The sequence below is a fragment of the Magallana gigas genome, chromosome 4 (assembly GCF_963853765.1).
Source record: "Magallana gigas chromosome 4, xbMagGiga1.1, whole genome shotgun sequence".
Taxonomy (NCBI): Eukaryota; Metazoa; Mollusca; class Bivalvia; order Ostreida; family Ostreidae; genus Magallana; species Magallana gigas.
The window spans coordinates 43,614,762-43,758,940 of record NC_088856.1 but is presented as its reverse complement, the minus strand read 5'-3'; the positions used below and the strand labels follow the sequence as shown (position 1 = coordinate 43,758,940).

The 144,179-nt window shown below is 32.2% G+C and overlaps 5 protein-coding genes, 1 long non-coding RNA gene, 11 other non-coding genes and 1 pseudogene across 21 annotated transcripts; 15 read left to right on the top strand and 3 right to left on the bottom strand.

Annotated features, from left to right (window-relative positions):
* The first annotated feature begins 33,790 nt into the window (after positions 1 to 33,790).
* LOC105324064 (uncharacterized) lies at positions 33,791 to 34,930 on the top strand. The gene has a single exon (XM_066083382.1). It carries the CDS (start codon positions 33,791 to 33,793, stop codon positions 34,928 to 34,930), a length of 1,140 nt encoding a protein of 379 aa, XP_065939454.1.
* On the top strand, positions 34,067 to 38,525 carry LOC136274837 (uncharacterized). Its single transcript, XM_066082540.1, has 2 exons — positions 34,067 to 38,235; positions 38,342 to 38,525. Exon 1 carries the CDS (start codon positions 34,973 to 34,975, stop codon positions 37,631 to 37,633), a length of 2,661 nt encoding a protein of 886 aa, XP_065938612.1. The 5' UTR covers positions 34,067 to 34,972; the 3' UTR covers positions 37,634 to 38,235; positions 38,342 to 38,525.
* Positions 38,526 to 42,706: 4,181 nt separating this feature from the next.
* On the bottom strand, positions 42,707 to 43,267 carry LOC136275081 (uncharacterized). The gene has a single exon (XM_066083381.1). The coding sequence runs from the start codon at positions 43,265 to 43,267 to the stop codon at positions 42,707 to 42,709; it is 561 nt and encodes a 186-aa protein (XP_065939453.1).
* A 27-nt stretch (positions 43,268 to 43,294) lies between these two features.
* On the bottom strand, positions 43,295 to 48,038 carry LOC109617409 (uncharacterized; annotated as a pseudogene).
* A 16,122-nt stretch (positions 48,039 to 64,160) lies between these two features.
* LOC136274836 (uncharacterized) lies at positions 64,161 to 65,661 on the top strand. The gene is made up of 2 exons (XR_010713257.1): positions 64,161 to 64,259; positions 64,663 to 65,661. It is a non-coding gene; the product is annotated as an uncharacterized lncRNA (long non-coding RNA).
* Positions 65,662 to 68,497: 2,836 nt separating this feature from the next.
* On the bottom strand, positions 68,498 to 70,586 carry LOC136274835 (tripartite motif-containing protein 2-like). Its single transcript, XM_066082539.1, has one exon. It carries the CDS (start codon positions 70,566 to 70,568, stop codon positions 68,910 to 68,912), a length of 1,659 nt encoding a protein of 552 aa, XP_065938611.1. The 5' UTR covers positions 70,569 to 70,586; the 3' UTR covers positions 68,498 to 68,909.
* An 8,554-nt stretch (positions 70,587 to 79,140) lies between these two features.
* On the top strand, positions 79,141 to 96,657 carry LOC136274833 (receptor-type tyrosine-protein phosphatase epsilon-like). Of its 5 annotated transcripts, none has more exons than XM_066082535.1 (27): positions 79,141 to 79,258; positions 81,521 to 81,739; positions 82,145 to 82,387; positions 83,883 to 84,020; positions 85,715 to 85,855; positions 85,999 to 86,139; positions 87,220 to 87,360; positions 88,804 to 88,938; positions 89,250 to 89,390; positions 89,660 to 89,774; positions 89,996 to 90,051; positions 90,262 to 90,419; positions 91,066 to 91,153; positions 91,463 to 91,533; positions 91,628 to 91,664; positions 91,755 to 91,852; positions 91,945 to 92,073; positions 92,360 to 92,508; positions 92,606 to 92,741; positions 93,104 to 93,235; positions 93,320 to 93,413; positions 93,591 to 93,658; positions 94,031 to 94,165; positions 94,878 to 94,997; positions 95,516 to 95,667; positions 95,835 to 95,970; positions 96,147 to 96,657. In XM_066082535.1, the coding sequence occupies exons 1-27, from the start codon at positions 79,195 to 79,197 to the stop codon at positions 96,216 to 96,218; spliced, it is 3,309 nt and encodes a 1,102-aa protein (XP_065938607.1). In that variant the 5' UTR covers positions 79,141 to 79,194; the 3' UTR covers positions 96,219 to 96,657. The 5 variants fall into 5 exon arrangements, with proteins under 5 accessions (XP_065938607.1, XP_065938606.1, XP_065938608.1 ...); XM_066082534.1 differs by having other exon boundaries at positions 89,993 to 90,051; XM_066082537.1 differs by lacking the exon at positions 79,141 to 79,258 and adding an exon at positions 81,291 to 81,373 and having other exon boundaries at positions 89,993 to 90,051.
* Positions 96,658 to 116,966: 20,309 nt separating this feature from the next.
* Trnae-uuc (transfer RNA glutamic acid (anticodon UUC)) lies at positions 116,967 to 117,038 on the top strand. The gene has a single exon. It is a non-coding gene; the product is annotated as a tRNA-Lys (tRNA).
* A 1,256-nt stretch (positions 117,039 to 118,294) lies between these two features.
* Positions 118,295 to 118,366, top strand: Trnae-uuc (transfer RNA glutamic acid (anticodon UUC)). Its single transcript has one exon. It is a non-coding gene; the product is annotated as a tRNA-Glu (tRNA).
* A 3,403-nt stretch (positions 118,367 to 121,769) lies between these two features.
* Positions 121,770 to 121,841, top strand: Trnae-uuc (transfer RNA glutamic acid (anticodon UUC)). Its single transcript has one exon. It is a non-coding gene; the product is annotated as a tRNA-Glu (tRNA).
* A 1,334-nt stretch (positions 121,842 to 123,175) lies between these two features.
* On the top strand, positions 123,176 to 123,247 carry Trnae-uuc (transfer RNA glutamic acid (anticodon UUC)). The gene has a single exon. It is a non-coding gene; the product is annotated as a tRNA-Glu (tRNA).
* A 3,404-nt stretch (positions 123,248 to 126,651) lies between these two features.
* Positions 126,652 to 126,723, top strand: Trnae-uuc (transfer RNA glutamic acid (anticodon UUC)). Its single transcript has one exon. It is a non-coding gene; the product is annotated as a tRNA-Glu (tRNA).
* A 1,336-nt stretch (positions 126,724 to 128,059) lies between these two features.
* Positions 128,060 to 128,131, top strand: Trnae-uuc (transfer RNA glutamic acid (anticodon UUC)). Its single transcript has one exon. It is a non-coding gene; the product is annotated as a tRNA-Glu (tRNA).
* A 3,590-nt stretch (positions 128,132 to 131,721) lies between these two features.
* On the top strand, positions 131,722 to 131,793 carry Trnae-uuc (transfer RNA glutamic acid (anticodon UUC)). Its single transcript has one exon. It is a non-coding gene; the product is annotated as a tRNA-Glu (tRNA).
* A 3,057-nt stretch (positions 131,794 to 134,850) lies between these two features.
* On the top strand, positions 134,851 to 134,922 carry Trnae-uuc (transfer RNA glutamic acid (anticodon UUC)). The gene has a single exon. It is a non-coding gene; the product is annotated as a tRNA-Glu (tRNA).
* A 1,319-nt stretch (positions 134,923 to 136,241) lies between these two features.
* Trnae-uuc (transfer RNA glutamic acid (anticodon UUC)) lies at positions 136,242 to 136,313 on the top strand. The gene has a single exon. It is a non-coding gene; the product is annotated as a tRNA-Glu (tRNA).
* Positions 136,314 to 142,374: 6,061 nt separating this feature from the next.
* On the top strand, positions 142,375 to 142,446 carry Trnae-uuc (transfer RNA glutamic acid (anticodon UUC)). The gene has a single exon. It is a non-coding gene; the product is annotated as a tRNA-Glu (tRNA).
* Positions 142,447 to 143,734: 1,288 nt separating this feature from the next.
* Trnae-uuc (transfer RNA glutamic acid (anticodon UUC)) lies at positions 143,735 to 143,806 on the top strand. The gene has a single exon. It is a non-coding gene; the product is annotated as a tRNA-Glu (tRNA).
* Positions 143,807 to 144,179: the final 373 nt, after the last annotated feature.

Here is a 144,179-nt window from a genome sequence, read left to right as displayed (position 1 = left end):
TCGTGGGAAAACCCCGATTTTACACCTGAAAACACACAAACGCGTGAGTGGGTATAATGTGCGTCCTAGCATTTAATGATGCCCTTCAAATCAAATTTCACGTAATTTTTACCACTGTCCTAAAACAGAATTTCAGATTAGCCTCCCTACCCCAATTAAACTTTCCCGTTTAATCCATTCATCGTTTACTGAGTATTCATACTGACTGTTCATTACAAATAAATGTATAAGGTTTACTACTTTACCAATCTGTCGTGCTGTAAAAATATATGAAATGAAAAAATGCTAGCGTATGCATATTTTTTCCGATATTTTAAACCAAAATTGTCAGATCCAAAGTAAAAGTCCGATGGTAAACTCGCCGTATACTTTCTGCCATGACGTTATTTAGTCAACTTTAGGAATCCCATTCTGGAAAGTGCTTTCCATCAGAATCAAAATCGCATCAAATTGCTAATTATATATAATATCTTTATGTGTATTAACCAAACATGTCCAATCCAATTTATCTGCAAGTAATGCTTGATGAATAGTCCTATACTTAGAATTCGCCATGACGTTGATTAGGAAACTCGCGTTCTTAGTTACCCTCTCTGGAAAGTCATGTTCATCAAAACTAAATCGCGCAGTCAAGAGACGAATTGCCTTTTTGTTATCGCCTTAATGTTTGCCTTGTAAGTAAGATATTTAAACAGTTTCAAACATAATGATTTTATAAATGTTTTTCTTTACATGTGCGTGATAATATTAATTAAATGTATGCCTTAAATGTAAGCGTGTTTTGGCCTTGCTATTTCGGAAATGAACAAAGCGGTGCTATATATCTTATTTATTCTATTTATTTGCAGTACCCTCTTACCTTCAAAGTGAATTCAAAACTATGGTAAAAGTTCCAAATCTCCATGGTTTCAGAGGAGTAGCGATAACAAGAATTTCCTATTCAGAGGGTATTATAAGTCCTGGGAGTTTTTAGACAAAGGGTCTTTAAGGCGTAATAACCTCTAATGACCAAATACATAAAGGTTTAATTGTTTGGATAAATCAAATACCTGTAACAAAACGTCACCCCGAGAATCGCAACAGAAGAAAATGAACCAGAAAGAAATCAAGAGGTCTTTCATAGTTTGCACAGGAGGAGGTCTTGAACCTATTTTAGGTATCTTTACAATGTAGAAGAAGTAATTGAAAGAAATTAGAATTTTCTAAAGGCTACGATTGATACATATAAACTTCTTTGTAAACTTTAAATATGAGTTGCGTTATCTTGATACATATATATCAAAGGTAAGAAATAAATATGATCTAATATACTTTATAGTATAACATTTCATTTAAAACGTCCCATTAGTGTAACATAAATAATAACTAATGAAAATATCATTTTAATCTAGAGTTTAAATATGCAAATGTGTCAATTTATTTATTGCACCGTAAACTCAAGTAATACCGAATAAATTAGATGTTTTGTATTATTTATACTTTTCAACCTGTAGAGCTGCTAGCTATTTTTCACTGATTCGTCTGCAATTTGGACTATGACATCATGGCATTGGCATTTACTAGAAGGCATCACAAATGCAATTGAAAGTCGAAAATATGCCGGTTTGGAGATGAAATTAAGCTGGATTGAGGTTTTCACGTGAAAATATAAACCAGTTATCGATAAAAAAATATAATAAAAACAAACAATACATGGCAAATTCTAAATCACACTCTAATTAAAAACCGACATATATCAGCTCTCTTTGGACTGTTATTTTGAGTCTCGGTATGATAGGGGTGTGATTAAGATTTTGCCATGTAATATTATCTATGTATTAAGCTCCTTCCAAGAAAATAGCTGACCAATCTTGACTTAATTTTGGAAAGGAAAGGATTGCGGAGTGGAAATTTATTACCCCTTTCGCTACAGATTTTTAGTTAATACCGTCAGAATTGACGATCTTAACTATAATTATATTTATATAATAAGTCACGGTGTGAAAATCAATCATTCGGACTATTTTTAATTAATGTGTAAGTTACTATTTTTGGACTTTGCCGTAATTGCTACAAAAACTTTTTCTCTATTTCAACAAGTGTTAAAGAAACGTTTTTAAAGCTTTAATTGCACCTGAGGCACAGTCGGAGATGGATAGTTAATCTTTTAGCTGACTTCTGTTAATGTTTTTTGACACTTCAACTTTCATCTTATTTTTTTCTTCTAGGTACATGCTGCTTAAATGTCAAAAGTTGCTCAAAAGCTGTTTAATACATGTTATAAATTTCCTTTTATCTGTACTTTTTATGTTAATCCTTTATTGTGTTATTCCATTGTTAGCTATTATTTGATTATACATTTTAAACTATCGACATGCTGATACATCCCAACTTAAGTAAAGATATATTCTATGCAAAGTCTAAATAAAAATCTGAAAACTAAAACGCGTGTTGGCTTGGGTCCAACAACAAGAGAAAAAACTCAAGGTTGGCCTAGCATTGGTTCCTTACGGGAGAGAACGCCCCGTAATATTTGGTTTGAGAAAACTAATAGTGGAATGATATTACCATTAAAATTTTGATTTTAATGTACCACCCTACTTCACAGCTTATATTTGCACTTTTTTTTTGGAATATATTATATCAAGTAATAATTTTCAACCGGTCGTAAAGATTAAAATTAAAGGTCAAAGATCAATGACTGAAATATAAATAAAAAAAATTACAAACTGAAATAATGTGTAAAATTCGTGAATTATTTATAAATTTTTAACATTTTTGTAAGATCTTTGTTTTGAAAAGTTGTATATATTGACAGGGTATTGTTTACTCAGGGTTTGAGTTCTCAAATTCAGATTGCTATAAAGTTCAATATCATGAGTAAAATTTGTTCTAAACACAAAAAGTATTTATGAAATGAATTCTGACATAACATTCGATATTTGTACTATAGTTTGGAATTGGACTAAAACAAAAACAGACTTTAAGCCAAACAGAAGAAATTCGGACTAGAATTTGCAGATATTGTTTCCGCTAAAACATTTTTGGCAGTACTTTGATATTAACAGTTAAGATTTTATATATTAGTCTATTTACTATTGCATTTTTTCTATTGGTTTTACCTCACTTATTAATTAAAATAATCGTAAGGCACCATATGCAAAAATATTGAAAAATGCTTAAAAACTACATGTATAAAAACACCATGTTTTAGAATTTTGATCATTGATCTCATATAAATTTTATGCCAACAGAATAAGGTCAATATAAGAAGTTTGATACTTTATATGGTGTTTTATTATCATCACTCAATTTTTTGTAAAATTTGATCAAAAATGGGTAGGAAATTGAAAACTGATAGAGGAAATTCGGACTGGAATATTATTTTAAATTGTCACTGAAATTTTAATGCTTTGTATCAATTAAGTGCCACTACTATTCATAAACTGTATTTCATTTTTTAAAGTGTTTATTTTTTTGTAATATTTTCACAATTAAGAAAATCTCAGTCGTAGTGTAAAAATTTATGGGATTTTCCTTTACCTCAAAAAGTATGTCATTGACCTACTGCTTCGGAAAAAAAAGACAAAAAAACAGTACAATCAAAGGTCTATAACATACAATACTAGATGACTTTTCATTATCATCAGTGGAATTGTTTTTTGTTCAGAGTAAACGTCATCTTTATTTAAAAAACAATCACGCATAAAATAGAGATTTTACACAAGGGACAAGTAAGTTAAATAACTTTACATGTATATGTGGTAAGTATTAATTCTCACTTAAATTTAATCGAGATTTTAAAAAAAAAACCACGGCAGCTACATATTTTTTCTGATAGAAGACATGAAATGTATTCTTTTTATCCGTTTGTCTGTTCATTAAATAATAAACATTTCCAGTTTTATTTGACGTTTTACCAATTGGACACAGGACAAAGCTTTGAAAAAGCAGGATACTTCATACAATAATGATTAATGAAAGTTTAAAATTTCAGTAGGTAATGTATTGTTTAGGTGCTGTCCTCTTTGGTTTTTAAATATGTAGAATATAAATAAGTTTTGTAACATTCAAATATAAAAGCCATTCTAATTCATTTTTTCAATAATTATCAAATTAAAAGCAACGAATGAGATTTCTATTAACTGGTACATATGTACAAGTAAAAATTAAAGGTACAATTGGCGTATTTGGAGTAAAATTTTTGACATGAGTTTAAATAAAAATATACATCATGCTTCTTATAATTAGACGTTTCACAAACTCTAGGCCTGTAAATTATTTTCTTTCTTATCTTATCATCTTAATGAACTGCTAAGATGAAACACTATTTTAGCGTCAACGACGCGAAAAAATTGATAGAATACCCCCTCTCCTGAGGGATGCATGTACTGAGAGTGTTTATTTATCCTTTATTCAAAAATTTCTCTAAACGAAAATCCACTTGTGTTTCATAACTTATAAAGTAAAGACATTGAACACATGGAGCACATATGAGCCTGACTAGCAAACCCCTACAACTTTATCATGATGGTAAAACTTCGTTTAATTCCTGTTCCATCCTTTGTTCCCATCCCTGTCAGTCTTTTTTTTTTTCCTTTTTTGGCCAAATCTGTCAAATTAACGGTATTACGGGTATACCTATTTTCTCGTCGTCGCCATTGATAGACTGAGCGTGGTATCACGTGGCCGATTTATGGCGGGGTTTATTCAAATGCTCTATTTATCGTGGACTCGAAAATAATTATGAAGATTATTTATCAATTTCTATACCTTTTTAACCCGCTTGATATAAACTGCGTAATCTATTGTGAAGATATATCTTAACATAAATAATTAAATCAAATATTTCTTAGCATGAAAAAATACGCCACATATACCTTTAATATTTTCAATTGAGTATGCCAATCTAGAACATTATTTCATCGGCATATCGTCCAATATATATTACTTATAAAATTGCGATGTTTAAAATCTTCCCTTTATTTCATAAAACAAATATAAATAAACGAAATATGCTAGTAAATGATTCCAGACTGTCTTTTTGGTGCTAGAACCATTATGACGTCATAATGGATTTGATGAATCTTTTTCCGTATTTTACGGCTTTAAAGGAAATATGTAGAAAAAAACAACAATATTTTGACCTTCTATATTTAATCACAGGAAAAGCAATCCCGGTACATATATTCAATTTGACATAATTTTAAAGAGGAGGTCAAGAGCTTGTTTAATGCCGTGTTTGGAGGGACTGTGGGCATTTAAGATATATTACAGTTGTCAAAAATGGACAAAACTCCATGATTTGTTACTTTATTCCTTCATATTTCATAGCAAAATGTTTGTTTAAAACACGATTTTTCATTGTGTTTACCAAAAATTCAAGCCCAAGTACACCCTATGAAACAAAGATATTGTTAGAAAGCATCATTAAAAGAATTTATATCTTGAATTTCATAAACTTGTAGGCACCTTTCATTTACTAGATCTTGACCTTAATGTAAACTTCCGGCCACAATAATAATTGAACCTAAATAATTGAAAACAAACCAGGATTGTTCGATCTCTCAACTCTTGATCTCTGAAATTTATTCCAAGTCCCCTAAAAATGAGAAATCGTTTGCTAACATCGTCTGCCAGCTAATTAAAATTCGTTGCCGGAAAGTGTTTGACAAACTTCAACTATCAGAAAACATGGCGATCTTATGCTGTAGCCGATAAGAAATTGAAGTCTTTTTGAACGTTCTAAAACTACCCATTAAGACAGTATGAAAATTTATCAAGGTTATCAACAATTCATACGAAATGTCATTAAAGGTATATTTCAATTTTCAATGTCGGCTAGAAAGCTGGGTTCTTTATCGACTACTTTACATTCTTGATGCATTGCCGATCCTCTTTTGTTGACGTCAAGCTAGGCCAAATCTTTATAAAGGGCATATTTTTGTCAATAGGTGTATTGCTTCAGTGATTGGGAAAAATTACTGCATTGCCTTATTTTATACCTTACCTTCACAAAGCTATCATTTTACAAACTTAAATGAAATTGAATATGAATCGCACCTAACAGCTTGAAGTCAACATTATGAAACCATTTTAATGATTACGTGTCGAATTATCAAAAAACCTTTAAATGCTCGTATTGTGTTGACACTAATGTTGTGTGCAATTACAAATTGGTGAGCCAAGAAAATGCGAAAACGTTTGCAGTTTGATCAAAAAGTAATTTAATTCTGGATGTTTTACTTTTTTTAAAATAATCTTAGAACTGTGCTGGTTTTTAGGTTTTCTTATTTGAAAACAGATGTTTAAAACAAGAATATAATTATGCATGGTTGCGATGTACACTATTTAGTGGCATATTTTAATTTTTTATTTACACCAAACCAGTGATAAACATAATATTGTAAATTTTTGACTTTCTGGTATCCGTGTAAAAGATTTAGAGTTTAAAACCAAGTACACGAAAATCTAAGTACCCGATAATGTATATCGCTTCTATATATACGTAAGAGAAATACACTGGTGCTTTAGAGTGTAATCCGCTCTCGCGATTTTGAAATAAATTACATTTTTTTAGTATACTTTTTCTTCATTGGATTATGCCCCTCCAGATTTAAAGTTTTATAGCCCTTAAGCGACCCACTACCCCTAGAGACATTTTGAACAATAATTCTACAAATATATCCATTAAATAAAAATCTACCTTCGTTCACCTTAAAACATATTTTTGGTTCAAGAAAAGTTGCAATTTTAAAACAGACCACAAATGCTTGCCTGACTCAACCATAAGTTGGTGACCGTCGACTTAAAGTATTAGCGGGATAAGTGCTGGTGAAAATAATCAAATGATGCAAATCGGTCATGTTACATGTAGCATAAATATCGAATAGTTTAAGCTTTGTTTTTGAAATGATATTATGAATTCCGTTTAACGACTTTCAGTTCAAAGACAGTTCAAACCTTTTAATTTTATAACGTCAGGCCCAATTTTTCAGCAGGGTTAATTGTCAACGTGATAAGGTCAGCCGATATTAAAAAAAGATGTCAACTGCAAGTTGTTGCAACCGACCACATTTATAAATTGTTTGACTTTTTGTTTTAGTTTTCAAGGAGGATAAAGTTTAACCAATTTGATAATTCTCAATTACTCTGCCTTAAATGATTTTCAGACGGTCAAAGAGAGTTGCACGTGGAATGTTAAACGTTGCAAACTTTTTGCGATTATATCAAATAAAAATTTCTGAAAAAAGATAGTTGTTTACCTTTCTCTTCACCAAGGTGCGACAAACATCTTTCCGTGTCCAAAATGGAATTAACTTTCGGTTTATTGTTAGTTCTTCCTGGTTGTATCCTTGGTCACAGCTATTGACTCGGAATTAGATAATAAAATACGAGTATATATCGCTCATTTTTCAATGAATGAAATTAAGCATGAAGAATTTGTCGTTTATAAATAGAATTATTCTGTCCGGCTTTTTTGTTTTGCAATGGTCTTTCAAGATATGATACTTTTTTTTAATCATACCCGCACTTTGTAAAGAAAGTTCGGGTATATTGTTGTTACCCTGTTCCGTCCGTCCGTCTGACACGTTTAACTTTCTCAAACTGCTCTTACATCTTATAAACCAGCAAACTGAACTTTTGGAATTTGATTTGGAGTGTCATGTTGTTTTTGTAAAATGGTTTCAAAAATGCTCTTGTAGTCCTGGGGGTCATATATTTGGTAAAAAAATGGACCTTTTTTCACAAAAAACCTTCTTCCTCGAACTCCTCCTACATTTTCAACAGTAGACAAATCATCTCTTGGAATATGTTTCAGAGTATCCTACAGATGCGCAATAAGGTTTCGGACATTTCAATTTTGTCCTGGGGGTCATTTAATGGCTGAAAAATGATGTGGTTTTCTTTTTTTACAAATATAACTGGTTTCAAAAACGTCATTTTTTGCAGTAGCCAAATGATCTTCTAGAATATGATTGGGGGTGTCATATTGAAGTGTGATCAGGTTCCAGAATTTTTGTTTTATTAAGGTCAAGATCTAGTAAATGATTTTATAGTGTCTTTTTGGTGCTAAAACCATTATGACGTCATAATTGATTTAAAGAATATTTTTCCCGTACTTTACCGCTTTAAAGGAATATGTAGGAAATTAAACAATTTCTTGACATTCTATGTTAAATCATGGAAAAAGTAATCCCGATACCTATATTAAATTTGACATCATTTGAAAGAGGAGGTCAAAAGCTTGTTTAATTCCGTTTTGGGAGAGACTGTAGGCATTCTAGATGTATTTCACAAGTCAAAAATGGATAAAACTCCAAAATTTGTTCCTTATTTCCTTCACATTTCATTGAAAATGACAGTTTAATACATGATTTTTCATTGTGTTTACCAAAATTTTTAGCCCCGGTACACCCTATCAAACAAAACTATTGTTATGAAGCATCATTGAAAGAATTTATATGTTAAATTTTATGAACCTGTAGGCACCTTTCATTTACTAGATCTTGACCTTAAGGGGATCAGTGGACAACAAAAAATGACGGATTTTTTGCCAAATAAAGTATGGTTCCCAGAACTCCTCTTACAACTTTTGGAGTAGCTACGTCATTTCTTGGGATATAATTGGGGCTGTCCTATACAGTACCGATCAGACCCAACCTAACACCAGAGTAAACTTCAACTAAACCCCGGGTTTACTTTTTGGGTTTACCTTTTGAAAATGTGGGTCCATTCGGGGTTTACTCGGGGATTACTTTTGGTTTTCTTTGAATTTGCTTTTGAGGCCAACTGTATGCACTGAAGTGTGAAGCAGACTAGTATTTTATCTTACCATCCTACTGCCTATAATTCCTGTCCTTTGTATCTTCCGAATACACAGTGAGCGTCTGCTTTCAGGGGTATACTTCTGAATGGGTTTACTCTCTGTGTCCACTCTGGATTTACTTTCGGTTTACTCTGGTTTTACTCAGGGTCCACTCTAATAAACCCGAGGTAAAACCAGGGTTAAGTTGGGGTTTACGTTCTGTTAGGTTGGGTCTGATCGGTACTGTAGATGTGCAATAAGGTTTTAAAAAATTAAATTTCATCCAGGGAGTCGAATAGTAGCAGAAAATTGACGTTTATCACTCCCAAAAAAAACCCCATAGATCCTTGAACTCCTCTTATGATTTAATGGATAGACAAATCATATCTTGGAATATGATAGGGACTGGTCTATAGATGTGCATTACGGTTTTGAAAAATTAAATTTAACCCTGAGGCCCATTATCTACATACCGTTTGATGCCCTTTAAGTATCAAGAATATATATGGTTAAGGGGTAAGGATCTCACACGTTTTCGAGATATTCGTGTACTTCCTGTTCGAGGGGGGTCATGACCACCCCCGGGGTCCATGACCTACATACCGTTTGATGCCCCTTGACACAAGGAAAAAGAATATATATGGTTTAAGGGTGGGGATCTCAACTGTTTTGAATATATTAAGGGACTTGCAGTTCGAGGTGGGGGGGGGGGAGGTAGGACCACCCACAGGGCCCATAACCTACATAACATTTGATGCCCCTTGATATAAGGAACAAGAATATATATGCTTTAGGAGTCATGATTATAACAGTTTCTGAGATATATGGTATTTTCCAAATCCTGGAGGGGGGGGGGGATGACCCAAGGGTTAAGATCTAATAAACTTAATTTATTGCCAGTAACAGTCAATATAAGATTATGAAAACCCTATGTTATTATCTTTGTCCGTTACCATTTAAAATAGAGTCTACGAGTCTTCCCATATGGTTCAATGTTAGACCCAACACCCTTTGCCCCCCCCCCCCCCCACGAACATTGGTTGTCTCACCCCAAACGAGAAAAAATCAAACTAGGTTGCACAACTAGATATGCAGGCCTATTGTATCCTAGAGTTTTGTACAGTTCTGTTCAGCCATCTCTGAGAAACAAGTTCAGAGCGGGAAAGAAGAAAAAGAAGAAAATAATAATACATGTAATAATAACAGTACAAAAACAATAAGTCTCCAAATTTCATCTGGAGACTTAATGATAAAGATAAAATAGAGATTGGATCATCACAAATCAATAATTTAAAGATAATTGACAATTTCTGATTCGAAGGGGGTCAGGATGACCCCTTAGGGTCATGATTTACATTACCATAATGATCTGATACACCATTACCAAATGAGGAATATCTTTTGATTAAGGTTGGAATCTCAATGGTTTTTATGATATTTGATAATTTCAGGAAAATTGAAGTTGGGATCATGACCTACATACTATCTGAAATGCTTTGAACAAAGAAACAACAATATATGTACATACTATATGATTCAATTTCAGAACCCAGATATAGATTTACATGTATCATTTTAATCCGTCTAAAACAAAAGCTGGTTTTTTTTCACTAAGAAACATGTAGAAGAATTTCCTTAGTTATTTTTTCAAGGGTGTCAACTGGACTATGTTTCAACCGACAGACATCTTGGTTTACTTTTTTCTAATGATTTAAGTTGGTCTCAATATATTAATAATATAGTAAACAGTGCATACAAAAAATTAGGACTTTTGAAAAAACTTAAGTTTACTCTAGGTAGAACTAATTTATCAAAAATGTATATCACGTTTATTAGACCAGTTCTTGAATATGCTTCTGTAGTATGAGACGGTTGCAATATGTTTGACATAGAGAGATTAGAAAAAGTTCAATTAAGTGCTGCAAGGATTGTTACTGGTTTACCCATTTTAGCATCTACAGAATCTCTGTACACAGAAATCCCTGGTCAGTCGACGAAATAAGGCTAAATTGATAACCATGTTTAAAATTCATACAAATCAAGTACCTGAGTACTTGAGCAATATTATTCCTCCGGTAACAAAAAGTGTCTCAACAAATCACACAAGAAATAGCGAAAATTATACTGTTCCAATCAGCAGATTAGAACTTTACAAAAAATCTTTTGTACCTGACACCATTCGGAAATGGAATTCTCTCAAATTAGAAGTTAGGGAAGCAACGTCTCTCAACATATTCAAGAAAAACATTACTGAAAGTATTCCTCAACCTCCAAAATAGTTTTCATTTGGTAAACGCACTATTAATATTTTACATACCAAGCTGAGACACAACTGTATTTTGAATTATGATCTGTATAGAAGAAACATTATTGAATCACCCAATTGTATTTGTGGTCAAAAAGAGGATGTTTATCACTTTTTCTTTGTATGCAAGAATTATGTAAATGCAAGAAACAATCTTTTTGAATTACTTTTTAATAGGCTAGATGAAACAATTTTAATTAACTCACATTTGCTTCTTTGGGGTAGTGACAATTTGTCTTACAATACAAACTGCTTTATTTTTTCAGCAGTTCAAAAGTTCATTAATGAGTCTGGAAGATTTCATAATTAAATTCCTTTTTGCTTTTGCTTTCTATACTGTATATTAACGTTATCTACTATATATTTGCAATTACTTTGTAAATGTATGTCTATGAATTTAATCATTATAAAGCCAATAAGTATAAGTAACATGTAGTATTACATGTACTATGACAATTGTATATATTGTATGTATTATCATTAGGAGAGGAACTTGTAAGTTGCAAGAACTTGTTTCCAATCCTTTTGTGTTATTTACACAATAAAATATGTTCAAACTACATGTATCATCTATGTTTTGTAATACTTCCTATGTAAGGTATATATATATATATATATATATATATATAGATATATATATATATATATATATATATATATATATATATATATATATATAGGCACAGACATTGCAATACATCTCTAATTGACATATACCTGCCCAAAGTGAATGAAAAAGATATACATTAAGCACAAACAATTCACATTATTGGAGCTCCACCTCCGCCCCGGCCGGGGCTTGAACTCACGACCTCTGGAACCCATTCTTCTAGCAGTGAGCAACCACTGCGCTAACCACTAAGCCATCTAGGGAAGACACAAATCTTGCTTTCGATGACGAAATACTTATTATATGTATATATGTGCTTATTATATGTATATATCTATGTAATGTGTATCGTTCCGATCCTCTCAAATTGTCGTTATTATATACATATAATAAGCATTTCATCATCGAAAGCAAGATTTTTGTCTTGCTTAGATTGCTTAGTGGTTAGCGCGGCGGGCGCTCACTGCAAGGAGAATGGGTTCCATATGTGAATTTGGGAGTTATTGCAATGTTTGTGCTTAATATATGTATAAATCTATGCCATGTGTATCGTTCCGATCCTCTCAAATTGTCTTTTAACTGCATTCCACATGTATTTCAAACGACCGTGTTGTGAGCGACCAGCGCGCTAGTTTCCTTTCGTCATCGAAAGCAAGATTTTTGTCCTGAATATATGGCTAAGTGGTCAGCGCGATGGCCAATCACTGCTAGGAGAATGGGTTCCAGGGGTCGTGAGTTCAAGCCCCGGCCGGGGCGGAGGTGGAGCTCCAATAAGGTGAATTTCCCTGTGCTTTATATATATATATATATATATATATATATATATATATATATATATATATATATATATATATATATATATATATATATTAGTTTGTGTTTCGGTCTCTACAATTCATGTAGTATAGCTTAGTCTTATTTTAAATTACATCAAAAAATTGTCAAATATATGGCTTGGAACCCCTCACTCCAAAAACAAACTCAAATATAAACTGTCGCCCCCCCCCCCCCCCGAAAATTTTCTGGATCTGAGCATGTATTCCTTTTCAAACTATAAATAAATTGAAATTGAAAAAACTTGCAATCATTTATACTTAAAATGAAAATAACCTCCAATTTACAATTTTCTTCATTGTTGAATGGTCTATTAAAATCAAAATATAATTTGGGGTGTAAAAGTTTTATAAACTGGTAAAAAATGATATTCTTAAAAAAATTGCATTACACCTTGTATAATTGACAAATGATCTATTGATATATGATCAGAAGTCATATTTCTACCTTGGGATCAATAACTAATATTCTTTGACAATTAAAAATTGATAACAATAAATGATTGAAATTATAAATGTTTATACTCCACATCCACCCCCCACCAATCAAACCTGGTTCTAAAGATCCAGTCCTCTTACATTCTTACATGTGTACAGTAGAAAATTTTAAAATCATTTCTTGATTGATTTTCCTTCCTAAAGCACATTAACATTTATGAATTTGCTTATTTTAATTTTTGAGATTTATTAACAAAATGTTATATGCATGTGTATTCGCCAATATGGGGCAATTGTAAAGTCTCCTAAACAAAGCAGTATCATCATTAGGCTAGGAATAACCCACATGGATCAAACACTACATATGAATAATATATAATACTTTATTATTTCTAGTTCTAGAATGTCAGGGTGTCTCCAAGGGGGCATAACATATCTACAATTTGATGCGCAATGACACAAAGAGCGAGAATAATTATCTATATATGGTTTAGGGATAAGGATCTCAAAAAAAATTAAAATATACAGTGTATCATCATTGCCTATTTCATAAGGGGGGGGGGGGGGGGGGGGGTTTAAAGACAACACCAGGGGGTCATGTACTTTACATCATTTGATGCATCATAATGACATAAGAAGATATCTTGTATTTTCCTGTTTCATGGGGTCAGAACAATCCCATAGGGTCATGGCCTACATTGTATTTTATGCAATTTAATACATTAGGAAAGAAAAACCCATTCCTTCTTATTATAACGCATATAAAAATGATAAGTCTCTACACTTACATGTACTTATACATGTGTATACATGTACTACACAAATTTAATACGAAATTGTTACAGGGTCAATATGGGGTCAACTCAATAGTGTGAATCTGACAAATGAAAAAAAATAACTTTTGCAATTAAAATGACAGAAACTTTACAAATGTGATAGGATAGGTAACAATGATAAGCTTATTTGAATATTAAAAGATGATGATACGGTATGCTAGCAAAGGGAGATCACTTATTTAGAAAATGAAAGTAATACTTATGTACATACCAGTGTCACATAATATTGTGCTACTATACATTTATTATTCTTACCTATATTGGTCAACATCACAATGATAATCTAATTATAGCACAGTATAAATCCCTTTTCCTGATCATCACAAAAGAAATGTTTATGCATGTTAACTAATCCTTTTCTGCACATGAAGAAGATGGGGGAATAAGATGGCGCAAATGCCCATTCGGTTTAGTAGTGAAATACAATTTTAATTTTTTTTCCCCAATTAAATATATTCAAATATATTATAATACAACTTTGCAGAAGCAAAATTTCTAACTATAGTAAGTTTTTAATATATTTAACAAAAAAATAAGAAAAAAAATATTGTCGGAAATGTTGGTGGTATCGAACACGTAACATAAAAACCTTAGATATATACGGTTAGTATGCCAGGTACTCTAACCACTGAGCCATTTCAGACACAACAAAGGCTGCTTTTTAAATATTATGTATCTTTAAGGTCACGAATTACCGGACTTGTATTATTTTTTTTCAATACGTTCAGTTGTTGGGATACAAAATGATATTTTTAATGTATAGTGGGTCATCTCTCCACGTTTTTCTCGATTGAAATCGGTTTGTATTCCATTAGACCTTAATTATACTATGAGAAAAATATGGAGCACAGACCCACTCTATAAAAGAAAATGCATTGAAGTTCTAAAAAATGACAATATTTGCAGGTTTTGATACGTATACGCCTGTTTGAGTCAAAATATTCCAAGTATTGAACATACCTACAGGTTACAAATCAATGATTCGTTAAATATATATTGTTTTAAATGATTTTAAAAAAACCCATCAGATTTGTTGATACTTTAATTTTTTAGAAGCCTGTCCGACCGCGTATGGGCATTTTACATGCCCTATCCACCCATCTTCAAATTTAAAACACATACATGTATGTGTACACCACGTGAAATGAAACCCATCAAATCGAAGAGCTGGTAAAACTAATACCCGCTCTTGAGACCTGTAGACCTGTGTTGCGTACGTAACTTCAGACAAAGATCAGTAATTTGCAATTGTAACATGCATGTATTTTAATTACATATTCTTCAAAACCCCGTGCACTATCTCATTAGGTAAATAACAGCTTTAAGGTGGTGCAGGACACCTGCATATTGTTATGTAAACTTCCTGTGGAAATAAACAATAAAGTATAAATATAATTTTTTCCCCGAAAATAATATTAATGTTACCTTACATTGAAGCGAAATGGGCTAGAGCAATTACATATCTGTAAGGGCATTGGAGTCCGAGTTGTATTTTTAATAATTTTACTATTGATATAGATGAATTTTCATGGGGGGGGGGGGGGTGGACCCCTCACTCCCACCCCTTTTCTTAATCCGTGCATACGATTATGTACATGTAGGCACACAGAAGAAAATCTAAAGCCAGCAACCGCCACGGAGAGTGGGCATAATTTAATTATGTTTGTAATGATTATACAGACCATTATACTTTCTCTGACATGAAATAATAAGATTATTGATTAACTTATGATCCATGATCACATGCAAACAGTTCAACCCTAAATTGCACATAAAGTGCTGTTCATGTGTATGATCATATGGGAAGGGATCTCATCCTTCAGTTATGCAAATTATTATTTTTAAATGTATTACCCGGGAACTTTATATTTCCAGTGTCTTGCCTTTGATAACACTACGAATCGATTTTGCACTACATAACCCATAATACAAATGACGCCAAATTGAGGTGCCAGCGGGGTTTGCTTACTTAAATTTAAATATTTAATCGTAAGATGGCTTAATGTTATATAAATATAAGTAATAAGGAATCATTCTTTGAATATTATGAGGTGATAATTTCTGTCGGGACGTGATCAAATCTATCATAAAGCACTTCGGGCTTTATTTGATTTGAACACGCCCGAACCAGAATTATCACCTCATAATACTCAAAGAATGATTCCTTATTCCTTGTTTAAACTGGTACAAAACAGTGTTATTTAGGGGCAAACACTTGGTGCGGGTATCACCGTCTAATTACAGCATCTAGTTTAAATATGTGATTGATCCATCATTAAATATGTATTTGATATAAAATATCTTCCGAAAAAAAAATATTTCCCTGATTACAAACCTAGTCTTCAGTATCTTTGTGCTCTAAACGATGTTGGCTTTTGTCTATTGCAAGTACGAACATCAGAAAATACACCTGCACATACTCTAGGCATGAACACAAAAGGAGTTTCAGAATGTCGCCCTGAGAGATTTTGTACGGACTGGAATTTATATAGGTAAAGGTGTAGTTGTGACGTAGTTACAAGGTAACATGATGAAGTAAAGACGTAGCGGAAATTGGTTTTCATTGTTTTTTGTTGGAAATGACTACTTATTTTTTACTTTTGTGTGCATGTGTGTGCATTTAATTTCATAGTATACATGTATAATAAAGGAAGCGGGCATTGTTTTTTACTATAAGAAATCAGTTGTCGTGGCAATTACTTTTTATTGATATTCACTAAAGGATGTACAATGTAAATATATCAAATTAAATGCTTTCTTTGGTGTATTATAGGGGTCGTGAAAGTACATATACATGTTGTAACCATGACCAAAAAAAATGAATGAACTGCATATATAAGTTACGTATTTCTATATAACGTAGCCAAAGATCTAACGATTTACAATCTGCTCTCTGGGAGAATTCGAGTTTACATCTATACTACTATATTAAAATAATAGACCCGATTTTTTAAGCTTTAATACCGAGAAATCGGAAGAGTGCTGTCTTTTGTTTTATATATTTTAAACATCATTGGTACTTGAAGATTACCAATTTGTTTTTATTATTTTTCAATCAAGCTTTGCTAATTAATAATCAAAGGAAATTCCTTTAAAAAGTGCATTTAATATAAAAAAAAATCCCAAGAGTTCCGAATGTCAACATGGTGTGTAAATTCAAAGCGAGGAAAAAAGTTGGTGAAAAATGTTGAATTCATTTAGTATGAATCAAATTTTTAGGTGAAAGATATTTAAAGCCTCACAATGGTTTTTTGGTGAATAATTTGACTGTTATTTACAATGCAGCTTCATAAATTTTATCCAAATGCGATTCTGCAACTTTTGGCTACATTAATACGGGTGTACATATCGGGGGCGTTTTAACTGTGGTGAAGGCCCGTTCCAGGATTTTTCAGTTAGATTTTTTTAACTAAGCAGAGTGTAGTGAAATTAATAGCATTATTGTAGACTTATAGCTTGGTTATGTAAATGTTAACAATACGGCGTGTCGATGTATCTATTTCGTAAATGTCCGATATCATATGTGATATGCAAACCCGTGCACGCACGGGTCAAAGTCTAGTTATATGATAATACCTAATTTCTAGCCCATTTCTTTAAAAAAAATTAACTTATCTACAGCGTTTAAATTGAAATTAATTAATGTTGACGATATTTATCAATGTCACTTCTGAATTATGAACTTGTTCTTCTCTTAGTAATTCGGAAATAATAGCCCGAAATTTGGCTCAGACAGCTGCTTGTTTTGATTTGATTGGGATAAACTTATCTTGTGCTCGCATCAATTTTTCACTTTGGACTCCCTTCCATTTCACCATTTCTTGAAAACATTTGTTTATTACTTTTACAAGGATTAAATCCAACAAAATATCAAGTTGCTGATTTAAAAATTTAATTTTTGCGAACCGGAAACGTCTTGTCAAGTCGTGCATAAAAGAATTTTATTTTAATTTTAAAGACTTTAAAAACATTAATAGAAGTGGTCTTTTCTAGTTTTTTACTTGTCAAATGTAAATTTGATTAATTATTTAGAATTTAATCAAGATGAAAGGAAATTGAAATAGTATATTTTTCTTGCTTTTTTACTATAATACAACTTTGCATAGAAATAGTAATCAATTTTTAGAATCTAACAAGGATTGTATTTTTGGCGAAATATTTGGCGTAGGAAATATCACATGTTTTGCATTTCAGAATTGCTGTAGATTAATGAGTCTGTTTTAGCATTTTTAAAACAATTACATATATGTTGGATCTTTTTCACCAATGTAAACTAATGATATGATGCTTTGGTTTCACAATATGGTTTTGAAATATGATTTGCCTGTCAAATTACTTTTGTATAAGTTTTTTGAAGCGTTCACTTTAAAATTTGATTTATGTGAAAAATTTAGTAAAACCAGTTTTTCTCTTTCATTAATTGATCAGTATATTAGCTTTTCTGTCAATTTATATCTATATATAAAATCTTCATAACAGTTAAAAAAATAATCAAAGTATCATCAAAATCTAAGAAAATTAGAGGTAATGCGGGCTAAGCAATATCAATTTTAGTTTCAATATTTATTTCAATTCAATAGCATATTAAGCTGAAAGACATTCTGATATTCTAAAATATCAGTAAAGAATAAAATATTCATATCTTTAACAGATGTCTACATAACTGCAGAGAACTACATTTATTTCTATCATCCTTTAAGTCGAGGAAAAAGGTAGTGACGTTGCCCGGCCCAGGAGCCATACAACTTTTACAAAAGGAATATATAGTGGAACACTGAGACTAGATCAAAAGTGAGCTCGTCTAAATTTAATGGCATCAGGGCCTGAGCTTTATGCGAAAACAAGAAAGTCAAAGACTTTAAAACTGATAAAATCATTTGTTTATATTATTCTTGTCCTCATTTCTAAAAAGAGCTCTAGAAATACGTTTAAACGGCAAAAAATTATTATTTGGTCCAGCATTTTTTATCATAATTAAAATATGCTGAGTCTGAAAAAATATGCTGGCCTTCATGAAAATGGCGTTGATAAGGTCAAAATGGCGATTCAAAATGGCTCTTCAATAGACAAAAATAATGACAAACACTAATGAATTGATCCAAAATAGTATTTCATCATATTCAATTTGTGCTGAGTCTTATGCTGGATTTCCATAAATGTGGTTAATTAAGTCAAAGTGGCGATTTAAAAGAAGGAAAACACAATTTTGTTAATTAAGGTCTTCAGTTTCAAACGGAAGACCTTATTGTTTTCGTACTGTTTCTTATTATTAAGGTATTCCGTTTTCAACGGAAGACCTTATAGTGATTGTAGTGTTTTTTCTTTCTTTCTTTTTTCCCCTTTTTTGTCGGCAGAATTTCTCAGAAATGGCTTGTTAGATCTCCCTGATATTCTCTGAGATGATAAAGACTGATAATATCCCGATGCGTTTTTTTTTTCATTTTTTCAAAATTCATTTCCGGTCGTCCGTTTCCTGTCCCGCGTAAAAAACCTTGTTCCCTCGAGGTCTCAGAATCGGCAAGAACTTAAACATCCAAACTTTGTGGGATGATAGAACTATAGCTATAAATGTGTTTAAACTATTTTGTTTTGTTCGTCGTAAATTCCGGTCGTCACCGGAAGCACTTCATTTTTTTTTGTTTTTACGAATTTAATTTATTTTACAAAGAATAAAGATATTAAAACAAATAATTCATATGTAATCTACGCAATGTTAGATAAACAATAAAAATCTACATCCGGTGAGATATCTCAATTATCTCAGGTAGCTTTTTTAAAACAAATTTTGTTCCTACGAGATTTCAAAAACTATGAGTGATACAGACACGAAACTTTCATGGATGATAAACATTTGAATGGAGATGTGTTTAACTGCTTTCATTTTTCGACCGTCACTTCCGGTCCACAACGGAAGCGTTCAAACAAATCATTTGTTTATAAGTTGAGCTGTTTTTCTTTGACAATCTTAGATAAATTGATAGGTAATAAAGTCCCGTTTTCTAATGTCTAACAAATACTAACTTTCAATTTCATTGAGCATTTCCTTTTGTCCGTTTCCTGTCCCAAGACAAAATACTTTGACTCCTAAAAACGGTAATGACTTAAACAATCAAACTTTGTGGGATGATAGATCTATGTATGTAGATGTGTTTACACATTTTTGTTTTGTTTGGCGTAACTTCTGGTCGTCACTGGAAGCACTTCAAACATTTTTTGTTTTTACGTATTTAATTTATTTTCCGTAGAATAAAGATATTATTACACATCCTTACATATGTCATCTATGTCATGTTAAATAAACAGAAAAAATCTACTTCCGATGAGATATCTCGATTATCTCAGAAAGTTTTTTTAATAGATATTTTGTACTCGCAAGATCTCAGAAACTGTAAGTGATCAAGACACAAAACTGTCACTGATTATAGACATTTGATTGAAGATGTGTTTAAACAGTTTCATTTTGTCGACCGTCACTTTCGGTCCACACCAGAAGAGTTCAAACAAATCAAGCTGTTTATTCGAGATGTCAAAAACGACTTAAACAACCAAACTATGTGGGATGGTAGACATATGTATGTACATGTGTTAATGCTTTTTTGTTTTTATCTGGCGTAACGTCCGGTCGTCACAAGAAGTACAATCAGATTTTCATTTTTTTTAAATATGTTGATTATTTAGCATAGAAGTTAAATTAAAGCTTTAAAAATACAAAAGTCATCTACACAGGGTAAAAAAAAAAACCAAAACAAAGTACCCACAAGATCTCAGAAACTGTGAGGGATCAAGACACAAAACTTGTATGGATAATGGACATTTGATTGATCATGTGTTTAACGGTTTTCATTTGGTTGTACGTCACTTCCGTTTCTCACTCGAAGCGTTCAAGCAATAAAATACTTTTTTTTAACTTTAGATATTTTTCAACATTTTACTCAATGTAATGAACAGTAATGTATCGTAGGTAAATGTACTAAAACATGTACGTTCAATATCTTGAATCACTTCAGTTTGTTTGTTTCCGGTCTTGAGACAAAAATCGTTTCTCAACACGATATATTAACTTACAAAAACTTGAACATCCAAACTTTGAGGAAAGACAAGACAATGTATGAAGATATGTTTACTATGTTATGTATGATCCGGCCTAATTTCCGGTCGTCACAGAAAGTACTCAAAAATTGACATTTTGTCTTTTTGTTTTTTGTTGGGTTTTTTTGGGAATCCCTGTACAGTATATATTTTATCCATTCTCTGTTTACACGATAAGTATATTTTTGTACAGATTAATACATGAGGAACGGAAGATCTTTTTGTTGCTATAGCAACAAGAGTCTAGGTAAGGTCTTCCGTTTCCAACGGAAGACCTTATTGTTTTCGTTCGGTTTCTTTTTCCCTATTATTATTATTTTTTTTTCTTACAAATTTTGTGCAAGCGATTTCTCATAAACGGTTTAACCGATTTATATGAATTTTTTTATATCTAATATATAATGATCTAAACCTTTTAGGCTTTTGATTATATTGATGATGTCACTTCCCTTTTTTGAGAAATTGACGTTTTAGCGATTTTTATAGGGTCGCTTGTCCCTCTACGTTCTCCTAAACTATAAAAGATATTGAGTTCAAACTTTCAAGGATAGTTGACAAAATATTGTAGATTTGTAATTTTATTTTCATTTTGATCTGTCTTGAAATGCGCCGAAACTGGCCTGGACCCGAAAATTGAGATGAAAAAAACGTCGTAATTTTTCCTGGTTTTCTTTGATTATCTTTTTTCTGAGAAATATTTTGTTAAGACATGTAATGTAAAAAAAAGTTTCTATTTACAAGACCTTTTCTTTGAAATCAAAAAAAAGGGGCTGGCCCATCAAATAAGGGGACCAATGGCCTCTAAAGTCTTAAATCTGTAGCCCTTTACTGAGATATATTTTGTGAAATGTTATATAAGCAAATATGTTTATCTCACAGTTATCTATCCAAGCAATGAATGATTTTGTCATGTGTTACGTAATTAAGGGTTTTTAGGGGCCAAAAGTCCAAAATTTCCATCACCCATATCTCTGAAAGGAAAAATATTTTGTAATGCAATACAGAAGAAAAGTTGTTCAAATTAATGTTTTTTAACAATATGCAACCTTCAAAATTTCGTTAAATGGCCCCTGAAAGGAAGTAAGGGATCGGCCCCTAAAACCTTTTTTCTCATATATCTCCAGAATAATAACGTATTTCTGAACACTTGTTGAACAAAATGTGATTAGAATTCAATGACCTTTATTTTAATATCAAGAAAAAGGGCTGGTCCCTTAATTTAGGGAACCAAATGGCTCTAAAGTCTTTAATCTGTAGCCCTTTACTAAGGGCAAATATGTTGATCTCACAGTTATTAATCCAAGTAATGTAATGATTTTATCATGTGTTACGTAATTAAGGATTTTTAGGGGCCAAAAGTCCAAAATTTCTATCACCCATATCTCAGAAAGGAAAAATATTTTGTAATGCAATACAGAAGAAAAGTTGTTCAAATTAATGTTTTTTAACAATATGTAACCTTCAAAATTTCGTTAAATGGCCCCTGAAAAGAAGTTAGGGATCGGCCCCTAAAACCTTGTTTCTCACATATCTCAAAAACAGTAACGAATTTCTTAACACTTGTTGAACAAAATTTGTTTAGAATTAAATGACTTTTCATTTAATACAGTCAGTTCAAGCATATCTTTTACAACATACACCATAGCATAGCATAGCATTGGAATCCAATACCATAGCATACAATCTAATAGAATCTCATTCCTCATATCATACCATATCATACCATAGCATAGCATACAACATTATTTTAACTCGGTTTTAAATGTTTTTATTTGAAAAAATAAATGTTTACATGATAGATTTGTGATAAACTTTGGCTTCTTATAATTTTACTTCGAAATGTGTGGAACTCTACTGTGTATGGAGGCGTTTTTGTTCAAATCTCATAGCATACCAAAGCATAGCATAGCATACCATATCATTAAGCCCTTCATTTCAATTTATCATAGCATAGCATACAAATCTCATAGCATACCATACAAATCTCATAGCATATCATTAAAATTGCATACCATAGCATAGCATTAAATTGTAAAAGATATGCATGAAATGACTGTATCAAGAAAAAGGGGCTGGCTCCGCAAATAAGGGGACCAAAGGCCTCTTAAGTCTTTAATCTGTAGCCCTTTATGGAGAGATATTTTGTGAAATGATATAGAAGCAAATATGTTTATCTCACAATAATATATCCAAGCAATGTAATGATTTTGTTATGTATTAAGTAATTAAAGGTTTTTAGGGTCCAAAAGTCCAAAATTTCGATCACCCATATCTCAGAAAGGAAAAATATTTTGAAATACAATACAGAAGAAAAGTTGTTCAAAAAGATGTTCTTAACAATATGCAACCTTCATAATTTCGTTAAATGGCCTCTATAAGGAGATAAGGGATTGGCCCCTAAAACCTACTTTCTCATATATCTCCAGAACGGCTGGCCCCTTAAACTAGGGGATCAAAAGGCTCTAAAATCGTTTGTCTATAGCCCTTTAATGAGAGCCATTTTATGAAAGGTTATCAAACGTATATTAAGTATAATACGCTTATACATCGTAACAATATAATGATTTTCTCTTTCGTTACCCAATTAGGGGTTTTAGGGATGATGTGTAAGTTTAATATTTCAATCTTAATTGGAAAAAATGCAAGTATTTAAAAAGCAATGTAATAGAACTTATAAAAAGCGATACAATAAAGCATTAATACTTCACTCCGTTTTATATATCATGTTTTGTTGTCGTAAATCAAAGTAGATGATGTCATATTTTCTTCTAAAAATCGAACAGGAAGACCTCCTCGTTGCTCGCCACGAGATCGTGTCTAGTTATAATTATTATTTTTTTCCACGAATTATGTGCATGCGATTTCTCGAAAACTATTCGGCCGATTTCAACCATCTTTTCAAAGATGATTGCCAGTGGTCATTATTCTAGAATTTTTTTAAATTTTGATAATTGACACTTCCGGTTCCGATTTACAGCCGATTTTGTAAGTTTTTACGACCAATTTTGTGCAGACATAAACTCAAAACTATCAGAGACATAATTATGAAATTTTCAGAATAGGTAGACCATAGTTTGTAGTTGTGCACAAAGCAGTTTTTTTACTCCAGTTTCGCATTGTTTTGGAGCTCGCCTAGGCTCGAAAATTGGATACGAATTTTGAATCAAAATTATTATACGTTTTGATCTGTAAGACATATAATACAAAAGTGGTAAAACATTGAAAGTTCTTTCCAACAAAATCAAGAAAAAGGGACTGGCCCCTTTTTTAGGGGCCAATGCACTCGTAAACTATATTATAAATAACTTAAAAACGATCAAGATTTTGTAATGCATTATAGAAGCAAAGTCGTTGATCGTAATAATATCTATCTGAAAAAAGTATTGGCACGCCCATTAATTACGTAATTAGGGATTTTAGGGGCCAAAGTACTTAAGAGCCATTCTCTGTAAGGACCCCAGATTGGGTTCAAATGAATGTCACCAAATTTGATAAAACTTAAATGAAAAATTAAAAGTGTATATGAGATTTATTATGCATAAAAAAATTTGGTTGAGACATATCATAGGGGCTATGGCCCTAATATTCATTTCAAAGTTAACCCATAGCAAACAGACTAAACAATCAACAATTCGGTGTCACTTTATGAAAAAACCCCAAGATAAGATTATAAAATGTTAGCAATACTTTAAAAGTAAACATACTGTATTTATTATTCATATTAGCTTTGGAGATGTGTTTTGTGAATCAAGAAAAAGAAATGCATATAAAAACTCTTTTTTTTTGCTAAAAGAGCCCTTTGTAAAACTCTCTTGTGACTACAGTGAAAGAAAGCAAAAACAGTTCGATTTGTAAGCATGTCGTTTGGAGTATATTTATACAAACCTTTGGTTTTTACTAGTTATATACCAGTTTACAGTATTTCTATGACCTTACATTGATAACTTTAAAAGAAAGTAACCAACATGCAATGCAGCTTTGTTGGGAGATGTGAATTAGACTGTTCTGAAGAAATACAGCATCTCGTGAATTTCAGCTCGGATCATGTTTGCATTATTTCATCTGAAGTAGGCCTTAAACCTTGTGTTGCATTCGCTAAATACAACAACTATCAAATATGCACGAGTCATTTTAACTTTTACTAGACTTTGACCCGTGCGTGCACGGGTTGACATTGCATATGGGACATTTATGAAATAGATACATCGACACACCTTGTTATTAACATTTACATAACAAAGTTATAAGCCTACAATAATGCTATTAATTTCACTACACTTTCCTTAGTTTGAATAATCTAACTGTATCTCGGGAAAGGCCCTCACCACAGTTAGAATGCCTCCCTTATGCCCGTAATGTAGCAGAAAATTGCAGAACCGCTGCGGAACGATTTTGGAGAAAGTTAATGAAGTTGCCTTGAAAATAACAGTCAAATTCATCACAACAAACCTTTTTGAGACTGCAAATACCTTTCAACTAAAAATTTTAATCCATAGAATGGAAGAATTCAACACCTTTTCACCTACGTACACGTATTTTCTTTGTAAAACTGTGTACGTAGGACATTATTCATTTTTACGATAAAACATATTCTATCTTCACTCTCCTAACAAATATAATGTAACTTTGTTGCATGTAATCAAATATTTTTCGTCCTCACGAAGACAAAAGTAAGTCCTTAGTTGAAATGTATATTTGTTATTTTATACTTTCTTTCATAAGAAATGATTAATATTTAATTATGAACAGAATATATGGCAAAAGTCCATTGAAAATTTACCCGTATTTGTATTATCATTTCTGAGTTTATTCATGCAGATGTGATATTGTGGAAACATAAACTAAAGATCCCGTTAGCGTGGATGTATTGCGCAAGCGCAAGATTGTAAAATCCAAAAAATCCAGGTGATTTCCGGGATTTTTTGAGGAATTTTCGTTTATTATTAATTAGCGAAGCTTAACTGAGAAAAAATGAAAACAAATTGGTAATCTTCAAGTACCAATGATGTTTAAAATATATAAAACAAAAGACAGTATTCTTCCGATTTCTCGGTATTAAAGACCGAAAATTCGAGTCAATTATTTTAATATCGTAGTATAGATTTGAAATCAAATACAAAACGATCAAGAAGGAAGCTGTGTCAAATCCCAAGTTTACTAAGCTCCCACCCTCACATAGACAACACCAGAGAAGATGGACTTAGATCTCTTCCTATCCGTATGCATATAAAAAGTGCAAGCAGGGGATTGAAGGAGAGTGATATCATCCATTTGATAAGTCATGCTGGTATAACACTACCTGTGAATACACGTAAGTATTTTTATAGATTATTAGTTCTAATTTTAATATATTGATTAAAAAGACTAAACTTGTTGTTCATTACACATGTCATGTACATGCAAATGAAAATGGTTTCTGTCACATATTTTAACAGAATTTTTAAAAAGTTTTTAAAGCAAAATTAATGTTAACATATCTTTGATTTACTTGAATTGTATGATCATAAAAAAATTCTCCAAAGTTTATTAATAAATAAAATAATTATTTATATAAAAAGACCAATTTTGGCAATCTGTCATCATAAAATAAAAGGCTTTGAATTATTTTGAATTTATTGTTCATGTAGCATGCTGTACCATGTGTCTTAAGAAAATAAGAGAGGACATGAGAATGAAGAGGATCATTACATGGAGTGTTCAACATCAGACAAAGACAAGGTTCAGTAGCAATCTTTATATTGAATTCCACTGAACCCAATCACAAGTTCTCGGACCTCCAGGCAGATCTCGGAAAAACACCTTCAATGTATTGCATAGGCATCCATGAAAACCCTCTTTTTATAAAACTTAATATAAATACAACACATTTTCAAATATGTTGAGATGTACGTGAGATAGACTTCATTAAAGGCAATGATGCCCTGAAATAGCTGATGATTAATGGAAAGAGGTGTAATATAATCTTCCGAAGATCACTGGAAATGGGTGTGATATACCCTGTAAATCTTATACATCACTCCCAGTGTTTATATTACACGGGTAGGCGAATTTACGGTTTATATCGCACAGGGCGGAAAAGGGTATATTTTCTATAAGTATATGATATAAAACTCTAACATCCAGTTATTTTAATTCATTCGAGGTGTTTTTCTGAGCTCTGCCAAAAAGACCGGAGAAGTTGGATAAAAATTAAATACCATCGCAAATCATGAGAGATCCAATACACATATAATTATTATTATTCTTGTGTCATAATTTAACTAGCAATTTGAAATTTGATTCTGTTTATAAATTTATAGCAACTACAGCAAGCTACATCCACTGAGATGGAAGGGTCTTACCTCTCAGAAGCAAGGGAACCACCTAGCATAACAGTCAGTATTCTCAAAAAGTAAAGTGTACCGAGTGTGTGGTATAAATAGCATTGGTGTTCATTGATATAATTTTTATACGAAACATCACTTTTAAAAGAAATATGTTAATTATTCAGTGAATTTGACATTGTCATCTATATATTTGGACATATTTACACTATTTACAATTCCATTCTACATGTACATATGTATCACTTTTCCTAAGTATCAATTATACTGAGGTGTTTTTAAACCTTTCTAAAATGTTAATGTTACAAAAATTTATGATATGGAATATTTACAATATCTTGGTAATGATTTTCAGGTCATTGAAGATACAATTAGTACGCAAACTTCTTGTGAAAATACTGAAAGTACATGTAGCCTTTCTCAAACATCTTGTGAAAGTAGCATGGAATGCCTCTCTCAAGTAAGTACAATAGAGAAACATATATTTATATGAAATATAAGACAATACGTAAAATATGAGAACGGTCAAAGTAAGTGTCAAATGAATCTAATCATTTGATTTACCAATATGTATCGATTTGAATTCTAATTTTTAACATCCCTTTTGATAGAGCCTAAATACCTATGAGTAATGTTCTGGCAAATCATAAGCAAAAAGTACACAAGTCAGTTGGTATGAAGTTTTTTCGCCTCTCATTAAAATTTTCCTCTCATGTCGAGGAGGAGATTATTGTATTACGGCTTTGATAAATGTTGCTTTTAATAGAGTCTAAACACCTACAAGTAATGTTCTGGCAAATAAAAAATAAACAAATACACAAGTCAGATGGTTTCATTTAAAATTAAGACTTTGTTTTATAATAGCGTACATGTATTATTTAAATCTAAAATATATGTTATTTTTTACAGAACTCAAACCAGAGTTTTACATTTAGCCATGCCATTCAGCACCTCAATGAGTATCTTAAGATAATTGGTGAAAGAGAATTCTCAGATGATGGAAGATGCCAGTGGGACTCTTACTCTAAGTCAGCTAAATCTTACTACACCAAACGATTTAGAAACATCTTGACAAAATTGATCACCATTATTTTCCCAAATAATGTTGCAGAAGTGGTGAAGAATCTTCTAGTGTCTGAAGAAAATAAAAAAATGACACCCAGTATCATACCTGAAGGAACATTTGGACCACTCGTTCATGCATATCAAACTTCTGAAACATGGCATCACAGACGGCAAATTCTCTCTTTTTTTACGCAAACTTTATCATTCAAAGAAGCAAAATCCCTTTTACCAAACCTAACATAATCAAAGTACTATGCTGCTAAGAATCATGCAAAGAATGTTGGCCCTGGTCTTCCTGTATGTGCAACTTCTACAAGAAAAAGAATGGATCCAGTGAAGTTGGACAGTTTTCTGGATGTCATTACTTCTCCACATGTTATTCGGGATCTACCATATGGAGAAAGAAAGATTAAATTGTCAGACGGAACAGTATATGAAATGCCAAACGTGATTTGTTGAATGGGATCCAGTGATGTTATTCAACAGTATAAAAACCTACTGCTCTGAAAATAACATTTCTCCTCTTGGCAAGTTAAAATACAAATTTCAGATACTGATTTAAGTAAGCTGTTTTCCAAGTAATTAATATAATTGTACTAGTGTTTTAGATAAGAATCTTATTAAATGTAGGTACCTAGTATATAAAAGAAAATATATATGTATCATATGTATACTACAAAAAATTACTTAATATGTTTTGGACATTTTACCAGGTGACAGTACAGTGTATAGGATCCTGTCTGAGTGTGGAGCGCAAATAAGAACCAGTCTCGAGGGTATTGACTACTTCATTGCTGAGGGATGTCGTGCATTCCCCACCATTTTGGACGCTTTGGAGAAACTCCTGAAGCTTCAAGTTTTAAACCAAGAGGAGAAAAAAGACTTCTCTGCCCTCTTTCTCCAGTGTAAACAGTATCTTCGTGCATATTTCAAGGTATGTTTAAATGAATGTATATGTTTGTATTTACGACTTATAACAGCGAATTACAGGAGACTGATATAATGTTCAAGTAAGCAAAAGATTACTAGATATAACTCGTATTGATGGCATACCTGAGTAATCACATGACTACATTTAAACCTTGCTGACCCTGTTGAGCAATCTGACAAGCTATTGAAAACTCTACCTGTATTCTGTAAATCACTGTAAAACAAAACAAAGGCCAATTAATTTGAAATTACATATTTCAGCACATGTTGGTTTGTCAGAACACAGAATGTAATAGTGTCAGTAGTTAATCTTTGGAACTTTAGATAGACAGAAAACATATTTGTGTACATGGTGGTAGGATGCCCTTGACTTTAAAATTTTCTTTTGTAGAGATGACATCACAAAATATATATGCATTATTTTTAAACTCCTACAAAAGTGTGGGCCCGACATATTCCAAAGTCTGTAGTTTTATGTTTTTGTCCAGTGGAGGTTAGATTCAAAAGATGACTTTTTGTTATTTTGCTTTTGGTACCACAGGATGAATGACCATCTTTAAGTTCTCCTTAAGGATAGCTTAAAGATGCTTAAAGGTAGCTTAAAGAAGATCTTTAAGCCACCTTTAAGCTATATGTGTTGCTTAAAGATGACTTAAAGAAAGCGTAAAGATGGCTTAAAGGCAGCTTAAAGACTATCTTTAAGCCACCTTTAAGCCACCTTTAAGGACAACTTATAGGTCCTTAATGTCCAAACTTCTTTAAGCCACCTTTAAGCTACCTGTAAGCTACCTTTAAGCAACCTTTAAGCCATTAAAAATCTTTTAATTCAATATTGTGTTTAATTTACCAACAAAATATATTAACTATATGATAATGATAGAAAAGGTATTAAAAACGGTTTTTGTTCTAGAAAATAAAATATAAAAAAAATAATCAAAACGCCCAAGACGAGGATTGAACCCGTGACCATTCATTTACCAGCATCACCTCACTTCCTCTGCGCCACAACAACTTACATATTTAAGAAGGCTTTTATATCCTTTATATCAGTGGATATTGAATCAATGTATTCAATGTGTATTTTTTACTTGAAAAGATTTTGACTTCCATTCAAATTGTAACAATCAATCATATCTAATTTATAAATTACATGCATGCATATACTGTAGAAACATATATTTTCGTTGGGTCAAAATTTCGTTGTTTTTTAACCAAACAAGATTTCGTTGGCATTTAATTTCGTCATATCGTAATCTCTTTGTATTCATTAATACCAGGGTTAAAAATTCGTCATGGATTTAATTTCGTTGATTTATATTGCCAACGAAAATAACGAAATTAAATCCTCAACGAATAATTCTGCTTCTACAGTATTTAGAATGAAATACGGAACCTGGTCTTCAGTGAAAATAAAAATATATTATACCCTAATGGAAACCGTTAGGCTTACTTAGTAAATAAATTTAAACAGAGTAGATAAACGTTCATCTAATTCATAGCTAAATGATCTGCAATGCAAGGAAGAAGATGAAATCATTTCTTTTATCAAATGCATTGAAACTATTAGCCTGAGGGTATTTTCCCGGTTTTAATGATCACGGCGCCGTTCCAGTATGTTTAAACATTTAATTGTATTGTTACGGTTAAAGTTATTTCACGAATAATTATATGTACGAGTGTTTGTAACTCTTTTGTGTCGGAGATTTTTGATCGTGCGAGTGCGAAAGAAACATGTATGTGTTCCCTTGTTTATAAGTGGGCGCAAGGAGGTATGTAGAGATATATCGATATATTAACATGAAATATTATTATTATATAATTCAGTAACGTTTATATTAATGCACGGTAGTAGTTATATTCTTTATTTAATTACAGTTTCACGTGTATATGAAGGAATGTGAGGTGCAAGGTGATGAGAATTCGAGAACGTGCGTGTGTTGAATTATCATTGTGAAAATATTGCGTCTTGACACTGCGTTTTGAATATATAGAATAAACCTTCATGCAGTATGAACTCCGCTCCTTTATTGAATATTCGTTAGGAACACATCCCTACCGAAACAGTGAAACTCCTACCCTTGTGTTAACAGTTCATATTCAAAATGGCGGACACCGAAGGCATCACGAGTAAAACGGAGTGTGCTGAGGAAACTCTGGAAGAAGACAAACAACCGGAGTGTGCTAGAGAAACTGTTGAAGAAGACAAAGAATCTACAAGCGAAGGTGAAGATACTGAAATTACAGATACTGAGGAGGAAGAAACTGTACATACATATCCTTCACGTTACAGAAAATTGACAGTAAAAGGTCAGTTGTTGAAAATTGAAAAACTTAAGTATGAATTCAACTTGTGTCTTAACAAATGGAGAAAGCAGTGTAATAGACTCCGAATTCTGATTACCGATAAAACAGACCTTGAAGTGATTAAATTTGAAAGAGGAATACTCGAAGATTTGATGGGTGACTTACGAGCTGTTTTCAATCTTATTGATGTGAATGAAGATTCCTGTGAAGACTTCCATAACTTTCACAGAGAGTATTCTGATAGACTAGACTTTTTTGAAATGGAACACCATTCTCTAATAAGAACAGTTTGTGACAATATTTCTGAAAAGGAACAAGAAGCATGTGAAATCAACACTAGATTATCCATTGGATCACAACTCAGTCATTCTTGTTCCAGTCGTCATTCTCGTTCTAGTCATCATTCTCGATCCAGTCGTCATTCTCATTCTAGTCGTCACTCTAGTCGATGTTCTAGTCATTCAAGCCACTCGTCTAGTAGCTCAGTTGAGACCTTAATGGAAGCAGCTGCTCTGAAAGCTAAACTAAAGTTTATCGACATTGAAGCTAAAACCAGTGCAGACCTGGAGAAAATGAAAACGCTAAAGGCTATTGAAATAGCACGAGCCAAACTAGAAACATTGGATGAAATTGATGGGACTGACAATGCATCAGTACTTAAAGATATGAAGATCATAAAATCTGAAGTGATTTCACCAATTTCATTAACTGATATTCCTAACACACTTGAATTTAATGAATTAAATTCCGAAGTTCCTCAAATTGTTCATTCATTCGAACCACATGTCTATACTGATGTCAGTGCTACACACGTGAAGTCGCATGTGAATTCTGAATCATTTATTGAACAATCAGTAAGCAATACAAGTTCTACAACAAGTGTTACATTACCACCAAGTGTTCCAGCTCAATCTGTATGCAGGGAAAATGTCATTTCGTCAATTCCTACAATTTCTACATTGAATCCCAATGTCGATGCATTCATACCTCAACCATCAGAACCAGCAGTAACTACCTCATCTGAAAGTACATCGTTAGTTTGGAGTCATCAGTATCAACGACCCGCCGCATCATCAATAGCACCAACTCATATGAATGTTCCAAGGACGACCAATGTAAACACCTATGTGAATGAACAATTAGCTCCAACTGAATCTACATGTAGATCACCAAACTTGGAACAGGGACTATTGAGTTTAGCTAATTCATTAGCACAACAGATGAGCCTCAGTAGACTTCCTCCCCCCGAGCCCAATATATTCTATGGAGACCCTCTCAAGTATCCCGGATGGAAGGTTGCTTTTCAAGCGTTAATCGAGCAAAGGCAAATTCCAGTTTCAGAAAGGATTCACTACTTGAAAAAGTACATTGGTGGACCAGTAAAGGATGTTATCGAAAACTATTTCCTTATAACTACTAGTGATTCCTTTGAGGAAGCCAAATCATTGTTAGATCAACGTTATGGAGATCCTTTCATTATAAGTAGTGTGTTCAGAGATAAACTTGACAAATGGCCAAAAATTGCCTCAAGAGATGGCCCTGGTCTTCAGAAATTTTCCGACTTTTTGAGACAGTGTTATACCGCTACGAGAAGCATTGGAAACCTATATGTCTTGAACGATAGCAGAGAAAACCAGAAAATGTTGAGCAGACTACCGGACTGGCTAGTTGTCAGATGGGGCCGCATTGTAGTGCAGAAAAAGGAAGAATCCTACCAGTATCCTCCTTTCAAGGACTTCATGGAATTCATGTCCAAAGAAGCTAAAATCGCCTGTGATCCTGTGATTTCAATTCAAGCAGTTAAATCTGAGCAAGTGCAGCGTGGACAAAGTGAAACGGCGAATTTCTTTACTCATTCAAAGAAACCCAACAGGAACAGATATTCATCTTTTGCTGACAAAGGAAGAACTTTCGCTACATTCACGACTCCCAGGACAGGAAAATCCTGTGCTCTTTGTAAAGGAGAACATTATGTCAACCATTGTAACGATTTTCTAGCTATGGACGTAGAATATAGAAAGAAGTATGCCAAAGAAAACAATTTGTGTTTTGGGTGTTTAAATGCTGGTCACATTTCTAAGCATTGCGAGCGAAGACTGAAGTGTAGGACTTGCGGTAGGAATCATCCTACATCTCTTCATGGTGATATATGCAGAGAACTCAGAAATCAGAGAACTCTGTTCATGAATCACAACCTTTTCCGTCTCATGCAGGGAGAATTAGATCATCATCCCTCCGAAACCATGATGGCGTGACAAACAAGACTTCTATGATAGTGCCAGTATATGTTTCTCACAGGGATAAACCAGACCAAGAAAAACTGGTATATGCACTTTTAGATACTCAGTCAGATACAACATTCATATTAGAGGACACCTATCGTGAACTTGGACTGTCAGGAACAACGGTCAAATTGTTGTTGTCTACAATGTATGCAGAAAATCAGGTTGTTGAAAGTCATAAAGTAAGAGACTTAGTAGTACGTGGATTCACTATTGAATTGAAGATACCATTGCCTGATACATTTACAGGAAACATTATGCCAGCTGATCGCTCTCATATTCATACTCCAGAAGTAGCAAATGCATGGCCATATCTTAAACCAATAGCTTCAGAAATTATGCCTATGCAAAACTGTGAGATTGGACTTTTGATTGGTTACAATTGTGCGAGAGCCCTAATACCCCGTGACGTAATAGCACCCCAAGATGAGGGACCATATGGACAAAGAACAGATCTCGGTTGGAGTATTGTTGGAATTACTGATCAGAGTTTTGAAGACGAAAATGACTGCATTCGCACAAGTCATCGTATCATTGCATGTGAAGTACCTCCGAGCATTTTAAACTCTGACGGACATGGACCAAAACATGTGATGTTTTCCCTTCAAACCAAAATCAAAGAATTGATAAAGCCAGAGACACTTTCACAAATGTTTGAACTAGACTTTATAGAACATTCTGTTGGTATGAAATCGATTTCTAATGATGATCGTAAGTTTCTTGCCATTCTAAAAAATGTAATTCACTTTTTAGATGGACATTACGAAATGCCATTACCATTCCGTGAGGACTTATCTTATCTACCAAACAACATAAGCATGGCTGAGCAGCGTTTGAAGCATTTAAAAGGAAAACTTGATAAAGATGAGACATACAGATCACAGTATGTAAATTTCATGACGGATATGATACAGAAAGGTTTTGCTGAAAAAGTTCCAGAAGATGAGCAGACATGCTTTGATGATCATTCCTGGTACATTCCTCACCATGGTGTTTTTAACCCACAAAAACCAAACAAGCTTCGTGTTGTCTTTGACTGTAGCGCAAAATATGAAGGACAGTCGTTAAACGATTACCTCCTACAAGGACCTGATCTTACCAATACGTTAGTTGGAGTTCTTTGTTGATTTCGTAAGGAACCCATTGCTATTGTTTGTGACATTGAACAAATGTTCCATCAGTTCAGAGTGAATTATGAACATCGAAACTATTTACGTTTTTTATTGTGGGAAAGTGGTGACACAAATAACTTACCTTCAGAATTCAGAATGTGCGGGCATCTATTTGGAGCTGCTTCTTCACCTGGCTGTGCAAATTTTGGTATGAAACAAATGGCCAGTGATAACGAAACTGAATTTGGAACAGACGTAGCAAACTTCGTGCGACACAACTTCTATGTCGATGATGGCTTGAAATCCGTATCAACTATATCCGACGCTGTGACTCTTATTCAAAAAAGTAAGGAGATGTGTCAGAAAAGTGGCCTACGATTACACAAGTTCTTATCAAATTCCAAAGACGTACTGAAAGACATTCCTCAAAATGAGAGAGCTAAAGTATTGAAGAATGTGGACCTTCTTCATGACAAACTTCCTGTAGAAAAGACACTTGGTATACAGTGGTGTATAGAATCCGACTCTTTTCAGTTTAAGATAGTATTGAATGATCGACCCTTGACTCGACGTGGTGTATTGTCAACTCTGAGTTCTGTATATGATCCACTTGGGTTAATCTCTCCATTTATTCTTGTGGGAAAACAAATTCTCCAAGAAATGTGCAGAAATCAAATAGACTGGGACAGCCCTATACCAGACACATTGAGAACTCGATGGGAAAAATGGAGAATAGATCTTCAACAATTCCAGAATTTACATGTAGAGGTCGCAAGATGTTTCAAACCAAAGGATTTTGGAAAAGTCATTACAGCAGAATTGCATCATTTTTCCGATGGCAGTACCATGGGATACGGTCAATGTTCTTACATTCGTTTAGTTGATGATCAAGACAATATCCATTGTTCATTAGTGATGGCAAAGTCTCGAGTTACTCCCCTAAAGTCAATAACTATACCAAGACTTGAACTCACTGCAGCCGTGGTGTCAGTGAGAATGAACTTATTATTGCGAAATGAGCTAGAATACACTAACATGACAGAGTGGTTTTGGACCGACAGTAGTGTGGTTCTTGGTTATATTGCTAACAACACTCGAAGATTTCATGTGTTCGTTGCCAATCGGGTTCAGCAAATTCGTGATGTCAGTGAACCATACCAATGGAATTATGTTAGCTCCAGTGATAATCCAGCGGACATCGCTTCTCGTGGTGCATCTGCAGACGAACTTGTGAACAATTGTAGATGGTTTTCTGGACCTAATTTCCTGTGGACTACAAACCCTTTCAAGAATTGTGATGTGACTCATCCTAATATTCCTGATGATGATCCAGAAGTGAAACAATGTCAAACATTGAAAACAGAAACAACTTTGTATGACAGCAGTTTATTAGGCTATTTGAATCGTTTTTCAGATTGGAACCATTTAAAGCGTGTGATTGCATGGTGTCTTAGATTTATAAATTGTACACAGAACAGAATCAAGACAAACGCAAGTAGCTTGCCAGAGGGAAAAGACTCCTTTTCTCAGAATGAACTCTCAGTTACTGAACTATATCATGCGGAAAATAAAGTCATTATCCAACTACAGGAAAAATTCTTCAAAGAAGAAAAAGAAACTCTTCAAAAGGACCAAAGTGAAAAATCTCACATCCCTGGAAGTAAACGAAAACAACTGAAGTTCAACTCTCCAATTAACCGCCTCGACCCATTCTTAGATGATAGTGGTGTACTTAGAGTAGGAGGGCGTGTACATAGAGGAAATTTCAACATAAAATTAAAACATCCAATAATTATACCAAGAAAGTCTAACATTACCAATCTATTGATACGTCACTATCATGAAAGAATTCGACATCAAGGACGTGGTATGACAACGAACGAAATAAGAGCCAATGGATATTGGATAATTGGTTGCAGCTCTGCTGTCTACTCACAGATTTCGAAATGTGTGAAATGTCGTAGGCTGCGAGCTTGTACTCAAGTGCAAAGGATGAGTGATCTTCCAGCTGATAGATTGACAGATGAGGCTCCGTTTACTTACAGTGCAGTTGATTTCTTTGGACCTTGGTACATCAGGGAGGGACGTAAAGAGTTGAAACGTTATGGCGTTCTTTTTACATGTATGGTATGTCGAGCTGTTCACCCAGAAACTACATGCTCATTAGACACTAGCTCTTTCATCAACTCATTGCGCCGCTTTATTTCCATTAGAGGCCCAATTCGACAGCTTAGATGTGATCGAGGAACTAATTTTGTTGAAGCAGAAAATGAGGTTCGAGATGCAGTTAAGGAACTTGATGACCAACAACTACAAAGATACTTAACCAGCGAAGGATGTGATTTCATTACATTTAAAATGAATGTTCCTTCTGCAAGTCATATGGGAGGAGTCTGGGAAAGACAGATACGATCGGTGAGAAATGAGCTTTCCTCATTAATGGAACATTGTGGATCTCATCTCGATGATGAAATGTTAAGAACCTTTATGTGTGAAGCTGCTGCTATTGTTAATAGTCGAACTCTTACCGTAGCAAACATTCATGATCCCAATTCATTGGAACTATTGACTCCCAATCATCTGTTGACTATGAAATCCACAATCATTTTACCACCCCCAGGACAATTCCAGAGAGAAGACTTGTATTCGCACAAAAGATGGAGAAGAGTACAGACCTTACTAACGAATTTTGGATCCGTCGGCGGAAGGAATTCTTGAACACACTCCAGACGAGAAGTAAATGGACATCGTCAAAACGCGATATGACAGTAGGTGATGTAGTGTTGATCAAGGATGAAAACTTACCAAGAAACCAGTGGCGCCTTGTTCGTATTCACGAGTGCTACACTGACAATGATGGACATGTACGGAAAGTCAAACTTGTGATAGCCAGTTCTTCTTTGAATAAATACGGCAAACAGCAAGATCCTGTGACTTACCTTGAAAGACCAATCCATAAGTTAGTGTTATTACACGAGACCGAGGAATTCCCCATCGAGGAGCCTAATTAACTGTGTCTTTCTATATATAAATTGTGCTAACGACAATTGCGATACTTTGCGATAATTTATATGCTTTGTATTTAACTTTTGCATTATGATTGATTATTGTTATTGTGCGCAAGTCAAGAATTTTGATATTTGATATAATTGAGTTAAATTTAGTATTCCTAAATTTGAGGAGCCATGTTACGGTTAAAGTTATTTCACGAATAATTATATGTACGAGTGTTTGTAACTCTTTTGTGTCGGAGATTTTTGATCGTGCGAGTGCGAAAGAAACATGTATGTGTTCCCTTGTTTATAAGTGGGCGCAAGGAGGTATGTAGAGATATATCGATATATTAACATGAAATATTATTATTATATAATTCAGTAACGTTTATATTAATGCACGGTAGTAGTTATATTCTTTATTTAATTACAGTTTCACGTGTATATGAAGGAATGCGAGGTGCAAGGTGTTGAGAATTCGAGAACGTGCGTGTGTTGAATTATCATTGTGAAAATATTGCGTCTTGACACTGCGTTTTAAATATATAGAATAAACCTTCATGCAGTATGAACTCCGCTCCTTTATTGAATATTCGTTAGGAACACATCCCTACCGAAACATGTATACATGATTTTTGAACTATCAATTCTATAACAAACAATATTACCAATTACGAGTGACGTATTTACTGCATGTGGCAATTGCAAATAATGTATACATATACTTATTCATACAATTGTATGATGTACCAGCCCGAGTATGTGACATATTTACTCTTATACATATATTTAAACAATTAACCCCTATTTATGATCACCGGTTCAGGAATAAATTAGCCTCTAGATTTACTCTTACATACATGTATCTTTAATTTGTAGACATAACATTTTTAAAACCCAGAGTTAGGAAATAATACTTTGAAAATGAATTACAAATGTAAATAAACTTTTATTCACTAGACTTATCGTATACACGTACATACTAAGATTTCAACGCCTTTAGAAACCCTGACTTGCACCTGGGCACACGACACACCTGTTGTGTATATCTTGTATATTCTGTGTTAGTTCCAGGGGTTTTCTTAAGTTGGACAAACAATAGACTCTAATTAGATATACACAAACGTGCACCTGGGCACACGACAGAACTGTTGTGTATATCTTGTATATTCTGTGTTAGTTCCAGGGGTTTTCATAAGTTGGACAAACAATAGACTATAATTAGATATACACAAACGAACAGAACTATGTCTAGACAAACAAAGCAGTAATATCCTGCACGATATAACAAAGGCAGTTGAGAGTCTTCATCTTTAACATGTATCTAGCAGATCTAGAATTAGACCTAGAAATAATTAAATTTGAAAAAAAATACATACCTTCAACCGATTTTTAAATTAAATCATGTAGTTTTGGTTCATTATCTTTATTTTGTTTAATTACCGTATGAACTGAGAGAGAGAGAGAGAGAGAGAGAGAGAGAGAGAGAGAGAGAGATAGAGATATTTCACCGATTAATTTATAATAGGAAACAAACATACTTAACAAAAAAAAATTATAAAGACTTTTATAATGGCAATCTGTGTCCATCGGAGCGTTGTTGATGATAGCGATATGTGTTTAATGGAGCGACAATTAAAACCGTCTGAAACATTCCCCCTTCGTTGGAAATTATATCATCACTCGGATCACCCCCTCCCCTCCCTAGAAAAGAGCTTTTGCATTTAATATATGTTTTTATTGTTCAGTTTGATCAAACTTGATTTAAAGGGAACTTAAAGATGGTTTAAAGACAACTTAAAGGGAGCGTAAATGCCACTTAAAGATGCTTAAAGGTAGCTTAAAGATGGCTTAAAGGTGACTTAAAGAAGTTTGGACATTAAGGACCTATAAGCGCAGCTTAAATGTGACTTAAAGGTGGCTTAAAGATTTTATATCCTTTAAGCCACCTTTACGCCACCTTTACGCCACCTTTAAGGACTTGCTTAAAGATTGTTTTTCGCCCTGTGTACACATCTCCCCAGACAGCAAGGTAGCAGATCATTGTCAGACCTTTGCCCTCAGTGATCCACTTCATCCCGAATTTGCTGTCACTTGCCAACATCACCATGATCTAGTTTGCCTGACTAGTCAACAAATGAAGGATGCGATCTTTTCTTTAACGAAGACTATCCAGTGTTCGTGCAACCATGGACTAACTGATTCACTTCGCGACTTACAGTTCGAACCCCAAAATGCTACGCAAAGTACCACAAATTTGAAACGTTATCTCATTCGATGCAGAAACCAGGACTCAGCAAAATCTTATCTCTTTGACATGATGCAACATAATGAAGTGCTTTTGATCTGTGACTGGTCCATGAAATACCTCCCACTAAGTATAGAGAAGACCAGAGTGATTGGTTTGGGAAGCGTGGTTTACCATGGCACATCACAATGGCATTCCACAAGACAGAAACTTGTATTGAGAGCCTAGGCTTTGCCAACATCTTTCAGAACCAGGTGTCACAGGACAGCATAACTTCTGCAGCCCTCAACATTAATGTTATGGAAAACATTCAGTCAATTGATGCATCAATATCCTCATTCCATGTCTGGTCAGACAATGCTGGTTGCTACAAGTCGACAGAGATGATGGCCCTCCTTAAATCACATGGCCTGGTTAGATCCTTCAACTTCTGTGAGGCACAGAATGGAAAAGGGCCATGCGACAGAACTGGAGCGACTCTAAAGGCAGCTATCCGACGCTTTGTTAACCAAGGACATGACGTTCTAACAGCACATTCAATGAAAGAGGTTTGGTATTTAGATCATTTACAATTTGTATTTTATATTATTTTCTAAACTAAAAAAAACATATTTGTTTGCTGAAAATCTTTATACTGTTTTATATTTAACAATATGTACAGTACAAGGGGAGATAAGAGGTTTTTTTTAAGAGAAACACAGATGCACTATCACTTTTAAAAAAGAAATAGAAAATCATAAATTCAAATTGATTCATCCTTTTGATTTAGCAATCAAGAAAACTGCAACAAATGTGAAGTACAGGGTTAGCGTTTCAGAAGTTGCTTCATAAAAGACATCCTTCAAGCCAATTCCTGCCATCAGGTCCTACTCAAACTTTGTATTTGAGGAAAAAGGCATGTACTGGCCAGTGAAATGAGGAAACTTTGGTTACTTTTGTAAATGGGTCTTTATTTTATTTTGGAGGGTGACAAAACATGTAAGATGTATGGCGATAGATGAATCAATAGACGTATGACGTATGACGTATGACGATTTACTACAAAAAAATAGAGAAAAATATTGTAAATAAACTAATTCAAAAACACACACATACAAATTCATCCTAGCAAATGTATGTTGACAATGATGAAACGTATGACTATCAGATATATCAGTACAACCTAATTCAATTAATCACAATAAGATATGCATCTAGATATATAAATCTGAAATGCCCTAGCAAAGTATGGCTACCAACAAATGTAAACAAAGAGGCATAACTCTAGACAACTAAATGATATTATACATATTGCAAATGGAGTTACCTCCCGCAATATATCAATTATAACCCTAACATAATCCAGCAAAGTTGCACACATGCCTCATAATTACATATAAGTACCTTCATATAGCTTTATCAATGTATCATTAATAATGACCTTGAAATATCCATGCATATGCATAAATAGTAACTTTATACCTACACTAAAGTATGAAAATTATCAAATGTACTATAATATAATTCTACTGCACAATATACATATCCATTGGAAAAAACATTCTAACAATATACATATTATAACACTCACCAATTAAGTAGTTTCCTCCTGTGAAAAGTACATTCAGTACAAATTGATCGTAGTCAATAGCCCGCCTCACATAAGTTCACGGGCTCTACACACAAGAATATTGAGCTCAAAATCTGATGACGTCACATCATAGGTATGACTAACTGCAGTACCAGCATAGATATGACTAATTGCAGTATTGGCGGTTACAACCCAGCCTCCTAATTGTGGAATGAATATGACACACTTACGTCGAAAATACTCTACATCATTAAGTTACAAACAACCTAGTTTTTATCAAATGTTGGTCTTCACTAGCAATTGTTCCTAGAAAATGTCAACAATGAACAAACATTCAATGATCACAAATAATAATACAGAAATTCACAAGTTCGTATTAATCAAACAGTTATAACGATCTCCTTCTAGAATCCGGCAGAGTTTATCAACGGGGCGGATCAAAATATTTGTCGCAGTTTTAACTTTAACTTGTCGCACGAGTCCGTTGCAGTCCGGTATAGTTTCACTAATAATGCCCATAGGCCATGAATTTCTCGGAGAATTAGAATCGACTATTAACACAACATCACCAATTTGCAAGTTCCGTTTGATTTGGTGCCACTTCTGTCTTTCTTGTAAAAGCGGTAGGTATTCCCGTACCCATCTATGCCAAAACAGGTTTGCCATATATTGAACTTGTCTCCACCGTCTCCTGTGAAAGATGTCGTCCTTATCAAAAACTCCTGGAGGCAGGTTCGGCTTCCGCTTCATTAAGAGCAAATGGTTTGGTGTAAGTGGTTCCAAATCAGAATGGTAATCTGAATTCTTAGTGATAGGTTGATCGTTGATCATATATTCGATTTCACACATCAGGGTATTAAGTCCTTCGTCGTCCAAGGTCTGTTCCTTCAGAACACTGTTCATGGCCTTGCGAATAATTCGAATGATTCTTTCCCACACTGCACCATGATGTAATCCACCTGGTGGGTTAAACTGCCAGTCTACATTCTTCTGTAACATTGATTTTTGAATCTGGTGTTGGTTCCATTCCAGTATGGATTGATTAAGTTCACGTTCAGCACCAACAAAGTTCCATTATCAGAACGAATCTTCTTAACTTGTCCCCTTCTGGCAATAAAGCGTCGCAAGGCATTTATGTAAGAATCAGTGTCTAATGAAGCTGCTACTTCCAAGTGTACAGCTCGACTTGCAAAGCAGGTAAATATTACGCCATAACGTTTCACACGACTTCTCTTCTGTTTTACTTCGAACGGTCCAAAGTAATCGACCCCTACTCTGCTAAATGGTGGTTCATCTGGAACGATACGATCCTTTGGTAGATTTGCCATCTTCGACTCTTCAACTTTCGACTTGAATCGTCTACATATAACACATCTTGATATCAGCTTCCTGATGGCTGATGGAGCATGAATGATCCAATACTTTTCTCTTAACTTTGCCAACATATGGTTTCTACCACTATGCATCAGTTCTTGGTGAATTTGTCTAAGAATGATAGTTGACACATGATGATCTTTGGGCAGAATAACTGGATGTTTCATCTCTGCTGGAATACTTGACTGGTGTAGTCAACCGCCGACACGTAAATTTCTATCATCCAAAAATGGATCCAAGTTCCTGATTCGACTTCTACGATTCACATGAGAGTTTCCTGAAGTAAGAGCATTGATTTCTGTGTCAAATTCTTGTTGTTGAACAAATTTCAGTATTGACTCTTCTGCATCTTTAAGGTCTTGGTATGCTAGAACACTCTTATCATATGATTCTTGTAATATTGGACTAGAATCGAGTCTTTGCATGTTCACACGCCTTAACAATTCTTTCCGCACTTTCAGAATCCATGCCACTGTTCGTTTCAATAAGTACCACGAAGAATAATGTTGAATCAACTTGTTAACACACTCTGTAGAATTGTCTGAATTCTGTTGTTCTGAGATGACTGCTCTGATGGTAACTCTTTTCACCTCTGGGTCATTGTCTAATAATTCTGTATCAGCGATCTCCATTGGATGTTTGGGCCACTGATCCTCTGGTTCCAATAAAAAAAACTCGGGGCCTTGATCCAGTTCTCTTGCATGATAAGGTTGTTGGCCGATATACCTCTTGATGCGTAATCAGCTGGGTTGACTTTCGTGTTAATGTATCTCCAATTGCTTGGCTGTGATCCTTCATGTATCACTGCTAGTCTGTTAGCTACGAAAGTATGAAATTTTGCCGTTTTGTTCTGAATATAACGTAATACTGCCATACTGTCGGTCCAGAATAAAACGCGATCGATGGGCATGTCTAGCTCAGTCAGTAACATCTTGTTGGTTTTGACGGCTATTGTAGCTGCCGTCAACTCCAGTCTTGGAATGGTTGTCTGTTTGAGTGGTGTAACACGAGATTTTCCCATGATGAAGGAACAATGACGTTCTCCGTCTGTATTCTCCAGTAGTAAGTAAGACACTGTGCCATACCTTGTTTCGCTTGCGTCAGAGAAGTGATGTAACTGGAGGTCCTGATACCGATGAGTCCACTGAATTACGAGGTCATCTGGAATTCTATTGTCCCATCCTAATTGCATCTTGCAAAGTTCTTGAAGGATACATTTGGCCTTGAGTACAAATGGAGCAAAAAACCCTAAATGGTCATATACACTACTGACCATCGACAGAATTCCTGGTCTGGTAAGCAGTTGTTTTTTCAATTCCAGCTTGAAGTTGAAGAAATCAGACTCGACGCACCACTGGACTCCAAGAGCTCTTTCAATCGGCAAAGTATCATGATCTAGATCTAAAGTCTTAACTTCTTTAGCTCTCTCTGACACAGGTATTGAGTTCATGACATCTCGACTGTTGCTTATCCACTTTGAAATGTGAAAACCACCTTTGTCTAAAAGTCTTTGTAAGTCTTTCACTAATATTACAGCCTCGTTCACAGATTTGACAGACTTAAGACAATCATCTACATTGAAGTTTTTGAGAACGGTGTTAACAGTCTCTTCACTGAAATATCCTTTCCAATCCTGGGCTGTTTTTCGAAAATCATCTACATTAAAGTTTTTGAGAACGGTGTTAACAGTCTCTTCACTGAAATATCCTTTCCAATCCTGGGCTGTTTTTCGAAGACAAAAGTTGGCACAACTAGGTGAAGATGTTGCACCAAACAAATGCACAACCATTTGGTATTCAGTTACACTTTTCGAAGGATCTCCATCTTTCCACCATAGGAATCGAAGAAATGAAGCATCCTGGAGAGGTACACGCAATTGGTAGAACATGCTGTCAGTATCACCCATTACAGCTATCTCATCTTCCCGAAATCTGATCAGAGTTCCAATAAGTGTGTTTGTCAAGTTAGGGCCTTGTAACAACTGATCATTTAGTGAAGTTCCCTTAAACTTGGCTGCACAATCGAATACAACGCGCAGTTTATTCTTCTTGGGATGAAATACACCATGATGCGGCAAATACCACACACGTCCATGATTTTGTCGTAGGTTCTCAGTAGGAACTTGTTGTGCGTAACCTTCACTGATAATTTTGTCCATAAATGCTTTATAACTGTCACGAAATTCAATGTTGTTTTCAAATTTTCGGGATAATGAAATCAGTCTCTGTTCTGCTTGTTTTCTGTTGTTAGGCATTGTAACAGTTTTAGATTTGAAAGGTAAGTCAATGATATAATGTCCGTCCTCAAAATAAACTGAATTTTTCACCAATTCTAGGAAAGTTTTATCTTCCTTTGACGGCTCTGGAACATCATCAATCGCCCGCTCACAAAAGTCATGATTAAACTGGCATTTTATCTGTTCTTCTAATCTTGCATCAATGCGATTGACCGTGACCAATGTGTTGAAAATGCCATTTTCTGGAACTGTGTCAATTGGTCCATTGATTACCCATCCAAGGATAGTCTTTATAGCGAATCGGCCATTGTCTTTACAAGGAATTATGTCCCATGGTTCCATTGCTTTAGGAACATTGACACCGATTAACAAACCGATATCACTATCTATTGGTATTCTGTCAATGTGAATGTCACTTAAATGCGGCCATCTTTGAAGGTCCTCCAGTGAAATTATGTCTTTCCTGGACACGGGTAATTCTGGTTGTGTGTAAATAGGAAGAAGATCTATTGGATTGTCACCATTCACGTCCGTTATTTCAAGTCCAGGGATAATATAACAATTTTCTGTCTTCTGTTGTCCCATGGTTGTCAGATTTAACAAAGTCTTTTTGCCTTCAATGTGAAGTAAGTTTGCTATTTTCTCTGTACAAAATGTTGCTGTACTCCCAGAATCCAAGAAAGCATATGTATAAATGTATTTGTCACTGTTTCTTGATTTCAGTCGCACTGGTATAATTGGAAGCGCTTGCCTCACAAGTTCCCCAGCCCCCATATGCGCTGCCGAAGACACAGATGCTGACGGTACAGACAATCTGTTGTTGTTCTGGTCCGGAGGTTCAAAGCTCTGTCGAGGATCCAAGTGGAGTATAGAAGGATGACATCTCTTACAATGAATACAATATGACTTGCGTTGACAAACTCCCTTCTGGTGTCCAGATTTTAAACAAGAAAAGCACAGTCCTTTCATTTTTAAAACTGCATATCTGTCTTTCAGAGGAAGTTTCATAATGTTCTTGCACTCTTCCAAGGAATGTGACGAACCTTCACAATAGATGCATGGTTTCACAAAAGCACAAATGTTTTGTTTGTATTGAACAGCAGCTGTGTGATTTTCTGTAGATGAATGGGACTCCATAGTTTTTGTAGCAAAGTTCCGGCTCGGTCTTGAAAATGTGTTCACTTTTTCATTCTGTCGTTTTCGTGCAATTGAACTCGAATTCATGAATTTTTTTCGATTGATAGGGTCATTCGCCTTTTTAACTTCTTTGCGGACGAAGTTTACTAAGTTTTGTGAGTGGAATGGTAGTTTCCTAATTAGAAGGTTCATATTTTCTGAGTATTCAAGAACTCGAGCACTGTTTACGTTATTCTCAGCAAATTGACACTCGGTTAAGAATATTGCATAAGAGTCTAATGCCTTCGAATTGTCTGGTTTAATTGATGGCCAATCCAACGCCTTCGATCCTTAAGTTCATTTAAAGCTTGTAGGTATCCTCTTTCTGCATCCAAATGTGAATATCCAGTTACTATTCTGTTAGCTTCACCACTGGTAAATTGAAGATGAAAGTTCAAGCGCTCTTCATATGAACTGGTGTTTCATGTAGCGCACACTTTGGTGTTAAACTGTCGGATAAATCTTTGGTAGTCCATTGGATTTCCTTCAAACTTTTAAATGTCAGCTTTAGGTTTGTTGAGCTCTCTTGCAACTGTAAATAGATCATCTGTGTTGTGATGATTTTCTGCAGTTGTAAACGTTGGCTCTGACAGATGAGAAAAAACTTGAGTCTGTGGTTGACGACTTGTTGTTGCATAACTTGAAACAGGCACATATGGTGTACTGCGGTGTGTTATTGTTGGCACATATGGAAAACCAGGTGTAATTGTACATGTAGATCTGTTAATGTGGTTAACTGTTTCACATGTTGGTAATGGTCTTGAAACAGACGAAAACACAGGTGCATATGGACTCAACTTTGACTGCTTTCTAGATGAAGACACATGCATGATGGGATCCTGTATTGATGTTGTCACTGTAGATAAAGGCAGATGAATGTCAACCGCGGCCTCTGACAGACGTCCCGCTTCCAGATCAGTTTTTTCCAGTTGTTCGATTATTTTAGTTCTCTCATCACTTATTTTTAAAGATGTCTTTATACCCAGTTCTTCTTCCTTCAATTTCAATTGTAATTTGGCCTCTTCTATCTGTTTTTTCTCTTAAAATGATGCCGCTCTGGCCTCTAATTCCGCTTTTCTCTGACTTTCCTCCAACTTCGCTTGCGATTAACTGCTCTTGCGACCTGCACTAGAACTCACGGAATTGTTATCAATCACAACACTTTTTGAATGTTTCGTAAACCAGTCCTCTACAGAACTTTTTAAATCCATAAGGTATTCATCCCTCTTCTTGAATCTTTCTTCATCAGGGACCTGATTACTGGGAGAAAGCCAAGCCCGTACTTCATCCTGAGACACTAGAAATTCTTCGTATTTATCGAGCCATTCGCTATACGCTCTTCTAATCGTTTCTCTATCCTCTGATGATAATAATAATTTCTGTAAGTTGTCACTAAGTGTCAACAGTATTTTGAAACACCTTTCTCGGTTTTTACTTTTACTTTCCAGGGTAAATTCAGCACCTTTTTGAGTCATTTTCCTACTTCGTTCACTCCTACGGCACTGCTCTATCTTCTCACCCTCCATCCTCATCCATCATCTACTTAATTGTAAATATTTGTACTGGCCAGTGAAATGAGGAAACTTTAGTTACTTTTGTAAATGCGTCTTTATTTTATTTTGGAGGGTGACAAAACATGTAAGATGTATGACAATAGATGAATCAATAGACGTATGACGTATGACGTATGACGATTTACTACAACAAAATAGAGAAAAAATATTGTAAATAAACTAATTCAAAAACACACACATACAAATTCATCCTAGCAAATATATGTTGACAATGATGAAACGTATGACTATCAGATATATCAGTACAACCTAATTCAATTAATCACATTAAGATATGCATCTAGATATATAAATCTGAAATGCCCTAGCAAAGTATGGCTACCAACAAATGTAAACAAAGAGGCATAACTCTAGACAACTAAATGATATTATACATATTGCAAATGGAGTTACCTCCCGTAATATATCAATTATAACCCTAACATAATCCAGCGAAGTTGCACACATGCCTCATAATTACATATAAGTACCTTCATATAGCTTTATCAATGTATCATTAATAATGACCTTGAAATATCCATGCATATGCTTAAATAGTAACTTTATACCTACATTAAAGTATGAAAATTATCAAATGTACTATAATATAATTCTACTGCACAATATACATATGCATTGGAAAAACATTCTAACAATATACATATTATAACACTCACCAATTAAGTAGTTTCCTCCTGTAAAAGTACATTCAGTACAAATTGATCGTAGACATTAGCCCGCCTCACATAAGTTCACGGGCTCTACACACAAGAATATTGAGCTCAAAAACTGATGACGTCAAATCATAGGTATGACTAACTGCAGTACCAGCATAGATATGACTAATTGCAGTATTGGCGGTAACAAGGCATATGTGTTGAGAAAGCATATGGTATTGGTACAGGTAAGTAAGCTGTTTGAATATTACATTTATGTTTAAAAAAATTTACATTGATTTTTGAGATACATGGAACATTCTATGCATTTGTGTACACAAAAGTGTCATTCAAATCAACATTTTATTCATTTAGTGGGGAAAAAAATCCTGCAAATGTAAACATCATTGAAAGTTCATTATCTTAAAACAGTAAAATATTAATTATGACAACAAACCACATCTGTGTAAAAAAAAATCCTAACAATCATTATACTTGGATTCAACAATAAAAATGGTTGGTTTGTTGATCCCATGGCCAAATACTGCAATTCCAAGTATGGAGCACCTGCCATTAACCGTTTTGGAGCAACCAGAAGACATTGGTTTCCATATGATAAAAGTCAACACAACTACAGAAACAGAAACCAACTTCCATTGCCCAAATGAGGGTTGCGTTGCAGCTTTTGGCTCTAGTGAGGATTTATCCAACCATATTCTTTTTGAAAAGTGTAACCTTGAATTGGGAGTAAGTTCAAGTTCCATAGCAGATCTTACAAAAAGAAAGTATGTAACAAAAATATCTCATTCAGAGAATCTGAAGTTATTTTTGACTGAAGCCACAAAGACACAAGCAGCAGAGAGTAAATTGACCTCTGGATGGGCTTTGAAAGATGAGAGACGCTCAATGAGATTTAATGAAAATCAGAGAGATTTTTTAGTCCAAAAATTTAACGTCGGACTTCAGACAGGAAAGAAAGAGGATCCTTTTATTTTCTCTGAATCCATGGTGTATGAAAGAAGGTCAGATGGTACATCGCGTTTTTCATACAATGAGATACTGTCCATGCAGCAAATAACTTTCTTCTTCTCAAGAATGAGCAAGAAAAACTAGATGGCTGAAGCTGAAAATTGGGAAGCCAAGAAGGAAACAGAAATTAGTAAAATAAGAGCAAATATAATTGATTAATAATTCACTAGAGGTAATCAGCATTGCTATTGTTGTATTCAAATTGTTGATTTTGTTCATAGGAAATGTACGCAGGGGTAATATGTGATGAATTTTGAATAGTCACATGTAGTATATATTGGTATGCTTTTATTGTTCTACAATTACATGATTGTATATTTCTGTTCATAGGTAATAAGTTATGCTTTATTGTACATGTAAGAAGTAAATAGAACTTGGAATTATTATGCATTTATTTATAGGATAAATACTTGATGGTATTCATACTTAAAACACTTCATTTTTGGTAAATTGTTGCAGTCAGTTTGCTATGGTTCATGTGGTTCATGTTGTGATTAACATGTTTATGTATTTTTATTGCACTCATATCAGCCCTAATGTTGCATGGTTTGACCCCTTGACATTAACTATGGCTTTCTAGAATCCATTAAAAAAATGTTTATCCCCTTTGTTTATGCAAAATGTGAATAGAATTAGTTTAATACCATTTAAGCAAGGGTGTATGGCATTTAAAAAAATTTTAATGTTAAAATGTAGAGCATAACGTGATTTTGCAGAACGGGATGCGATCCTCTGGCGCAGGTGAAACATACTCGTAACATCGCAAGTCACTGTAAACTTGGCCTGCTGCAAAATCTGAGCCTGTTTCTGCAGTAAATTTGTTATGTAAATGTTAATGGGGAGGGTTTTAATGTGTGTTTATATATAGATGTAATTTGCTTCTTTTGAACAAATTTCAACCATACATGTATCTTCATGAGAGATCATAAACTAAAATAAAAATTGTCAAAAGATTTTTTGGGCCATTGTATACTTGTATAAACCCAATGTACATGCAGTGGTATATGTTGGCGATATTTGAAATTCGAGATTTTATGCAGTTGGATTGGAATCTTTATGTTTAAGAATGATTATAGTAGCCAAATAGTTGAAATGATTGATTAACATCACATGTAATGTGATTTGCATTTGTTATTGTCACACAGTGGTAAAACAAAAAAGTCAACAGTTCTAACAATTTACATGATGTATTTGTTTGCTTATTTTTTAAAGTTTTGAGATGATCATGACCTTATTATACAGGATGTCAATAGCTGATATTTTACATTTCTATCAAGCAAAGGTTTAATCATCAGGGCAAGGCCAACTAATCACACACTAGGAACAGCTCTCAATAAATAAATAAATATATAAACCATTTTAACATGACGTTGGACTTTAAGTAGGACGTAACTATCTATTTCTTGCGTTAAAGCAAGTAAAAAATGACACTAGTCTTGTTTCAAGCAAAATATGCACCGATCGCATAGTCCTAACTCAAAAGCTAGACAGATCTTGTTGATTTCAAAGAGCCATGGATGAGAAGCAGCAATGAAATAGACAGGCCTATTTCAAATTGCTGTTTGACACAACTACCCATTTACAAATATAGTTAGTGTACTTTGAAAAAATGATTTTTTAAAAATCATGATCAGAATGGTTGCCATGGTAACCATTTTTTTTTGCATTTATCAATCCAAATAATGATATATTTTCATTTTCATTATTTAATTAAATTAAATGTAAATGTTTTGCTCCCAAAAGATAAAATAAATACAACAAATAAGCCACCTATGACAGAACTTCTAAATTTGTATCTGAGAAAATTCGGAATTTTGGGTCATTTCCATTCTGGCATATCCATTGTTTACTAAAATACACACTTTTAAAATCTATATGATATTAAAGGTAAAAGTATAATTATTTAGAACATGCAAATCTTTTTGAAAACCTATCTTGGAATATCAAGATATATCTAACTGAAATTGTTGTAAAATTTTGTATTTCTACATTTTGAAAATGAAATTCGACATTTCTAAACTTTAGTTTGCTCTTTATACTCGAGGTAATGAAATAATTAAGGTGTTCCGTTTTTTATTTTTTTTTCTTACCCTTTTTGTACAAGCGATTTCTTGAAAACGACTGGACCGATTTCCATGAAAATTTAAGATCTTATACATATTGATAAAAACCTTATATATATTTTTTTTAATTTTAATGACGTCATTTCCGTTCGGGAGATATTGACGTTTTAGTGATTTTTAGAGGGTCAGTTTGTCCTGCTATCTCCTCCTAAACGAAAAAAAGATATTGAATTTAAAGGACTATGTTCAGTATGGTCAAATATCTGCCCCCGATTTCAACCAATCTTTAAATAGTATCGTATAAAAATAAAATCTTCACAAATCATTGTATGGAGGATACCTATAACTTTTATCTTCATTTTAGTCATCATTGCTCATTCGCTGTTTATCTATGACGTCACCTAAATGACCAATTTCCCGCAAGTTTGCAAACAAATGAAAATATTCTCAGTTTTGCTCTATATTTTTCATTCGGAAGTATAGAGCGCAGGTCTGCTCAAGTGCGATTTAACATATTTTTTTCTTACGATAGTTATACATATCATACTAAAAAATGGTACTTGAGCAAGCCTGCGCTCGATGTTTCCCAGTTGAAAAACCATCGGAAAACACCTATACTTTGCTACAAAACATCAATTTATCAAAATAATGCAATCTTCATGACGTCATTTCTACATTATGACGTCACTCTGGTGATAACGTGTTACACCTTTTATTCCAATATGATTTTAACTAGCTTTCATTTTATTAAGGTCTTCCGTTTTCAACGGAAGACCTTGTACTGATTCTGTTGGTAATTCTTTTTATTCTTTTTTTTCTTCTAGACGTTTTTTAAAACTCAAATATCTTGCTTGTTTGTTGTCCTATAAAGTTCAAATTTTCAGAGCCTATTGGTACTTACTATTTCTCAATATCTAAGGAAAATCGTTAGAATCGACACTTCCGGTACCGAGTTATTCCCCTTTTTCCCAAAAATATAGGCATTCTTGTGCACGCAAAGGCTCTGAAACCGCTCACAGCATGTGTTACAAAGTCACAAATCTTAAAAATAGAGAGTTTGAACGTTGTCCTCCGAGTTTTGTTTTTACAATGTTCCTCCTTTAAAGTTTCAAAAAATTAATTTGAATTTGTGTTTAAAAAAATGCTGATTTTTGGTTGTGTTTTTGTTATGTAGCTCTTTAGTTTAAAATTTTCTCTAAACACATATAGAACAAAATATGTGCAAAATATCAAGGGCTTTCACTTGACACCATTGAAAAAGGGCTGGCCCTTTAAATTAGGGGTCTAGAGCCCTTAAAAGTTTTCGCTTTATAACTCAAAAATGGTTAATATTTCGCTATAGCTGTCGATAGAAAAGTTGTTCATTATTGTGTTATCAATGTCGTTACAAAATTATTTTGTACCGGTAATGCGTAATATGAGTGTAAAAAGCTTGTCTTGTTAACATGTACCTGTATTCATTTGGCAAGTAAGCGAATCGTCTTCGTGCGCATAACGTACATAAATTAACAGCTAAAAGTGTACCAGCATATACGGGATGCTTTGATTCATTTGAAAAAGTGTCTAAAAAGTATACGTGTACATGTTTTTCTTACAGCCTTTTTTTTGGAGTCACCTCTGTTTAGGTCCTATAGTGGACAACCGTTAAGAAAAACAAAAACGAGAAAATATAAACGTTCTTTTTCTTATCTAGTGAGATACATAAACTAGATTTAAAAAATAAATAAATTCCATGAAATAGATTTGAGTCATTTTACTGCAAGCATTTCAAATCGACCTAAATTCTGAGTTGTGTGCGTCATTACATAACCCATCTCGCCTGCGGCCGAGAAAATTGATCGCCAAGGTCGCGGCTGGACTACCTAGCGGTCAGCGGTTATCTAATACACAAGAATCGCGTGTGTCATATGTGATTTTATTTAGCCGCAAACACAAGAATCGTACACAATGACATTAAAGCTTACTCTTCTTAATTTGAATTAAACGATAGAGTGTCAATAAGAAATCGTTCTGTTTAATCATAAAAGCAATGCCATTCTCGAACTGAAGCAGTATCAGACAGATAGATCAACTGTGGGATTAAAGGGGGAAAAACTTATATTAATTCGAGTTTAGTCATCATACTGCACACATTGTAAATCTTCCTGGGTTCTGAGCTCTTAATGTGTGTTTTACCTTTACGTAAATTATCCGATCCCTCATCCGCGGCCGAGGAAATCGGTCGCGGCTGCACTACCTAGAGGTCAGCGGTTATCTAATAACAAGATATATATATATATACACAAGAACTGTTTCAATTTTATGTTCTTAAAGTTTGTTCACCTTCAATTTATTTAATTAAACATTAGAATGTGAATTGAGAAGCCCCTCTAAAAATTTATAAAAGCGATATTATTCCAAATCAGAAACATCATCAGACATAAATCAATAGTGAATTTGTAATTCTAAAATGTTCTAAAAACTATACATGTACTAATAATGTTATAGATAAACAACGAAAAACCACAAAGATTAAACCTTAAAATGAGTATCACCCCTAGAACATAGCCAAGGAGATCCCGCGCGAGTGGACAAGTGGTCCGCGGTAGCTTCGTGTTCTTCTACATGTACTTTATCACACGTGCATTGTTTATTGATATTTTGTACGATTCCAACTATTTGTTTATTCGAGATTTTGACCGGTACATGTAAGATTGACTTGTGTTTCAATTTAAGATTGTTTTATTTACCCACGAATATTTCCGCTAAATACTGCTGAGAGGTTTTATAGATATCGTAGAAAGTACTAGTAGTTGACGTCTTCATAAGGTTGCACATAAAACGAGAGAGAGAGAGAGAGAGAGAGAGAGAGAGAGAGAGAGAGAGAGAGAGAGAGAGTTCAAAATTGGAAGCATTATTTAGCCGAATTTAGAAAATGAAACAGTCTCCAAGCGTTCAAGGCAGGATAAAAAAAAAATCAAATATCAAATTAACACATGCGGTACAGGCAATTGCAACTTCTCTGGCCTTTCCGGTGTTGTATAGCAGTTTTTCCCCCATAGTAGCTTTTCCCCCCGGAAAACCTACTATATAGTAGCCTTTCCCCCTGGGGGAAAACCTACTATATAGTAGCTTTTCCCCCATAGTAGGGTTTCTCCCTCACGTTTTGGTTCAGATTTTATAAAAAATATTTATGGAAATCCAGTAGGGATTAAAATCAATGTTTCTACACTCCCAGGTTGCATACATGTATATCTGCATTCATCTGTACAGGTTAAGTTTCGTTTTGCCGATTTAATAATTTTTATAGACATTGCTGAAAGTTGAACATGTGTGTAATGGAATTACACATAGAACTAAATTTAGGTAATTTATTGAAAAAAGTTTTACAAGTTATACACTTATATGCATAATTCTGTGTTCTGAAATTGTATTAAACGAGAATGTTTTAAGAATTTCTTGATAAATTTATTAGATTGTTTGTCTGTTTGTGAAAATTTCATCCAGGCCAAACCTCTGTTTTAGAGAAATTTTGTTTCCGATGTTTCAGAGCCCGATTTTTAAAATCCTATTATAATAATTATAGTGCATATTCTTTAGGGTCCAATGTCTCATAAACTAGAGATGACCATATCACCATATTTTTATAGTGGCAGTGGTTTACCACTTGAAGATGACTCTGAAAATTTCAGCCCTCAGGGTAGGGGCCCTTGATGTTTCAGGGCCCGATGTTTAAAACCCCATTATAATGATTGAATAGTGTTCTATAAGTGGGGACCCGAATCTCAAATTCTAGAGATGACCAATTAACCATATTTTCACAGTGATAGTGGTATACCACTAGTAGATGACACCGAAAATTTAAGCCCCATGCAGGGTAGGAGCCTTTGTTGTTTTCGAGCCCGATGTTTGAAATCCATTTAAAAAGAATATGTATTTTTAGGGCCCCATATCTCAAAAACTATAGATGACCACATGATCATATTTTTACGGTCATTTAAAAGTAAAAACATCATTTAAAAATACTCAATCACTCATATATTTCTATATCAAAATGATTGAAAATTACGTTTAAATCTGCTGCTGTTTATAAATTTACGAACAAAATTTTTCAAAAAGGTACGCGGGTAAAATTCATTATTCTTCAAAACATTTAATGAATTCATAAGATGACTAATGATATAATAAATAAATAGATACATAAATCAATGAACTTTTATTCATAAAAGGAGAAACCGAAAATCAAAAATAAATAACCCACCTAAGCGCATATACGACTTTTTTACTTGTTAGTTGATTAGAAGAACAAGCTTATATCTAAAAAAAAAAAAGTCAGCTCATCACAATATATGTGTTGGTTGTTTTTTGTTTTTTTAATTACCCTTGTTTAATTGTTCGAAGAAATAATATGGTTATTATGGTACACAAGTAAATCTTTATTGCAAAAATATGAAACAAATAGTATTAATTTTTTAGGTAATTGAATCGTATATCTTGATTTATATAGCATCGTTTTCAAAATTGTATAGTTATAAATCACGTTGCAAACTTAAAAGTGGAAAAATTAGCAAATAGTGAGTGACAATATAGACATAAAGTTAGTTTAGGCTCCAATTCACATTTTCCAAAGTAACCAGCAAAGATACCGACATTGTTCTGGTTGTGAAGACATTTCATTGTTTTTTTAAATGTTTACATAAAATATCTCGCGTTTTGTAGAAATGTGCTTAAAATATGAATATTATCCTTTTTGTGTGAAATTAATATCATATCCGTTATTGCAAATTATTGTCACGAATGGTCCGCAGTAAACATGGCCGGAAAGTAAAAATAGGGGAAAATCTACTATATAGTAGGTTTTCCGTGGGGGTAATCTGGCTATAAAAAGGGGGAAAGCCCACTATATAGTCAGCTTTCCGTGGGGGAAAAACTGCTATATAGCCATTTTTCCGGGGGGAAGAACTGCTATATAGCCATTTTTCCGGGGGGAAAGATGGCTAGGGGGAAAAGGCACTATATAACACCGGCAAGTTTGGAAAAACACCTCGAATGTATTAACATCACCGGATGTTAGAATTTTATACAAAATGGAGTCGCTTACCGTTAAAATAAGTATCGGCAAGAAGTCTTGTATGTCGTTTCTGTGTTATATTTTAGTGTATATTGATACCTTTAATGAAGCATAGCTCACATCTCAACTGATCATAAAATGTGTTGTAATTACAGTATATCAAGTTTTATAAAAAGGGGGGTTGTCATGGACGCCTAGGTAATACATTTGAAGTGTTTTTCCGAGCTTTCCGGAAAGGCCCGAAAAGTTGCGATTGGTCGTAGAGGCTGACACGATAAAAGAATTGTCCAGAATTGAGGGATTTAGTGATTATTTTTAGAATGTTCACATGAGTTTTTAAACAAGATTTGTTTAGATTTTATCGGTTTCATGATCACAGTGCAAGGGCTTTATCTTTTTTTCAAAATGCGGCGAAGACCTATTTTTGGCGACTACTTAACATGTGTACATTTTTCTCCTCAATGTATGTCACTTTCCCACCCGTGTGTTTATTCGGTCAGTCTATGCTAAGTCAATCCGCTCCACGTGCGACCAAAAATCTCGTGTCGCGTCAGCGCACATAGCTCAGAATATTGCCCCCGGGCTGCAGATCAGCAATTGATAAATAATTGAGTAACATTTGGAAGGATGCTTTCACTGCAGCGGTCAATTGTTAAACAATAAGTGTCTAAATATTCGATGTCAATCAACCTCACATAAAAGGTGCGATATCGTAATCTGAGAATGTGGCTAAAAAATTAATCTGTTGAACACGCTAAACTTCTATATATAGTTATGAACAGAATAAAATATATATTATCAGAGACATAAATAACTTAATAAGTTATTTATGTCTCTGGTTTTATAAGTTAACAGTTTTAAGTCAAAGATTAAATAAAATTTGTTCTCAGGATTAGAAGTAATGATATACAACTACATTAAGCAATAAAGTCGGTCGATCGTCATTAAATCATCATAGTACTGCAATTGTCGACAGTTTCTCATTTCTTTGAAATAATTGTAGTAGATCAATTGACTTGCAGACTATAATATAGCGACTTTTCTGCCTCCCAAAAATGTATGCATTTAATTGCGATAGATATTTGTTCTTGGGGATTTTACTTACTGTTATATGCACATTGATAAAAAAAAATCATTGAAGTTGTGTAGTATGAGGTTGTAATGCAGATTTAGTGACCTAAACCTCAGCTGAATATATTATTTTTAATCTAGCTTGTCAAAATGGGAGATTGTTAACTTGTAGCTTGTTAACTCTGAAAAAGTCTAGAACAGAAGAAATAAAGTCTTTATAGCTTTCGCTACATCTTCTTATTTATGTGTACGCGTACATAAAGCTATTTTAGATTTTTTTACTGTATAAAAAGTGTTGTTTTTCCTAACCTTAAATTTAAATCTATAGAAATTCAATATTTACATGAAACATCTCAAAAGCTTTGATAGCTTACCGCTTGGAAATCATTTAGTGATGCAAATTGACAAATGCCCATGAAAAGACATTATTGGACCCCAAGGGTTTATTATCCTTTCCGACGATGATGAGAAGAACTCAAATGTGCATACAAATCATACATTTACATGTATATTTATATGTGATATGATAGAAATAATTGAAAAATATAGATCTTTTTTTGTGCCGCATAAAACGGGCGAAAAGATTTTTATACCCCACGAAAATAAATTGAGGGGGGGGGGGGGTAAATAAAAATCACCTTGTCCGTCCGTACGTCGTGTCCGGTCTATATCTTTCTAATGGAGAAACATTGGAAGTGTTCTTCATACAAATATTACTCATTACCTGACGAAGCGTCATGACCTAAACCCAAGGTCATTTGGACAAAGTAAAGGTCACTGGCAGGAAAAGTGCAAAATTTGTTTCCGGTCCACTTTGGAATTTCTTACTTCACACAAAGATTGCTTATGACCTGAGGGTGTTTAATGATTTGTCCCTAAGTCATTTAAGGAGAAACATTGGGAGTTTCTATTTCATGTAAAGATTCCTGATGATCGATGATGTATCATGAACTTGACCCAGGGTCAGTTGCGCAAGTTCAAAGTCATATTAAACATGTGTCATATCTTGTATTAATGGAAATGAGTAAAAGCTAGAGTTTGACATAAAGATTACTTGTGACCTGTAAATATACCCTGCCTTGTCTGACTCACTAAAGAAAAAGAACCATCCATTATTCTCTAATAGAGAAATACGTGAGTAATGAATTCTTTCTTAGCGGGGATATCATTTGTGAGCTTGCTAACAGTACCTTTTAGATGGTCCAGTGGGAGCAATGTCCCCCTTTCTCTCAACCAAAATTTCCCTTCATGCAGTTAACGCTTAGAAAATTGATTTTTGGTCATTTCCCCCACCGCCACATCCACACTTTTATTATAATTAAATCAATTATATACATGTACATAAATGATGTACTTTTTAAAGTTATCCTAAACTTGAAGTAAGTTAAACGAAGAATTTGCCTGGTATGAAAATAATACTTTGAAATTGAGTTTCGATTTCTTGAACTTACTATTATCATATTGATAATCCAGTATCAGTAAAAACCATTTCCCTTCTCCTTACACTCGCCAGGTTCTGATAGACCTGTATTAATAACAGACTATCTCTACTTGACCTCCACATTTGCATACAATCTAAATAAACACATACTTAGCAAAGATATGCCTTTATCTGTTTAATGAGTGGTGCAATACTCAATCTAGAGGTTACATAGAAAACAGGCATTAATTAATTTTTTGTGTGTCTCCATTTGAAGAGTTCCAATCAATTTTCTAAAGCTCTAATTGGTAAGAAGAATTGGTCGTGTAAAGATGACCTTTTATCAATACAGGGTCTGTCAGGCTCTGACAAGTGTCAGGAGAAGGTTGTGTTTTAATCAGACTGATGGACAATCCTTTTGGGAGACGAAGTTGCAACGGAAGACCTACTCGTTGCTTTGCAACGAGCTCGGCTCTAGTTTTAAATCTCTTTCAAAAACTTTTAAAGGCATTTATGGTTGTCTGGCTTCAAAGGCGTCGAATCTCGACTGGGCCCGAAAATCGGGTTTGAAAAAACGACGTAATTTGTAATGGTTTTCGTTCTTTATCTCCTTTCCTAAAAATATTTTAACATCAAATATAGAGCAAATAAAATTTATATTTACAAGAGCTTTCGTTTGATAACAAGAAAAAGGGGCTGGTCCCTCAAATTAGGGGCCAAAATGGCTCTAAAGTCTTTCTTCCATAACACTTTACTGAGAAATATTTTGTAAAATGTTTAAGAAGCAAAAATGTTTATCTTTCACTAATAAAACTATACATTATATTTTTTTTATTATGCGTTACGTAATAAGGGGTTTTAAGGGGCCAAAAGTCCAAAACTTCGATCGAATATATATAAAAAAGGACAAATATTTTGAAAAGCAAGATAGAATAAAAGATGCTTAGAATAATGTTTTAAACAATATTCAATCATAAATGTTTCGTTATCTGGCCCCAGTAAGGAGATTAGGGGTCGGCCCCTAAAACGTCCTATCCCAGATAGCTCAAAAACGGCAACGAATTTCTAAACACTTGTTGAACAAAATATGTTTAATATCACAAGAGTTTTCGTATGATGCCAAGAAAAAGGGGCTGGCCCTTCAATTTAGGGGCCAAATGGGCTCTAAAGTCTTTCTTCCATAGCACTTTACTGAGAAATATTTTGAAAAGCAATATTGAATAATAAATGCTAAGAATGATGCGCTTGTCAATGTTCAACCATCAAAATTTTGTCATATGGCTCCAATAAGGAGATAAGGGGTCAGCCCCTAAAACGATTTTTACAAAATAGCTCAATAACGGCAAAGAAGTTCTAAACACTTGTTGAACAAAATATGTTTAATATCAAAAGATCTATCTTTTTATTTTTAGCGGCCAATAAAGGCTCTGAAGTCTTTCTTTTATAGCACTTTACTGAAAAAAAACTTTGATGACATGCCTCAAACAGAGCAAATATTTTAAAAAGCATCATTTTGAAAATCAATATAGAATAAAATGCTGAGAATGATGTTCCTAACAAAATTCACACTGGATGAAAAATCAAGTTTCAGCAAAACTGAAACTATATGGAAACCTTGCTGAAACTTCCGCAATGCGGAAACCATTATATCGATTCAGCAAGTATCCGTTAGGTTTCAGTCAGCAGAAACTTTAGTCTAAGATTCCTGATGGTTTCCGCAATGCAGAAACTAAATTTGAATCGTGTGAAAAGTTGTGTAAATTATTATGGAAATATCAATCAGTTTCAGAACATTTCCGCTAGGTTTCAGTATGCTGAAACTTTTAAGTTAAGATTCCTGATGGTTTCCGCAATGCGGAAACTAAATTTGAATCACGTGAAAAGTTGTGTAAATTATTATGGAAATATCAATCAGTTTCAGAACATTTCCGCTAGGTTTCAGTATGCTGAAACTTTAAGTTATGATTCCAAATGGTTTACGCATTGCTGAAACTATTACTAAAATTGATTTGAGTTTAATAGTGATATCATTTATTTTCAACAGGTTTAAGTTTAATTCTAGCCTAATGATAATGAATCCGTATAGTAAGGTTTCAGCGTGACTGAAACTATATGTATACATGTAACTATCTTCAAATGTGGCAAATAAGGCGATTAAGAACCTTACTAAGTAATTAATTGAATTTGAAAAGAAAAACTGATGTCTGATCTTGTTTAATGCATATGATGAAATCATTAATCTTAGGTACTCGGGCACGTGTATACATGTGTATACATTCTTTGTCCAGGTGACCTCCTCTGTGATTTTCCTGTATATTCTGTGTGGATTGCAAGGTTTTTTCTGTCAGGAGTGAACAAAAGACTGTTACATAACATATACACAGTGCGAAGCGTGGGTTTATAACTGGAGCCCGGCGGGAATGTTTTTGTTTTTTCAATTTGTGTGTACCTGAGTTAGTAAAACTGATAAGTACATTATAATTATTTAGTAAAAAAAAAAAATCTTGCTAGTTGTTTATCGCAAACAGTGAAATGAAGAAGTATTTTACTTAATACACTCAATAAATTAATATACCTATTTTGTAAGACTCCTTCTTAAATCATTTAGTTATCATTTGAATGAACTTTGAGGTACAGTAACTAATTAAGCAAACAAATTAAGGTAAAGTCGTTGTAAATTTTTTCAAATCGTACCAAATATTCGTACAACCTGAAGTTTTTAATACCACGCTTACAGATGTACACAGGAATTTTTTTTTACAAATTCTACAGTTGATAATAACAAATAAAACCCACTTGGAGTTTGAGTCTAATATAATAATTGTTTAATTATTTACATGCATTTCAGACTTTACTACATGTATGACTGTATCATGATTCACTGGCGTCGGAAGCAAATTGAAAGTGGGGGGGGGGGCTAGACTAATCCTCAGAAATATTGAGGAAAAACCCTAAAAAAAAAACCTAATTCCCAAAATCATGAAAATCCTTATCCGGGGGGAGGGGGGGGGGGGGGAGTATACCTATACTATATACTTCCGAAAATAAATTTCCCTACCCAAATTTTTTCCCCCAAAATCATGAAATTCCTAATCCGTGTCGGGGGGGGGGGGGGGGGGCTAGTATGCCTATTACTCCAACTTCTCAATCTTTCAAGGTAGATTTAAGAACAATTACATTTCCGGCGAGAAAAAGTGGGGGGGGGGGGGGGCTATGTGCCTATTGGTTAAGTCTAACTTTGCACTAACCCCCCCCCCCCCAGCCCCCCCCCCGGTTCGACGCCTATGTGATTCGTGCATTTGTATACTTTGTATTTACTTTCTGTACTGTAAACACAGATATTGATACATGTTTATGAAACATGCACATGTTTCTGTTATAAGATATAATAAGCATTATTTATAATTTTACTGAAGTTATACGTTATATTACAAAATCAGTTTAAAATCCAGCACTAGCCATGTGGTGCACGTGATTTTAATCCCATTTTTAAAATTTGATTATACATTCGTATACATTTGATGTAGAAAGTATACCAAACAATTAAAATTATATTTTGTTTATATATCAGTCCGACGTGTACATCTTACTTCCCGGCTTGTTTAACGCGTTTGTATTTTAATTTCATAAGTATTCATAACGTACTGTTCATCGTATGACCAATCAGTGCATATGAGTAACTGTAAAATAATTGCCATCAATTCATCGTACAATGTAGTTGTAAATACACCGTACGGGTGAACGCTGTTAACCGGACCCCGTTAATTGATCGGCATCTAATTATATTTGTGATTTCTGTGTGTTCATGCAGAACCTGCTCTGTGATGAACATTATATTTTCACACCTCTATATTCTGAATAAGAATATGACCGTGCTTAGAATCGCGGTGAAAATTGGACAAGTCAAGACTAACTTGTCAGTACACTATATATGGCTCTATCATATTTAGTTTGACAAAATCATCAGGACATGTAAATAAAATATAGTTAAAGACAAAATCTGATACATATGTCTCATTCAAACTTGTTTAATTTCATTAGACATTTGTAAACAAACGGTCGGCCATTTTTTTTTGGTTAATCACGTGTTACAAATACAATTGTAACAAACACACGCCAATACTTTGTCGTATTTAACCAGGAAATACTGACACCGAAAGTTCTTATTTAAAATAAATATACATGTAAAAAGTATACTATTCGGTAAAAAATGATAATTTTGATTAAACATTATTCATTTTAAACTATCCCAAGATGCACTTTTCCAAGATTTACGGGGTTCTGATTGGTCAGTATTGGCGCAGTTTATGATTCCGAGCGAAGGTTAAAATGGACAAGAAGGTGCTGTTGTAAAATGGAGAATTGACAAGCATTAATAGCCTCTACAACAAGGAGATAATGCAGGAACGAAGAACTCATGTCAAGGTAACTTAATTCACAATATAGATACTCCCAATAACATTTTCAAGGCTCTAATTTATCTCTCATTTGTAAACGAGATCTCGCGCCATCAAATCAAGATGGCGTCATTTTTTCAAACTTGGTTCGGCGTTTTAATTTTTATTACCGTATCTCTTTTAAATATACGTTTTGACCAAGTTAACCATTAACCAACTTTATATGCATGATAATCAAGATTATCCAGGGTATATAATTATATAAACGTCCCTAATATATATGAATGCTTGGTTGGTAAACAAGACGAACAATGAATCTTTCGCACATTATACAATTTACAAACTCTAAATGTAACGAAAAAAACTTATTAAATCCGGAAAATGAAATATTTCACGTTTTTCTTTTTCAGCATTGACAGCATACAAAGTCAATGTTTCGGTGATTAGTTGCTCCTCTGTTCGGTGATTCGGGTGAATGTTTTGACCAGCTGGACGATGTGAACGCAAGGTATTGCTTTGAAATTGATTATTTTCACCATTAACTTATACATGTGTTGGATGTTTATAATTTACTGTAGTAATTTTTGGGAAATCCAGGTCTAAGTTCTTGAAAAGGAGGTTGATTGGGGGGGGGGGGGGTGGGTGGTGAAACACACTTATTGTTGATAAGTTTTTCCATTGTTCAACAAACAATAATTGAATCAAAATGAAAATAACATAGCTTCAAACATAAAATGAAACATTTTAGACCTGATACTACTGTAGCCATTATTTGACATAGTTTAAACAGCAACTGGCAACTGCATAGTAGCTTCTGTATTCAGAATTTTATTCAGAATGCTTTTATTACATGTTAGGCTTAATGTTTATTGTTTAAAAATCTAAATGAAACTTTATTATTCTTGTTTAAGATAAATAGAACAGACATAAAGTACAGCCCAGTGAAAGGAACAAGTTCATCGCAAGAAGAAGAATTTTAATGCTACCACTGTCCAGAACTATTAAGTCTGCTGTAACCATGATGTGATCATATGAGTGCTTCACCGGTCTGGACAATGCTCGAAAATCCCCCAAAAAGGCCTATTTCCATAAACTACGACTCGGGTTACATCAACAACAGCCAAGGACACTCCTTATTGATTCGAATGGACACATCCCTACGACCCGACTAAACCTCTGCAGAACAAGACTTTTTAACTGTAAAGTATTCTCATTTCAAAAAAACCTATAAACTATAAAAGTACTTTTTTTATATGATCAAATACCAGTATATTACAATGTCTGTCTGTAAGCTAGAATCTTAGAAAACCACATGGTTTTGACTTATTAAATGATTGATTAGATATTAACTTCCATTTTCTTAAATAATTTGTTATATTTGCAAATATTGCATAAAATATTAGACTCCATGTAACATTTATCCTCACACCTCCAAGTTGATAAGTGTTAACTACTTTTTTTTCCATTTTCTTTGTTTAAACATTTATTGATACATGTAACTTAGTTTTTATTTGCAGCAATATATGAAAAATTAAGAAACCAATCTTAAATGTAAAAACACTGCATTAGGAGATGAATGCATGGGTCATAGAAATGATAAAATACACCAAACAATATTCAATTATGTCGTATATGAAAATATATAAAGACAACAAATACCCCATGTATTACAATTTTTATATGACAAAATTACTTGGATGGAAAGTTGTTTCCATGTGGGTTTTATTTTAATCTGTGTTATGTAACTAATATTGGAATTAGCTTTTATATCATAAGTAAAATGCTGGTATTGATGAGAATTGTAAGGTGAATGATCTGTGTGATACTTTGTATTTTATACATTCATGCTACAAAAAGCAAGTACATGTACATGTAGTAATACTTGTCATATATAAACAATGTATATTTTACTTCATGTCTTGGATTTAAAAATCTTAATGTTGGTAAAGTAGTGAAATGTAGGAAGGTAAACCGTGTGTAAAGAAGAATATTCATCAGGAATGAAGTGTGTTGCAATCAGCATAATTAATTAAATGTGTACATCATATTTTTGCACATGATTTGACAGACTGCTCCATTGTTAGCTTTTTATTGGCCAACAAGCTTTTCATATCTCCCTCTGGGTCATCTATTAAATACTGACAGGCTTATGATATTAAAATCTAATCAATTGGTACATCATGGGTGGAAATGAAAAGTTCACTTTGGACTTAATGGATTATCAAAAAAATGATTTCAAATCCTGTTCTATTGTAAAACATTAGATTATATTACATGTACTAACAAAGAAAAGGTTTATCCCAACTTGTAAGTGGGTCACTTTGACCTAATTTTGGAATTTATTGACATATTCAAATCAAATCTGGGTCATACCTCTATAGTCAAATACTATCTTGTAGTGTATTTTTTTTTTAAAAGATGGATACTACTGTATATACTTTTCAAAAATATGTTATGGTGTACATATTCATTGTAGTTCAAAACAAATTGAGACAAGTGTATTACATGTATGTTCATGTAACAGTGAAGTTTTCTTTGTTTATTCATGTACGTGCAGTTATTTTGTAAATTGCATTCATATTTTTAAAAACGTAAGATCTTTGTTTCATTTTTAACCGGGTTTCCAAAGGAAAAATCCGGTTATTAAAATGGTGAAAATGGCGGGCGGGCGGATGGCGGGCGGGCGGCTGCCAAAAGGGTACCCTCATTGTACGGATAACTCCTCCTACAGTTTTCACGATAGGAAGTTGTTCTTTTGCAGATCAATTGTACATATATCAGAGGTGTGCATTTTGCTAGGATTTTGATTTCCGATAATATATCGAAAAAATACCAGCTTTTGAACTTAGTCATTTTTTGGCAAAATATTGTATATAGGGTACCCTCATTGTACGGATAACTCCTCCTACAGTTCTCAAGATAGGAAGTTGTTCTTTTGCAGATCAATTGTACATATATTAGAGGTGTGCATATTGCTAGGATTTTGATTTCCGATAATTTATCGAAAAAATACCAGCTTTTGAACTTAGTCATTTTTGGCAAAATATTGTATATAAGGTACCCTCATTGTACGGATAACTCCTCCTACAGTTCTCAAGATAGGAAGTTGTTCATTTGCAGATCAATTGTTCATATATCAGAGGTGTGCATATTGCTAGGATTTTGATTTCTGAAAATGTATCGAAAAAATACCAGCTTTTGAACTTAATCATTTTTTGGCAAAATATTGCATATAGGGTACCCTCATTGTATGGATAAGTCCTCCTACAGTTCTCAAGATAGGGAGTTGTTCTTTTGCAGATCAATTGTACATATATCAGAGGTGTGCATATTGCTAGGATTTTGATTTCCGATAATTTATCGAAAAAATACTAGCTTTTGAACTTAGTCATTTTTTGGCAAAATATTGCATATAGGGTACCCTCATTGTACGGATAACTCCTCCTACAGTTCTCAAGATAGGAAGTTGTTCTTCTGCAGATCAATTGTACATATATCAGAGGTGTGCATATTGCTGAGATTTTGATTTCCGATAATTAATGAAAAAAATACTAGCTTTTGAACTTAGTCATTTTTTGGCAAAATGTTGCATATACATGTAGGGTACTCCATTTCACTGGATAAGGGTTGACATGGATTATGGATACAGTTTACATAAAAGAAAACCCGGTTTGCTGTCACATTGACAGCTTTTCACTTGTTAAAGGGAGATTTGATAGGCATTTAATCGAGATGAAAAAAAATACAAATGTAAATATTTTTATGGGAGTTTTTTTTCTTGTGCAATTTTATCATTTTTTAGATAAAAGTCCCTAATAAGGGAATTGCCATATGGATGTTTCTCCATTATTGTATCTTGGTTGTATTTTATTTATTATTGGAAACAATTTCAGATTTTTGAACAACATAAATTTGGAACTGTTTGAAATTGTTTTGTTTGTACATAAAGTAGAAACCTTGCTCAGCTTTTGTGAAAGCAAAAATATAAAAAGTTTCAGTACGTTTCAGTTGCGGAAACCCTTTGTAAACAATATGTATCCCAATTGTATATGGAGGTTGAAACTATGCAGAAACTTCAAGTTTCAGTAAGTTTCCGTCGCGGAAACCATTTGTAAACAATATGTATCCCAAACGTATATGGAGATTGAAACTATGCAGAAACTTCAAGTTTCAGTAAGTTTCCGTTGCGGAAACCATTTGGATTCATGGACATCCTAAGTTTAAGCACTGCGGAAACTTAATGAAACTTGAAGTTTCCGTGCTGAAACCTGTCGGAAACTTAAAGTAACCTTAAGTTTCCGCAGAGTTTCCAAAGGGTTTCCGCAGCGCTGAAACCAGATATTTCATCCAGTGTCAACCATCAATTTTTGTTGTTGTTGCCCCAATAAGGAGATAAAGGGTCAAAATTTAAAGTCAAGGTCATATAACCTTCAAAAAATCGCACGGAAGACCTCCTCGTTGCTCGCAACGAGATCGTGTCTAGTTTCTTAACTATCCTTAGTTTTTGGGAATTTTTAAAACATTAAATCTAATTTAAAAGATAAACACAATTTGTATTAAAATTAAATATGAGAGTTAAAAATGCTATATTTCAGAAAATAGATTCTGTCAAATTGACTATTTATTTGTCAGTTCTGGTTGCCATGGCAACGGCCACCCCAAAAAATAAACTAAGTCCATTTTTACCATCAGACACTTGAGTACACTCCCTATAAAAAAATTTGCATTTTGGAAGTTTTTGTTTGAACATCATCCTTGGATTCTTTGGCTTTTACAGAGAATGACTAAAAGTTTCTTCTCTCACCTGCGTCCAATCTGTGAATATCGTCTTATCCGCTTTTTGCGTTTTCTGAAGATATTTTCAATCGGATTTAAAAACATACACTATAGATTTTGCGACACAGATATTTATACAGATATCATAGCACAGGTAAGCACACGTAACTGGACTAGAGTCACAATACAGGTAGAGTAGCAACACAAACATCTCTAATCACAAATGCCTTCAAATAATAAGGTCGCTCTCAACGTTGTACACTGTCAGAAATAATCATGCAGCAGACATGATTATATTTAATCAATTTACTTTTATTTCTACATAAATACATGTATAAATATTGCTCAAAACTGAAGTACAAGTCATCAATTGTGTTTAGGTTTATTCTAAATACTGTATTACTTTTATTATCCCTGGTTTAAACAGCTCCGCCCACAACCTCCCCTCATCGTCCACACTTAAGGCATGAACGTTATCTAGTTCACAGTTATCCACACATTTTATGAATTGTCCGTCTTGGTCTAAGATGTGCAGACATGAATTTCCGTTATCCGCAACAATAATTTGACCCAGAGAGTCAGTAACAATATTTCTTGGTCTAAACTTCTTGTTCATTTTGGCTGGTTTCCCATCGTATCGAAATCGAACTTTACCTGCCAATCTAACAACAATTATTACGCCTGCATTATCATTTGAAATACATACATCTCCATTGTTGTTTTCCACTGCATGTATACACAGAGCATGACTAATTTTTCCTTCAAAGATTGGTTTTCCATTTTCATCCTTATGAATCTCCTGTGTTATTTTCTTTTCATGGTAGCGGATTATTTTCTTTTCCAGACCATTAGAAACACATATTAATATATCTCCTGATTTGCTACAGCACAATCTATATGGTATCCAGTCCTGAGGTATGCTAACCAGAGAGTCATCGTGGCCTCTCGTTTTCATTTTACCTTTTCTACCGTCGATGTATATCAGATCACCATGAACAGTTACTGCAATATCATGGGGAGCGGAATGCAAACTGGTGTCACCTATGTGTCCGTTTATTTTGCCGTTTATGTCAATTCGTGTAAAGGTGTTGCTATTTCCACAGATCCAGGCTTCATTTTTTCCCCAACAGGCCACTTCGTATAGAGGTTGATATAAAGTACAAGATATAACAGCAATTACTTTTGCCAATTGTAATAACTCTTTGGTTGATGGATATGAGACATCAACAGGCAGATTGATTTTATATGTCAATTCAGCTTTGTATTCTCCTATTTCTATGCTGAGTCCGTTCCCTTTGATCGTGTCTACCAACACAGGCGGTGTAAAGATATCAATATTCGTAATGATGTTACTGAACTGATTGAGGTTTGATTTGTGTTCAATGACATCTGATGTCCTGTTAGTTTTGAGGACTAATTTGTTATGCTGAACAGTTTGAACCATGTCCTGTGTAGTATCCTTAATTGTTTTTTGCTGTGTTTTAATGCTTTCTAGATTGCTTTCTTTCATTAAGGAGATCGAGGAGCCCAGTTTATCAAATATTGTGTCTACTTCTTGATGCCAGCGTTTCCTAAGAACTTCCTTCTCCTCTTCCATTTTGTTAAATTTTGCTGTGGTTTCAGTTAATTTCTCTTGCAAATCAGCATCTGTTTTGTTGTATTTTGGAATGAGTTTTTTTTCAATCTCATCAGTAAAATTTTGAAGTTCTTGTTTTTTTATTTCAAACAGTTCGACTAATTCCACAGCATCGTGGTTTTTATGGGTACCTATACAACACCTAACGCAGATCGGAATTTGGCACTGTTGGCACTGAACTTCACATCTACGGCCTGGGTGAATTTTGCATTCTGGAAGCACACACTGTGTGTTCCTGTTTTTCGAACAAACAATCTCATGTGACAGAGGTTGCAGCTTATCAACGTGTTTGTGAACACATTCAACGCAGAGATTTATTTGACAGCTGTTACAGAACTGCTGAGTTGGCTTATCACAGAGGTCGCAGATAATAACTTCCTGTGCCCATAATTTTGAATCCGCCATATTTTTCCTTTTTTTGAAAGAAGTCTGTGAATTAAAATTGTTAAAGAATATAACATACAGATATCATTTTTGAAAAATTTAATAGAAGTTTACTGTTGCATGGATGCGGTAAAAAGAATTAAATCAAGTTTAAATATTAAATTCATTTATATTAATGCATCATTAAGGAACAAACAAACAAAAAGTTAACGAAGTATACAGAATATACTATGTTCATGTTTCTATGTGAAACATCTCCACAAATCATTTTTTAACATCAATTTATATACATTCTTACAAACAGAAAAGGTAAATTAATCAATAATCCAATTGAATTAAAAAAAACAACTACCGCTTACTCCTCTCTTATTTGATATGGTCCGGGTGCATCAAACATGTCCGCCCTGTCAATATTTAGTACGTTTCTGATTAAGATTTACTTTCGATTTGTTGTAACTTTTCTTGATTGTATCGGTAGTTACACCTAACAATAGAATCCTTTTAGAGTTATCTTTCTTCGTGTTTGTCAAACGTTTTAATTTGTCATTTATATGAATGAGATTTACACCTTCAAAATTGAAGAAAAATATTCCAGAATAAACAATCTCTCTTTTTCTTCGATTTAAAACAGTAACCTCTACCAGTGAAATGTTAAACGTTTAAAAAGAGTCCAATAAAACATCAGTATATTTTTATTAATTAAAACACAATTTTACCTTGACTTGTGTATATAGAGTTAGTATTTTCATCAAAGTAAAGTTTAAATTTGTATATTTTTGCATAGAAGTGTAAAGTATTAGACAAAATTTATTGCCTTATATATATATTGTCCATAATTTCAAATGCAGCTCCATATTGTTTCTTGACCAATTTTATTATCATAATACTAGTATCTCTACTAAATTATAACTATCCGTTATCTTAAAGTTAGGACTTCAGAAATGGTCACAACCATTGTACTTTTTAAAAATCATTAAAGCTTAATTACATGCTTATCTATTTAGAATGATCTAAGCTCGAACAAGATTCTATTATGAAGGTTTTTAACTAGACACCTCTGATTCTTATGTAATTAACGATTAAATCTACTTTGTTTCAGAGTTGTTGTTTTTTTTTTAATCTGTGTTAATGCATGCTTACAGAGATCCTCATGCAGCTTTTTAAAAGGGTTTTTAATTCTATGAGTTTCAATTATTTTTAAAATCTTAATTCGTCATTTTTAAAATCTGATTTCTAGCTTTTAGGTGTGTTACTGTCACAATCAATTTTATGTTGTTTTTTTTTGTCCTTTATTGATCCTCAGTGTAAGTTGCAGATTTTTATTTATCCTGGGAACTTCTTCTTATCGGTTCTGGTATTGGTCAAGTTAATATAATCTTCCCAGGTTATTCTACCTGTTTGTATAGGTCCTTTACTTGCTTGACATTTTGTCACTTAAGCAGACAGCGCACGATTTTTCCAGTGACAAGATCTGAACCACCTGCTAGCTTATGAATGGTAATTCTTAATATTCAAGTAACCAAATCTCCAGACGGAGTAAGTTTGTTTAATTTCTTATCATTTGTATTTGTAAAATACTAAAGTTTATATTTGTACTTGTAGTTTATTTGAACTCTAATACTCTTTGTATTAATGTAGCTTGCTAGCGCTAGGGCACTTCACAATTGATATATACAGTGTAAAACATTGTATTTTTGCTGTTCGCATGATTTTATCTATTATTTAAAGTTCTGAGTTTAGATTTTCAACTAATATGTTTATTTCCATTGGGGTGTGAAATGGGAAACCAAATTTACAGGGAACTGCTGGTCCGATAAAAACATGGTATTATGGGATTAACTGACGCCCAAAAAATCCGTTGAATGAATGTGCGGCAGGTCCGAATTTTCTATTAGCACACCCCTTGCCAGAGCTCGCTTCGCAGTGCCGGCGAGCTGCGCTGGCTATTTTAGACCTATGAGTCACAATCGGTTTTTTAAAGAAATTAAGATGGAAATAATTTGTTGATAGATAGATAGATAGATAGATAGATAGATAGATAGATAGATAGATAGATAGATAGATAGATAGATAGATAGATAGATAGACAGATAGATAGATAGATAGATAGATAGATAGATAGATAGATAGATAGATAGATCGATCGATCGATCGATCGATCGATCGATCGATAAATTCCTTTTACAAATATTATTTTACTTCATTTTAAATGTATAAAAAATATATATAATTGAAGCTCTAGTTTTCCCATCGTGATATCCTGATAGGCTCAAGTGACAGTAATGGGTTTTTTAATCATCAAATTCCCTATACATGTACCTTTAAACATTCCTTTTCCCGCCAGTGGTAACATCTCTGTCGATGTTTTACTTCCGCAATCACTTCACTTGTGCAAACCCCTGTTATCTATAAAAAGAGGATGTCTATTTATTGCATGTTATTATAATGTGCTCCAATTACTCAATGACGTACCCAACCACATGGACCATGGTGTGAACAAAATAAATTAATAATTATATTAATAAGGAAGTGTACATAAATATTTAGTTTTGAATGACTCTGGCTGTTCTGAAGTTTTTGGAGTACTTTATTTTATATTTCCTTTTCACCCCTCTTTGGAAAAAAGCAAAGTCCTTTATTGAAAACATACAACAGCCAGTGGTAACATATCTTAACTTTAATAGTAAGCACCATAGGAGGGAAAGTAAATAATGAACCTAGTTATACAGCTAACTTGATACTAGGAAGAGTCTTACAGACACCCAAGATGAAAGAGTTCAGACAACAACGAAAGCCATATAGACATGTAAAAATATTTCTATCTTATAATTACGAAAACAGATCTCATTCTTAAGAGTTAATTATCTTGTTATTAGGAGAAAATAGGTCGTAATTACGAGTAAAGGTCTAGTAATTACGAAAAAGGATCTATATAAAATGGTGCGTTTTATTGTACTACTACTAGTATCTTTACTTTAAATGAATAAAATTTATCAAATTATTGTAAAACAAATTAGAAAAAGTAGAAATGCAGATTGATAAATGAATTTATTCACCAATATATTGACAGGAAGGAGAGTTTGTTTTCAGACTCCTTTATATTAATATAAAAAAACAATTATTTCTAATATAGGTTGTGTATGAATATATAAAACACATCCCGTATATCCATGATTGAAACTATATAGTCATCTGCTATTGATAGAATTATTTTATGACAAGGAATACCTGGTATATATACCTCGGAGCATTTAAGTTAATTCTTTATACACACATCTTTAACAAGGCATACATTTACAATGCACAATACAAAGCAACGTTTGGGTTGTTGATACTTTTAAGTATACAAAAATCCTTTTGAATGGTTTTATATGTACATAAAAACTTTAATCCATTATTGATTTCTGTTTGAAGGAGCCATAACTTATGTAGTTTTCTTGACTTACAACCATTACCCCCACATTTCGAGACCTTTAATAAAAACAAAACAGAACATGCAATATGTTGCTCTTTGACACTGGTGTAATTTTAATTGTTTCATAACATTGTAACACAATAGGAAATAGCACGCGCAGCTTGCTGGCGTACATTGCTTGAGAGCGAAGCGAGCCCTAAAATCCAATGCGTGGGAAAAAGAGCGCTCATATAATGCTAGACAAAAATTGCTGATCTATCAATAGTAATTTAGAGTTCCATAAGGTGTGAGGTCGCACTTTGAGTATCGCACAAGCTTTGATGAGCACCAAGAGATCTAATACATGCGACTTTTACTTTTTACTGTGTCGAAAAACTTAAACAAAGCATTAAAAAGTAATGTATGATGTCACAGTGATCTCTCGCCTTTTCTCTGCAATAAATTATATATTAAGCATATGGCTGTTCTGCGTGTTTTAACTGCAATTTCCAAGGTAGTTAGTTTTTAAATTTGTTTATCGCCTCGATAAAGGAATGATATACACACAAGTTACAAGTTTTACTGTCATATTGATCGAAGCTAATTTTGCATACAGTAAAGACCACACATCTGGGGAGAAATAAAAAAAATTAAATTGTTAAAAACTTACAGCTAGGTAATTTCGTAAGAAATAAAAAGGGGAAAAAACCCAGAAAAACTAATCAGTGAAAAATCGATGTAAAACTAAATATGGTCAAACGGTTGAAATTGAAAATTACACACCTAAAAAAGAAGGAAGCATATGGATTACGACCTATGTTAGGCATGCAAAAATAAACTTATTAAAAAACAGAATATTATGTGCGGTATTATGCATTGTTTGCCCCCAAAATTAAAGTTTTTAAAGAGCATTAAAAATAAGTTCGAAGATAGCTGAAATCATATCGAAAATAAGTGTGTAGAAGTTTATTACCACAGTGACGTCATAATGTAGAATTTACGTCATGAAGATTGTCTTTTTTTAATAACTTTAGCAAAAAATGGGTGTTTACCGACCTTTTTTCGACTGGGAAACTGCAGCGAGCGCAGGCTTGCTCAAGTACCTTTTTCAACTATGATGTGTAAAATTATATGAAGAAAAACATGTTAAAATCGTATTCGAGAAGAACTGCGCTCTATACTTCCGAATGCAAAATAAAAACAAAAAATGACAATATTTTCATTTGTTTGCAAAATTGCGGAAATTAGGTCATTTAGAAGACGTCATAGATAAATAGATAATAAGCAATGATGATTGAAATCAAGATTTAAGTGATAAGCACCCTCTATACAATGATTTACTACTATTTGATTTTTATAAGACACTATTTTAAAATTGGTTAAAATTGGGGGCAGATATTTGATCATACCAAATGAAGTCCTTTATGAAACAGGTGGAAAAAAAATGAAAAATCAGATAACATCAATATACAACAGAAAATTAATAATAATAGTTTACAGATTTCATCGTCACAAATTACAAACTGATCAAATTCTTTACAAAAGTATAGTGGTTTTTTTTTAAATTTTCAAAAGCTTAGAAGTTATTATTATACAATTATAACCTTCTGATGAGGTCAACACTATAGCATTGAATGATTTATTTTTGACGTCGTCGTGTCAATAACTGCCGTCAGGTGAGCACGCGGGGGTGTTAAGGAAGCATATGGGCAATTTAGCGTCTTATTTTGACTGTTAAATTCAAACTCGTGAAATTAAATAACTATTTTAAATACGATCAAAAACTTAGTATTATCCTTTGAAAAAGATGTCAGTGCAATAAAATCGGGTAGTACATTACTGCCTCATTGGTGCATTATCACGTGACAACTATAAATAGCTTTCGTATATTCCTTAACATAAAATGAGATAGAACAACACTACCCCGCAGTTTCCAAAATAAAAAAAACATACCAAGTGAAGGCAAAACATCTCAGTTTAATCAAAACTGCTGCTAGAATCCTATGTTTTTCTTAATTCAATAGTTATTCATCCGGTTCTCGTAAAACCTTCCCAACTTTAATAAAGTTTGTACGGAAAACGGCAAGTTGCATCAAAACAACACACAACATGGGATTCTAGCAGCACTTTTCAATTTAAGCATTGATCAAACTAACGATACATATAAAATTCCAAGTTCAATATATGCGGGGTAGTGTTGTTCTAGTCGGATTTTTATTTCGTAAACAACGACAGAGGAAAGCCTGGCCGAGAAATAAAAGCAAATTTACATACCTTTTAGCGAATGATTGATAAAACTATTATCTCTCCCAGTATTCTTATGTTCCATTCTCAATAAATCACACCACAATATTTTATTAGAGTTCTTAGATTAGTTATATTTTGAATATGTTTACAATGCTTTCCGATCAAATTCACACGACATTCAACTTTTAGTCATGACGTCATCAATGTGTAAATCTACGTAATACAAACTAATTTCTGAAAAAAAATTGACTTCAGTATTTTTATTTGCTTTTGGTCTACGTTTCGTTGCTTAGATAATTGAATATGTACATAATAACTAAGATTTGTGATTTCACGAAATTACAAGTAACTCAGAATCCATATGCTTCCTTAACACCCCCGCGCAGACAAATTGAATAACGCGCGTTAGCGCGTTATGATAATTTGTTTGCTCACCTGACGGCAGTTATTGACACGACGACGTCAAAAATAAATCATTTAATGCTTATATTTACATTCCCTTACTGAAGAAATCAATTGTTTACTTAAATAAATCGATATAAAGTGCAGATCACGGAGGGAGGGAGTAAGTAACAGCAAGAACAGCTGTTTTGCAAAACCGGTTCAAACTGGTTTTCACATAGACTGTTGAGATGTGATCGACGAGCATGAAAATATAATCCATGATAAATAACTCTTGAAATGTTGTTTTTAACAATAAAGTCAACTTTTTTGTTGAATAATTATAAAACATGGTGTTTTGACAACATTCATGCAATGCATTTTTAACAGATAACATAGGAATCACTGTTTGAGAACTACTTATGTAAATTACTCGTAAATTCAAACGCAGTGAATAGGTGTTGCATTTAGAGGCATTTAAACATCACGGATTAATTTAATGGAAAAACACAGTAGAATGTAAATATATGGTTTTTATAGACCGGATGAGAGTATATCGACCGAGGTCCAATATCAAAATGATATAACTGTTTTATTATAATAAATCAAAAGCTTTTTCTCTTCCTTCTGTTCAAGCTTATAATAGTGAAATATCTTATAGGTGTTAGTTATGCTGTTATGACGTCACAATGTTGCACGTGTAAAAACCAGTATTCTGTCATGAAAATCTATTTTTCATTATAGAAAGCTCTATAATGTTTTCCAATTTTAGTATAGTAGGGTCTATCAGAGAATTTATAGTTCGGTCATTTAACAGCAATCAATCAATCACATGCTTAGGAAAAATTCGATATAATAATAAAATGAATTATTTTTGTTCTCAGATTATCCTTTATGATTGTCAAAATATCGATAACCTGGGACTATATATAGTTGATAAGGATGCAAGATATATAGATTATTACATGGATATTTTTACATCGCATCCTATATTAGCCCGAATTCGCTGTATATCATATGCTTACAGAAATTACTGACGGCTATCGGGCTGATAAACATCGACTTCGGGCTAATATAGAATGCGATATAAAATTTGTAATGTAATAATCTATATATATCATACCCCTAGGGTTTATATCACACGGGTAGGTGAATTTTCGGTTTATATCACACAGGGCGGAAAAGGGTATATTTTTATAAGAATACGATTTATGTGTTACTTCTTGTTGCCCCAACGGTCGCGCCGTAAAACATATCTTTATATATATGACGAACGTATGCATGTATAGTGCTGCATAAAATTATAATTTTATTGATTAATTTGATGTTCTAATAATACAATTTGAACAGTGTTTAATATTAATGTAAAAATGTTAACATTATTAATTGGTTGCATTAAGAAACTAAAATCTACTAATTCCTTGTGGTCTGAACCGCCATAGACTTAATTAAATGTATTAATGTTACTTGTACATTGTAACTTTCGGTCAACCATAGCCACCCTATGAATACAAATGTCAATGTCACATGACTGATGATCATTCTAACATCCGATATATAAAAAAAACGATGAAACAGTTGAATTGATTAATACATGTATGTTCTTATTCGTTTGTTATCTTATTTTTTTTTTTTAGCTTATTCCTATATCTCTCCCTATTGGATTGATGTCAATGTTGACAATGAGGTTTATCTAGGGTACCTGGTAGTCATATTGTTTTTTAATAGCAAAGATATAGGCACATGCACATAGAAACTTCTTTCGGAAGATTTTTTTGCACGTACGTATCGAAGAATTTGTAAATTGAGATAAAGATAAAATGTTTGAATATGAAGCAATTGCCCCCAACCACCATCAACAAAAGTTAAATTTTGAGTGTTTTTTTAATGTTAGACTTCCCTCTTTTGTACCTTCGCTTTTATGATAGGAATGACCTCTGACTTTTAAATGCAATGCTACGTATAAAAACATATGTGATTGAACTAAAGTATGTTAATTAACAATTATTGTTTATTCTTCCATTTTAATCTGATGAATGTTTCATCAATTTGTTACAGACGTCTGAAAAAGCAAAGCTTGCTTCATCGTGTTTTAAATGAAATATATATGATTTTAGACTATTTAATCTGAAAACTGGTCCAGAATATATATGCAGTCTCCATTTTGAATATAAAAATTTGGCGCTCGGCCAAATGGTCACACCGTTTACATATTGCCGTAATTCTATTGTTTAACTGCAAAAAGTTGTCAAAAATTGTATTTCTTGTGCCTCCATTTATTACTTTTACGATTTTTTTAGTGTGAACCTAGAAAAAATAATCGAAATCGAAAAAAAAACGTAGAATTTCCAACATTCAAAATATTACCAAGAACTTTGTTTATATAACAAAGAATTGCGAGGCCATTTTATATGCATAGCTCCAGCATTCTAAACATTCAAAAAAATAATATCTAATGAGAATGGTGACCATGCCCCTTTGAAGCCTTTTAAAAAGATATGATCCAATGCTATTTATACTTGGCAAATGTTAACCACATATCGAGCCAATCAAAATAACTTCCTGTTTTGTATTTAAGAACAGCAATCATTGCCACTTCAAATTTGACAGTTATCGGAGTTAATCATGGTTATTGGAATTCTGTGGAGCACGAAAATATTGTTTACTTTTGCTGTAACATTTGGATACGGTAAATATTACAGATCATTATTACACTTTTAGCTTTATACTCTTTTTTATTTACCTAACTGTAAGCAACATGCGGTAATTATATATTTTTACAGCAGTCGCTTTGTTTATATTTTTGGACACATCGTTTATAGTTTAATTGAAAGCACTGAGTATATGTCCCTTTTATTATTATTTAGAATACCTGTGACTCATAGCTCTTAAAAAAATTCGCACGGTTGAAATCTATACGACCCAGTTATACATGTAATCCGTTTATCGATCGAACTTTAACCAACAAAAAAAAGGGGGGGGGGGTGATATTAGACTCAAATTACCATTCATAGAAAAAATCATTATTTAACTTACAATTCCAATATTTAAGTTACTTTAACTTCCTCTTTATGAATAATTTCAATAAATGCTTTGATAATTTATACGGGATGTTGATTATGACAGTAGCAATCATTACAGAAAGGATAACCTGCTCAAGCAGATAATGTATTTTTTTCTGCAATTCTAGCTACCTTCATGCATGTATCCGCATGAATTACAAAAGACATTTTACTGTTTAAGACAAGAGACCAAAAAGGCCTTAACGGTCACCTAAGTAGCATATAACCCATATACAAACCTGTCGGGGAGTCTCATATATTTATTTAATTTGGTTTCATTCTGGAGTAGAAAAATTATAGATTTGTAATGACGACCACCTCTCTGCCTTAAATCTTTCAAAAAGAACTATAAAACCTATAATTTAGGCGAAAAACTTAAAGATCTGGTCTACGAAATCATCAATTCAATTTACCTTTCAGGTGTGTGGAAGTAAAGAAGATAATTTTTAAACATGACATGCATTAACATATATACATCCATAGTTGCCCTGCCCTAGAGTCAAAACCCATACTCCAGGGGGCATGAAATTTAAAATTTAAGTAAACGACTAGTAAACATAATTAGAAGTCAGTTTTTCATACAGATGTGTGAGAAAAGGATAAACGATTTTAAAACATTATATGCATTAACACTATATTGCCATATTGCCCCCCCCCCCTTCCCCATGTCCTGAAGCCCTGACCCAGGGGCCATGAATTTCACAATTTAGGTAGAGGAGCTAGCGAACATCATAACCATATATTCAGTTTTTTGTCCACATGTTTGGAAGTAAAGAAGAAGTTTTTTTTTTAAAGATTTAATGCATTTTTACCCTATGGTCATATTGGCCCACCCTGAATTTCACAATTTTAGTAAAGGGCTTCATGGACATGATAACCTTACATTTAGTTTTAAATATATATATATGTGAGTAGAGAATAGATTTTCTAAGATTTAATACATGTTTACAGTACGGTCATATTGGCCCCTACATGTTTACTATATGGCCCAACCCTAGAGCCATAATCACTGACCCAGGGCCATGAATTTCTAAATTTTAGTAGGGGGCTTCATGGACATCATTACCATGCATTTAGTTTTTCACAAATATATATTAGAGTAGAGAAGAAGATTTTCTAAGATTTAATACATGTTTACTATACGGTCATATTGGCTCCACCCGAGAGCCAGAACCTCTTACCCAGGGTCATGAATTTCACAATTTTAATAGAGGGCTTCATGGACATCATAACCATGCAACCAGTTTTAGATTTCTCTTACCATAGAGATGCCTTACACTAAAAAGTGGTAGCAATTAGCCTTGTAGTTTTTAAGAAGAAGTTAAAAATGTAAAAAAAATTTAACGCACGACGACGGACGAAAACGGATAGCAATAGGTTACCTGAGTTTACTCAGGTGACCTTAAAAAAGGCATGTATCTTAACTGGACGAATTGACAATGTAAATTTCTCCGACACTAAGAATATAACGTTGACATAAAGTTCTTGTTTTTCGTTATGATTCTCATTTTATATATGACCGAATACGCGTATATAAAAATATTTCATCCATATCTTCAAGGACAAAGAAAGAATTGGTTAAGGTTAAAAGTTTGTTGAGGAGGGAGAGGAAAAGAAAATAGCATACTGCTTTACACTTTTAAATCATCTTTAAATTATTTTTAAAAAAATACTCTTAGATAAGATGTACATCACTCCATAAAAGAAGAGTGACCCAGACACATCGTTTATTCATGTAATCTGTAAGAAATTTTCACATGTCTCAATATAGTATATATATCAAAACAAAACCCACTTTTAATTTCATAAGCTTCACATTATTAATTCCTGTATACGATTTCATGTATGCACTGCAAAATATACTTAAGTAATAATAGCTATATTTTCAGATGATTTATCTGTGAATAAGACTGCAACTCAAAAGGACATTTCTTCGACATGCGCTGATTGTGTTGCTAAACTTGCAGTGGACAGAAACATAAGCACGTGTATGAGAACAGAAGCAATAGGCCAAACCTCTCAACAGCATACCACTTGGTGGAATGTAGATCTTGGGGGAACACAAAGTATTTACAATATCAATATACAGTTCAAGAAAGATACGAATAGTAAGTACCAATATACTAATACGTTAGCGATAAAAAGATAAATTCATCTGAGTATAGGCTTACTCTACCATTTTTCACACTTCTTTTTGTGTGTGTTTTTTTCTAAACTGATTTAAATAGTGCTGGATATCCTTAGAAGATTTAAATTTGATACAAAAGGAAATTATGTTTGCTCTAGATCACACTGATGAAAAAAAAACAGGTATCGAACACGACAAAATACACACCAGCGTTATATATATTCAAATACACAAAATAATGAACGTTTTACCCTAATGTTACAAAATATGTTTACTTATCCATGTAAATGTGAGGAATTTTCGTTGTTATTTAACTGTGTTTACTCGATTTGAAGGTACATGTAATACTATGTGATATAGTATGCTGAGCTACTCATTTTTATAGACATGACACAGAGAGGTCGTTTTGCCGGATTTTCTTTGTTTGTATCTAATACATCACGAAGACAGAACGGGTTCTTATGTTACAAGAACAGAGAAGATATTCCCACTTTAGATTTCAACACAACATGTACAAACCATGGGCGTTATGTTATATTTTATAACGAAAGACTTGCTGAATCAACATACCCTCCAGGATACCAAAACAATTCAGTGTTTACAGAACTTTGTGAAGTAACAGTAAAAGGTATGTTTTCATAATTAAGATGATTGTACGAAGATAATTTGAAAATGTTATAATCATGTAAATTAAGTCTCTTGGACAATGTAACAGCGTTTCTTTTTACAACATAAGTCATGAATATGTTAAATTCTCTTAAGTCTATGAATTGGGAAGATATGAAAAATAGCAAGAATATTCCTTAAAGCGCTCATTTGTAACTTTTGAAAAAATGTAAAATTTCATTTAGCCTTTCCAATTATAAACTGATGTTGTTCATCTCGTATGAACTCGATTAATCTTTCATAATGTTACATGTCTACACTGCTTTTTTAGTAAGCATTGATGCGAATGCATTACTTGACATATATTTTTTTTACGGATGCAATTTCTGATCGTTAGGCTTTCCATAACTGACCAGACTCTGGCAGAAAACAATGTCACATGATGTGTAAAATAACGTTTTATTCGAACGGACAAGCAATTCCCCAGAATTGTTAACTTACAGCTGAGTGCAATGGGTCAGAACATTCACAGTTGTCCCTTACCAAATTATTTCCTTCATATATATATGAAAATCTTTTATTGCAACATGTCCGCCATTGTTTTCATTTTTAGTCACTGAATGGACAAGGTTACAAACCAGGACCAAATCCACTGTTAGCGGGTCTACAAAACCATCGATAATGTGTTGATTAACAAACATAACACAGTCATTGAATGAAAGCTATTCATACTAAGCAAGATGCTTCACTTTCTGTTTAATTTTAAAAAATATCAGTCATGGTAGGTTTTCATATAACTTAACATTTGCACAGAGGCTGCTGACATAATTTAGAGATAAGGATATGCACTGATTTTGTTTGTTCAACAAGATGGCGCTAAGCTGATAACGATTTAGCAGTTTTACCTATTTATGATATGTATTATTGTGTTTATGTATTGTTATGAAACTAGGAACTCATCAATTCTTAAAATAATTAAAGACAAATATAGTTTTCAAAAAATTGTTTAAACACTTTTAAGGCAGTATGGAACACTTCCATATTGTGAAGAACTTCCTATAGAAATGAACACTAAAATCAAGTATAATCTTATAATATTTTTTTTTTTTGCAAAATTGTTACCTAATAACGAAGGGCAATAAGATTAAGCGTTTAATACGAATCTCAAAAGTCATGCGATCGAATCTCACTGGATCTCGTACAATTTTTATTTTTCGAAAAAACAAAATTAAACTTATTTTGGTCAAATATTGTAAAAACCAGTGACTGTATTTTTATTATAATTAACTGTTATCCATGTCAAAATCTTTCTATGCCACATACTATCTTTAATTAAAAACAAACGGTGTCGTGTTATTTTGAATATCGCATCAAAACACGATACTTTTTTCTGGCTCTAGTAGATCATGCTTTTGAAATTAGCTAACACAATTGACTTTTTGATAGTAATACAATACAATTACAGAAAAACATTTTATTGAGTACAAATATTCACGCATTTTGTTTTCTTTAAAAAGGCTGTTCAAAGTTTGGTGTTTTTGGAGAAAATTGTAATAAACCCTGTCCCGAAAATTGTCAGGAGCGTAGATGTGACATCATAAGTGGAAAGTGCTTGGGGTGTTTACCTGGATGGATAGGCGATACATGTAAAAAAGGTAGCTCAATCCATAAAATAAGGCAGATAAGAGGAATCTCTATCAAAGCGATGAAAGAATGAAATAGAAAGTAACGAGGCAAAATTAAAAAAAATCGTTGACGTTATATTATCTATAATGTAATAATCATATTACGAGGGTTGTTCGGATATTATTGAGAAAATATCTCTCTTTCTAAGTGGCGAATTTTAATGAAAATTGACATAAACATTGAGAAAACCTAAACAAATAATTAAGCAAAGTAATATAACAAAGAATTTTATAGTATTTTAATGACAGTACAGAAACAAGTCGCTAGTTTGGGTACCTGCCGCAGGCACAAATTTTGAGTTTAAAAAACTTTAAAAATCATCATTTTAAGTGTTGTTAGACCTACAGTTCTTGATAAAAGAAATCAAATTAGGTATGTTCATTTTGCTATTTTTTGGGACTCACTTTTTAGTAAATTTTACTAGTGTTCAAGTTGAAATACGATGAAATACTAGAATACATACTCAGCAATTGAAATTTGACTGAGATGGTTTGTTGAAAATTGACGTCAAGGCAGCGATTTGAATATAGATAAAATTGGTGTGAATCTCGGTAGAAGACCTTTTTTGGCCAACGAATTGCTTACATAAAAACTATACGATAGAAAGAGGTCAAATGTTTCAGTTAATCGGGATTTATTTACTGTTTGCCTAATTAGAATTAAAACTAAGGGACTTAATATCAATTATTTTTTTCACAAACTGATTTTAATATGTATAATTATAACTGTGTCTGGTTTTATTCTGCTGCAAACGGATATTATTTTTTTTTAAATACATAATATAGTTAAAAAAATGAAAATCAGTTTACGAACATCATTACACATGTATTTCATGAAAAATTGCATTTTTTTTTTTGGTTGACATATGTTCTTATCTTTAATAAATGTAAACTGTATTGTGAAAATTCAATTTATGTATGAGTTGAATTTCTTTCTGTGTACTTACATAGTTTTTCTCGTCAATTTATCATTTTGAGTTCATCTGTATTTAAATGAAGACATCGCAGACGTTATCTGCCAGACATCTTGATTTTTGTAAAAATGCTTACATGTGCGTATGCTAAGAAACTGACTCTTTGAACTTCTAGCAAATAACATGCAGGGTTTTTGCACGCGAGGGAAATATAACAGTTTCGAAATTGGAAGGCAATTAATTGTTTCCGGTGTACTATACATTAAATTGCGTTCGGTAGAGCAATATTACGAAGTTGGGTGTGATTCAGCATTTTTTCGGGACATATCGATATTTTTAATTGTGACATAACAAGAAAACCTATTTAAGATTGTAAGATAAGCACTGCGTTATTTTGAAATATATATTGAGTTAAAAGAAAATTGCGCATAAAAAAATGCAAAAATTCACCTCTTTATTATAGCACTATTATCCTGCAGAGCGTTTCTGATAGAATTCTAACTGTATGCAATCATCTTGCAGTTATATAATGCAATTTTTGAATCAGTATTTTTTTTTCTTAAATTTTAACAACTAAAATAATTATTTAATTCTTATAATAAATTTAAGCGTTAACTCATCGTCGTGGTTTTAAATGTTGTAATGATGTGATGGTATAAAGTTTATAAAAATAACACAATGAATGAAATAACACATACACTTAAAAAGGGTACAAATTTTCACTATGGTTTTATCAAATTTTAAATATAGAATGCACTGCTGGATATTTCGGATTGGAATGTAAATCAAAGTGTGTTGGGCATTGTAAAGACATCAAACAATGTAATCACATAAATGGAACATGTGAAGACGGATGTAAAGATGGGTATACTGGATCAAACTGTACAGAAGGTTGTTGAATATTTTTATTTTTACAATGAATGTGTTTAGACATAAAGAATAAGTATAATCCCTTCTTTGTTAAAAAAAGTCTAAATGCATACAGATATCTTTTTGGGAAAAAAATAGTAAAAAGGTTACTTTTTTAAATCAAGAATGTCCATTCTCAAAGTATGGTCAGGATTGTCTGTACAAATGTAGTGGAAACTGTCAAGATGGTATTAGGTGCAACTTATCAACTGGCAGGTGTGACAATGGCTGTGAAGCTGGATTTACGGGGGAGCGTTGTGATAAAGGTATGAATATTCAAATAAAATCAATCAGTGTTGTACAAAACGATAATCACGTTTGATTTTATCATTGATTTTTTTTAAAGAGTTAAATGAGAGATGTTATTATTCAACGTTATTAGTCCCCTACCGGTTTTCACCGGAGGGGACTATAGCTTTCCTCTGCGTCCGTCAGTCCGTCTGTCTGTCCGTCCGTCCGTCCGTCCGTCCGTTATGGAAAATAGTAAGGCATGATATTATTTATCATCAAAAAACAATTGCTGCAAAAAGTTGAAGTCTTCTCATCTCGAATTTTATATTTCTGTACGTGTTCATGTATTTTATACACATCTTGGCGCTAAAAGAATAGTTAAAACTGTACATGTATCTTTGATTATTGGAAAATTTCTTTGAAAGTAGGTACGAGTTGCATTATTAAGATATTCATGTGATATTCTTTTTGAAAGATGTAAATTGTATAATGCTGTGTGCAATTAAATGGTATTAAATTATTTTCTGTACAATGAAAAAAGGCAACAAATTTTTGTACACTCGACAACAATGGACATGTTCACCAATTTAAAAATTTTAAAAGCCTCTCCCACAATAATTTTCGTGATAGAGGTTTGAGAGCCATAATACTATTGACAATGTAAGCAGTTTATTATGGAACCACTGTCAATTTTTCGACAAACAAATAAAAACATATTACTTCGTGAATTGGTAGACTTTTTTAATCATCTCAAATAATATAAGCATTACATATGATTAATCAAAACTTTCATTTGGCATCATATTTTCAACTCAACGAAAAACAATCTTTATTTTTCGCTGCATTGAGAAGAGTGGATTGGAAACATGTTGTGTAGATAAGAAATACATATCATATATAAGAAGATAAGAAGTACATATCAAGTTCAAGTTTTGTCAGTTTTAACCGACTAGTTTTCTTCCTTATTAGGATCGTCTTTAAAAAAAATCTTGTACTGAATTTTCTCGAAACTTATTTATCACATAAAAGGACTTTCCTTGCTGTATATTTGCTTTTGTATCCTGATGGTTTCTTTTATGATTATTAGTTCTTTTATTTTCATTTCTGGTTCCCAGATTGTGCAAGTGGAACGTATGGTAAAAATTGCAGAGGTTTGTGTAGTGGGAATTGCAAAGATAACATTACTTGCGATTCAAGAAGTGGATATTGTTACGATTCGTGTGTTGCAGGATTTCTGGGAGATTACTGCAATATAAGTAGGTACCCTTCATGTACCTTTTCATTTTTTTAGCAAATCAGATAAGTTGACTTATAAAGTTGAAAATTATACCTACATATCTAAAAGTAGGTTGGCATTGTGCAGTATTTCGCGCGGCATTGTAAATCAAAACACCTTTACTTTAAAAAATGAAATGTCACATTTCAATCAATTTTTATTTGAGCAGAAAAAAGATTTTTAGAACCTTATTTTTAATAAAAATGAAGACGTTATTTTCTTGCACAAGATGCATCATCATGTCGTTTAATAACATAAAATTTTAGCAAATTGCATCTTATTGTTGAGAAGGAGATGCCAATTAGAACATATCTAAAAGATTTGTCGAAGATAACATTCTCAGGTGAACACAAACTCTAGATTCATTAGATAGACAAATAAAATGTTTATTACGGCCTGAAATGAAACTGCAGTTTTAGGTTTTAAAGATGCACAGATCTACAAGAATTGTTGAACAAAAGGACATTCATCGAGTAAAAATGAATATTTGTTTTGTTTATTTATTTTTCTAAACAACTGAAAATTCAAATATAGACGATATCAATTGAAAACTTAATTATTTTGTAAACTAATCTCAACTGTTTTCTTTAATTACAAACAATAAGGGAGAAAGAGCTCAGCAAAATTGCTTTTTTAATTTTAAAACATTTGTCTGATTTTTTTTTCAAGCTTTTTGGGGGAAATATGAACATTCTTCAATAAACTACTCGTGAAAAATGATATGGTATAGTTAATTTGGTGCTTTTGACGAAACTCTGAAGAATAATGAGCCAAAGAAAAAAAATCTAAATTGTACTAAACGGGCATTGTCTGAGCAAGGTGCATTTTTAATTACTCACTGTAGGTTCCTCATCTAAGGTAATTTTCGCCATTTCATTGTTTTGTATTGCATTTAGTCAATATGGAATAGCAAAAGTTTATTTTTCATTTAAGTAGTCTACAACTTTCTTAGAAAATTATTACAATATTCTAAAGAAAAGTCAGCGATGGAGTTTACCAATCTATTAATTTCTTCATTAATCGCGAATTTGTTTTATTATTTTATACTCTGATTTTTGTCAAGGTAAATGTATCTGATTTGAATACAATAGCATTCACTTTAATCATACTTTAATCATTATTGTATGAGTTTACTTTTGTAAAAATTGAGCATGTAAACAATTCAAATACCCGTTTTTGATGTATGATGTTTGAGAAGAATACACGAATGAATACTTAACGTTATAAATTCCTATCCATATTTTTTAAAAGAAAAAATCTTAGATACTAAATACATGTTTGTGTAAAACAAGTCATGTACACCACCCACAATTTGGGGTTTTCTATTGTATATTTGACACAAAAACAAACCTACTCGGTCTTCCACTATATGACTATAAACAGCAACACAAATGTAACTTTAGAAAGCGTCTTTATTCTTTAGAATGTGAAGATGGAAAGCATGGACAGAACTGTACACAAAATTGTTCTACGTATTGCATCGGTGGGTTATGTAACAATGTCGACGGATCATGTTACTGTTCGCAAGAAAATAATCGGCACCCTGAATGCAAAAAAAGTAAGTTTTACACTTAGTACATGGGCATGTAGTATATTTCAGTTTGCTATACATGCAAAATGTAAATATATATTTTTAGAAAACTTACAAATAAGCCTTGTTTTTGTTATTTTGTTTTGATGTGTTTTGGTTGTTTTCTTTGTATTTTTGGTAGTGGAGATTATTTTTTGTGTTTTCTTCCATGAAAGGGGCGGGGGTGGGGGGGGGGGGCGGGGGAATAAGTGGTGTTCTTTTGTTTTTGTTGGTTTTTTAGGGATTTTCATTGTTAGCTGATGATCCGCTAAAAGTGTTTAAGATCATTTTTGTTACAGATTGTCCAACTGGGTTGTATGGTCTAGATTGTCGTTCCAACTGCAGCCAGGGTTGCAAAAATGAAGCATGCGAGAGAGAAAATGGATACTGTACCTTAGGTTGTAAAACATCTTTAGAAGGTCCAACGTGTAAAATGAAAGGTTTGTTTTATGTCAAAGCTATTAAATTATCATGGCCTGGGTAAGTGTCTTCATTGCTATGTTTTTGAATAAGGATAGTAGCATTTATGTTTTCAGAATTTTCGATTTGAACAAAAACTTGACTTGAAACGGTACGAGGTTTCAATAAGAAAAAAGTCTCATGATTTTGAGAAAAAAAATGAGGATAAAATTGTGTTTGTTTTTTGTAGATAAAAGATTGTTCTAGCGTTTAATTCTAAAACTCATATTTTACTTTGAATTTGATTTAGCAATGTTAAAAAATGAAGACAATACTGAAAAAAGCAGTGCAGAATTCATAGGAGGGGGAGTAGGAGGAGTAATTGGTATCATTATCTTAGTTCTTGTCGGCATATTCTTTCTGAGGTAAATGCAGATAAGTATCAATTTTTTAATCAGTTGTCCTTAACTTGCATTTAAATAACATTTTATTTGATTTCATTGATATTTTTGTTATATACATGTATATTGTGTAGAAGTTCGAATTGTAATTTTTATGACTTAGACTTAAAGTTAAAACGAGATGATTATATGTATTTAATTATTCATGAAGAATGAAATTTCGTTTTTATTCACATGCCCAGAAGAAATGAAAGGAAAGCTTCAAATGAAAGAACAGATACCATTGGTTGTTCTACATTAGGTATTTTGTTTATTCAAATTAGATTTTTGGGCTTAAGTATTAACAATGTATCGAAATCATAAACTTTTGTTTTACATCTGTCAAGCAGATATTGACGAAATAGGGATAAGATAAGATTTTTGTTTTCCATTCTATACTTTTGAAATAAACATATATGGATTACAACTGCAATAATTGAATAAAGTTGATTAATATTATAATTAATTTTAGCTAATAGAAGGAGATATTATAATACGAATATCAACACAATGATTGACATCGAAGACACAGAAAGCAAATCATTAACCTCTCAATCTCCAAAAAAATTAGATAACTTAATACGAACTTTGGCTGATTTTAAAGATACTCAAATGGAACGAGAATATAAGGTATGTTGAAACTGTATGCTACATGTGTATATCTTTGCAAATTTGATAAAGACAATGTTTTTAGAAGTTAAGAGATTGATATATTTTTTATCTTAAGATATATTGTTATATCTACATGCCCTTACAATGATTCCCTCTATTTCTTTCGGTAAATGGTTGAAATCCATAGCTCTATAAAAAATGACACGACTGAATTCTACACGATCCAGTTCTAAACAGTTTATCGCTCCATGAAAACCTTTAGCAATCTAAGACAATTAACGGAGTGCACGAAATATTATTAATAATGATGATATCAGACTCATATAAGGCGACGTTGCTAATTCTTTAATCTAACCTACTGGTGTAAATTAACAGCGATTGGTTGCTTGTCCGTACGCTTTGCGATCAATTGAAAAAAAAATTGAAAGTAAGATGTAAATATTAACAATAAGATACTTTCTTTGATAATGCGGGTTATAAAGGTAGCGGTCATTGCAAAAAAGGATTTGAAATCCATTAACGCGGGTTAGTATTTTTTGCAGTGTTGCTACTTTCATATCCTGCCTGGATTACAAAAAAGCATTTTATTGTAATAAGAATGTTAAACTGACAGTAATCAGAAATAAAAGTGATTTTTTGATTTTTTTATGATTCGTAAACGCAGGCAATCCCAAAAGGAGAATTACATCCATGTGTTACAGGAAAAAGAAAGGAAAACCAATCAAAAAACAGATACACAACAATATTTCCATGTACGTTTGAGCAATCAACGATTTATTATCATGTTTACATTTCCGTTTTTCAAGATTATGAAAACAAGAGAAAGAAATACAACATCATGAAAATGATACGTAAAAAAACCTCTTAATATCGAGTTATTTTTTATACATTAAAGGAACTGCTAAAGATTCCATATGCTATATGTAATCTAAGAAGAAATAGAAACAAAACTTTACATTAAATAATTGATATTTTGGAAAAGACAACAAAATACTACATGTAACATACGTATATTTCATTATAATGTGTATTGATGTGGATACAACTTTTTGTATTTAAAGATGATCATTCTCGTGTAGTTCTTGACACATCAACCCACGAATCAGACTACATTAATGCAAACTACATTGAGGTTAGTATTGTTTTGTCGTTTACTCAATAATTGTTAATCAGATGATGTCATGTAAATAACATAAAAGTGACTTCTACATGTATCTCCTTGGCAGGATGTATTTGGGGGGAAATCGTATATAGCAACACAAGGTAATACCATATCTATCGGATAATATGAATTTATATACAATGTATTTATGGTTCAAAGGCATCAATATTAGATTTTTTTTATTTACTCAGGACCAAAGACCGGTACAATTGACGATTACTGGAGAATGGTCTGGCAAGAAAACGCGAGAATCCTTATTTGTCTCACAAATATAAGCGAAGCCAAAACTGTACGTTAAATTTCGATAAATTGATTTTCCTTAATTTTTATTATTTTAAACCCATTTTGTTCTACAAGGACTTTTTATATCATTTTGAATAGAAAAAATGTGCCAAGTATTGGCCAGACCTCAATGATAAACTCTTTGAAGGTGTCATAAGCGTTCGTTGTCAAAAAGAGCAAATTTATGCTGAAAATATCTTTCGACAATTAAGGATACAAAACAAAACGGTAAGAATATATAATTATTTTAAAATTAAATCAAGAGGAATTTTTCAATCTAGCGAAGACTTACTACATGTACAAATATTTTTAAAATGCATTAAAGTCACTTAGTATTCCATACCTTTCTAAGTGTCTTATTTTAAACAGAAAAACACTGAATAAACTAAACATACATTTATTTTTAAGACAAAGTGGAACATGTGTAAAAATAAAATAACCGGGTAATTTAATATGGTATCTGATTATCCTTGTTATTTCTTTTATAATTTTGCGTATTTGTATTACATCCAAGAACAAAACAGAACGAGATGTTTACATGTTCCACTACACACAGTGGCCAGATCATGGGGTTCCCGAGCCCTTAAGTCTTGTGGTCTTCCACCGTCACGTAATGAAAACTGCAGCTAAACATCCCATGGGATACATTGTTGTCAACTGCAGGTACTTTGTAACAACTTTTCTTTGTCATTTGTACACTTTTTTACACAATTGTTGTATAGTAAACATGTCTATTAAAAATGTACCTATATTTAAACAGTGCAGGTGTAGGGAGAACGGGAACCTTTATAGCATTAGATGCCCTGTATAGGGAAGGGGAGAAAACTGGAACCGTAAACGTACCACAATATGTAGAGAAGATGAGGAATGCTAGAATGAACATGGTGCAAGGAGAGGTAATTGTTCTCTAGCTTTAAGTTTCTTTAAACTTTGGCATATGTTGGTGGTGGATTATCCTCATTTATATTGATAAAGTATATGCCCTTTTACAATAAGTAATTATTTTGTTTAATTTATGATGGGAAATCAATAATTAGCGCAATTAAAATGTTAAGGAAATATACGTAAACTGACATAATGAAGTAATGTTGACCCTTTGAACCTTAATACGTATTCCAATTATTTTGTATAATCAAAGTTAATTTAGTTCAAAATGTTCAAACGAACTACAACTTTTAAGATTTAATTTGTTCATGTATGGTATATGACTTTGGTTGTTTTGGTGAAATGTAATGTGAATGTTTTCCTATTTCAACAGGAACAGTACAAAATCTTGTATATGGCGTTACTTGAAGCTTTCAGGGGACGACTAAGAGCTGTACCGATGGATAATTTTTTGAATGAATTTCAAAACCTCTCAAAAAAGTCACAGCTGGCCAGGGAGTTTGAGGTACATGAAAAAAGAAATCGTTTACGCCTTTAACGACTAAAAACGGGCTTTTGGGTATTACTGTATTGAATACATGTTTTTTAGGAACTCTTATCTATAAGAAAAGTGTACACACAAGAAGATTATGAGTCTGGAAGATTGAACATGATAGCAAATTATTGTCCTAGTGTTTTACCAGGTATATTTTTTTTTATTTGATATTACCTGTGATGTGAACATACAACATTTTAGCTCAAGCTTAATCCCATGTTTTCTTTTTTAAATATGACGTGACAAATGTACGATTTGTTTTTTAATCGATAGTTATCTTACTCATATTATGTATCTTAACTGATGATCCTGTTTCTGTGATAAGTCGAGAAGTATTTATGCCCATTGACAAGTACAACTGAGAACTTCTATTACAACGCAGTATATTTACAGGTAAAACCTTACTTTACATTTTTCAATTACTTTATGAAACTGTAAAACAATAGTTGATTGTAAATGTAAATTTAAAATCACCATCATGGTGGTTTTATAGACTTTTACCACTGGTTTATGATTATGCTACTGAATAACAGTCGTCTTCTTTACTCTCTTTTTTACTTCTCTTTACTTTATTATAGATATATAGAGTTAATGAATTCGACGACTTTTAGTGGCTACTGGTAGTATGTTGATAGTTATAAATATATTAATAGAAAACGATAAAAGAACTAGAATGTGTGTACTTTATCATTTACAAATTGTGGTTAAAATGAAAATGACACATGTTTTTGCTTTTGTTGAAATGCTTGAGTGATACCATTGCAGTCATTTACACGAAGTGACCGGTTTATAAGTGCTCAGTTCTCTCTACCTGATTACACAGAAGACTTCCTGACTCTGGTGAAGACTTACAATGCATATACGGTTGTGTCCTTGTATCCTTTAGATGAAGTGCAATCGGTACGGAAATTTCTCTTTTTAGAATTTATTTGTTTTACAATAAAGGTTGTGATCGGAATTTGATTAAATGAAATTTTGAATGTTAAAAATGAACTCCTTTTCTGAAACGATAGCCTGACTAAACATGTATCTTCTATTATAAGCATGCAGTATCAAATAGGATATCTAATTGTTATTGCATTTTATCACACAATGATAGAAATATAAGATAACTGTGTTTTGATCAAATTAAACCTATGGTTAAATGAAATAGAGAGGTGCTATGTGTTTTATTCTCAGAATGAAATCATTTATGTTTTAGAGTTTTGAATAAATCCATGCTGAATGATTCATTTAATGATGTTATCTTACAGAAATGTTGACATGTAAAAACATTTAAACGTACTTTAAATTGATACATAAAAATTCAAAGTCTTTAATAATTCATTGATTAAAATTGTTATGGGACATACGGTATTGTTCAAATATGGTATGTGTTCATTTAATCTGTATTTAAATTCATGGTAACACTTGTGTTATGCACTACAAACTGAATTTGTTATCATGATTTTAATATATACAATACTGTTAAAATGGGTAAGACACAACTTATATAAAACAACAATTAAAGATTGTTTTTCTTTTTCTTCATATAAATACTGCAATTTTACAAATTGTATCTCATGGAATCCAATATATTAATAACAAATACTGAGCTATACTTCTTCTACAGACCTCTCTTTGGTTGCCAACTAAGAACCAACACAAAGCAGTTGGAAAATTCACCATGAATATGACTGAGTGTCTACAAACTGAATGTGTGGCTAGAACAAACATGATGCTACAGGAAAAGGTTTTTATTTTTTGTTTGCTCTTATTTATTTTTAAATGCAAGATTAAGAATACATATTATCGAGTTAGATTAGAACAAATTCATATACGTTCTCAAAATTTACATTAAATGTATGTTTCCCGTTATGTATGCATTGGAAACCTACAGCATCCAATGTTCAATACATGTTACACCACAAACCTGATCATGGCGTATGAGCATATGTAAACGTCATCAAGCGTCATCATTAGATCTATTATTGTTACCTATAATTACCTAACCAATCGGAAATGTACTTTTGAAAAATTATCGTTATTCATATCAATGCTATCTCAAAAAAGAGTTTTTCAGGCAAAGTTTTTTGCACTAAATGCTATGTTTTATGGCTATTTATCCTTTATTCATATTGATGACAAAAAGTGTTTGTTATGGCTTTTAAGCGACATTAATTTTTTTTGTGCAAATACAAATAATGTGTTTTAAGACCAACGCTATCCCAAACTAAGCATTCAGTGCATAATTTCTATCATCTTTCTTAGGGAGGAAGTAGAATGCGTGTTGCAGTTCTTGAGTGTAAAGGTTGGGAAAACGAGTATGACAACAAAAATATAAGAGTTTTGATTGACCTAATTCAAGAGACCAAAATAGAAGAAAGAACTCACCCAAATGGAAGGATACTAGTACTCTCCAGGTTAAACACTTAGATCCATCCTTTCAATTTAAATCAAAAGTCACATTGTGTTTTGATATGTCTATAACTCTTATTCATATTTTGCAACACCAAATACCATTCCAAATTTAATTTTTATTTCATGTAAAGTTCAAATTCAATGTTGTTTATCAAAACTCTTTTCTTAGCGATGGCGCCAAACGATGTGGTCCATTCTGTGCCGTTTATAATGCCCTGGAACAAATTATGTTGGATGGAGAAGTGGATTTATTTACTATCACACGACAGCTTCAGACACGGAGACCGGAGTTCCTATCCAGCTTTGTACGTGTACAACGTAATCATATAGCGAACATGTATTAAATATAGCAAAAACATATCAAAAATTGACTACACTTCTCAACTGATATCAATATGATGATCCCATTTATCTATTGATATGAAAAAAATGCACAGCTTTATATATATGTGGATCATATGTTCCTTTATTTCTGTTTTAGGAAGAATACAAGTTTTGTCACGACACCATATCAGACTACCTGCAGAATGACACTTTGTATGCAAATGTATAGAGTTTTCACAGATAATATGTGTATGATAAAAGCAAAACAATTTTTGGACACAGAAACTAACTTCATATGTTTAAATAATTAACACTTAGTTGATTTTGCCTTTTGTCGGTATTTCATACAAGATATTGAATAATTTTTACTTATTATGATATATTCCTCAGGTTTCATGGATTGTGAAACCAAATTTTTCCCACAGTGTATATGTGTATTTTTTTTTTATTGTAAACAAAGGTTAAATATATAGATCATTTTATGGAATATTCACTCTCTCACTTCTCACATACTCACATTTTCATCCCATATTGTAATATAAAATAAAGAGTAGGGTAGTTGCTTGTGATAGTTATGCCTAAGCAGTAAAACTGCAATCCATGGGGGAAAAAAAACAAACCAAAGAAAAAAAACCAACGGAATACCAAAAAACAAAAAACATGAAAAATATTAAATTGATGCATTATTGTACACATGTTAGTTCTAAACTGCCAGATGATTAATAAAATCATTCCAAGGAGACCATGCTTTTTCAATTCCTCAATTTCTGATTTCTGAATATAAATTTACTTTTCAGTCTTGTATCTTTGATTTAAATAGTGTAAAAGCCCTAAAAAATGTTGTGCCTTACTTTTTTTTAAACATAAACATATATATTGTTTTGTATAAAGGATTACAAAGTTTAGAATTCTGTTCTCCCAAACAAGGGGATAAACACCAAATAATACATTACAAACATCAAAACTAACATGTTTGTTGCATTTCTCATATATAAGTATACTAAGTGCATTCCATAGAGGCTGGATTTTTCTTGCAAGTTGCAAAAACATGTTTTATAGTTTCAGGCATATCATTACAGAAAGTACAGCAGTCAGAGGTAGTAATTCTGATTTTCTTAAGATAATATTTAGCAGGAAGAATTCTAGGGAGAATTCTATATTGTAACCAATTAATATTTGAATCATTGGTAGTTCTAAAACATATTTTAAACACATCCTGTAGACAGAGATCATTTGGCAAAATATCACGTAGCTCAGCATTCCATTTGTCGATAGCTGTAGGTACCCAATCATTTAAGGTTACACATATGTATATATGCTTTGTTACTTTTTCTTTCAAAAGAAATATACTCATAATAAAATGGCATAAATGTAGTGAAGTCTCTCTTCAAAGTAGACTTATCAATAGACAAATATGTCAAGTATTTTGATATTGCATATATAACATTATTATATAACATTGGAGGTATATATAAAAAATGGAATCTTTCAGTAAAATCTATTCTTGACAATATGTGTCCATTTTCATTCAAAAAATCTCCAATGATTTTAACCCCTTTCATATACCAATCTTTGATAAATACATATTTACATGCAATTTTTATATTTGGGTTGTACCACACAGGAATATTGAAAACATTCTTGGTATTTAATGAGCTTTTATTCATTTTCTTAGTACAGTAGAGCCAAGAATTAAAAACATCTTGCCAAAAAATATTGTTTCTTTGAACAACCATGCATGATATAAAATCATCACCGAAATCAATAAGTTTTTTTGCAAAGTCATTACCAATTATTGATAAAAAGAAAAGTCCATCCATGGTTTGAAGCCTTGAGTTAATTTCTTAATCCATGAAAATTTAAGAGATGCCATGAAGTTAGAAATGTTAACCATTTTTAAACCACCCTTTAGGTAATCAAAAGTAACAATTTCTCTGTTAACCTTATCACACTTTGAATTCCAAATGAATTCGAACAGGTTAAGTTTTGGAAAAATCAAACTTTTTACAACTGTGATGCGACCAATAGAAAGTTAAAATTCTCCTCCTCCATTGTTGAATTAGAGAAAACACTTTTGGCAGTTGTTTGTTGTAATTTAGTGATGTCATTTTATCTAAGTCAACAAAAAATCATATTCCAAGTAAATTAAAAGAAGTGGAGCCCCAATCGAGTTTCCAACGTGAATGGTGAAAAACTTCATTAGAATTTTTTTTAAAACCTATCCATACAATTGTTGTTATAGAGCTGTTTATCTTCAAAACTGAAATGTGTGAAAAAAATTCTAAAGTATCAAGAGCTGCGAAAAGTGAAATTGGTGAACCATCTAAGATGAGTGAAGTATCGTCTGCATACTGAGAAATCTTATGTTCATTGCCATTAACAATTATACCTCTAATATCAAAGTTTTGTTTTATGAGAATAGCTAAAATTACTGCACATATCAAAAATAAGTAAGGAGCTACTGGGTCACCCTGTCTACATCCTCTTTGGATTTTGAACTGTTCTGACAGGAAGCCACATTGTAAAACAGAAGCCTTAAAATCTTTGTTGAGAATTTTTATCCAATTTATAATATTAGTTCCAAATTTAAAGTATTCTAGAGCTTTGTATATAAAGGACCATGAAACAGAAACAAAGGCTTTCTCAAAGTAATAAGAACTAAAAGACCTGGTATGTTTCAATTTTCAGTGAATGACATTAAATCATAAATAATTCTAGTATTTTCTCAAATATATCTTCCTTTAAGAAAGCATGTTTGTGTATCACATATAATATAGTCTAATGTAGACTTTATTCGATAACTAATACATCCTGATATAAGCTTATAGAGAACATTCAGAAGAGTGATGGGTCTCCAGTTTTTCAAATACTGTCTTAGTTTGTCACCTTTTGGTAAACATGATATAATTCCCAATCTCTGGGAAATAGGAAGCTTCTTTTTCAGAAAAATAAGGTTGATTGCATTTAAGATGAAAAGTTTTAGATCCTTCCAAAAGAATTTAAAGAATTCAACCGTAAAACAATCTCTACCTGGTGATTTGTTATTTTGATATTTTTTAGAACCTCAGGAACTTCTTTTTCAGAGATTTCAGCTTCTAACGAGCTAGATATATCTGGTTCTAACTTCGGAATTTCTACTTTAATAATTTTTCAAGGTTAATATTTATTAAATCTGAATCACCACATGTATATAGTTTTTCATAGAATTCTTTGACGTGATTCAATATATTCGATTGCTTGTGTATAATTTCCCCTTCTTCAAGTTCTACTTTTTTGATAATTTTGTTCAGAAAATTCCGAGACTCCAAATTTAGAAAATATTTTGTTGGTTTTTCTCCCTGCTCGATCCATCCTGCTCGAGATCTTATGAAATGGCCTTGAAGTTTATGTTTTCTTAAATTTTCAAGTTGTGATTTTTTTTGTTCTACTAGTTCAAAATTGATGTGTATATGTGTAGTTTATCTATGTCAAAGGCCGAAGTAAGTATTCCCGATCAACATTATTTGTTCGCGGGTAGGTTAAGGCAACTCCGAGTTTAATGACCGTCAAAATTACGATCAATTTAAAAACTGTTCATTTTTATGAAAACAGTGCTGAACATGAATACCAAGTGAATGTTTAGTGGTATTACTGCTAGAATCCTATTGAATCCTATTGTTAATCGCATAAAAAAGATATCGGAAACCCTCTCAACATCTATAATTTCATTGAAAATACTACGTATTTTTCATTTAAAACAACGAAGCACAGGATTCTAGCAGCACTTTTCTAGTAGTTTATGTCATATACCGTTGATATTTACCAAAGTCATCTTTCATAATATCCGGGGTAGTGTTACACTTTTGCCTTTCTTTGTACACATTGACAGAGGAAAGGATGGTCAAGCCATATAAATGTCGATCTGCTAACCTTTAAACACTCGCTGATAAAACAAAATACCCATGCCTGTATTATCCTGATTATATCCTAACTGACACTCATCTAAATCTTAGGTATCAGTATTAAATAAGTCTTATTTCGGCATTGTTTACACTGCATTCCGATGATTTGTCTCCCGACATTATCTTCTCTATTAAACATGCGTGTGACGTCATCAATGATAATTATACGTAATAGAGAGAAATCGAAGCTATATTCAGTTAGAAAAGTTTCTAGTGATATTTTATGCCTGTAGTTTTTATAATTTAAACCAGAGATAAAGTTAAAATCGACATGTTTCTGAGTAAAATATGACATCATATTGCTTATTGTGACGTCATATCGATCAGAGGAATTTGATCGCTGAGAGTTGCCTTATCATACCCGTGGTCTGTTGTTTTTGTCGATAATATTGTCGAACAAATTAGCATTGGCATTTTCTTCATTACACATATTGGTCTTGTTTCAGCAAACATTTGTTGGCGCAGATCAGTCTTAATTAAAGATTGATATGTTGTATAATTGTATTGAAATAAACGACCAAACCATAAAAAGATAGCTTATGGATGATATTTACATGGAATTAATCTAGCATAAAATGATTGAAATTGAGAGGGTACATACATGTACTTATTCAATCAATATGATATTATAAGGAATTACTACCCCTTAAGGTCTATTAATTGACCCCATGTCATTGTGGATGTAAAGCTCAATATTAGGACAAATAGTACTTTCAAAATACTTTATTGAGGTAGTCCTTTATCACATATGGAATTGTTTTTTTGGATAGTGTTTTCGTTACAATTGTGAGGTGAAAGTTAATTTGACAGTTGTTGCAAAAAATATTCCCTAAATATGTTTATTAGTGCTGCACTCCTCCCAATCCTTTTTAGCTCACCTGAGCTGAAAGCTCAAGTGAGCTATTCTGATCACATTTTGTCCATCGTCCGTCTGTTCGTCCGTCTGTCAGTCTGTCCGTCCGTCCGTCTGTAAACTTTTCACATTTTGAACTCTAAAACCACTTAACAAAAATCAGCCAAATTTGACTCAAAGCATTCTTATGGAAAGATGAATATAAATTGCAGAAATGAAAGAAAAAATTTTCTTTGAAAGCGGAGAAAACCTCAAAACTGTAAAAAAAAAAAAAAAAAAAAAAAAAAAAAAGGGGGGGAGCATTTTTTAACTTAAATGCAATGCATTCATGCTATCGGTAATTCGGTATCATCTTTTGCGTAATGGTAGAATAATGCAATATGTTTTGTTGAGATATGCTCGTCATTTTCTCGAGTTTATTCAGTTTAAATAGAGTTTGATATCGCTGACGGCAATATGTAGGTATATACATGTATATGATTCATTTTGAAAAATAAATTGTGTTCTTTGTTTGCAATAGTGCATGTTTTTTGTGTTTAATTGTTTACAATTTCTATTTACTTACATGTACCATATTTGAGTGTTAAGCTTCGAATTATAAGCAAGATACAGAGATTTGCTCACAATTCTATGTTTGTACACAGATCTGAGGCCATTATTTTTTTCCCATTTTAAATGCCGAATAGGAAATAACAAGTTAAAAATATTAAGCTGATTGTAAAGAACTCATGTGAACAAAATATGTCTTAAACCTAGCAAAATTTTGAGCTCATCTTGCTTATAATTCTACGATTGACGCTGAAATTTTGGTTGATCATTAGAAATTCTATATGAATAAGAGTATGTTAAATACTTGTACACAAAAAAAATTAAAGAATGGTATGCTGTATATAACTACTCTCTGGGGCCCCCTCTTTATACAATGAATAATGTGAAATGTGAGTAAATTAAAACGACATCGTTAAAACAGTTTCCATAGTTCTGACACATTTCTGTTGCGGGGATAAAAGAATTATCGCTATTCCTAAGAAAATATTACAGCGGAAAATTATCCTGGTTTGTGGCAATTTGTTATTTTTGAATAAAAATGAAAATAATGGGTGGGCCATAGTAAATTAGAGTAATGTGCCTGTCAATACGGTAACATTGATTTTTATAGCTCTTTAACATGTCACGTGACAACATTTTTCATTTCAGTGTATTCATCAATTAAGTGTGAGTAAAGTAATAAAAGTCAAGAGTTTACGTGAGGTAAACAACAGTCATTTAATTATTATGGAGAAGACAAATTAAATTGTTGAATATTTTTAATTTGAGAAATTGAGCGCATTGAGGTGCAATTTTCTTCTTCACATATATACATGCAGGATTTTTTTGATAAAATACAAGAACTATTATATTAAAAAAAAATACAATGACTAGTAAGTAGTTGAGGAAGAAAATGTGCCTATATGCTCTCATATATTTTGATCGCTTTATTAAGTGGGGGAAGGGGGCAGAACGAAAATACAGGGAATTAGAAGTTATATAACAGTGTACCCCTACCAAATATTTAGTTCCATACCTTGCGTAGGATTTTCTTATTATGTGTAAAAACAGTATTTCATGAAGGTACAATGTCAAAGATTACGTGTATGCAAAAATAAGTGTAAAGTTCGAATACTTTACAATATTTATTTTTTGTTATTCTACCGAGGGCCATATGGCACAATATCTTTTGAACGCCCATTGTTGACCAGGTAAGCGATGTGGCCCCATGGGCCTCTTGTATTTACACTCCATAAAATTTTCTCAGTATGAATAATGGTTTTGTAGTGCCCCAGCTTAGCAGTCCATTTTCTTTTTTAAAAAAAAGCGAAGTGGCCCTCTTGAAGGTATTTTATAGTAGACATTGTTCAAAGTTCGATGCTCTTCTTGCTTAAACGTTTATAATATATATACCTTCATCTGTCAGAATTTAACTTATTTTTATTCCAGTACGTAATTAAAATTTGTACAAGGACTAATACATACAAGTATAAACTGGTATGGGTAAATACCTTTTGGTAAATATTAGATTCATTACTTATTTTTTAATTTTAAGTTTTTAATTTTTGAATAACCGATCAAATGACACTTATTCAAATGTGACGTCAAACAGATTGATAAGTGCCCGAGGTTCGTCTTTCTGTGTCCTACTTAATCAAACCTGTATACAATATGATAGCGTGTTACAAACCAGACTGCATTATTTATTACACTTTTTTAAAATTTACACTTATTTACATAATATTATTAAAAACGCTTTTCCTCTACTTTAATTACTTGGTGGTAAGATGAAGCTTTAGGTAAAATGTTTAACAAGTCAAACAGTTTCTCTTTTGTTTTAACTTTATTTAATGTAGGTATATATGTTTAATTTAATAGGAAATATTTTGCTAATTTTTGCATTGTATTACATTTTTCCATTGATTGCTCTATGTGTTCAGTTTTACACTTTATCGATTTGTATATTTTACTTTAAACAGAAATATAGGCTCATAAATACAGAAAAGCCCGATATCTTTAAATGCTATGGCGTCGCACAAAACAAAATAGAGTAGATTATTACAGGTTGGTACATGCTTTGATTTAAAATCAAATAAACCTGGTATGTACCTAAGCGTGTATAGAATTATCCTGTTTACAGTATGGTAACAGTATTTTGCTTTCAGTGGAAACTGAACATTAGGTGTTTGATGTGCATGTTAAGTAAGGCAACGTAACATTCTATTGAAGATAAATTTCATATTGTGACTATTGGGACAGAGTATAGCAGTAAAGATGCAAAAAATAAATCAAAAATAATATGGCGATTTCTATATACTTTTATGACTTCCTGATTAACTTTCAGCTTTAATCTTAATGAACGATTTCTAACATAATCAACACATTGGTTACTCGGTATCAAAAGCTGAAATTTTTGGAAAGTACCTACATTTAGACCAACATTTACCACACTTTCATTTGTTTTCAAACTTTGAATGGTTGATTCTCACTCTTTTTTGTAGAAGTACTAGTGTTACTGAAACAATAAAGGGTTTGTAATTATACTTCAAAAAATAAAACGGTACAATAGGTTCAAGTAGCCATGATTTTTACAATACAAACCAATGCTAAAGATAAAAGAACCCCCCCCCCCCAAAAAAAAACAACAACAAAACAAAACAACATAACAAAAGAAAACAAAAAAAAATCCCAATGGCGAATTTTGAACACGAGCTGCCTGTGTTGTGATTGACTTTACTTTACATGATAAAAATATTTTCAACAATATTCTAAAATGATTTGTTTTAATCATCTTATTCATTGCATGCACATTGATATACACTAAGTCTTCTACTAATATACTTTTACACTTAACAACACTTCAAAATATGCAATCTGAAATATTAAGGGGGCCGACTTGAGTTTTCACTGCGTATGTTTTTGCGCATTCTTGTAAAATAAAGTGTATTTATGCTTTTTATGAATTTCTCTTTCATATCATTTATAAAATTGAACCAGTAAACAAAATACAGATCAAAATATTTAGATTTTAAAGAAAAGATTTTTTTTAATGATTTTCTCTGTTGTACATGTTCTTGTGCTTTTATGACGTTATGAAAAAATGAAGCGTTATAGGAGTGCGTTATAAGAAATAACATTAAACAAATAGTAAAAATCGTACGCCGTTCATAATATATACACGGAATAAAGCTATCCTCTGGGGTATTTTTCTTATTTTTGAATGAATCCATGATACCAAACTACATTTGTAATACTCCACATATACAGCAAAATTTTGTGCTTTTTAATATTTTGAGAATGCCCCCGCCTAAAACCAGGAGGTAGAACTTCAAATTGTTTAAAAATATGATAAAAATGATATTACTAATCAATCACATATTATAATTTGAAAGAAAAACAGCTATTGTAGTATTTTTTTAATCTGCTTCAAATTGCGGAAAATGACAATTTCCTATATATTCCTAAAGAAAATGTAACTGTATTTTTAGATTACCCTTAAAAAGAACCAAACGGTTAAACTAGAGTTGGTTTCAATTACACATGGTTATAAAAAAAAGTTTTGCTATTGCAGTTTTTTCATTAAAAAAACCCAAATCGGCATCCTTTAATGATTGCAAAACAACAAAATAAGTTATGTAACATTTTCATTATTTAAAATAAGGCAAAACTATCTGAAACCAATTTACCATGGCAAAACATCAAAACAAATCAAAGTACAGGAGTACTGACGGGAGTTGATTTTATCGATTATTATTAATATTAAAATCAACGATATGTAATTTTGCTTGGCAAGTAGTTTATAATCTCTATTTGAATTATTTTTGGTAATATGGATTCTCGGACTTTTCCGACAAGAATTTCGAGAAAACCTTTTATGAATCATGTTGTGTTATATTAAAAAATAGAATTGATTCCATCAAACTATGTATCGGTATTCGAAATAATTCAAAAAGTGTATCGATCTAACCAATAATGACCTCTAGTCTCGTTCAACCAGATGCTCGGCTGTCTCCTTTAATCTCCAACAAGTAAGAGATACCAGGTCACGTGATAGCTTGATGATGCAACCTCTAAATATAAACTGACTCTTTGCTTGTCGGAGATGTCCGGAGACAGCCGATGGTTGGACAGGAATATATTGAACCCTGGCGTAGGAATACATACGACTGCAAAAACCTTCTAAATTGTTCGTACTATTTAAAATCTAACCATTTCTTAGGTATTTATAAATAAGTTTCCTTTTAAAACAATGCTTCAGCGTACATTACACCGAATGTATCGATTATTTTCCAAGAACTAACTCTTGTCAGCGGGGATGATTTGTGCTTAGGTCCAAACACTGTTTCAGTTTCGGTTTGCCAGAGTAACTGCATAGGAGAGTTGATTAAAATCAACTCCAAAAATATTGTATTTTTCTGCGCAAGCTTAATAAATATGGCAATTATTTGCAATTGATGTTAGTGTTTAGTAACAGTTAAACAGTTAAATGCTGAAAATGAGCAGGATGATCATTTAGAAAAAAGTCAAAGCGTTTGGAAAGTTACAGTGCAGTATCCTGCAACATGTTGCACACGACTTAATTTTAATCTGCTCTTTATTTCGACTTTAACAAGGTTTCAATTTTCCGAAAAGAAATTAAATTTTTTAACACAATTTAACACAGTTTTTTTTCTTGTATAAGTAAATATTCACTTCTATCGGCAAAGTTCTTCGCAAAATTCAATCAAACTGGAAATGTTTGCTATATCCAACAAATGTGAAAGTTTGTCGCAACCTAAAATCAAGATCGCTACATCCTTCTTATCTATTTCAGATCTAAGTGAAAATTAATCAGTCCTACGGCAAAACTAACTAATGAGTTATTATAAAAAGTAAAAAAACATTATTGGATGAAAACTTTAAACTTTGGTTCCATGTACATCTTGGAATAAAACGCGAAAAGGTAACACGTATATTTCTTTTATAAAATCTTATCTAAATAAAAATACATTAAATATATTCATATTTATGCTAATTTAGATATAATGCCATCAGGACAATTAATATAAATATCATGATATTATACTAGATTTTTCTTTTGAAGTTAAAACTGCCATTTTTATGTTGTAAATCTGTTTCGTCATATGTAGTTGGAAGAGAAAGTATAATCATTTCTTACTCGATTTATATACTTTTTGAGATTTTTTTTCCTTTTTATGGAATAATAATGTTTTCTTAAGTAATCTAAAAAAAATATCTATGACTGATATAATTAAAAGCAAATATTATATTATGATAAACAAATAAAACAATGCTATATACTTATGTACCAAACATAAAAATGACGTTGATAAAATCATAAAGTTAGGTCGAAAAGTGAACAACGTCATAGGCAAAACAATCCATAGGTTTGAATGCCAAATAAAGTTATTAAACTCAAAATGAATTTTACCATTGTTGTTTTAGCGAATCTAAAACAAGGTGAAACAATCTATAATTCCCACAAAATGAAACATTGCGGGAAAATGTTTAAAAATTTATGATATTCGTATAAAGGTTTACACTACTTTTGGTCTTTTCATTATTTGTTCCGCAAAGCCATCAGGAACCTTAGACTAATGAAAGTTTTTGCTGGCTGAAATCGTAAGTAAATCGGTATAATAGTGTCCGTTCGGTAACTATACACATAAGACGTTTCAGCAGGGTCTCCACAAACTATAGTTTTGTTGTTTATCTTTTATCGTTTATGCTTTTTTAAATACTGGATCACCTTCAATTCGTTTGAGTAATAAAGTCCAACCCACAGCCTACTTTTATGATCCAAACTCATTCCGCAAGGATTTTTTTATTTGCAATTGTTGAAACACTTATGAAGCACTCCATCCTTATCCAAGATGTGCAGAGAGTAACTGTAGGTGTCTTTGACAATGATCCGACTCATAAGGTCCGTTACTATACATGTAGGGTGAAACTTATTTTTTCTTCCAGCCGACTCGCCATCGTATTGAAATCGAACTTTGCCTGTTTTGTCTAATACGATTACCAATTCTGCATTTGTATCCGAGACGCATATATCTTTAATAGTGTTTTCTGTCATATACAGTCCCCCTTTACCATCTTTGAAAATCGGGTCTCCGTTTCCATTTTTCTCAATACGTTGCGTGTTTTTCTTTCCTTCATAACGATATATCATATTTCTGTCGTTACGAGACATAAACACTAGAATTGTATTTGATCTAGAGCAGCATACAGAGTTTGGTTTACAGTTTTCTAGCGCAATAATCAGGGTTTTATTCTTTGCCTTACTAAGTTTCTTCACTTTTCTGTTGTAATTATCAACATATATTAGCTCTCCGTGTTTGTTTACAGCGATACTGTCCGGCCATAATCGACATTTGACATGAAACCTGTTTGTTATCTGTCCTTTTATGTTAATAGCTGCTATACTGTTATTATCACCAAATATATAACAATCATTTTCACCAACACAGACTACTCCAAAAAGACGCTCATATTCTGTCACTGTAATGGTAGTCATTCTTATATAAGCTAATATTCTTGTTAAGAAACAATAATCAATAGTAATATGACCATGGCGCTGATTAAACCAACAATCCCAACAGACTAGGGTTTGACATTGGAGACAAATATCTTTACATCTCTGGCCGAAGTGTAGGGAGCACCGAAGAAACACTGAAGTTAATTGTCTGTTCTTCCAAGGAACACTGATGTGTAACAGGGAGTTGTCCACATGTTGACTGACACAGTTCAAGCAAAGAATATTTTGACATTCATTGCAAAAGAGCTGAGTTGGGGTTTCACAGAGATCACGTGTGAAAACCTTCCGATCGCGAGTCCAGAATTTAGAAATAGACATAGTTTTCTGCAAAAAAGAATGAATGAAACTGTTGACATATTGAGTAGAAACGCATTAAAATTGTTTTTAGTGTAAGATTTAAGCCACAACACGTTTGTTCACAAACAATCAGATTGTATGTTCTCTAGTAAATTTGTAGTATTCTTTTTGAGCATTAAAATCAAGGTCATTAAAAGAACGCTGTCCAATTTTCTATATATTTACCGTGCATGTTACATGTAGCATTAAAATTGTTTAAATGATTATCTTATCTGAAATCCGAATATGACATTATTTGCCATTATTTATTTTTTTACTGCTTTATAAAGATTTAGCTGAGAAAAAATTTAAAAGGACTTGGACTCAATTTTAGATCAAAATTTTCTTTTTCTTTCTTTTATTTATATAATTTTTTTGTTGGGGGGGGGGGGGCTCATTTTGAATGATTGACCGAAATTTGAATGTTAAAAGTCAAGTTATAAGAGAGATACAGAGGAAAGAAATCATTTTCATTTGTTTACAAATAATGTAAAGTATGGAATTACCATTTATTAAGCACATGACTCGTGACAAACAAGGTAAACTGATTCAATTTGTTCAAAGATAATATGATAAACAGAAAAAAGCAACAGTTGATTGAGACTTATACCAATAAAACACATATGAAAACCATAACAAAGCTCGGCCTTTGTTTACAGAACAAAGATTTTCAAACTCTGTATCTTGCTTATAACTCAATGTTTGACTTTCAAATTTTGACAAAGCATTAAAATTAAAAGTACCCATATTAACAATTCTAAACATTAAAATTGGAGAAATAAACTTTTCAATTTTGAGCTCAAATCGTGTCCAAGTCCCTTTAAAATATTATTACGATTGATATTCAAAATACACGGGAATTTCAAAATCGGTAATTTACCTATCCGTGATAATATTTTGCTTGTCACTCCCATTACTTTAATGCTTTAATTTACGATAGTTTTGAGGGAAAAAATAAAAGCTATCTAAGTGCATAGCAACATTTCTAAAATAAAGTTTTCATTTTTTTTCCCTAAACTTAAAAACTTTCAGCCTTCTTTCAAAATATATAAATCGTCATCAGTTAATTTGCCTTAGTGATGCGTGAAATATACCAGTGGTACAGTGTTTTGAAGGTTTAATTTTTAGTCAGAAAACATGAGGTCGGCATTGGGGGCACTAAGGAAGCCCTGGGGGACCCTGAGGTCGGCACCTAATACGAATAATTAAAAATTACTTCAAGTATTTAATGATCGGCGTCATCTTCATCCAATAAAAACATGATTAACAAAATACATTGGTTTTAATTTATGTTATTAATGCAGTTGCATATCATCAGACTTGTGCTCAGTTTAACCGCATCTTTAATAAATTATTTCAAGTTAAAACTAAAGGAAAATTCAGTAACAGAGATCATGAGTACATACCTTGTACTAACATGTGCATGGTATACTGGTTTTTCATGCAACAAGTGCGGGCCAAATATTCATCCGAAATGAAAATATGTTAATAGAATATTAGATGTCGGTCGTAAAATGTAATGTTTTAAATCACAAATCATGTTCATATCATTTTAATCGCCCTAACAAAACATATTTATCATAAAGCATACTAGAGTTTGACCCGTGCGTGCACGGGTTGACTTTGCATATGATATAGGACATTTACGAAATAGATACAACACATCGTATATTGTTGACATTTGCATTAACAAGCTTTAAGCCTTCAATAATGCTATTAATTTCACTACACTCTGCTGAGTTGTAATAATGCAACCTGTCTGCATCCCTAATACCCGTAATGTAGCAGAAAATTGCAGAATCGCTCCAAAACAATTTTGGAGAAAATTAATAAAGTTGCATTGAAAATAACAGTCAAATTGTCAAAAGTAAAAAAAACGACCAAAGGTTGGGGTTTTTTTCTTCAAAGTAATGGAATTATTCTACAGGGGTCATTATACTTCTTTACACCGTACCTTCCATTTACAAAACAAGCCCTTGATGACCTGAATATTAGTCCAAGAAAAATTGCGACAACAAGACAATTTATTTATACTCAACGTACATGAACTTCTTATAAAGAGCAAGATCACAACTCAAAGAAAAGATTGCATCTTTCCAAGTCATTAAATGGAAAAAATATTGCAGGTTTTCCATCGTGAATAGATAAATACCATGGCAACAACAATGAGGAATACTCCAGAAGCCCTAGAGATATTGCTCAAGACGTATATGTTTTCCATGCCCCGCGCATATTCCAGTCCCCTCAACAAGCTGCGAACAAAGCAACAAATGCAGAAAATAAAGAAAACATATACGGAGAAAATATTGGGATTCAGTTTGTGTCCACATTTCGGTCCGCAGCCCTGCTTGTGTTGTTCAGAAGATGAGCGGTTCCGGAAGCATTGTTACGAATACTGTTTTCCTCGTTTCAAAAGAAATGGGTGTGTTTTATGAAACAATTGACGTTCGATACAAAGTTTAAAATATTCCATTCAAACGAACATTTTTACCACTTCAATGCGCTTCAGTGTAAACCGCTTCGCTTCTCACAAACCCTTGACCGATAAGCAGAGTTTTACAGGGTTCGAAACCCCGTTCTCTGGTTGGTCTCATTAAAGTTTATATGATCATACAAGAAGAGTTGTTCCACAAATGTTAATTGTGCATCGATCGATGTTGAAGCTTTTTCAAATGATTTTGAAAGATATTAGTTCATTATTGACTTACTGCGATGGGTTTTTTGTCCGAGTTGGCCCATTTTTAAACAAAGGATGGCTGCACTTAACGCCGATTTTGAGTCCTTTTTCGATCCCTATTTTTTTACTTTTTTATTTGCTTTAAGTCATTTCTTATATAGTTTGGTCCATTTCAAATATATTTTTGATGTCATAATGGTTTTAAACTGTGCTTCAATAAATTCATCCTTTTTTCTTACATGTACTGTTCTGTAAATATTTTAAATTTAGACACGTAGATTATAAACACGTAAATTAAAATTGAATTTGTTCATCGACAATCAATGTTAACAACAACAACAACTTGGTCTGTGATTTATCAAATACTACAGACACCTATTCGATTTTATAGATAGGAACAAAAAGAATGATATATGCATCTAATATATAGGGAGAAACTTTAGACAATGAAGTTGGCATGAATGTAACTGAGGTAATGAAATCTAGCATCATGCCCAAAGAAACTGTATCAAAGTTAAAAAAAGAAACAGTTTTTCTACAGATTCTGCACCACTGCCAATCTAAGACATTTGAGGTTTTTTTAGTCATGCCCATGGGATTTAGATAATTCAATTTTTGGAAGTCCTTATATATCAGTGTAACAACGAAATGTGACCCTTTATGCCATCTTTTGATTTTGATACAAATAACTGCATGGGTTTTCCCCCTTAATGAATGCAAAGGGGGTGGGGGGTGTCATATTAATTGATAGAATTTTTCCAATTGCAATTATGCTAACCGGATTAAAAAGGCATAATGGCATACATGCATTATGTAAATGGAATCTTGCTTTTACTTTTTGAAGTTTTCTATCTATTGTGGGGAATGGGCTACATGTACATATGTACATTTCTTTTAGAAATTGTGGAAATTCTAATTGTAATAAAATATGTTCAAATAAGATATTGCTCACCAAAATCGGTTTTCATTCCATGGTTTTTGTTAAGAAAACAGTTGGTTTGAGTAAAATTAATCCGTACAGAAAAGAATAAGAAAAAATCGTTACATTTAGGTCGACTCTGTTGTCATTGGATCTTTGGTCAAGACATTCCAGCAGAAAAATGCGAAAATCACATTTTTATCACATACGGGTCATTCAATTCAGAATCACTTTTATAACCAGAAATTTAGTTAACGAAAGATCCGCTCATTGCAAAGAGTTTTGCTGAAAAGTTTTATCATTTTTTTTTCAAAAGGTCATATGGAACAACGGACGATAATAATGTGGATAAAAGAATATAATAATCAAAATAATTTTACCGTTTTAGAATTTAGCGGTACGCTTTTAGGAACCAATTTTATATGACTTGTTTGGTCTACAATTCTCTCATAGGAGTGTGTTAGTGTATCAGAAAATATTGTTCACTATCTGACAAAATATATAGATTGTCTACGCATAGACTAGCAATTGAACAAGGTCGGTATACTCAAACTAGCAGTACGTTTGCGTCGCATTTGTAGATTGTGTGCTCTTAATAGAATTGAGGATGAACATCGCTTAATCTTGGAATGTCCAAAATACAGTCATTTACTATTTAGTATTCATATAGAAAATTATTACTGGTCAAAGCCTTCTTGTTTCAAGCTTAATGTTCGGTTTTTTAGTTTTTGAGAAATAAAAAACAAATAAAAAAAACTATGTATTTTTCTTAAGAAAGCAACATAGTAAAGAAATAATTTGCTTTATTCAATGTGTATGTTTTGGTCCTATCGTGTTGGTAAAATTATTATAAATATTTATACATATTAATGTTTATGTGATTATTACATAATACATTTGTTGCAATATCTTATCAAGGCAGATGTGTCTGTGTACTGTTAACACTGATTATGTATTTACATGTATTTATACAATGCTATAAACCATATGATTTTGGGCTAATAAACTATACTATGTAAAACCTGAAATATGAATTAAATGTTAAAAAAAAATTATATCATTATGGGGAAAGTGATGCACACTTAGTAATTACAAAGAACGACTGGAACAAGCCGTCGTTCCATAATACAAAATGATTTCAATTTGCTGATTCCTTCACAAAACAGTTTTGTACAGCTGAAAGCAAACAAGTGGTTCAAATAAATTGCATGATATTATTTTCCTAAAAGGTCAATTTTATTTTGAGAGAAGCAATGTCAGTTGTTAGTGCTTGTTTCAGTGTGTATAAATATAAACATATATAATTCTACAATTATTAAAACCATGTAATTCAGCAATTTCAACCTCTAATATCACACATTTATCACCATCATATTATTTACCCTACAATGTACTTCGTATAACGCGATGTGGTCTAGTGGATGGGATTCCTGGTTTTACCCAGGCGGCCTGGGTTCGATTTCAGGCATCAGAACTTTTTGATTCTTTCAAACTGTTTCCTGCAATCACTCTTCAAAGATGAAACTCGCCAGATAAGGTTTGTTTTGAAAACTTTCATTTGATTTCTGAAAAGGTAAATTGCATTATAAAAGAAACAATGTGAGTGGTTGTGTGCTTGTTTTAGATCGAATGTGTAATATGTGTAATTCAACATCTTATATTACTTATTCATATAATTCAAAACGTGCACCTCGCATTGTTTTCTTTGTTCTCATTTCACATATCGTACAGGCATATGTGTTGATTAACCAGGCATTTCAAAAAATTGAACAATAGACTTTTTGTATCATTGAAAAATAAGAATATTTTAAATAAATATGATATAGGCCTAAACTTGTAAATATCTATAAGAAATAAACATTTTTCAATAGAAAAAAGGGTAATCGTACATCCTACAATCCGATGTGGCCTAGTGGTTAGGATTCCCAGTTTTCTCGCCAGGGTTCGAACCCCGGCCTCAGATTTTCAATTTTGATTGTTTCAACCTTTATTGTCTGTAATCATTTGATTTTTAAAGATAAACGATGTAATTATAATTTATATCATTTGTTTCCGGTACAGTGAATATAAAAAAATTGGTTTTAAATTAATGTTCTTAATAAATAACGTCTTTGAAAGAAAAAAACCATGATTACGTGCTGTGAAATCATTTGTATTCGTTTGGGCTAATTTTTGGGAAATGTTGCGGTTGTGCTTATATTATTTGTCGGGATCAATTTTAATTGAACCTTCAAGATATCCTAACGTGTACCTGTCAGATCTGATTGACGTGGGTCATAACTTGACATTAACAGTCATGCATCAGGTACATGTATATGTATTGATATTTTTTTTTTATTTCGCTATCAATGATATCCATAGACACAATTGCAGACATCTCGACCCGATGGTGCATATGTAAGATGACTTTCGTTCTGTATACGTTAACATGTCTGTCTAGACTACGTTTACTTATGAACTTAGAAATTTGTTTAGCTATTAAGGGTACAACATTGAATGCAATATTACCAAGGATAATCAGATTGCTAACATAAACAAGTTATGAATTGATAAATTGAAGCACAGATTGTACAGAAACATGTATATTTTCTTCAATTCTCTATAGTTTTTCCTAAGAAGTGGGTAGCATTTCCTTTTCCAGTATTTATACTTTTTCAAACTCCAGATAATGTACAATTTTAAATTAAATCACTTTTTATGTGAAAGTAAATGCTGGTACCTTTTTTAATACATGTGCATTCTTATTCTCTGCGTAGAGTTCAGACAAAAAAATTATTTGTAAACCTTAACTTATCAATGACTCTCGAGACCTATCCCATTTTCAACTTATAACTTCATGTATAAAGTTTGCGTATATATTAAGTTTCATAAGAAGGTCATTTGTCTCTGTGTATAAACATTTTTAAAACTTATTTTACAATCTTTGAATATTTATTAGTATGATAAGATCTTGGCGTTTCTTATTGGTCAAAAAATTTCTTTGATACCTGCATCAATAAAATTTTTGCTGGATCTACTTTCCTCTGTTCTGATTTAACACTATTTATAGTACGGGCATTTCAAAAATAAACACTGTCAACAAAATGTAAAGTTGTGCCAGTTTAATTGTCGGCAAACAAAATACTACCTTATAAATAGAAGAAATTAAAAGTTTAACCTTCAAAAATAAATAATAGTACATTATTTAATTCGATTAATAGAAAATTAAGCGTCTTCTCACGATTTCGTCTGCTTGAGATCAACGATCAACATTATTGGCGAGGCTGGCTGTTCCAATTTGAGGAATGATTATAACGAACATAAAGGCATATTCAGAATAATACTGTTGTTCAAATTTGGTAACGAAGAGTTTTAAATTAACACACGTACATGATCGGTTATTAGAATAGGCATCGTAAAGCAGAGCTATGAGTAGTGTATCAACACCTTTGGCGTATTCCAAGCGACATATATATCATTTAAGTACCTCACAGGCTATCTAGTTACCACAACATTTACAAAAGTCGCACATACATACTATTATTTGTCGACATATCAACTATTTTTGTCCACAATGATTTATCGCGTTTCTTTGCATGGTTATGCCCAGTTGCAGCGAGTCATCGTTTTCACATATCCTCGACAAAAAACGTAATGCACCCATATAGAAATTTTTTTGGCTGGATATATAAAACAGTCTGTCGTTATAGATTGTGGAACTGTATCCCACTGCAGTAGTGTATGTTTAACTGTCTTATAGAGTATCAGTAAATGATATGTACGTACGATTTCAATCTTCTGCTTTATGGCTTTTATACGGCCAATTAATTTATTTTCGGGATAGGATTCTGCTTTACTGAAATTGGAATTGGTTAGGAAACCCTTACAAGATAGTTAGACGAGAAATCACATTGTATGCTGTTTGGAAAGGTCGAATATAGAGCAGACCTAGATCTAGATTGTTCATTAGATATACGGAATTATCAAACTAAGTTTTGTACTAATAGTTGAAGAATAAGAAAGCGTTTTTCTTTAATAAAATCGTTCAAAAAAGTCAAGGACATTTGAAAGGATCCAAATGTTGTCCGCAGGTAATCATTTCTACATTGTCCATGTGTGAACCATAAAAGTTAACTGGGATTTAGAATAATAAAGTAAAAAAAATGAATTTCAGGAATTTAATCACATATTGTAATACGAGCCAAAATCAAACAATGGGATGCGTAGACAGTAGAGTGTGCTCATTATGTATTTCAATGAACGGTTCAGAAGAAATTCATGCAGTTTTATCGTGACCAAGCAGAACTCGACAATTCTTTTAGTTCAGTTTTCTCTACATGAAAATAGCTATCTCTGATTGATTTAAAGATTTAAAGGCTGAAAATCATATGACTTGTGTTTATTTTCAGATTTACCCTTTTACGTACCTTTAAAGATGTTGGCAGCTGAAACACTAGTAATGTCAATCATCCGAAAACCAGTTGGAAATAAAGATTCATTTTTTCTTGACTTCTAGGAAATATAAGCTAAATATGCCAAATTATATCGATAGAAATATAAAAATATTGTTCAAAAACGTTTTTCAGAACAACATGAAAAAATCCTAATGCTTAAATTATTTGGAAGTTTAGTCTGCACTGAAAATTAGGAAACTAAAGTAACAGTACTCTAACATTGCTGAGTTATCAAAATTGTTCATTTTCTTTATGATCTGTTACGAAAATTCAGGGAAACTGGAGTCGATACATGGGTCAACATTTACACGTTTTCCAGAATCAAAATATGAGGGCTTGCGAAGAGAAGTGGATGTGGCTATGCCTGTCCACTGTAAACACTGTCACTGTAAACAAAGCATATCTCGAAATATCAATTTCTAAAAAATTATAAATTAGTAAATGCAATTATAGATACCCTAATTGAGATGGAATGTCAGCCGCGAATTCTCAATCTGAATATTCCGATGTGATCTAGTGGTTAGGATTCCTGGTTTTCACTATGGAATAACTACAGTTTCTGACATGTTTTTATTTCAGGATGACAGATAAAAAAAAAAGCAACATTACTATCTTCCTGTATTTGATCTTGGTGCCGACTATAAATAAAGCATATCAAGCAAAAATCTATTTGTACTTTATTATTAAATAGTAAGTACAATAGATACCTTAATTGAGATGCAATTTCAATTGCGAAATAAGTGTAGATATATTCCGATGTGGTCTAGTGGTTAGGATTCCTGGTTTTTACCCAGGCGGCCCGGGTTCGATTCCCGGCATCGGAACTGATGTTTTTATAAAATATTTATATTTTTTCATTGTTTTTCTTCATATATTTTTAAGAGTTTTTAAAGAGTATTCCAAACGCATAAAGTGTCCGTTTAAAGGATTTTAGTTATAATGATCAGTAAATTTACCTTATACAAAACTGTCATATTAAGAACTGGAAAACAGGTTTCCCGTTATTTATGGAACATGCGTTATCTTAGTAAAACATAAACGTTTAATGACTAAAAAGATTACAACAATGTCTTTAAAAGAATTTTTCCCAACTTTTTGGATGAAAGGTGAAAGTTTTTTAAATTAGTATTTGTCTAAAAGCAGGACAGAATAAGGTTATACATAATGACTATAATATATTTGTAAAAAGGTTTTTTTTATTTTGAACGTATTGATGACTCGCAGACGTTAACTCAATATTGTAAGTTTCACGTCTCAAATATAAAAAGTTCCTAATTTATCAATTTAAATGGTGGAGTGATCTGAGAATTCATACATCATTTTCCATCATTCGTCATAATAATAACATGCATATTTTTTTTATATTTATTATAAAATTATTATTAATTAATTATAAATAAAATTATTAACTTTATCAGAGTTGGCTCGCTTTTCCTACTTTCAATAAAAACTACAAAGAAAAAGCTGTATTGAATTAGTAATAAAATAAAAACTATTGGGAAAAAATTTGAAAAAATGATGCAGAATTAGAAAGAACAAAGAGGGCGAATTTGAACAAGACATCGTAACATAAACAAAAGGCATGGTTTTAAAATACTGATTTATTCGCATAAAAGTTGATAGTATTGCTCAAAGCACAAATGTAGTTCAAAAATCGCATTGTCGTCCTAAAAGTTCTTTTGCATTTTGGAAGAGACAGTCAGCTATTTATGATTGTTTCAGAATGTGTACATGTAAGTTCATAATTCTACAAGAATTACTTATAGTTTTTTAACAATTGTAATGCATGTATCATATCACAATTTTATTCATATCAATCAAATGTGAACCATGTTTTGTTTGTTAACATATTACGTAGCGTACATATATATGACTTGATTCACCAAAAATATTTTTAAAAAGCACAAAATCATTAAAAAATAAGAATATTTTTTAAACATTTGTAAACTTCTGTACGAAAAAAGCATCATTCCTTTACATTAGTTGAATTGAAATTTTTCTAAATATTTAAAAACAAATACCTTTATACATACATGTACGTGTATGTAAATTTTCATTTTGTTACGACTTGCATACATATTCCGATGTGGTCTAGTGGTTAGGATTCCTGGTTTTCACCCAGGCGGCCAGGGTTCGATTCCCGGCATCGGAACTGAGATTTTTGCATAACTAGATGAGTGCTATCATTTTCTGAAAATACATTATTGTACAGAACTATATATTGTAACATCTTTGCAACTAAAATCTTTCAAAATCATTGTGCAAAGAAATGCACTTTAAACTATTAAACTATTAAAAAAAATTTCAAATTGGTTGTTTTTCTTCATGAAACTCACCAAATATGATAATAATAAATATTATTAGCGTATTTACACTTACATATTTAATGATTACATTTGAAAACATAGTTTGTACGGTTGTTCTTCAGAATTTGTTTCGAAAGCAAGGGTAGTTAAATGTATGCTGTTAAAATAGGAACGACAAGGTTTTTTTATTATTATTCTTTAATTTTGATGAACATAAAGTAATAAAATGAGGTACATTAAATAATGGAATTTTTTCCTTTAAATATGTTAATTTCATTAAAGCGAAAGGAGCTCTTGCTAATACCTAATATGAAAATTTTGCTAAATCGAAATTCATTTTGAATGAATAATAAATGAAGGAAAAAATATAAACTACATGAAACCAAAATATCATATCTGATTGCTTAAGGGGTTTAATTTTATTGCCATTTCGTAAGGTGTAAATTTTTTATTGGTGACCAGCAATTTGTAAAAAGATAGATTTTCACTTTGTTCTTGATGAAAGTTTTTCTTCCCATGTCGATCTTATTTCTGGTCCAAACAAATGTCCGTTTTACGACTCGCAATCGTTGTAATAACGAGAATCAAGATAATCAATTAAGGATATGACCACTGATTTAATTCGTGTTATTGAAATGACGGATCGCGTTTGGTGGATTCGATCATAAATTATAGACATTAAAGCATGCCTTAGAATAGTCATTACCAGTTGTCTCGCATCATTGGCAGGTTCGATAGCCCGATCTATGATTCATAAACAAATATTTCATTTCACGACTTGTTGAAACTTCTTTATATAAAGTTGTGGACAATCAAAGGCAACTCTAAGCGTCTTTGCTTTCATTTTATTTATAAGGACAAACCCTGCTGTTAATAACTAGTAGTGGCGCAAGTCCCTCGCTAAAACCTTCAAGATATCCTCACGTTTACTTCTAAGATGTGATTGATGTCGGTCATAACTTGACATTAACAGTCATTAGCGAGTAACATTTATTGATCCTTAAATCTTATAATTTGCGATATCCAAAGGAACAACTGCAGAAATTTCGATCCAGTAATGCATGTCTGAGATGACCCTCGTTATGTTAACGTAAACCTGCATGTCTAGATTACGTTTACTCAGAAAATCGGTTAGATATGAAGAGCGCAACTTTGAATGCAATATAACTAAACCATAAACAATTTTTGAATTTATAAATTAAAGCATATCTTTCAAATAAACAGGTATATTCTCTTCTCTATAATTTTCCCTAAACAATGGATACCGAATCCTTTTCAATGTATTTATATTTTCAACCTCTAGATAATGTACACAATTTCAAAACAAGTCACTTTTTATGTCAGAGTGTATTTTGGTACCAATTTGGAGTTCATGCACATCTTACAAACAACTACCGTTTGGGACTACCCTTTTATTTTTTGCGTACGTCTAGAAAACTTCATGTATAAAGTTCACCTTTCTCTGTGCATGATCATCTTTTTAAGTAATCTCACAGTCCTGTATTAATTTAGTTGTCCATATATAAACACGCTTACAAAAACAAATGTTGGAATTTTTGTTTTGTACATACATTTTGCTCCAGTGTATTGACATTCCTTGTGAGTCAATGGCTTTCAGAGTGCAGCGAGGTAACGTTTTCACGTTTTTCTAAATTCCACAAAAAACGTAATGCACTCATATATAAATAGTGCCTGTTTTGGAGGGTAACAGTTGAAATTTACACCCCGAGAAACCATTGTCAACCGACGCGAAGCGGAGGTTGACAATGGTTTTCGAGGGGTGTCAATTTCAACTGTTATCCTCCCAAACAGGCACTATTTATTGTGTTATACTGAATGTCTTAATTTTAAAGAAAACTTAACTGCTTTTACATAGGAATAACGTGAATTCTACGGCGAACCGTGCGCGCATAATTTTCGCGCATGAAACAATTTTTAATGTTACCCGTTGTTAAGTGCGTTGCTAACGCTGAGGGTAATAGAGCAAATTATGAACTGCGTCTAAACCAATCAGATTTCAGTATTTAACATGAAAGTATAACAATATAGAAATGGCTTTGGCTGGATACATTAAACAGTCTGTCGTCATTGATTTTGTTACTCTGTCCCACTGCAGTTGTGTACGTCGAACTCTCCTGTAGAGTATCAGTAAATGATACGTACGATTTCAATTTGCTGATTTGTGGCTTTCATACGGAAAAATTGTTTATTTTTAGGATCAGATTTTGGTTTATTGTTATTTTAATTGGATAGGAAACCCCGCCTAGATTACTAGACGAGGAATCAGAATATTGTGTACAAATATCAAATATGAGAGAAAATCTAGATTTTCATTAGAAATACGGATTTATTCATACCAATCTAAGTTTAACAAAACTGTATTAACAGATTACTAATATTACAGCGGGGTTTTTTCTTCAATACAAACGATTTAAAAAAAAAAAAATCAAGGACACTTAAAATAATCTAAATATGCCTTCAAGTGGTCATTTCTAGCCAAAAGTAGATTGATTTTAGAACAAAAAATGAACTTCAGAACAAAATCACGTATTGTAATACAAACCAAACAATAGGATTGAGCTGATTCCTGCATTGACAGCGGCTTTTTGCTCATAATGTCTAACAATGTCTAACAAACGTGAATAGCCACGGTAGTAGAAATGCACAAATATACAAACGCAGAAGCGCAAGCTATGCAGCATTTATTATTTTGTCCGTTAAGCATTCTGATGAATGTCCCTGAAGAAAATATCAACGTGCATTCTACTAATGTTGTCCCAAATATGGGGTATCACGTGAAAAAACGGTACTCACTGCTTCTAATCCAATAGGACTTGCCTCTCTTTTGAACATTGACAATGGGGTATTTAAAGAGGTTGAAAATGGGTTGATATAAGCCCTCATATGCAATATTTTTTAAATGTGAGCATAGAAATTGAAGTTCAGACATAATTGTCCATATTAATTTCATAAATTCTGAAAAATCATTCAAAATGAGTTTCCAAAGGACAATTCAAAATGGTATATATTTTAAATACGCTTTGTATACACTGAAACTTGTAGTAGCCCACAATGCCTTGCAACTCATTCACTTGATTGGTTTGTCGATAAAAGTAAACAGATGGCTAATTTAGTATGCAAATTTATGCCGACGTCACAAATTATAGTGGTCTCGACCTGTTTAATAGTAAGTACAATAGATACCCTAACTGAGATGGAATGTCCATTGCGAAATAAGTGCAGACACATTCCGATGTGGTCTAGTGGTTAGGATTCCTGGTTTTCACCCAGGCGGCCCGGGTTCGATTCCCGGCATCGGAACTGATAATTTTATAAAATATTTGTTTTATAAAAAAAAATTTATACAGATATTTTTAAGAGTTTATGAAGAGTATTCCAAACGCATTAAGTGTCTGTTTAAAGGATTTTAGTTATAATGATCATTATAACCAAATTTACTTTATACAAAACTCTCAGATTAGGAACTGGAAAACTGGTTTCCCGTTATTTACGGAACATGCGTTATCTAAGTAGAATATAAACGTTAAATGACTAAAAAGATTACAACAATGTCTTCAAACAAAAATTTCTAACTTTTTTGGATGAAAGGTGAAATTTTTTAAAAATTAATATCTGTCTAAAAGCAGTACAGAATAAGGTTATACATATTGGCTACAATATATTTGTATAAAGATGTTTTTTTGTTTTTTTTGATTTGAACATATTGATGACTCGCATACATTAATTCAATATTTAAAGTTTCACGTCTCAAATATAAAAAGTTCTTAATTTATCAATATAAATGGTGGAGTGATCTGATAATTCATACATCATGTTTCATCATTCATCATATTAATAACATGCATATGTTTTTATATTTATTATAAAATTATTATAAATTGATTATAAATAAAATTATAAAATTTATTATTATAAATTTGTTTTCTTGAACATCTCGCCGAGTCTGCGAGTTATGCGCCGAAACTTTATCAGAGTTAGCTCGCTTTTTCTACTTTCAACAAAAACTACAAAGAAAAAGCTGTATTGAATTAGTAATAAAATAAAAAATATTGGGAAACAATTTGAAAAAATGATGCAGAATTAGAAAGAACAAAAAGGGCGAATTTGAACAACACATCGTAACATAAACAAAAGGCATGGTTTTAAAATACTGATTTATTCGCATAAAAGTTGATAGTATTGCTCAAAGCACAAATGTAGTTCAAAAATCGCATTGTCGTCCTAAAAGTTCTTTTGCATTTTGGAAGAGACAGTCAGCTATTTAGGATTGTTTCAGAATGTGTACATGTAAGTTCATAATTCTACAAGAATTACTTATAGTTTTATAACAATTGTAATGCATGTATCATATCACAATTTTATTCATATCAATCAAATGTGAACCATGTTTTGTTTGTTAACATATTACGTAGCGTACATATATATGACTTGATTCACCAAAAATATTTTTAAAAAGCACAAAATCATTAAAAAATAAGAATATTTTTTAAACACTTGTAAACTTCTGTACGAAAAAAGCATCATTCCTTTACATTAGTTGAATTGAAATTTTTCTAAATATTTAAAAACAAATACCTTTATACATACATGTACGTGTATGTAAATTTTCATTTTGTTACGACTTGCATACATATTCCGATGTGGTCTAGTGGTTAGGATTCCTGGTTTTCACCCAGGCGGCCCGGGTTCGATTCCCGGCATCGGAACTGAGATTTTTGCATAACTAGATGAGTGCTATCATTTTCTGAAAATACATTATTGTACAGAACTATCTATTGTAACATCTTTGCAACTAAAATCTTTCAAAATCATTGTGCAAAGAAATGCACTTTAAACTATTAAACTATTAAAAAAAATTTCAAATTGGTTGTTTTTCTTCATGAAACTCACCAAATATGATAATAATAAATATTATTAGCGTCTTTACACTTACATATTTAATGATTACATTTGAAAACATAGTTTGTACGGTTGTTCTTCAGAATTTGTTTCGAAAGCAAGAGTGGTTAAATGTATGCTGTTAAAATAGGAACGACAAGGTTTTCTTTTTTATTATTCTTTAATTTTGATGAACATAAAGTAATAAAATGAGGTACATTAAATAATGGAATTTTTTCCTTTAAATATGTTAATTTCATAAAAGCGAAAGGAGCTCTTGCTAATACCTAATATGAAAATTTTGCTAAATCGAATTTCATTTTGAGTGAATAATAAATGAAGGAAAAAATATAAACTACATGAAACCAAAATATCATATCTGATTGCTTAAGGGATTTAATTTTATTGCCATTTCGTAAGGTGTAAATTTTTTATTGGTGACCAGCAATTTGTAAAAAGATAGATTTTCACTTTGTTCTTGATGAAAGTTTTTCTTCCCATGTCGATCTTATTTCTGGTCCAAACAAATGTCCGTTTTACGACTCGCAATCGTTGTAATAACGAGAATCAAGATAATCAATTAAGGATATGACCACTGATTTAATTCGTGTTATTGAAATGACGGATCGCGTTTGGTGGATTCGATCATAAATTATAGACATTAAAGCATGCCTTAGAATAGTCATTACCAGTTGTCTCGCATCATTGGCAGGTTCGATAGCCCGATCTATGATTCATAAACAAATATTTCATTTCACGACTTGTTGAAACTTCTTTATATAAAGTTGTGGACAATCAAAGGCAACTCTAAGCGTCTTTGCTTTCATTTTATTTATAAGGACAAACCCTGCTGTTAATAACTAGTAGTGGCGCAAGTCCCTCGCTAAAACCTTCAAGATATCCTCACGTTTACTTCTAAGATGTGATTGATGTCGGTCATAACTTGACATTAACAGTCATTAGCGAGTAACATTTATTGATCCTTAAATCTTATAATTTGCGATATCCAAAGGAACAACTGCAGAAATTTCGATCCAGTAATGCATGTCTGAGATGACCCTCGTTATGTTAACGTAAACCTGCATGTCTAGATTACGTTTACTCAGAAAATCGGTTAGATATGAAGAGCGCAACTTTGAATGCAATATAACTAAACCATAAACAATTTTTGAATTTATAAATTAAAGCATATCTTTCAAATAAACAGGTATATTCTCTTCTCTATAATTTTCCCTAAACAATGGATACCGAATCCTTTTCAATGTATTTATATTTTCAACCTCTAGATAATGTACACAATTTCAAAACAAGTCACTTTTTATGTCAGAGTGTATTTTGGTACCAATTTGGAGTTCATGCACATCTTACAAACAACTACCGTTTGGGACTACCCTTTTATTTTTTGCGTACGTCTAGAAAACTTCATGTATAAAGTTCACCTTTCTCTGTGCATGATCATCTTTTTAAGTAATCTCACAGTCCTGTATTAATTTAGTTGTCCATATATAAACACGCTTACAAAAACAAATGTTGGAATTTTTGTTTTGTACATACATTTTGCTCCAGTGTATTGACATTCCTTGTGAGTCAATGGCTTTCAGAGTGCAGCGAGGTAACGTTTTCACGTTTTTCTAAATTCCACAAAAAACGTAATGCACTCATATATAAATAGTGCCTGTTTTGGAGGGTAACAGTTGAAATTTACACCCCGAGAAACCATTGTCAACCGACGCGAAGCGGAGGTTGACAATGGTTTTCGAGGGGTGTCAATTTCAACTGTTATCCTCCCAAACAGGCACTATTTATTGTGTTATACTGAATGTCTTAATTTTAAAGAAAACTTAACTGCTTTTACATAGGAATAACGTGAATTCTACGGCGAACCGTGCGCGCATAATTTTCGCGCATGAAACAATTTTTAATGTTACCCGTTGTTAAGTGCGTTGCTAACGCTGAGGGTAATAGAGCAAATTATGAACTGCGTCTAAACCAATCAGATTTCAGTATTTAACATGAAAGTATAACAATATAGAAATGGCTTTGGCTGGATACATTAAACAGTCTGTCGTCATTGATTTTGTTACTCTGTCCCACTGCAGTTGTGTACGTCGAACTCTCCTGTAGAGTATCAGTAAATGATACGTACGATTTCAATTTGCTGATTTGTGGCTTTCATACGGAAAAATTGTTTATTTTTAGGATCAGATTTTGGTTTATTGTTATTTTAATTGGATAGGAAACCCCGCCTAGATTACTAGACGAGGAATCAGAATATTGTGTACAAATATCAAATATGAGAGAAAATCTAGATTTTCATTAGAAATACGGATTTATTCATACCAATCTAAGTTTAACAAAACTTTATTAACAGATTACTAATATTACAGCGGGGTTTTTTCTTCAATACAAACGATTTAAAAAAAAAAAAATCAAGGACACTTAAAATAATCTAAATATGCCTTCAAGTGGTCATTTCTAGCTAAAAGTAGATTGATTTTAGAACAAAAAATGAACTTCAGAACAAAATCACGTATTGTAATACAAACCAAACAATAGGATTGAGCTGATTCCTGCATTGACAGCGGCTTTTTGCTCATAATGTCTAACAATGTCTAACAAACGTGAATAGCCACGGTAGTAGAAATGCACAAATATACAAACGCAGAAGCGCAAGCTATGCAGCATTTATTATTTTGTCCGTTAAGCATTCTGATGAATGTCCCTGAAGAAAATATCAACGTGCATTCTACTAATGTTGTCCCAAATATGGGGTATCACGTGAAAAAACGGTACTCACTGCTTCTAATCCAATAGGACTTGCCTCTCTTTTGAACATTGACAATGGGGTATTTAAAGAGGTTGAAAATGGGTTGATATAAGCCCTCATATGCAATATTTTTTAAATGTGAGCATAGAAATTGAAGTTCAGACATAATTGTCCATATTAATTTCATAAATTCTGAAAAATCATTCAAAATGAGTTTCCAAAGGACAATTCAAAATGGTATATATTTTAAATACGCTTTGTATACACTGAAACTTGTAGTAGCCCACAATGCCTTGCAACTCATTCACTTGATTGGTTTGTCGATAAAAGTAAACAGATGGCTAATTTAGTATGCAAATTTATGCCGACGTCACAAATTATAGTGGTCTCGACCTGTTTAATAGTAAGTACAATAGATACCCTAACTGAGATGGAATGTCCATTGCGAAATAAGTGCAGACACATTCCGATGTGGTCTAGTGGTTAGGATTCCTGGTTTTCACCCAGGCGGCCCGGGTTCGATTCCCGGCATCGGAACTGATAATTTTATAAAATATTTGTTTTATAAAAAGAAATTTATACAGATATTTTTAAGAGTTTATGAAGAGTATTCCAAACGCATTAAGTGTCTGTTTAAAGGATTTTAGTTATAATGATCATTATAACCAAATTTACTTTATACAAAACTCTCAGATTAGGAACTGGAAAACTGGTTTCCCGTTATTTACGGAACATGCGTTATCTAAGTAGAATATAAACGTTAAATGACTAAAAAGATTACAACAATGTCTTCAAACAAAAATTTCTAACTTTTTTGGATGAAAGGTGAAATTTTTTAAAAATTAATATCTGTCTAAAAGCAGTACAGAATAAGGTTATACATATTGGCTACAATATATTTGTATAAAGATGGTTTTTTTTTTTTTGATTTGAACATATTGATGACTCGCATACATTAATTCAATATTTAAAGTCTCACGTCTCAAATATAAAAAGTTCTTAATTTATCAATATAAATGGTGGAGTGATCTGATAATTCATACATCATGTTTCATCATTCATCATATTAATAACATGCATATGTTTTTATATTTATTATAAAATTATTATAAATTGATTATAAATAAAATTATAAAATTTATTATTATAAATTTGTTTTCTTGAACATCTCGCCGAGTCTGCGAGTTATGCGCCGAAATTTTATCAGAGTTAGCTCGCTTTTTCTACTTTCAACAAAAACTACAAAGAAAAAGCTGTATTGAATTAGTAATAAATATAAAAACTATAAGGAAAAAATTAGAAAAAATGATGCAGAATTAGAAAGAACAAAAGGGGCGTATTTAAACAACACATCGAAACATAAACAAAAGACATGGTTTTAATGTACTGATTTATTCGTATAAAAGTTGATAGTATAGCTTAAAGCACAAATGTAGTTCAAAAATGGCATTGTTGTCTTTAAAGTTCTTTTGCATTTTGGAAGAAACAGAGTCAGCTATTTATGATTGTTTCAGAATGTGTACATGTAAGTATATAATTCTACAAGAATTACTAATAGGTTTTAAATAATTGTAATGCATGTATCATATCACAATTTTGTTCATATCAATCAAAGTTTTAACCCTGTTTTGTTAGTTTACATATTCCGTAGCGTACATATATATATTGTTTGATTCACCAAAAATATTTTTAAAAAGCACACAATCATTTAAAAAGAAAAACATTTTTTGAACACTTGTAAACTTCTGTACGGAAAAAAGCATAATTTCTTTACATTACTTTGTTAAATTGACATTTTTCTAAATCTTTAAAATCAATACTTTTATACATACGTGTATGTAAAATTTCATTATGTTTTTCATTTCATACATATTCCGATGTGGTCTAGTGGTTAGGATTCCTGGTTTTCACCCAGGCGGCCCGGGTTCGATTCCCGGCATCGGAACTGAGATGGTTGCATAACTAGTTGAGTGCAATCTTTTTTCTGAAAGAACTGCGCACGATAGCATTGTCTAGCCGCCTAACTATTTTTTTTTAAAATTGTCTAATTAAAGTTATTTTTTATAATAATGTGAACATATACGTATATTTTCATTAAATATAAATGATTTGGTCAAACAAAGAGAGATAACTTTGTATTTTGGGTTAAAATAACTCATTTCATAATAGAAAATAACGGAAAACAGAAATGTTTTTTAAACACCGCCCCCCCCCCCCCCCCCCGGGGTTAAACAAACATTCCTTTTGAGGGGTTTTATATATTGCCATTGAGCATATTTATACCAAGGGATTTGTTGTGTCACCGGGGAGGGGGGGGGGCATATGTCTACAGACCGAAATACATTCCAAAAATGAAAAATTCGAAAATGAATAACAGGTATGAATGGAAATGAAAGTTTACTTTAATATGTAACATAAACATGAGATTTTTAAGTTTTTATGCACATATCGGCCGCTAAATAATATTTTCTTCACTCATAGAGACCGATTTCAATGAATTTTTTATACCCCCCGTAAGCAAAACTTTTGTTTAAAAATTTTGACTACAAATTTTTATTTTGATATAAATCAATTAGGATTTGATCATACTTTTTGGAAGATAAATTTGTTTTTGAATATCTGACAGAAATTTCGAAATATTTCGATGTAAAATGTAGGCGGGGAACGGGCTTTAGCGTTCACAGTTCTTACATTATTATACAGAAGTAACATCTTTACAGCTAGAATCTTTCAAAATCATTGTGCGAAGAAATGCTCTGTATACTATTAAACTTTTTTTTAAATTGGTTGTTTTTCAACATGAAACTCACCAAATAATATGATAATGAAAATAACGTATTTACAATTACATATTTAATGATTACATTTGAAAACATAGTTTGTATAACAGTTCTTCAGCATTTATTTCGAAAGCAAGGATGGTTCAATGTATGCTGTTAAAATAGGAACGACAAGTTCAATTGATTATTCTTTAATTTTGATGAACATAACGTAATAAAATGAGGTACATTTAATGATGGATTTTTTTCGTTTAAACATGTTAATCTCAATGAAGCGAAATGAGCTCTTGCTAATACATATGACAATTTTAGTTTAATCTCATTTTATTTTGATATATTTTGATATTTCAAATAATGAATGTTGGAAAAAATACAAGCTACTTGAAACTAAAATTTTATATAAGATCGTTAAAGGGGTTTAATTATATTGTCATCCGTAAGGTGTAATATTTTTTATTTTTTTTTGGGGGGGGGGGGGGTTACCAGCAATTTGTAAAAAGAGGTAAATTTTCATTTTGTTTTTGATGAGATTTTCTTCCCATGCCGATCCGATTGCTGGTCCAAACAAATGTCCGTTTTAGGACTCGCAATCGTTGTAATAACGAGAACCAAGATAATCAATTAAGGATAAGACCACTGATTTAATTCAAGTTATTGAAATGACGGATCGCGTTTGGTGGATTCGATCACAAATCATAGACATCAAGTCATGCCTTAGCATAGTCATTACCCGTTGTCTCGCATCATTGGCAGGTTCGATAGCCCGATCTATGATTCATAAACAAATATTTCATTTCACGACTTGTTGAAACTTCTTTATATAAAATTGTGGACAATCAAAGGCAACTCTAAGCATCTTCGCTTTCATTTTATTGATAAGGACAAACCCTGCTGTTAATAACTAGTAGTGGCGCAAGTCCCTCGCAAAAACCTCAATTATATATAATAAAAGATATCCTCACGTGTACTTCTAAGATGTGGTTGATGTCGGTCATAACTTGACATTAACAGTCATTAGCGAGTAACATTTATTGATCCTTAAATTTTATAATTTGCGATATCCAAAGGAACAACTGCAGAAATTTCGATCCGGTAATGCATGTCTGAGATGACCCTCGTTATGTTAACGTAAACGTGCATGTCTAGATTACGTTTACTCAGAAAGTCGGTTAGATATGAAGAGCGCAACTTTGAATGCAATATAACTAAACCATAAAAAAATTTTGAATTTATAAATTAAAGCATATCTTTCAAATAAACAGGTATATTCTCTTCTCTATAATTTTCCCTAAACAATGGATACAGAATCCTTTTCAATGTATTTATATTTTCAACCACTAGATAATGTACACAATTTCAAAACAAGTCACTTTTTATGTCAGGGTGTATTTAGGTACCAATTTGGAGTTCATGCACATCTTACAAACAAGAACTACAGTTTGGGACTACCCTTTTATTTTTTGCGTACGTCTAGAAAACTTCATGTATAAAGTTCATCTTTCTCTGTGCATGATCATCTTTTTAAGTATTCTTACAGCCCTGTATTAATTTAGTTGTCCATATTTAGTTGTCCATATAAAAACAAGCTTACAAAAACAAATGTTGGAATTTTTGTTTTGTACATACATTTTGCTTCAGTGTATTAACATTCCTTGCGAGTCAATGACTTTCATAGTGCAGCGAGGTTACGTTTTCACGTTTTTCTAAATTCCACAAAAAAACGAAATTCACTCATATAGAAATGGCTTTATATTATGAATACATTAAACAGTCTGTCGTCATTGATTTTGTTACTCTGTCTTACTGCAGTTGTGTACGTCAAACTCTCCTGTAGAGTATCAGTAAATGATACGTACGATTTCAATTTGCTGATTTGTGGCTTTCATACGGAAAAATTGTTTATTTTTAGGATCAGATTTTGGTTTATTGTTATTTTAATGGGATAGGAAACCCCGCCTAGATTACTAGACGAGGAATCAGAATATTGTGTACAAATATCAAATATGAGAGAAAATCTAGATTTTCATTAGAAATACGGATTTATTCATACCAATCTAAGTTTAACAAAACTGTATTAACAGATTACTAATATTACAGCGGGGTTTTTTCTTCAATACAAACGATTTTTAAAAAAAAAAATCAAGGACACTTAAAATAATCTAAATATGCCTTCAAGTGGTCATTTCTAGCTAAAAGTAGATTGATTTTAGAACAAAAAATGAACTTCAGAACAAAATCACGTATTGTAATACAAACCAAACAATAGGATTGAGCTGATTCCTGCATTGACAGCGGCTTTTTGCTCATAATGTCTTTCAATGAATGGTTCAGAGGACATTCATGCAAAGATTTATAAATAATTGTGTCCAATCAGTACTCGATATATTCTCTATACTTGAAAATGTCGATTTTTGATTGCCTTAAAAACATTAAACTAAAAATAGAGGCACAATTTGCTTCGTTATTCGAGATACATAATCAAGCTTAACGAACGAAAGCTTTATAAACAATGTCTAAAAAGAAAAACAATGTATGTTTTTTAAGGAATATGTTTTTAAATTATTTTTTTAAATTTCTTTTGGATAGGAAATTTTTTTTTGATAAAAAGCAACTATCTGCCTGTATATGATCTGGGTGCCAACTGTAAGCACAGCATATATCACGAAAATCTATTTGTACATTATTATTTAATAGTAAGTACAATAGATACCCTAATTAAGATGCAATGTCAATTGCTAATTAGATGTTGATATAGTCCGATGTGGTCTAGTGGTTAGGATTCCTGGTTTTCACCCAGGCGGCCCGGGTTCGATTCCCGGCATCGGAACTGAATTATTTTTAATAATTTTTATATATATATATATATATATATATATATATATATATATATATATATATATATATATATATATATATATATATATATATATAAGAGTTATTTATTTCTAAAATAATTGATAATTAATGTTTTAAAAAGTATTCCGAACAAGTTAGACTAGGTATTCGTTTAAAAGATTTTAGTTTGAAGATCAATAAGACTAAATTTACAATATAGAAAACTATCATATATATAACTGGAAGACATATTTCCCGTTATATACTGGGACATGCATTATTCAAGCATGATATTAACGTTTACTGATTAGAATGCTTACAAATCCTTGTTTAAGGAAATCTTAATCGACTTGTATTGGATGAAAGTTAAAGCTATACACGCTATAATTTACGTCAATTTTGAATGACAGTGAAAACGCATGTGTTTGTCTACTTATAAAAGTTATCCTTAATCTGTAAATTACAATGGTAAATTCCATCTCGTTACAAAGATAGAGATTTTTAATTGTTTATTTTCCTGCCAGGAAAATGTACCTTTTCATGAATATTGATGAAGGAAGAGCAAACCGACCTCATTGCGCATGTCCGCGGAGAACTAGGTTGTCGTTATTGTTTGCCTAATTAAATATCCTACTTGATATTTAATATGCTTAACAGTTACTAATTTGAAATACATACATGTATAATGAGTAAAATACGTTTGTCATTCACGATACCCTTACTTCTGCATTAACACTTATATGATCTATAAATAGCACATAGGGGAAAAACACAGGTCTACGTCATTTTTTTAAAGGAAGTATTCATATCTACTCACAGGCTTGTATTTTTTTCTTTTGTTTGTACTCGTATATCGGACAAATTTATGCTTTACTGAAAATATCCTTTCCTTTGTGAAACTATCACAATTATGAAGATGTTGACCCTTCACCAGATTCAGTATGATAGGCTAAATTTAGCTGTTGATATCACGTGATAGATTGATATTCACGAGGAGGCATTTCTTTCCTGGCAGGAAAATAAATATTTTTTATTGTTTAATATTTGATATATTTGTTACGTGATCGAATTGAGCATTATAATTAACAGCATAAAGGTAACTTTTATTAGTAATCAAACATACATTTTCCCCATTATTTAAAATTGACACAAATTATAGCGTGTATAGCTTTAAAGGTTTTTAAATCAATATTTGTCCAAAAGTAGTAAAGAACCAGGTTTTACATACTGGCAACAATATATTTGTATAACTTGTTTTTTAATTTTTTTTTTGAATGTATTGTTGATTTACAGACGTTAATTCAAAATGTTTCAAACATGAAAAGTTCTTAATTTACATTTAAATTGCCATCTTGTGACGTACTTTTTAAAAAAGTATAAGTCTTGATATCGTAAGGTACCTTAAATCAATCAAAGAGATACCTTGAGTTAACATTTCCGCAATATTTCTTTTAAAGGAATAGAAAAATTAAGATCGAGAGACTACTAGTAAATAGTTACCATTACAAGTTACTATAATCTGTGTGTAAATTCGAAAAGAAGCCAGTGGTGCAAAAGAACAACCAATTATGAACAAGTGAAATGAGTATACAAAACGCTGGTGAATGATTTAAGTACCCCCTTTTACTAATGCATGATTAAGATGATAAGGGTAATCATGGAAAGACATTTTCAATAAAAATGAAATACTGAAATGAGGTTTGATTCTCCAAGGTATTTCGGAAAACTTTTTAAAGTTGAACTTTATTAGAAAGTATACCAAAATATGAATTCAGCCAGGAGTTAAAATTAAAATAACATGACATGTATAATAAGTATACATTGATTTACTTTTTCGTGGAAACGTTCTACTGCAATATATGCCTTAACATAATTTTAAATTGTAAAGTTTTAAAATTTTACTACGTAAATTAAACAAGGGCATTATCTAAATGTACTCATATCAATATATATATATATATATATATATATATACTTGATTAACGGTTTAACCAAAAATGTGTTTGTAGTAACTTTCCTAAAAAGCCAGGTATGTTCTAAATAAAATTTGATTTGAAATATAATATTTAAAGAGAGTGTACAGCTAAAAATCATATGGGTTTTTCTTAACATTTACCAATTCATCGTTAGCAAATATGAAATAACGTTGGTTGTGACTTTTGAAGTACATCAAAACCTCTTTCACTTACAAATTAATGTAATTATGAGCTTCCGGAAGTTGAAGGGTTGTACAAACGAGATTCATTTTGTTGTTATATCGTTATTTATACCACGTGGATTTTGATTGACAGTAATGGAAACGTTCAGAAAGCTACAAGATCTTCGCCCAAATACATCGTGTTGAACGAGGTAAAAGGGACTCTCTTAACATGAATGGTTTACCACTTTCATTACATTTTAGCATAAAAAATCATACAGTTGTCAAAAAACCCCTCAAAGAGCCTCACTTATAGAATGAATTTAGTTTGTAGCAACTCCCATAATTAATTTTTAAAAAAGAAAACGCAAAATAGTTACTTACAAATTAATAATTCTGGTGTATTTGGGGTTTTTTTATAACTTTGAACAATCTTTTGACCAGAAGAAGTAGAAAAGACATATTTCTACGTGTATCAACAAACTTGTCCAGGTCGTTGCAATGTAGTACATATATAGAAGGCGGAACTCAGAAACACGTTTCGTGGTATACATTGTTGGACCATAAATAATTAGTTATTTTAAGGAGATAATTAAATTGATATATTGAAGAAAACTAGACCAATTCAGAATACTTTTTCAAAATTGTTTTCTTTAATCTCTTTTAAAGAGGAAAATTTATTGCATTTCGCCACTGACATCTACTATGGAATAACTACGGTTTCTGACATGTTTTTATTTCAGGATGACTGATAGATAAAAAGCAACTATCTGCCTGTATTTGATCTTGGTGCCAATTGTAAACAAAGCATATCTCGAAAACATCTATTTGTACTCTATTATCTTATAATAAGTACAATAGATACCCTAATTCAGAGATGCGATATGAATTGCAAAATAAGTGCAGATATATTCCGATGTGGTCTAGTGGTTAGGATTCCTGGTTTTCACCCAGGCGGCCCGGGTTCGATTCCCGGCATCGGAACTGAACTTTTTATAAAATATTTATCCATTGTTTAATATTTTAAAGAGTTATTAATCCCTAAAATAATAGATAATTTGTTTTAAAAAGTATACCGAACATATTAGACTAGGTATCTGTTTAAAAGATTTTAGTTAGAGGATAAGTAAGTCTAGACGTAATTTATAATATACGAAACTATCACATGCAGAACTGGAAAACAGATTTCACGTTATATACTGGAACATGCGTTATTTAAGCATGATACAGACGTTTAATGATTAGAAAGCTTACAAATCTGTGTTTAAGGAAATTTTTATCTGCTTATATTGGATGAAAGTAGAAGGTTTTTAAATTAATATTTGTCTAAAAGCAGTAAAGAATCGGGTTATACATATTGGCAACAATATATTTGTAGAACTTATTTTCTTTTTTAATTTTGTTTTGAATGTATTCTTAACTAACATACGTTAATTCAAAGTTTTGAAAGTCCAGGTTTCAAATATAAAAAGTTCTTCATTTATCAAGTTTAATGGTGGAGTGATCTGATATTTATGCATCTTTTTTTCATCAATGATAAGATTAATAACATGCATCAGTATTTATTATATTTATTCGATATAAGTTTGTTTTCTCGAACAATTATATACAATTTTGATGTTTTCTTTTTATCTTACCGAGTCTGTGATTTATGCAACGAAACTTTATCAGAGTTGGCTCCCTTTTCCTACTTTCAACAAAAACTTTAAAAGAGAAATCTGTATTACCTGTTTAGAAGTACTGGGAAAAAAATGAAAAAATATATGCATAATTAGTAACTTAAAAAACGCGAATTAAAACAACACACCGTAACATGACCAAAATTGCATGAATTTAATATAGTGATTTATACGCATAAAAAAGATAGTACAACTCAAAGCGCAAATGTGGTTCAAAAAATTGCATTGTTGCCTTAAAAGTTCTATAGCATTTTGGAAAAAAGCAGAGTAATCTGTATGTCATTGTTTCAGAGTGTTCCATGTTCATGCATATTTCTACAATAAATACAATTGTAATGCATGTATCGTATATCACAATTACAATGATTAAAAATCAAAGTTTGAACCCTGTTTTGTTTGTTTACATATTACATGTACATGAAATACATGTATATGAGTTGATTCACCAAATATCATAAATAAATAAAGACACTATTTTTAAAATCTATTTGATAGAAGCCTACACTTGTAAATATCTGAAAGATTTCTTTTTCTTAATACACCTGTATATCCTTTATATTACATTTTTCCTAAATCTCTTGATATAGACATATGTAAATTTTAATTATGGATCTATTCATATATTCCGATGTGGTCTAGTGGTTAGGATTCCTGGTTTTCACCCAGGCGGCCCGGGTTCGATTCCCGGCATCGGAACTGAGATTTTTGTATAACTAATTGAGTGATAATTTCCGAGATTATATTATATAGATGTAACATCTTTAAATTCACTGTGCAAAGTAATTTTTTTAAACCATAAAACTTTTTTCATAATTGTTTTTTTTTCTACATGAAACTCAATAAATTTAATACACCTGTATGTCCTTTCTTTAATTATACAATGAATACAAAAAAACAATTTCCTTTCTATGTTTTAATGAATAACGTATTTAGAATTTCATGTTTAATGATTACATTTGAATTCATAGTGTGTACGATAGTTCTTCGGCATTTTTTCGAAAGCAATGATGATTAAATGTATGCTGTTAAAAATAAGAACGACAGCTACTATTGATTATTCCATAATTCTGTTTTACATAACGTAACAAATTGCTTAAAATTACATGACATTTTTTGTGAAATCAAATTTCAATTTTTGAATGAATGATGAGTTTTTTTAAGAAAAAAAAATCAAACTACATGAAACCAAAATTTCACTTTTGATTGTTAAAGGGGTGTAATTATATTGTCATCAGTAAGTTGTAAATCTTTTTTCTGTGACCAGCAATTTGTAAAAAGGGGAGGATTTTCACATTGTCCTTGATTAGATTTTTTCTTACTACGTGGAACTAATGCTGTCCAAACAAATGTCCCTTTTACGACTCGCAATCGTTGAAATACCGAGAGCCAAAAAAATCAGTTGAGCATATGACCACTGAATTAATTCATGTCATTAAAATGACGGATTGCAATTGGTGGGTTCGATCACAAATCATATCCATTAAATAATGTCTTAGCATTGTCCATCATCTGTTGTCTCGCATCATTGTAAGTTCCGATAGCCCAATATATGATTCATAAACAAATATTTCATTTCATGACTTGTTGAAGCTTCTTTAAATAAAAATTGATGGACAATCAAAGGCAACTCTAAGCGTCTTCGCTTTCATTTTAATGATAAGGGCAAGCAATGCTGTTAATAACTAGAAGTAGCGCGAGGGAACGCACATCCCCTCGCCAAAACATTCAAGATATCCTCACGTGTACTTATAAGATCTGATTGATGTGGGTTATAACTTGATCGCAAGGTACCCTTATTGATCCTTAAATTTCATTATCGGCGATATCCAAAGGAACAACTCCGAAAATCTCGACCATATGATGCATGTGTGAGATGACCTTTTTTCTCTATACGTTATCGTGTCTGTCTGGATCAGGTTTACTTTTAAACTCATACAATCGGTTAGATATGAAGGTCGCAACTTTGAATGCTATATCACCACATCTTATCAGTTGGATAATATACATAAATTTTGAGTTGATGAATTGAGGCCAAAAATACATGCTATTTCTCTTCTCTAAAAGTTTCCTACAGTAGTAGGTAATGGTCCCTCTGCATATATAATTATATATATAAATATAATTTATAAATATAATTTATTTCGATATACAAATATTGTACTATATAAGACATCACTTTTTACGGGGAAGTGTATGTACATGTAGGTACAAATTTGGAATATGAAAACATCCAACAAATAAGAACTGCCGTCTAGAGATGGCCTCTTATTTTTCAAAAGAAGAAACATTTTAATGAAAACCTAAGTTTGTCAATGACTTCCAGGTCCCATCCTACATGTTTTTTCAGCTCATAACCACATGTGTAAAGTTTGCGTGTATTATTTATGGGAAGGTAATGTGTCCCTATGCATAAACACTAATCAAATGTTGTCCATCTTTAGACAAACTGACAAATTTATGTTGCAATGGTTGTCTTGTCCATACATATTGCACATGCGTATTTACCTTTTTTGGTCTTTTTTATGATTTGCAGAGTGAAGCGAGGCATCGTTTTCACATATTTTAAGTTCAACACAAAAACGTAATGTACTCATATAGAAATGGCTTTGGCTGGATACTTAAAAGAGTCTGTCCTAATTGATTTTGTTACTTTATCCCACTGCACTTCTGTATGTCCATCTTTCTTGTAAAGTATAAGTGAATGATTTGTACGGTTTATTTTCAATTTGCTACTTTATGACTTTCATTTCATCTGATTTAGTTCATGTTATTGAAATGGCGGATCGCTTTTGGTGGATTCGATCACGAATCATGTCCATTAAATCATGCCTTAGCATATTTCATTACCTGTTGTCTCACATCATTGGCAGGTCCGATGGCCCGATTTTTGATTTATAAAGAAATATTTCAATTCTTGACTTGTTGAAGCTTCTTTAAATAAAAATTGATGGACAACAAAAGGCAACTCTAAGCGTCTATTTTATTGATAAGGACAAACCATGCTGTTAATAACTAGAATTGGGGCGAGGGAATGCGTAGCCCCTTCACCAAAACCTTCAAGATATCCTTTTGCGTGTACTTGTAAGATCTGATTGATATGGGTTATAACTTGGCATTAACAGTCATTCACGGGGTATAATTTGGTAAACTTTTGTTTTCACCATCGGAGTTCTACAAAGGCAAAACTACAGAAATCTCGACCTGATGATGCATGTGTGAGATGACCCCCGTAATATTTACGTTAACGTGTCTGTCATGATTACATTTACTTATGAGCTAAAAAAAAGTGGGTAGATATGAAGGGCACCAATTTGAAAGCAATATCACCAAACATAATCAGAAAGCAAACAAAAACAAATAATTTCTGATTTGTTAAATTGAAGCACAAATTGCAAAGAAACATGTAGATTCTCTTCTCTATCATTGTCCATTAGCAATAGGTAATGATACTTTTTCCATGTATTTATATTTATTCAACGTCCAGATCATGTACATAATTTTAGAATAAATCACTTTTTACTTGAAAGTGTATTTTGGTAACAATTTCGAATATAAGCAACTCTTACAAACAAGAACTACCGTCTGGAGCTGTCCTCCTATTTTCTGCGTACGTCCAAAATACAAGAAGACTTACCCAATTTTCAACTTTTAACTTCATATATAAAGTTTGCAAATATAATTAATTTTATAAGGTCATCAGTCTCTGTGCATGAACATTTTGAAACTGATCCTTCGGTCCTGTATTCATTTGGCTGTCTATATATAAACAAGCTGACAAGAGGAAATGACGCAATTGGTTTGTATTTATATATTCTTTTAGAGTAAAGATTTTGGTTAACTAAAATTGCAGTTGGAAAGGAACCCCCGTCTAATCTTATGGAAATTTCTGAAGAAATAAACGTTCTGTTGCTGTCAAGGCTGAAGACTAAAAATCTTTTTAATCATGGTCTCCATGAGGTTGTCCTTGAGTCAATATATCATAGTTGACGTTACCGAAAGAATCCTCAATTATACCATCACTAAAGCTATTATTAACAATATATACCCCGTAATTTTCTAAAAACAGAACTAAGAAAAAGTTTCCATTTCCTCAAATAAATTATATGCGATATTTCTTTGCAAATGAACTTTTGATTTAATATTTGAGATTGCTTTGATTAAGAAAGCTTTATTAAAGCATTTTTACATTTGAGTTTGATTTCAGTTTTTATCGTTGGTGAAAACTAAGGTTATTGTTATCTTTTTTTTAAAAAAACCTACTTATTTAATATATACTTTATATACTGTGACATGCGTTATTTAACATTTTTCGTAACTTTACGAGTCAGATCTTAATTTTTTCACTTACGGGTGCTTTCGTAAAAATGACTTAATATTTCTTTTACGAAAATCTTAAATTTCAATCTTATGTTAAAACGTTTTGTTTTCGTTTTTTGTGCAAAGGGCTACAGGTATTGTGGTTCATAAGCCCAATATTTTGAGAATAGATTAAACTACGATGGCATTTGACCAAATTAATTAAAATAAACACTTAAACAAAACATTTAGATTGCCATATGCATCTTGTGACGTACTTTTTTTTTAAAGTATGTCTTGATCTAGAACTTTAAATCAATCGAAGAGATACCATGCATTTCCGCAACATTTCTTGTAAAGGAATAGAAAAAGTTAAGATCGAGAGTTAAAATCTGTGTGTAAATTCGAAAAGTACAACCAATTATGAACAAGTGAAATAAGTATATAAAACACTGGTGATTGATTTAAGTGGCCTCTTTTAATAATGCTTGATGAAGATGATAAGGGTTATCGTGGAACGACATTTTCAACAAAAATGAAATAAATAAATGAGGAATTCTGCAAGGTATTTCCGAAAACTTTTTAAAATTGAACTTAATAAGAAAGTATACCAACATATGAATTCAGCCACGAGTTAAAATTAAAATAACATGGCGAGTTTAATAAGTATACATTGATTTACTATTTCGTGGAAACGTTCTATTGCAATATATGCATTAACACTCATATTTGTTTCCTTTTATCAGATTCAACAAATGCAATACGGTAAACGTACGTTTCTGACGTAAATTAAACAAAGACATTTTCTTAATGTGCTCATAAAAATATATAATATAATTATATATACACACTTGTTTAACGGTTTAACCAAAAACATGTTTGTAGTAACTTTCCGAAAAAGCCAGATCTGTTGTAAATAAAATTTGATTTGAAATATAATATTTAAAGAGACTGTACAGCTAAAAATCATGTGCGTTTTACTGAACATTTACCAATTTATCGTTACTTAGCAAATATGAAATAACGTTGGTTGTGACTTTTGAAGTACATTTAAACATCTTTTACATACTAATTAATGAAACTATGAGCTTCCGGAAGTTGAAGGGTTGTACAAACGAAAATTAATCTTGTAGTTACATCATTATTTGTACCATGTGGATTTTGATTGACAGTAATGGAAACGTTCAGAAAGCTACAAGATCTTCGCCCAAATACGGTCATCGTGTTGAACGAGGTTAAAGGGACTCTCTTAACGGAACACATCATCACTTTTTTGATATACCATGAATGGTTTACCACTTTCATTACATTTTAACATTAAAAAAACATACAGTTGTGAAATAACCCCTCAAGGAGCCTCACTTATAAAATGAATTTAGTTTGTAGCAACTCCCATAATAAAATTTTAAAAAAGAAAGCGCAAAATAGTTACTTACAAATTAATAATTCTGGTGTTTTTGTTTTGTGTTTTTTTAACTTTGAACAATCTTTTGACCAGAAGAAGTAGAAAAGACATATTTCTATCAACAAACTTGTCCAGGTCGTTGCAATGTAGTACATGTATAGAAGGCGGAACCCAGGAACAGGCTTCGATGTATACGTTGATGGACCATAAAAAATAATTTATTTCAAGGAGATAATTAAGCTGATTTAATTTTAAAAAACCAAACCCATTCAGAATACTTTTTTCAATTCGTTTTCTGAAATTTCTTTTAAAGGGGCATGGTCACGATTTTGGTCAAAAATTATTTTTCGATTTTAATATTTTCAATGCTTCAGCAAGGCATTTTTAATACATTGTAGGCAACCAAAATTTGAGAGTCATTCGGTGAGTTGTTATCTTGTTACAGAGCTTACAATTCTTTGCTATGTAAACAAAGCTTTTGTTTACATTTTTAATGTTGAAGTGAAAATTCCAGTTTTACACCTAAAATGAATGTGTTAATCGTTCGGAACTGTTCATATATGCTTAAAATGAATAATAAGATTTACAAACCAGCTTTAAAAAGATTTTTTTGCTGGTATATTGAACCTATGTAAACAAAAAGAGAGCACGAGCCTTGTTTACATGACGAAGAATTGTAAGCCCTGTATCTTGTCCTAAACTCAACGACTGGCACCCAAATACCATTTGATCATTAGAAATGCATTCCTATAGCATTGCAAATAATAAAAACAGGGGGGGGAATTGACTAAAATCGTGACCATCCCCCTTTAAAGAGGAAAATTTATTGCATTTCGCCACTGACATCTACTATGGAATAACTACGGTTTCTGACATGTTTTTATTTCAGGATGACTGAGAGATTAAAAGCAACTAACCGCCTGTATTTGATCTGGGTGCCAACTGTAAACAAAGCATATCTCGCAAAAATCTTTTTGTACTATATTATCAAATAGCAAGTACAATAGATACCCTAACTGAGATGCGATATCCATTGCAAAATAAGTGCAGATATATTCCGATGTGGTCTAGTGGTTAGGATTCCTGGTTTTCACCCAGGCGGCCCGGGTTCGATTCCCGGCATCGGAACAGAATTTTTTAAATAAAATATTTATCTATTGTTTACTTTTTTAAGAGTTAGTTATTTCTAAAATAATTGATAATTTGTTTTAAAAAGTATTCCAAACATATTAGATTTAGTATCCATTTAAAAGACTTTAGTTAAAGGATAAGTAAGTCTAGACTTAATTTACAATATAAACTATCATTGACAGAACTGGAAAAAGGATTATATACTGTGACATGCGTTATTTAAGCATGATATAAACGTTTAATGATTAGAAAGCTTACTAAACTGTGTTTAATGAAATTTTTATCTACGTATATTGCATGAAAGTAGAAGGTTTTTAAATCAAGATTTGTCTAAAAGCAGTAAAGAATCAGGTTATACATATTAGCTACACTATATTTGTTAAATTATTTGTTGTTTTTTATTTTGTTTTGAATGTATTCTTGACTAACATACGTTTATTAAAAAATTAAAAAGTTCAGAATTCAAATATCAAAAGTTCTTCATTTATCAAGTAGATGGTGGAGTGCATCATTTTTTCATCAATGATAAGATTAATAACATGCATCAGTATTTAATTTATCTATTCGATATAAGTTTGTTTTCTCGAACAATTAAATACAATTGATGTTTTCTTTTTATCTTACCGAGTCTGTGATTTATGTACCGAAACTTTATCAGAGTTAGCTCCCTTTTCCTACTTTCGTCAATCCAAGAGAAATCTGTATTACCGGAAAAATTTTTTTTTTAAAAGATATATGCACAATTTGTAAGTTAAAAAGAGCGAATTAGAACAATACACCGTAACATGAGCTAAATGACATGATTTCAATGTGGTGATTTATACGCATAAAAATGACAGTACAGCTCAAAGCGCAAATGTGATTCAAAAAATTGCATTGTTGCCTTAAAAGTTCTATAGCATTTTGGAAAAAAGCAGAGTAATCTGTATGTCATTGTTTCAGTGTGTTACATGTTCATACATATTTCTACAATAAATACAATTGTAATGCATGTATCGTATATCACAATTATAATGATAACAATCAAAGTTTGAACCCTGTTTTGTTTGTTTACATATTACATGTACATAACATACATGTACATGTATATGAGTTGATTCACCAAATATCATAAATAAATAAAGACATTATTTTCAAAATCTATTTGATAGAGGCCTACACTTGTAAATTTCTGCACGAAAAAATCATCTTTCCTTTATATAACTTAGTTAAATTTACATTTTTCCTAACTCGTTGAAAAGGAGTCTCTTTTACGTAAATTTTAAGTATGGATTTATTTATATATTCCGATGTGGTCTAGTGGTTAGGATTCCTGGTTTTCACCCAGGCGGCCCGGGTTCGATTCCCGGCATCGGAACTGAGATTTTTGTATAACTAGTTGAGTGATCATTTCCGAAATTACGTTATATAGAAGTAACATCTTTAAATTAATTGAGCAAAAAAAAATTTTTTAAACTATAAAACTTTTTTCATAATTTTTTTTTTCTACATGAAACTCACTATATTTAATATACAATGAAAACAAACAAACAATTTCCTTTCTATGTTTTAATGAATAACGTATTTAAAATTTCATGATTAATTAAATGATTACATTTGAATACAGGGTGTGTACGGTAGTTCTTCAGCATTTGTTTCGAAAGCAAGGATGATTAAATGTATGCTGTTAAAAATAAGAACGACAACAACAATTGATTATTCTTTAATTTTGATTAAAATAACGTCAAAAA

Excerpts from the sequence above, each read along its gene's own strand:
- LOC105324064 (XM_066083382.1), top strand. The coding sequence starts at position 33,791 with ATGATAGTGCCAGTATATGTTTCTCACAGGGATAAACCAGACCAAGAA.
- LOC136274837 (XM_066082540.1), top strand. The coding sequence starts at position 34,973 with ATGTTCCATCAGTTCAGAGTGAATTATGAACATCGAAACTATTTACGT.
- LOC136275081 (XM_066083381.1), bottom strand. The coding sequence starts at position 43,267 with ATGAAACATCCAGTTATTCTGCCCAAAGATCATCATGTGTCAACTATC.
- LOC136274835 (XM_066082539.1), bottom strand. The coding sequence starts at position 70,568 with ATGGCGGATTCAAAATTATGGGCACAGGAAGTTATTATCTGCGACCTC.
- LOC136274833 (XM_066082534.1), top strand. The coding sequence starts at position 79,195 with ATGGTTATTGGAATTCTGTGGAGCACGAAAATATTGTTTACTTTTGCT. Across the intron at positions 79,259-81,520 it reads TGCTGTAACATTTGGATACG|ATGATTTATCTGTGAATAAG; the intron begins GTAAATATTACA and ends CTATATTTTCAG. Across the intron at positions 89,391-89,659 it reads TCCAACGTGTAAAATGAAAG|CAATGTTAAAAAATGAAGAC; the intron begins GTTTGTTTTATG and ends AATTTGATTTAG.